Consider the following 143,168-nt stretch of genomic DNA (forward strand, 5'->3'; position numbering starts at 1 on the left):
TGGGGCTTGTTTTAGCATTTCTTCCTCCCTGATTGTCTTCCCATCCCTCATCCCTCTCCCCACTTCCTTCCAAGCTTTCTGGACTTATTTGTCATTTCCTTTCATTGTTTTTCTTTCCCAGAGCAGCAAATTTCCTCAGAGATTACATGGGCTTCTCTTTGGAAATCACATGTCTTTAGTCCTGCTGTGAAGCAAGAGGCAGCCCAGGACTCCAGGCTTTTCCTTGCTGGGAGTGACATTCTGCTCTGGTCAACTCAGACACCTCATGTGGAGGCTGACATGGCTTCGCATCTGCACCTGTGAGGACTTTCCAGGGTGTGAACTCTGTGCAGGCCAGAGGGTGCCGGTTACCTGGCAGTGCCAGAAAGGTCTCTACTCTTTCTCTTTCTATATAAAGTTACTTCTTTTCCAGACAGTGATAATTAGTTGAAGACTGGGTGAAGATTTTTGCCAATTCGGGGCAAAGCCATTGACTTCAATTCTATAGATTATCTATGTAGAATGCAATTTTGCTAGTACTTGAAAAAGCAGAACATACAAAAAAGACTAGATGTGTTCAATTTTTATTCTTTTTGAAACCACTTGTCTAACTATAGATGAAATATGTGCTTATGTGAAAAGGTCTAGAGATTTTAGAAGTGTATAATGACATTTCAAATCACCAAAAAATCCATCCACCTAGAATTACACCCACTGTTAGCATTTTAGTGTATTTCTTGTTAGGTTTTCCTAACTCCCTGACTAGGCAAAGAAGAAGGTCTAGTTGTCTCTGCTGTACTGTTGTATAAACTGGCACAGACTAGCCTAGGAACTGCTAGATTTCCAAAGAGCAGAGCTGTGAGCTTCTGCTAGAGCTTTCGTTCCAGTCTGACCTGGCTTGTATTCTTCTCCATCTGATGACAGTGATTGATGTCTGGGCAACAACTTCACTAAAGGAGACAGGTAAGACATGTCAGCTAGAAGCACAGTGGGAAAGGAGTAGTGAGAGAAGCAGGACTATTCATATTGCACAAAGGACTCTGTACAGCCTCCCACTCAGACAGTAGCTTTTTTCTTTGTCTAAATGAACTGTGTACACAACAGACCCAATTTATCATTTTAACTGTTGGCTGCTCAGTGTCTGCCTCTCTCAGGATCCTTGTAAAGTGAGGATTTGTCTATGTGTGAGCAACAGAAAGTGAAAGTGAAAGTCGCTGAGTCATATCTGATTCTTTGCGACCCCATGGAATAGTCCATGGAATTCTCCAGGCCAGAATACTGGAGTGGGTAGCCATTCCGTTTCCAGGGATCTTCCCTACCCAGGGATTGAACCCAAGTCTCCCACATTACAAGTAGATTCTCTACCACCTGAGTCACCAGAGAAGCCCAAGAATACTGGAGTGGGTAGCCTTTCCCTTCTCCAGGGGATCTTCCAAACCCAGGAATCAAACTGGGGTCTCCTGCATTGCAGGTGGAGGGAGAAGCCTTAATTGGGAAAAAAAAAATTACAGATAGGGAAAATGTACCCTACCCTACCCTCACCCCCTATTGGAAACTTCATGCCTCTCCTTCCCAACTTGAATGCCATCTTCAGTCCTCCCATGGACTGTGTTGTTTCTCTGGAGCCTAAATTCTAACCACAGATGGGAGCCATTAGCCACTCAAAACAATGTAACTGTGTGTCTACTTTCCTAAAAGAAGGGTTCTTGTTAAATCCAGCCAATAGAGAACGCAGGCGGCAACAGTCATTTTGAAAGAGGCACCAGTTTGCTGGCACTAAGCTCTGTGATGGTGCTATTGGTGGGGGTGGAGGTGATGATCCTAAGAAAATGATGACTTAAAGCTTACTGGGAGCAAGATCTGTGCTCAGCTTTTTTCATCTATCTCACTTAATCTTCTCAACCATCCTATAAGTACTATTAATACTTCTATCTACATCTCTACAGATGGATTGATTATTCCAGCATTCATGATCATATTTGAAGACACAGCTTATTAATGACATTTTCCTGCTTGTCACACACTGAACCTTACACTTCTCCAGCAGTCACCTTCTTGTTCATAGCCCCACAATGAACCTCGAAATCATTCCAGTAGCCATCTTCATGCTTATTACATTACATTGAACCTTCACCTTATCCTAGTTTTCATTGTCATGTTGGTTATTTCACACTGAATCTTAACCTTATTTCAGTAGGCATCAGCATGCTTTTTGTCTCACACTATGCAGAGTACATCATGAGAAACGCTGGACTGGAAGAAACACAGGTTGGAATCAAGATTGCCAGGAGAAATATCAATAACCTCAGATATGCAGATGACACCACCCTTATGGCAGAAAGTGAAGAGGAGCTAAAAAGCCTCTTGATGAAAGTGAAAGAGGAAAGTGAAAAAGTTGGCCTAAATCTCAACATTCAGAAAACGAAGATCATGGCATCCAGTTCCATCACTTCATGGGAAATAGATGGGGAAACAGTGGAAACAGTGTCAGACTTTATTTTTGGGGGCTCCAGAATCACTGCAGATGGTGACTGCAGCCATGAAATTAAAAGACTCTTACTCCTTGGAAGAAAAGTTATGACCAACCTAGATAGCATATTCAATAGCAGAGACATTACTTTGCCAACTAAGGTCTGTCTAGTCAAGGCTATGGTTTTTCCTGTGGTCATGTACGGATGTGAGAGTTGGACTGTGAAGAAGGCTGAGCGCCGAAGAAATGATGCTTTTGAACTGTGGTGTTGGAGAAGACTCTTGCGAGTCCCTTGGACTGCCAGGAGATCCAACCAGTCCAATCTGAAGGAGATCAACCCTGGGATTTCTTTGGAAGGAATGATGTTAACGCTGAAACTCCAGTACTTTGGCCACCTCATGCGAAGAGTTGACTCATTGGAAAAAACTCTGATGCTGGGAGGGATTGGGGGCAGGAGGAGAAGGGGACGACCGAGGATGAGATGGCTGGATGGCATCACTGACTCGATGGACGTGAGGCTGAGTGATCTCCAGGAGATGGTGATGGACAGGGAGGCCTGGCATGCTGTGATTCATGGGGTCGCAAAGAGTCGGACACGACTGAGAGACTGAACTGAACTGAACATTATCCTTACACAAGTGGTCAACATCATGTTTACTGTCTACATTGACCAGTGACTGTATTCCAGGAGCCATCACTCTTCTTGTTAGCTTGTTGTTTAGGACACTGAACTTACACATTTTACAGCTGGCATCATCATGCTGGTTGTCTTACACTGAAACTTGCCCTTACTGCAGTGGGACTCTAGTCTCATGCTGCAGTATACTCCTTTGAAGTTGCCACATTCATGCTGCAGACACAACACAAAGAGTTTAACTTCTTTAGTTCTTCTGCAGCTGGAATTGAAGGATAAGCTTGAAGTTGCATGAAGAAGGGTGGTGTAGTTTCTCTGTTTCATGCTTTTGAATTCTCTAGAAGCATCCATTCTGGGTCAGTTTACATAGGAGTCAGAGAAATGAATAATTGCCTTCTATCAGCATTCATCATCATCTTGTGGCCATATATATGCTAAAAGGTAAGCTTACTCCAGTGGTCATCTTCATGCTTCTTTTTTTTTTTTTAATTGAAGCATAGATAATTTACAATGCTATTTTCAAAGGGAGTATGAAGAAGCAAGAAGTTTAAGGGCTGTAAAGTGTGGTGTGAAGTACAGAATATTATCCATCCTGCACAGTCTTCTTGTAAGCAGCCCTTTTGCCCCTTTTCTGTCTCCCCTCAGAACTTGATTAGAAAAATGAGATCACTGGGTAAAATGTAACCTAACTCCTGACTTATGCTCTACTGAATGTACACAATGCCTTCCCTAACTTGGTGAGTCCCTTCCCGGATTATAAGGAGTAAAAATGAAGAATTAAATAGTTGAGGAATGACTGACTTTCTACCCCTAGTATCCCCCTTCGCAAATTTGCAGGCGGACCATGTGGGCAAGATAGCATTCAAAGGAAGAGCATGAATCAGCAGATCTGCACACAACAGAAAAATGACACAATCCAATCCCCCTACCCTAATGATTAACTGAGATTGTTTCCCCTTTATCCCTTTAAAAATTTTCATGTCCAAGCTGAATCTGAAGTTGATTTTGGAATATGAATCCACCCTCACTCTGGGTAGCTGGTTTCCTGATGAAAGCAACTTTTCCTTTCCAACCAACACTTGTCTCTCGAATATTGACTTTTTGAGCAGTGACCAGCCAAACCTGAGTTTGATAACATTCCCTTTAGTACTAAGCACTTGAAAGTGAAGGCCACACTGAAAGGTGAAGATAGCAGTAGGAGTATGCAAGAGAGAGAAGACCATGGACAGACTCATTATCATCATGTTGAAAGATAACTCTCAGTGCAGCAGTAAGTTGTTGCATACAATCCACACAGACTACTAACATTGTTTATTTGTAATAAACTTCTAGGGGAATTCTTCAGTGACTCAGGAGTTATATATCTTTTGAATGTAAAGTGGTTCTCTAATATATAAATCATGTTTCCAGGTACTCCTTGGAGATAAAATATTGTTTTTGTATCATGTTGGGGATTGTAATGGATTTCACTCACTCAGAGGAAGGATATGTAATATTTTAATACCTGTTAATCCTTAAAAAATGTGAACTTAGGTCATGCTAGACCTCTGAGAAGTCCTGTCTGACAATGCAACCTGGAAAAGGCTAGATATACTAACTTATACATCACTCCTCAATACCAGTAGTTAAAATTCCAGAATTAGGGGATTGAGTAAACTGATTATTAATCCTGAGGAAAGACTAGGAGATGAGTTTTCTTCTCATCTGTTCCATATCTGCTACAGAGGACTAGAAAAGGATGAAGAGAATCCGGATTCTCTAGGGTCTAAGGACACTTTGCAAATTTTATTAAATATGTGTCTTTAAAAAAACGTAAATGAACTTTAAAAGTAGAAATAAAGTGAACCTCATTTTCTAATCACAGTGCAGGAAAGCCAAAATTAAGAGGAAAATGGCAATGCTGTACAGTTCTTGGGTCATAAGAGAAATTATAATGAAAACTGTGATAATAACTTTGAAATCATCAATAATAACATGGTGATGGTTAATTTTATGTGCAATTTGGCTGAACTGAAGGATGCCCAGATTGCTGGTACAACATGATTCCTGGGCATGTCTGTGAGTATTTTCAGAAAAGATTTGCACTCATTCAGTGAACTGAGTAGAGTTCCACCTTCATTGATATGTGTAGGCATCATTCAATCTGTTGAGGGCCTGAACAGAACAAAAAGGCAGAGGAAGGGCGAATTCCCTCTTCAGCCGGAATGTCCATCTTTTCCTGCCCTTGAACATTGGAGCTCCTGCTTTTCTGGCTTTCAGACTCAGGGACCTATACCTGAAGCTCCCACTTTTCTGGCTTTCAGACTCAGGGACCTACACCTGCAGCTCCCCTTGCCTTGCCTCCCACCCCCCCATCTCCATTCTCAGGCTTTTGGCTTTGGACTGAGAGATAAACCATTGGCTCCCTTGGTTCTTACATCTTCATACCTGGACTGGATTACACCACCAGCTTTCCTTTTTCATCTGCTTGCAGACGGCAGATTACGGGACATAAGCTTTGTAACTATATGGGTGAATTTCTATAATAAACCTAATTATATATAAAAACATATATTACGTATATACAAATTTTATGTATACATTTCCATCTATCCATCTTCCCTATTTCTCTGGAGAATCCTGGCTAATACAAGCATTATATATAAAATGTATGGAATGTGACCAAAGCTATATTTAAAGGAAAATTCATAGCCTTAAAATGCTTTTATCATTAAACAACAAATACTTAGGATACAATATGCTGGATATTTATTGCAAGTGTACACTGTGCAGGGCCTGAACAAAATATATTTCATCTTCATAGTACTTAGGAGTTGGGTACTATGTCTTGCCCTTCATAATACTTAGGAGGCAGGTACTATATTTTGCCCTATTTGAAATGCTCAGAAATATAATTAGGCACATCCATACCATGTTCTAACTATGACATGTTTCTAAGAACTACTTCATGTAATACTTGATCCAATGCCACAAATATTTATTAGTGCTCATTATACACAGGATACTATGACAAAGAGATAAAGAATAGATGTTCTCTACCCTATAAAATCCAGTCATGTGTGTTTATGATGTAGATGATACAGCTCCTTTTATGACTGCAACTAACTCTACTAGCTAAAATTGATTGCATTACATGCTAAAACTGATACATAAACCCATGGTTGCAGAGAATAAAGATTCCAACTGAAGTCAGGGCAGGAGTCCATTGTGGTGCTTGTTGCCACTGCTCAGGGAAGCATCTCTAAGTTCAAACAATTAGTTAATGTGATCAAAGCAGGAAGAGCACATATGTTTTCACTTTATTAAAATATTGCATAGATACAGAGCAGTTGGGCTCATCCATTCTAAGGCACTGTCCTGGTTTGAATGCAATTCCACAAGAGAGAAAAGAGAAGCCATTACATTCAGTATTATTTACCTCTACATTCAGACTCCTCCCCTGTTCCATGTTTATTGCTACTGGGATCTCAATTTTATCCCCAAACTTATAGCAGCATCATACTAGGACCTGGATGACAAAAATGAAGGACACATCCTGGCTCTAGTACTTGTATGAATTGACACTTAACTACAAACTCTCTTGCACTGCTGGCCATTTGTTTCCCAACTCTTGTTTAACTAAAGATATTATAAACTCTTTATGAATTAATTTTTAATAGTTTCCATTAAGCCTAGAACAGGACTAGTTAGGCACATAGTACATATCCCCACAATGCTTGTATTAAATATCAGTTGCAAGAACTTTAATGGAATAGAAAAAAAATATACTTTCCCTAATTCTAGTTTAAGGAAAGGATGACTGGTATCCTCACAAAGGGAAATGTCCTATTGCTTGTATTTTTTAACAAGGAACAAGGCTGAATGAATATTTTCATGTATTAACAGCTTTAACTGACAAAGAGAGTTCTTCCTTTGCTATAGGAACTTGAGTCATAACCACTAGTATATGAGAACATTTATATAAGTAGCAATGTGTGTGTGAGATTATAAGCAAAATTCAAAGCGGTTACAAATCACTGAGCAACACATAAATATCTGAATTACTGATCCTCCTTAAATGATGTGTGTATGTTACATTAAAAAAATAAGTGTAAAGACTTTTTTCATAACACACTTGAAGCAACTGGAAATAGCTAGGCTTGGGAACAATCAGGCTATACAGATAGCTATAGAAATATGTGTTAAAGGCAGTGTGTTCCAAGAATATTTGCAGAATAAGAGCTCTGTGGGTTATTATTGGGTGTACATGAAAACGGGTTCTGGGGTCAAACAGGATTGCAAAACACTGAGCCAAAAGAGGTACTTTTTCCACCTTCATGAGAGGACCTCTCAGAATCCTCATAGGCTGATGTGCACTGTGAATCTACAAAGCAGAAACAGCAGGAAGGGATTCCCAAACTTATTTGCAAACTATCTTATAGAAATAGGTGTTCTATGACACACACTTAGGGAGACACTGAATTAAAGAATGGATAAAATTTTAAAGCACTGAGAGAGACACAGTTGAATAGCAAAGGAGAGTGAAAAGCAATGGATACTGGTTCCTCAGTCAGTGTAAATTAAATTAGAGTCTACTTGTATGACTTCAACTGGCAAATGGGTTCTTCCACAAAGAGTTGACTTATCCTGGGAACAAAATAAATCATCAAACCAATACTCAGCTCTGAGTAGCATCACCCCAGACTGCCAACTAAGCAGATTAGTCAACTTTGCAAAATTCAAAAGTAAAGATTAAAATTCTAATTTCTTCAAAGACAAAATTTTCAATGGAAAGAACCCAGTTTATAGCAGGCAAACGAAATCCTCTTCATCCATGTGTTCCTAACATATTTTTATTATTTCATAAAATACACTGTCTCCTTTGTTGCCACCTGGGACACATATAAAGTTTTAAACTAATATAATCACCTTTAATAATGACAGCAGAATAATTATGGTAATACTGTAATAGATATGCCAGACAAATATGATAATCCATTATGTTGACCCTACCCTGAAAAGGCTTGCCATTATTTTTATGCTGACATTTACGATATGGTTGACTTGGTTCACAAAAATTGTCAATGTAATAAAAAATGAGTTGCAGAGACAGAATAAATCAAATCTATGAAAATTGCAAGAGTAGGTAGATACTCTAGAATTCATATAACTTGGAAGATGGGTTTTTAAAGTAGAAAAAAAAAGCTTTTCTTTTCTTACAAGCTCAAACGAATTCTTCCAAGACAAACAGGCTGTTGCATGTTTAAGATTTTGTGTTGGGGTTAGTTATCAATCTCTGTAGGATTTGTTTCCTTTAATAATCCTTAAAGAAGTCCTCTAAAGTGAGTGACTTGGTGCATAATAAGGCCTGCTCTCTGTCTGAAGCTTTTAGAACAATGACTACACTTGTATGGCTTCTCCCCTGTATGAATTCTTAAATGAATAACAAGGCTTGGTCTCTGTCTAAAGCTTTTCCCACAGTAATTACATTTAAAAGGTCTCTCTTCAGTGTGTGTTCTCTGGTGCAAAGTAAGAGCTGTCAGCCTACTAAAACTCTTCCCACAATTATGACATCTATGAGGTTTCTCACCCGAATGAGTTTTCAGATGTCTTTTAAGACTTGATCCATGACAAAAGCTTTTCCCACACTCAAGACATTTATATGTTTCTTCTTCAGAATGGGTTCTCTGGTGCCCTATAAGGTGTGAGCGCCGAGTGAATCGCTTTTTACACACAGTGCATTCATAGGGTCTCTCCCCTGTGTGAAGTCGCTGGTGTCTGTAAAGGTCTGAACTACGGAGGAATCTCTTTCCACATTCAGGGCACTTATGAGGTTCCTCTCCTGAATGAATTCTCTGGTGCCCTGTAAGTTGTGACTTTCGAGCAAAACATTTCCCACACTGAGAACATCGGTGAGGTTTGTCACCCGGACTCTTCTTCTTATGGGGTCTCGGGTTGAGAGGTTCTTCCAAGTTGGAGCTCTCAGGTTTCTCTCCTGCTGAGGGGTTCTGATGCTCTACAAGTTTTGTTAAATCTCTCTGTAAATCCTCTGGAGGGGTTTCCCATTGATTTTCTAGCTGTACATAGTCTTTTTGCAAAATGGGGCCATGAAGAGCATTCCCCTCTAAAGTAACAATAAATGGATACATATTCTCCAGTTTTTTCTGTTTTTCTGAAGTATCTTCTTCATTTTCTATTCCAATCTCAAAACCTGAGAGAAGAAACAGAATACAGATCTCACCATGTCCCACATGGAAAAGAACATGAGGGAAAATGAAGAGTTTATATTAAACCATTCATAGAAATAAGAGATGTTCCTTAGTAGAATCCAAAACTCTTTACCCTGATCAAGGTTTATTTTTTTCTTTTCTTTCTTGTGTGGTATCAATGAACAATTACTTACCTAACTTGGAATCAAGTAATTGCTTAATTTCTTTGGAATCTTGCAGTTCCTTCACCCATGCCTCTTCTCTATGCTCCAATGGAAAGCTCACGTCAAGTTTTGGTATTGGGTATCCTTGCCAGAAGAAAGATGAAAAGCATAATAGTTTGAATCATCAAAGGTTTTTACAGAGTTTAGCCTGATATCTTGGACATGTGGCTGCTTAATATTCACTTCCTCCTCAATTACTATTACATCACCTGGAATCTCTTGCAAGTCTTTTTTTTTTTTTAAAGAGAAAAGCAAAAAATGAGAGAACCTTTTGCGTTCAACTTAAGGCACTCTTCCTCTAACCTATGGAAGGGAGTGAATCAATTCTGTGCTGAAATCAATACACTAAATTGCTACTTTATCTATTTTGATAATAGATTTATCTGGGTTAGAGCCAAGAAAGTGAAGTGAAAGTGTTAGTCACTCAGTTGTGTCTGACCTTTGTGACCCCATGGACTGTAACCCACCAGGCTCTTCTGTCCATGGAATCTTCCAGGCAAGAATACTGGAGTGGGTTGCCATTTCCTTCTCCAGGGGATCTTCTCGACCCAGGGATTGAACCCAGGTCTCCTGCACTGTGGACAGACTCTTTACCAACTGAGCCACCAGGGAAGACCCTAGGTTAGAACCAAAATATGAAATAAATCTCCATAAAGTTGGCATTGAAACTGAGAAATGCTGATATTGAGTACTACGTGAAGAGAGAGAGGTAAAGCCAGAAGTTATGCAACTGCTTATTGGAATAATTTCAATTGAGATTTCCAAATTATAATGGAAACTGACTGGGCTGACAACCAGAAAAGCAGTTTTTGTTTGCTTCAGCTGAAATCTGGAAGTGGACTGATTCTCCTGAAATTACCCCCAAGTAACCATTAAAGAGTGTTTCTCACTGTCAGGTTAAGGACAACCAAAGAAATTTCTCCATTCAGTGCCCGCCCCCACTGTGGCCTATTACCCTCTCCTTACTGAGAGTCTCTCTGGCTCACAGTCTCTCTCCACACCCCTTCCTCACCTTCTCTGCTCTGCCCAAGTTAACTGGTCCATCATCAAGTGTGGGTTGGAAGTAGCTCACTTGAGATAGAAACTCAGCATGATGTTTAAATATTAGCACCATTAAAATAACATTAGCAGGTTAATTTGATGAATTTTAACCATTATATCAAAACATAGGAAGTGGACTAAAATATCTTATTTTATATTTTCATGGAAAAAAAGATCTTTTAAGATTAAGAAACAAAAATGTGCTTCACATAAAATTCTGTTTAAATTCACTATATTGTTTTTGTTTGGGTTTCAAAGCTAAGAATAGGATGACAGGGCAATGAGACCAAGGTCAAATAAACTGGAGGTCACAGGTCAAAGGAAAGCTGTCATTATGTATTAAAAACGGAAGCAAACTGAAACTTGAAATAAGCAGAGAGAGTAGCAAAGGCCTATGTGTGAAATACTGATGTATAACCTCAATGCAGGAAGGGAGACAGACTTCAAGTATGATACCATGAGAAGCTCTGTAGATCTATTTCCCACTTTAACTGGTGACAATTATTAAAAATAATACAAGAAACATTTAAAGTCTAGAAAATTAAGAAACATCTATTTTTAATAGAAGGGGTAAAATGGAATAGAGTTACATACAAGAAATATTTCTACATCTCACTGACATTAAGTCAATATAAATCTGAAGCTGATTACAAGTCAAGATGTACATGTTAACTAGAGTAACCACTAAGGAAATAACTTTAAAAATTGTGAAAATTCATTACAGTCAGTAAAATGTTACATTTAAAATATTTACTTGGTGTCAAAGAAAGCAGTAGATGACAGATAGAGGGACAAAAAAGATATGAGACATATCCAAAAATGAAAACTCAAAATAGCAGATATAAACTCAACCAATCAAAGATAAGAATAAATGGTATGAATTAAACAACTCAGTCAAAAGGCAGAGATTGTCAGACTGGATTTTTTAAAATCCAACTATATGCTGTCCAAGGAAACACACTTTAGATTCAAAGATACAAACAGATTGAATGTAAAGGAACAGAAGAAGATATGTCATGCAAGCAGCAAGTAACCATAAGACAGCCAGAATGACTATATTAATATCAGACAAAATAGATAGTAGAACAAGAGAATCACTTCATAATGATAAAAGGATCAATCCACTAGGAAGATGCAACAATTATAATCATATGTGCACTTAAATAACACAGTGCAAAATATATGAAGAAAAAAATGTAAAAAGAAATAGACAATTGATAACAATAGTTGTGGACTTTAATACCTCTTTGCACTACTAGATAGAAAACTTAGGCAGAATAGCAACAATAGAAGACTTAAAAATACCATAGACCAACTAAACATCACAGACATTTACAGACAACACTCCACAGCGAGCAACAGCAGAATATACATGCTTCTTAGGTGCAGAGAAAATTCTACAGGACAGTTGAGATGCTACACCACAAAACAAATGTTCAAAAATGTTAAAGGATCACAATGACAAACTACATTCCCCCACTAAAATGACATTATAAATAAGTAACAGAAAAAAAATTGGGAACATCACAAATAAAAAGAAACTGAACAACACATTCCTAAGTAACCCATCAGTCAAAGAAGAAATCAAAAGGGAGATTAGAAATATTCTGAGGTAAATGAAAATGAAAACTTTGGGAGGTAAAACCAGTGCTTAGTTAGAGGGAAATTTATAGCTATGAATGCCTATATTAAAAAGGAAGAAAAATCTCAATAACCTAACTTTACACCTTACACCATACCCTGGATGCAGACAGGAAATGTGTGCTCAAACTTGAGCTTCTTCCTGAATGTTAACTTCCTGCAATTTTTAATTATATACCAACTCCACCCCTACCCACCTCCATTATCCTGCATAACACACAGATCCTTATGCCTCTGCTGCATTCAGTCTCCTCTTCCTGGACTCTCACAGTACTGCTTCTGACACTATCACCAGTTTGTATTTCCCAACCTATGCTCAAATCCCATGTCAGTGGAGGCCACTAACCATTCCCCTTGACCCGTCCCCCACCCTTCTGACCTGAGTTCCCATCGTCTAGTGACTGCAGCCATGAAATTAAAAGACACGTGCTCCTTGGAAGAAAAGCTATGACAAACCTAGACAGCATCTTAAAAAGCAGACATTACTTTGCCAACAAAGGCCCATATAGTCAGAGCTATGGTTTTTTCAGGAGTCATGTATGGATGTGAGAGTTGGACCATAAAGAAAGCTGAGCACTAAAGAGTTGATGATTTTGAACTCTGGTGTTGGAGAAGACTCTTGAGAGTCCCTTGGACTGCAAAGAGATCAAACCAGTCACTCCTAAAGGAAATCAATCCTGAATATTCACTGGAAGCACTGATGCTGAAGCTGAAGCTCCAATACTTTGGCCACCTGATGCGAAGAGCCGACTCATTAGAAAAATCCTGATGCTGGGAAAGATTGAAAGCAGGAGGAGAAGGGAACAACAGAGAATGAGATGGTTGGATGGCATCACTGAATCAATGGACGTGAGTTTGAGCAAGTTCTGAAAGATGGTGAAGGACAGGAAGCCTGGCACGCTGCAGTCCATGAGGTCGCAAAGAGTCAGACACGACTGAGCGACTGAACTGAACTGAAAATACAGAAGCAACCCAAGTACACATTTATGGAAAATGGATAAGCTAAATGTGACATATACATACAAGGGATTATTATTCAGCCTTTAAAGGGATGGAAATTCTGACATATGCTACAGCATGAATGAACCCTGAGGACATTGTGCTAAGTGAAATAAGCCAGTCATGAAAAGACAAACACTGCATTATTTTACATGAGGTACACAAAGTAGTCAAATTCATTAGAACAGAAAGTTGAATGGTGGTAACCAGGATCTGGTGATGGGGGGCAGAGTGTGGAATGTAGAAATAAGAAGCTGTGTAAATGGGTATAGAGTTTCAATTTTATAAGATGAAAACAGTTATGGAAATGGATGTTGGGAATGGCTTCACAAAATTACAAATGTATTTAATACCTCTGACCTGTACACATAAAAATGGTTGAGGTTGTAAATGTTTGGTTGTGGGTATTTTATCATGATTAAAAAAAAAATTGAAGAGAAAAATAGGCTTCCTGAGCAGGGTCATTAGCTTAAGGGATTTTCAGTCCCCCTCAATCTAAGGTGCTTTGTGACCAGCTATTCCCAGAAAGATATTTCCTCCTTCTACTCTTGATCAGAGTGGCCCATTTCCATCAGGCATTCCCCAACCCTAGAGAGCTCTTGAGCTCTCAAAACAGAAACCAAAGAAAGGAAAGCAAACCCTTGCCTTACCAGGGTCGAGAAAGGGCTGGCCTTCCCCAGCAGCACTGAAGCTCAGCTCCTGCGGCCCGGCTTGTGGGATCCACGCCTCTGCCACTGGGACTTCCGGGGCAGGTCCCATTACTTGGAGTGGGGGTGACTCCAGGTGGATGTTTGGTGGTATGTGTGCCATTCCCACTGGTGCCAGTTCTTCCAAGAGCATTTCCTGCCTATCCAGCTGGAGGAAATGCCAGAACCATCACTAAAAGTCCAGACCAACCCTGCTCAGTAGCTATATAATGCAAGCTACCCATGTCCTCTTAAATTTACCAGAGGCCATATGAAACAAAAAAGGAAATAAAATTAATTTAACAATATACAGTATTTAACCCAATATATCTAAAATATCATAATTTCAGAATGTAATTGATATAAACAATTGTTAGTGAGATATTTCACCTACTCTTGTTTCATATTAAGTTTTCAGAATGTGCTGTGTATGTTATACTTATAGCATATTTCAATTTGGAATAGCCACATTGCAAGTGCTGAAGAGCCACACTTGGCTATTGGCTGCTGTGCTGGGTGGTGCATGATTAGACCATACAAAGATAAAATCTTATATGGTAAGCTAAACCAGAAAGACAGAGAAAGGGAAACCACAAATTCATCCTATCCTAGGGGGCAGGGAACCTTGGATGACTCCTGCTCAGGCAGGCTAACTACAGAGCCCCATCGACACTCCCTGCTGGAGCTCCCCTAATGCCCACCCACAAGTACTTCCTGCCTTCTCCCAAAGATTCTGCCTCTGCTCAGCTATGGGTTTCAATCGATGGTTCTGAACAGAGACTAATGCCACCACTTCTATGGGGCATTTTGCCTAGGATGGTAGGTGGTGGCTATCAGAATATTCTAAACCAGAGATGGGAGTCTATATAATTCACAGGGAAGAACTGTTCCACTTCCCAAACCATTTAGGAATGTTCCCTCAAACACTCACATAGGTAAAAAGAACCTGTCAAGGATCTCACCCTGTTGGTTATATAAACACAAAATATTTTTGCATATTGTAGCATGACTTGGATTTTCTAGAAAAGCATTACTTTGGCAATCAGAGAAAGACTATACTACTTATTGTTCCAATTGACCAAGAGTTGTTTGTCATCTTGAGAAATCATATGACCAGCAGCAACACCACTCATAATGTTTGAGTGTACCATATCACTCAGAAGTTCTGGCTGTCACATTCCCAGTGTATCTATGCATAGATTCAAGCAAATGACAACTCCCTAAAGTTTTGGTGTAGTCAAGCCCAAATACATGCACAATGAAATGTGATTTCATAAGAAATCACAATCCTTTTCCTTTATATTCCTTCTAAACTCTACTCAACTCAGGGTTGGTAATATTTTCTTGTAAAGAGACAGAGAGTAAATATTTTAGGCTTTGTGGGTAGTACTGGAGTACTGGTTTGTTGTCTCTTCTTTTTTTAACCATCCTTCTAAAAGGTAATAACCATGACTATTTCGTGGGTTGTATAAAAATAGGCTTTGTGTAATATTTGGCCCACAGGGCACTTATTATGTTGATTTTTTCCCTAATTTTGTAATATGTAATTTATATTATTCATAAATTTCATTTTAGGATAGTAAAGGGGACATTATCAAATATTTGTTATAGAAGTGGAGTTGGGTTTAATAGTTGAGACTGTCTGGAACCTATGCTGATTCCAGTAGAAGGAAAAATTGGAAAGCTCCAGCAGGGAAATCCTGTGGTACCAGTCAGAAGGTCTGATCCAGTCCCAGCTGCCTTGCTACTTCTTTGGGTCTAATTACCAAGATCCCAACCTCTTTTCTCACCTGCTGCTCTGGTATCTCAAGTTCTCTCTGTAAGTCTTCTATCAGTGACACAACTCTTTCTCTGTTCTCTGGGCAATGTTCCCTCACCCAAGTCTCTATCTCTGTGGGGAGAATCGTTAGGAATTGCTCCAACACCAGCAGCTCCAAGATTTGCTCCTTAGAACGCATCTTTGGCTTCAGCCATTGACAGCAGAGCTCCCAGAGTTTGTTGAAAGCTTCATGAGGCCCAGCTGCTTCTTTGTACTGGAACTGCCGGAAGCGCTGGCGGAAGACCTCACAGTCAGTATCATACTCTTGAAACACCGAGCCCTGATTCAAGGAGGCCTGGATTGCACAACCCAGGGCCACAGCCATCGCCCTCTTCCAGCAATGTGCAATTTATATGGAACTTGAAGTGGCAGATTCAAATTTCTTTACTTCTGTTATCCTCCGGGGGGAGCCACCTATGTATACGCTGAGGTTGGGACAAAATGAGAAAAGAGAAACAGTAGTGGTTACCAGAGGGCAGATTTACCTCCCTTAACTTGCTTACTTTTCTCCAAAGCCCTAAGGAAGCAAATCAGTCTTGAGGGGTGGGGGAGATTGAGAATCTGATGAAAGCCATGAACTCTCTTCTAGAAAAATAAACACCACATGAAATTCTGCAGTTAATTTCAATAAGGCTACAAAATCTTCAAGACCATCTATGGATTCTCTAGAAATGTACTCTCCAATCTGGTATTCAATAGTCCCATGTGAGTTGGGGGGAGAGATAAATTAGGAGTTTGGGATTAACATATACACATTACTATATATAAAATAGGTAAACAACAAGGACTTACTGTATAGCACAGGGAATTATACTCAATATTTTGTAATATCCTATAACACAACAATGTAAATTAACCACACCTCAACAGAAAAAGTGGGCTTCCCTGATAGCTCAGTTGGTAAAGAATCCACCCACAATGCCAGAAACCCCGGTTCAATTCCTGTGTCGGGAAGATCCAATGGAGAAAGGATAGGCTACCCACTCCAGTATTCTTGGGCTTCCCTTGTGGCTCAGCTGGTAAAGAATCTGCCTACAATGTGAGAGATCTGAGTTCGATCCCTGGGTTGAGAAGATCCCCTGAAGAAGGGAAAGGTTACCCACTCCAGTATTCTTGCCTGGAGAATTCCATGGACTGTATAATCCACGGGGTTGCAAACAGTCGGACACAACTGAGTGACTTTCACACTTTCACTTTCAATAGAAAAAAGCAGGCCTACATGGATGTTTAAATTAATTAAACTAAAAATTCAACTTCTCATTCATACTTGAGCAACATTTCAAGTGCTCAAGTAACATCTCTGTGTGGTACATATATGCAATGGAATATTACTTAGCCATAAAAAGGATGAAATATTGCCATTTGCAGCAATATGTATGGATCTGCAGATTGTCATACTGAGTGAAGTAAGTCAGACACAGAAAGACAAATATCATATGATATCAAATGTGCGGAATCTTAAAAAATGATACAAATGACTTATCAACAAAACAAAAAGTTATAGATGTAGAAAATAAACTTATGGTTATGAGGGGGTAAGGAGGGGAGGGATAAATTGGAAGATTGGGATTGACATACACACTACTATGTACAGAACAGATAACTAATAAGTACCTACTGTATAGGGAACTCTACTCAATACCCTGTAATGGCCTAGTATAACTGATCCATTTTGCTGTACACCTGAAACTAACACAACACTGTAAATCAACTATACCCCAATACAAATTTTTTCAAAAAAGGAGAGACATCTCTGCAGAAAGTTCCATTGGACAGCTCTGCTCTAGGATTCCATGGACCTAAAGCAAAGAAACCCTTCCATTAAATGAACCCCTACAGATTTAGTCGCTTCTGAACCCACTTCCAACCTAATTCCCACTGTCTTGTGGTTTTGAATACAGCTAGGCCACAGAAGAAATGGCAAGCAATATTTACAATGGTGAAGAACCCTAAAAGTTCATCTACCTTTGAGGAGCCTTTAGTCATCTTCAACCATGGGGATCTTAGCTAGAATCATGCCTTGCAAAGACAGTAAACCATCAATCCCTTATTCCTCCCCGCTAGGGGTCACCTGTAGTTCAGCCAACATCACCATGACCCTCACCCTGAAACAGCATTCTAAGTGACTTTCTCATGAGAAAAATACATGGCAACAGGGCAGGCCAGCAGGAATCAGGTCTGCATTAATAACCAAGGACATTTCTCACGCCTTGTGCCAGGAACTGTTCTACACCTCCCACATATATTGGTTCATTTAGCCCTTACCCAACATCAGGAAGTGGGCTCTAGTACCGTGTCCTGAACACAGGTGAGAGACTGAGGTAAGGATGAGGAGGACTGAATAACTTGCTCCAAGTCACATGGTAAATGCCAGAGGGGAATGGCGAGGAGTTTGGAATCAACCTACTACTGCAATGCTAAAGTCTGCTGCTGCTGCTGCTGCTAAGTCGCTTCAGTTGTGTCTGACTCTGCGCAACTCCAGAGATGGCAGCCCACCAGGCTCCTCCGTCCCTGGGATTCTCCAGGCAAGAGTACTGGAGTGGGTTGCCATTGCCTTCTCCAAATACTAAAGTCTAAAAACATCCAAATGTTTTAAGTGCGATCTCTGAGGTCACAGAGGTCCTCACATCCATGTCTCCTCAGATGTCAACCCTAGTACCCACCCGGGCACTGTGGCTCTTCTCAGCCTGTATTTTCGGGGACTCCTCCTTCTTGGGAGTGGGACAAGGAAAAATTACTCATGATTCCAGCCAGTCATCCCAAATGAACACAGTCCCCATCTCACCTTTATCTTGATGGTAGTCTGGGTTTTGGCGTCAGACCCATCTAGTGATAACCTGCTAGCCACGTGATGCTGACACCCAGGGCTTCTGTCGTCAACATGAGATAATCACAGCATCTCTTTCCTAGAAGTTCCCTCGGCAGAGCCCACTGCAGGGAACAGCAGCATGCTTGGCACAGAGGAAGCACTCAGGAAAGGTCATTTCCTAGGAAGCTTCTATTTAACCTCCACCCTGCCAAGGCACCTAAATGTCTCTGGGGGGCATCCAGGGACATGCCTTGAACGTGCTCCAGCCTCGCAGCTGGGCAGCCCTCCCCCGACGGTCCCAAACCTTACACCACGTCGACCAGGGAACTGACCCTCCGGGTTTCCCCCGCGTCGGCCCCTCCGGAGAAAAACTTCACTCCATCCCTGGGCGGATGGCTCCTCCCCAAACCCTCCTGAGCGAACTCGGGCCCACAGGGCCCGTGGATGAATAAGGGTGTAAAGAGAGGGCACTCGGGAAAAGGATCGGGGGACAAGCCAAAAAGCGGGTTGAAAATCGGGTACCCGCGGTGCTGCGCGGCCCCAGCGTGCTCCCCGGGGAGGATGTTGCGCTCCCCGCCCGGGAGAAGCCCGGGAAGGCCCGGCGGGTCGCAGGGGACGGCGGCGGGGACCCGGGCCGGACATGGGCCCTCCGCCTGTCGCTCCTTCTCGCGCCCGCCGCCCGATCGGGACTGGAGGCGGCGGGTTAGCTCAGACCGAGAGAGATGGGAGCCCGGCTCCCCGCGCCCGCGCCCCAGGGACGGCCACGCCCTCTGGCCGCTCCGGGACTCACCGCCTCAGCGCCCGCGGCTCTCCCAGGCTCACCGGGTGCAGCTGCCCATGGCGCAGGCGCGCGGCCGCGCTGCGGACTACAACTCCCGGCAGGCTCCACAACACTCGCCCAGCGATTTCAGTCTCTAAGGATGCTGACGCGGGAGAGGCTGGGATTTTCCTTGGCCTCCTTCGGTCCTGAGGCCGCTTTGGAAGCGATCCCATTTCCGGTCTTAAACGCCCGGGGATTGGGTGGGGCATGCCGCTGTTCTAGATCCTAGCGATGGCTTCTTTCCCATCAGCCCTAGAGTAACTGGAGCGGCTGGGGACTTCCTGAAATCTGTTATTACTGGATCAATGCTTCTCAAACCTCTTTTTAGGAAGAATTTCTTGTGAGGACCTGTTAAAAATTCAGCTTTCTGGGCTCTCCCCCGACACCCGTACGCATTGGATCTCGCGTGAGCTGGAGGATTCGCATTTTAATAAGCTTTCCTGGGGATAATGACCCTGATCTTTCCCTTCCGTATCATAGTGCCCTTGAGCTATCTTTGTATTTTCCTCTTAAAGAACTAGGATTTGACGAAGCTCAGTTCAGTTCAGTCGCTCAGTCGTGTCCGACTCTTTGCGACCCCATGGATTGTAGCACGCCAGGCCTCCCTGTCCATCACCAACTGCCGGAGTTTACTCAAACTCATGTGCACTGAGTCGGTGATGCTATCCAACCATCTCATCCTCTGTCGTCCCCTTCTCCTCCCGCCTTCAATCTTTCCCAGCATCAGGGTCTTTTCAAATGAGTCAGTTCTTCGCATCAGGTGGCCAAAGTATTGGAGTTTCAGCTTCAGCATCAGTCTTTCCAATGAATATTCAGGACTGATACCCCTCTCTGATTTCGGCCGCCACTAGAGAGCTCTTGAATCTTTAGGTCGCCAACATGGCCCCGCCTCTTGTCTTCCAATTGGTCTTTCGCTGTTCCCGCCTCTGGAGTCAAATTTTCACTTCTGGGTGGTCAGCGGTGTTTTGGCCAGGCCCGAGGCAATGATGTCATCCGGAAGATGTACTCCTCACATTTGGCCCGAGCTAGTTTGTGTGTGTGTCCTCACATTTGACCTGGGCTGGGTGTGTGTGTGTGGGTGTGTGTGTGTGCCTGGGCTGGGTGTGTGTGTGTGTGTGTGTGCCTGGGCTGGGTGTGTGTGTGTGTGTGTGTGTGTGTGTCTCTTTGGACGCCAAACTTTGGTGTTGGTCCAAGACAGAGAGGAAAGAGCTGCCGGCAACTGTGCCTCCCAGAGGCGCTGGTGGAAGCTAGACAGGCAGGCACACCACCATCCCAAACCCACAGAGGCCAACGCACTTCAAACAGCTCTGTCTGAGCTGGAGTTGGGCTCATGGACTGGGACTTGGCACCAGGGACACGCTGACTCCTGCAGATTTTGTGTATTGTTGCATGGGGCACCAGGTGCCTTCACCAGCTGTTTTGGATGGTTTCCCAGCCAAGATGGTCTGCGTTTGACCCTGACTCTCAAGAGCAAAAAGTGGTCCTCATTGTGAAACCAGAGTAGTTTCTGTGGCTAGAGCCAAAGGAGGCCCAGCTCCAGGGCCTCTCATCTGCACTTCTGTGGATTCCGCTGCTGGTCCCCGGAATCACTTAGGCAGCTCCTTGAGCTTTGCCATGGATGTGTGCCTTTGGCTGGAGAAGCGCATGGAGCAAGTCCTGAAGCTGCTGTGATGGAACAGTTCCTGACCATCCTGTCCCAGGAGACCCACAGCAGGGTGCACATGCAGCTTCTGCACCATCTGATAGATAAACTTGCCAAGAAGCTGTGACTCTTTTAAAATGCATGCAGACAGAGCTTTCGAGAATGAGGGAAGAGGTGACTGAGAGATGTTTTATGTGCGCTTCGGTGGCCCCAACTGGGACATCACAATCTCTTACTTCCCCTCAGTAGTCTCCTGAGTAGAACGACATGGGCAAGTGACTTTGTAGTTTAGTCTGGAACTTTCATCCTCCAGATTCCACCCCCAACCCAAGCACACAGAGGAACAGTGTAGAGTGCCTGTCTTCACAGGGAGGCAGGTCACTGCTGCAAATAGTCAGTGTCATCTTGGATCAGAGGGTTTTGGATCCTGGCTCTGCCTGGTGGCAACGTGACTTGGGGCAAATCACTTTCCTCTTTGGGCCTCAATTCCCTTTTGGTAAAATGGCATCTGGGATTTTGAGGATTTAAGGGAGACCAGAGTGTACATTGGAGAAGGAAATGGCAACCAACTCCAGTGTTCTTGTCTGAAGAATCCCAGGGACGGGGGAGCCTGGTGGGCTGCCGTCTCTGGGGTCTCACAGAGTCGGACACGACTGAAGCGACTTGGCAGCAGCAGCATGTACATTTGGATCACATAGTCGATGCTTAAAACTGAGCAGGCCTGGTGCGATTTCTGCTTATGGCACACCCTGCTGCTCCTGAGGCTGACACGGGAGATCTTCTTGAGCTCAGGACTTCTGGGATCCAGGGCACTCTGTGATCATCCACAAGGGGACATCCCAGCAGCAGGGGACCACCAGGTGGCCTATAGAGGTCAAAATTGCCCTGCTGATCAGTACCACACTGCACCTGTGAGTAGCCACTGCCCTCCAGCCTGGGCAACATCACGAGACCTCGCCCTCCACCACCAAACAAACGAAGTTGTTAGGTGTTGTATTAAGGTCAGCAGTCAGGGCTGTGGAATGGCCTCACTGACAGGATGGAGCATGGCTACTAACAAGAGAGAGTTTCGGAAGTCAAGGTGGAGTGAGTGTGGAGTGAAAGACCTCAGAAATGGTGGTTTGGGGTCTTTCTGGAAGGGAGGAGCATGTCTTCGAGTCCCGCTTTTAAATTAAACTTTTCATTTTGATATTACTGTAGATTGACAGGCAGTTGAAAGAAATAGAGATGTCTCTTTCCCCTTTCCCTCATTTCCCTAGTGGTGTGAAGTGAAAATCGCTCAGTCATGTCCAACTCTTTGCAGCCTCGTGGACTGTAACCTGCCAGCCTCCACTGTCCATGGGATTCTCTAGGCAAGACTACTGGGGTGGGTAGCCATTTCCTCCTCCAGGGGATCTTCCCAACCCAGGGACTGAACCCAGGTCTCCTGCATTGTGGGCAGATTCTTTACCATCTGAGCCACCAGGGAAGCCCTGGTAGTAATAACTTGCAAAATTGCAGCACAAGGTACACCCAGAATATTGACATGAATACAGTCGGGATACAGAACAGTTAGTTCATCACTGTAAGGGCCCTCCTGCTTTTCTTTCATAGACTCACCCTCATCTTGTCCTTCCCATCCACCCCTCTCCTACCCACTCCCAAACCCCTCACCCCTGGCAACCACCAACCTGTTCTCCTTTTCTAGAAGTTTGTCATTTTAAGAATGTTTTATAAATTGAATCATAGTTTGTAACCTTTTGAGATGGCTTTTTCCCCATTCACCATGATTCTCCAGAGATTCATATAAATCCTTCTGTGTAACAATATCTGTTCCTTTTTATTGCTGAGTAGCATGCTATGGTATGTATGTATCACAGTTTGTTGAACCACTCACCCACTGAAGGACCTGGGGGTGATTTCCAGCTTTTGGCTATTACAAACAAGCTGGTATGTGTGTGTGTGCTAAGTCACTTCATTCGTGTCCAACTCTGTGACCCCATGAACTGTAGCCCACCAAGCTCCTATGTCCATGGGGATTCTCCAGGCAAGAATACTGGAGTGGGTTGCTATGCCCTTCTCCAGGGGATCTTCCCCACCCAGGGCTCAAACCCCCGTCTTTTATGTCTCCTGCATTGGCAGATGGGTTGTTTACCACTAGCATCACCTGGGAAGCCCCAAACAAGCTGGTATGAACATTTAATTGCTGAATTATTTTTATGGTTGTTGCTTTAAAATCACAGTCAGATAATTCTGACCCCTAATTCATTTTGGAGTTAGTGTTACTTGGTTGTCTTTTGTCATTCAAGTTGTGAATCTCCTGCTTCTCTGTATGAAGGGTGATTTTCCATTGTGTCCTGGACTTTTGGTGTCATGTTAGGAGACACTGGGTTCTCTGGAAGCTTGGTAGTGTAGCAGGTAGTCTCCCTGTTTGGGTTTGGAGAGCAGGCCCTGGCCTCCTACTCTGGGCTGTGGTTGTGTGGACAGCGAGATTTTCAGAGCCTTTGTGGGGCCTTTGTCTTGCTTGGTTTATTGCAGGCTACTGGGGCTTCCTTGAGTTCCTGGGGATGCTGCCTGGGGAAATGGAAGGAGTTTTCCCAGGCCAGGCCACCTTGGGATTCTAGGTGAGGGAAAGGATTCCCTCTGCTGCCTCCAGAGACAGGAATGCTTGCTATGTGGGGAGCTTCTGGAGGCAAGAGGCAGGGACCAGTGGGGCTGGGGAGTATTTCCTGGGCCTGGGCTCTTTGTGTCCTGCTTCCCTTTGCTGGTGTCTCCCAGCAGCAGAGTGTCTCTTGGGGGAGTGGGGAGGGCAGCTTCAGGCCCAGCAGAGAAGCAGTGTGCTTCCTTGGCAGTGAATGGCAGTGAATGTCTTTCCTAGGGGACAGGAGTCTTGGGTCCTTGAGTGACCTAGAACTACCCAACTATTCCCTTGATGTTTTTTTCAGATTAAAGCTGAAAGAAATCTGATATGAAGTGTGAGCTCACCATCTCCACTGTGTCTGAGAGCCCCTGCAAAGACTGTTAGAATGAATAGAATTTCCTCTACAGTGTAACCCAGGAAAATTATATCAACATAAAAACATATCAAACTAGAAGGACTGACAGGCATCTTTCATTTTAACCAGTGAAACAAGGGAGGATTTTGTTATTTTACTTTTTTTTTGCATTTTCCAAGATTATGGACAGGCATAAGCAGGTAGGTTATATGACTTTTTGGCAATGGCCAACTCCACCCTGGTGCAGCTCGTGTCAGCATCCACAGCCATTTGGACAAATCCAGATCATTTCTGTGCCTTCCCAGTTGCCTACCAAGTAAAAAACTCTTTATGTTTTTGGAAGCCAAGGTGGGTTTTAGGTATTTATCTGCCAGCCTTCTGATGATTGGTATGGGTGTGTTAGGACTGACTTTAGAGGTTCCTTTATCCATGACTGGTTGATTCCACAGACAGCTTTCAGAAGAGAGCACAGCTGAGAGGGCCTGAAAAAGATGGGAAACCCACTTAATCCAGTGGACCGAGGGACTTCTTGCCCCACACCCCTGCCACCTTCTTGCCACACACACTTGCTTTCAGCAAGTGGTCATAAGATATTGCTTTCGGGCATAGTATAATTTGAAATGTCAACCTTATCATTTCCTTCATTCTGTCATATACATGGGTCTGTGTTGAGAATCTCTGTTCTGTTCCACTGACATATTTTTGATTCTTGTTTTAGTCGCTAAATCTATAGTATAGATTTTCACATCTTGAAACAGCTCACAATCATGGCTGTTTCCACATCTTGTTTAGTTGCTCAGTTATGTCAACTCTTTGTGACCCCATGGACTGTAACCCACCAAGCTCCTCTGTCCATGGGATTCTCCAGGCAAGAATACTGGGGTGGGTTGCCATTTCCTCCTCCAGGGGATCTTTCTGACTCAGGGATCAAACACGCAAGAGGATTCTTTACCACTGAGCCACCTGCGAAGCTTTCACATAGATTCTCTTTTATTTGATTGAATAAACTGTTCATTTCATGGCAAAATCCTGTTGAGTTCATGACTGTGCTCGCACTGAATTCAAAGATGTATTTTGGGAAGAACTGATAGGATGGCAGTAATTAATTTTCCTGTCATGCAAGAAATGGTATTTTTAGTCTTAAAACAGAAAATAAAAAGCTTTAAGCACATTTCTCTCTAGTTTTAAAAATTATATTCATGTGTGTTTTGTAGTCAGTGTGAAATGGACACATCATTTCTACTATTTCATATTTTATTGTTAGACACATATCTTCTTTTATGTATTTAACTTATATCCAATAGTTTTTATAAAATATCTGGGTGAATAACTTGTTATTCCAAAGAGATAGCCATTTAAGACAAAGGCAATTTTTCCTTATGTAAATAAATTATAGTATATTAATAGTATGATATAAAATGCAGCTACTGAAAATGGTGAAGGGGTCCTCTATGTACTGACCTGGAAAGAATATCCAAGAAATGATAGTTGAAGAAAGAACTTGAAAAACAATATGTGTCTTAGTATCACATTTGTATTTCTTCAGAGTCATCTATATTGATAAAAGTAAATGCAAAGAATAAAATCTGAAATGTTTACAGCAAGCAAATGGCAGTTCTTCTGGGGTAGGAGTGTAAGATGGGGGAATACAGAGAAGGGGTAGAGAGATGGATTATTAGTTGATCTCTGTAGATATAATTCTTGTATTTTCTACAAGAATCTAAAAATGTGAGTCAATTCTATAAAACTATTTAAATTAAAAAAAGATTCCTGGAAGCATAAATTTGAGACACAGAGAGTGCAAATATCAAGGCAGGTTGACCCAAATTCAGCCTGTTTTCTCCAAGAAAAGAGCATTGGGGCTCAGAAGAAAGATATCAAAACCCCCAGACAAACAAACAGTGAACCAACCTGTAACTAGAGTTCAAGGCAAGGGCACAGACTTTGCCAGGGAAGACTCTCTACCAGTCTGTGGCTTTAAGAGGTTCTCATTCAGGAGAGAAAGAGAAGGTGATGATATGCATTCTCCAGTCTCAGGCTTCCATTTTATGAGGAATACATTCCTGATAAGAACAGCGGCAGCGGCAGCAGACCTCTGCTCAGGGTGTCTGTCTGCTAGGCACTTCTCCAAAGGGCTTAACATACTCTGGCTCATGTAATGTCATAATAGCTTTGGTGGGTCCATTGTCACGCCCACTTACCCAGAAGAGGGCACTGAGGTACAGGAAAATCATGTAATTGGCCCAAGGTCATACAGCTGGTATGTGGCAGAACCAGGAAGTGAACCCAGTTTGTTTGGCATAAGGGCCCCAGCCTTCTACCCCTTCAGTTTGCCTCCTCTTGATCCTTATGGAAGACGAGGAAACAATTCCCATCCCTCTATTTGTTCTGAACATTGAAAACAGTATCTTAGTGCCTTTACATGGTCCTACATGGTTGAGAGGAAACCCGGATGGCCAAGCCTTCCCTGCCACTCAAGGAAGGGGGCACATGGCCTGGGTCCCTCTTCCAGGCATCCATATCTCGGTTTCCTCAGTTGTCATGTGAGACTGAGCAGGGCAGCCAGTGTGGGGCCAAGTCACATTTCCTCATAATAGTCATTTTAGTTCCTTAAACAGTAGTACTGTAAAAAACACAAAGTCCAGTCTTCACTGTTAATAAAAACATCCTGTAGAAATCTATGTCCTACTTTGAGACAATATCCACATGGGTCACACACTTTTAACATTAACTATCTAGTTGTTCTATATCAGAGACTCACAAGGTAATACAGTGTGAGAAGTCTGACCACTCACAACTATATTTTCTACAACTTAACACCCCATTTATGTGAATTGGTGTTTAACAAAAAGCAATAATTTGAGACTCATTGCCAAGCCTGGCAATGAGATCAGGAAGTATAGAGAATCCTACCTTGAATTGAATTGCCTTGAAGCTTTCATTGGATGATTGGATCTTGAGACCATAATTGCTGACATTACCCAGCAGACCTGTTGAAATGCAATGAACATAGGATACTTTTTGTATTTCCTCCCATGGGAGAAGTTTTAACAGAGAGATTTTGCTCAAGTCAAGGAAGAGCCAGGACTTCCCTGGCCGTCCAGTGGTTAAGCATCTGCCTTTCAATGTAGGGGACAGGGATGTGATCCCTGGTCATGGAACTAAGATGCCACATACTGCAGGGTAACTAAACCCACATGCCACAACTACTGAGCAAACGTACTCTGGAACCCACAGGCCACAACTAAACAGAAGCCCACCCACCACAGCCTGTGCTATTTTTTCTATATAGGTGTAGAATCTCTTGGACTTCTCACAGGTCTTTGAAGACTCTTGAGAGTCCCTTGGACTACAAGGAGATCCAACCAGTCCATTCTAAAGGAGAGCAGTCCTGGGTGTTCTTTGGAAGGAATGATGCTAAAGCTGAAACGCCACTACTTTGGCCACCTCATGCGAAGAGTTGACTCATTGGAAAAGACTCTGATGCTTGGAGGGATTGGGGGCAGGAGGAGAAGGGGACGACAGAGGGTGAGATGGCTGGATGGCATCACGGACTCGATGGACGTGAGTTTGAATAGGCTCTGGGAGTTGGTGATGGACAGGGAGGCCTGGCGTGCTGCAGTCCGTGGGGTTGCAAAGAGTCAGACATGACTGAGCAACTGAACTGAACTGAATTGGCTTTTGTACCCTTACAATATAGGTTCTAAATTAACTTTAGGATCTGTTCATATGCACCAATTGGCAAAGCTTCATAGCCTTAATCAGCACCAGGCTTAGGAAACACAGTTATACCTGGGGGTCTTCACTAAATTTTAAAAAGGAACCTATTACTCTTAGTTTGGAGAGAGTTACCAAACACAAAAATAGAGGACAAAAACTATACCTCACTGTAACCATCAGAATTGTTGCCTTGCATAAATTCCTCCATAGCCCATTACCCTAAAATATGCTCTGATTTAATGAAAAATAAAGTCTTTGACACAATTTGCTCTATAAAATGGAAGACCTTGAACCTTCAATCCCACATAAAATAGTTAATACAGTCCAATACAAATTAAAACAGGATGTTATGGGTTGAATTTCTGCCCCCCTCCCACCAAAATATGTGGAAATGCTGACCCTTTGTATCTGTAATTTCCTGCCAGTTGTGCACAGTCATGTGCAAATTATAAGTTAAATGTACAAGGACATAAGTGTACCTTGCCCTGGGATCATCCTCACACAGTTATCAGAATGAGCCATTATGCTGACCCAGAGCTCCTAGAATGCCAGGGCCACCTGAGGAAAGGAATTTTATAGCTTTTGTGAAGCCTCCTAATGGTCTGCCCCCAAATCCAACTGAGTACGTTGACTAGGAACCGTGCCATGAAAGGGAAGACAGAAGCAAAAGTTTCAGAGACTGATTGGTACTAGGTGTGACCCAACAATGATGACTAGAATTAATCAGTTTGATCACATTAATTCCTTTTTAAGTAAAAGTCTAAATCCATATTTAACACAAAGGAAAATATTAATGTTCCTTTGGTAAGTATAATCGAGTCTAATATTTCTTAAAATATTAGTTATAACTTAAAATTTTAGAACAAGCTTATTTAGTATTGGAGAGATGTTGTTGCAAATGAAAGCACTAACCAAATCAGTACCATTCAGTCATTACAGGATATACCTTTTGGAGTTGCTTTCCAGGCATAGTAAATATTTCATATGATCAAGTAATTAATATGCAATTAGAAGTTTCTTACCTATTACCTTTTTCTTCTCTGCCTTCTTTACAATTGGTCTTATAGTGGATTTTACAAGGCCTGGAATATGGCCCACCCAGATCTACCTGATGTTTATCTACTTAAAAGCTGCATTTTTAAAAAGACCTTAATCATCAAAGTAATTCCTTCTTTGATTATGCAAACTATTTGTGTTCATGGATTGAAAGATTTATTGATAGAATGACAATACTACACAAAGCAATCTATAAACTCAATATGATCTCTATCAACATTTCAACAGCTCTTTTGGCAGAAACAGAAAAGCCAACCCTAAAATTCCTATGGAATTGCAAGACATGCCGATAATCAGAACAACATGGAAAAGGAGGAACAATATTGGAGGACCCCCACTTTCTGATTTTTTCAAAATTTGTCATAAAGCTATTGTAATCAAATCAGTATGGTACTGGCATAAAGACAGACATATAGACAAATGAAATAAAATTGAGAGTTCAGAAACAAGCCCATACATCTACTATCAAATGATTCTTGACAAGGGTGTCAGAATCATTCAATGAGGAAAAATAGGCTCTTCAAAAAATAGTGTTGGGATAATTGTATATCCGCATGAAAAAGTTTGAAGTTGGACCCCTACCTTACAATACAACCAAAAATTAACTCAAAATGGATCAAAGACCTAAATGTTAGAGCTAAAACATAAAAATTCTGAGGAAAACATAGGTCAAATCTTCATGACCTTGTGTTTGACAATGGTTTTTAGATATAGCACCAAAATCATAAGAAATTAAAGAAAAAAATAGGACTTCATGAAAGTAAAAACTTCTGTGCAAGAAAGTGATGCATTTCTCCAGAATAGGAGAAGATATTTGCAAATCACATATAGGGTAAGGTTCAAGCATCCAGAATATATAAATAACTATTATTTATTATATATAGAATATATAAAATAACTATTACTTATAATAATAGATAACAGAATATATAAATAATAAACAGAATATATAAATAACAAACTGCAAAAAAACCAACCCAATTAAAAATTGGCAAAGGGCTCAAACAGACATGTCTTCAAAGAATATATACATATGACCAACAAGCACATGAAAAGATGCTCAATTATTAGTCATTGGGGAAATCTAATCAAAACCACAATGATAGGTACAACCTCACATCCACTAGAATGACTATAATGAAAAGTAAATGGACATTAACAAGACTTGGTGAAGATGTGGAGAAATTGGAACCCTTGTACTTGGATGGTGAGAATGTAAAATGGTGCATATGCTGTGGAAAACCATTTGGAGTTTGCTCAGAAAGTTAAACATACAACTACCATGTGGCCAAGAAATTCTATTCTTAGGTATATACCTAAAAGAATTGCTTTTTTCAGTTATTTTGAGGAGCCTGCCAGCCTCCTCTGTCCATGGAATTCTCCAGGCAAAAATACTGGAGTGGGTAGCTATTCCTTTCTCAAGGGGATTTTCCTGACCCAGGGATCAAACCCAGGTCTCCTTCATTGCAAGCTGATTCTTTACCATCTGAGCCACTAGGGAATCCCTATTTTGAAAAGAGGCATCCAAATATGTGTACATGAATCTTCATATGGTACTATTCACAATAGCCAAAAGATCAAAATACCCCTAATGTCCTTCAGTGAAAGAATGGATACAAAATATGCCTATCTATTCAATGGAATCTAATCCAGCTATAAAAAGAAATGAAAACTGACACACGCTACAACACTGATGGACCTCAAAAAGTGTACCTCAAAAAATGCTACAGTTTAGTAGCACTTAGTTCATTCACTATGCTGTGCATCCATGACATCCATCAACTTTGAAAACACTCTCATCAACCCAAACTCCAGCCTCCTCAGCCTCTGGAAAATTTATCTGCTTTCTGTCTCTATGGGTTTACCTCCCCTGGGTATTTAAAGTAAGTGGAATCATATGTGACCTTTGGTGCCTGATTTATTTAGCATATTGTTTTTTGAAGTTCATTAACATTATACATCGGAGAAGGCAATGGCAACCCCACTCCAGTGTTCTTGCCTGGAGAACCCCACGGACGGAGGAGCCTGGTGGGCTGCTGTCTATGGGGTCGCACAGAGTCAGACATGACTGAAGCGACTTAGCAGCAGCAGCAGCAGCAGCATATTATACATGTGTCAATGTTTCATTCTTTTTTTGGCTAGATAATTACCCATTGAATGGATATGCTACATTTTGTTTAAGAAATCAATTCCAGAAGAATTATAGATCTAAATATATAAAGTAAAATAATACAACTTGTAAATGAAAACATGGGAAAATATCTTCATGACCTTGGGGCAGGTGACGATTTCTTCACCAAGATTCCAACAGCACTAATAATGAGGCCTCTTTGGCTCCTCAAACACTTTTCACTCTGGGGTGGGGTACCATGGTGAGGTCAGGGCAGGGGAGGGTGGTGGGAGGCTTGAGGAGAAGGGAAGGTGGGAATGGAATACTGTCCTTTGGGTCTCCCCAGATCAGTTTTAGGAAGAAAAAGATATGAAACTAAGGATTTGGAAATAGATTCTTTTACATATTTATTTTGGGCCACTAGGCGAACTCTTAGTTCCCTATTCAGGTATCGAATCCTCACCCCCTGCATTAGGAGTGCAGAGTCTTGACCACTGGACCACCAAGGAGGCCCCAGAAATAGATTCCTTTAAAACTATCTGTGCCCCAGTCTCCCTTGGGCAGTCTTTGGGTGCCCCCCAGGCATAAGTGAACCTTGGTTTGAAGCCTGTTGGACTAAAGGACTCATCAGAGGTACTCCTCAGACAGCATCTCCAAGAAGCCTCTCTGGGCCTCGAGCACCCAGGCTTCTGCTGACTGGCAGGGGCTAGGGAACTGCAGCACCCCAACTTCTGAAGTGTGTTCTCCTTTATCAGAGGATTTTGGACCTGCCTGTGCAAGGATATTGTTGCTGTTTAGTCACTGAGCTGTGTCCGAGTCTTTGCAACCCCATGGGTTGTATCCTACCAGGCTCCTTTGTCCATGGGATTTCCCAGGCAATAATACTGGAGTGGGTTGCCATGACCTCCTCCAGGGAATCTTCCTGACCCAGGGATTGAACCTGTCTCTTATGTCTCCTCCATTGGAAGGCAGATTCTTTACCACTGAGCCACCTGGGAAGCAACAACAAAACAGACCATCGCTAAAAACGAATTCCTAGTCCCTAGTCCCATGGGAGATAGCCAAGAGATCACCTTTTGAAAGTGATGACACTTCCTGAGATGCCACTGCCAGGGTGAAGTTACTGTGATGTGTGGAGAGAGGGACCTTAGTCTCAAGGCTTGGATCTTGGGAGACTCTATTGCAATCCCCCTTCTGCCTCAAAACCCTGGAAAGGAAACCATCTAAGCTTCAGTTGCCTATTCTGTAAATCCAGGAGAATGGTCTCCCTGGCTTTTCCAAGGGCCCTTCAGCCCTAATGCACTACAAGACTTGAGGAGTCAGGGACACAGCTTTAAGTAACTGCAGCAGTAATTGTGCCTAAAGGCTCAGGGGTCACAAAGACTTTCAATAATCCACAAAAGTTACCACCTAGCTTCTCAGAGAAATGCCCACATACTCAGAATTTTGAAAGTCCTTTGAACTCATCCATGGACCACAGATAAGGAAGCCTTGCTTCCCAGACTTGTCGAAGACCACTGAAGGGAAGATATATTGTTTTCATGCTGATCTATCCCACAGGGATGCCAGCTCCCAGAGGGGCCCTGGCCAGCACAATAGGCAGAAAGGCTTTGGCAAAGGAGGGGCGAGTCTTTGTACAAGGACCATTAGGAGCCTGGGCCTGGGTAGGCCTGTGTCCACTGAGCCTGAAGACCTGAGAATTTTCTCCCTTGTTGTGAATTTTCAGAAAGGTTTCACCCGTTGTGTCAGGATCTGTGGGGGTAAGGGCTGGACAAAGCAGAATATGAGCCACATAGACTGCCCCCTGCTGTTACATTTCTCTCAGCTCACATTCCTGCTTACCTGTTTTAAGAAGGGCCTTTTTTTAACTTTTGTTTTGGGGTACAGCCGATTAACAATGTTGTGATAGTTTCAGGTGCATAGCCCAGGGACTCAGCCATATGTATACACGTGTATCTATTCTCCCCCAAACTCCCCTGCCATCCAGGCTGCCACACAACATTGGGTAGAGTTCCCTGTGCCCTACAGTTGGTTATCCATTTTAAATACAGCAGTGCGTACATGTCCATCCAAACCTCCCTCCTGCTGCTAAGTCACTTCAGTCGTGTCTGACTCTTAGCGACCCCATGGACTGCAGCCTACCAGGCTCCTCCACGCATGGGATTTTCCAGGCAAGAGTACTGGAGTGGGGTGCCATTGCCTTCTCCCCAAAACTCCCTAACTATTCCTTAAAAGCAAACAATAGACAGAGTTAAGATGGCTATTTTTCAGTCTTGGCAAGGGATTAGATGTTTCCCTTTAGGTTTACTTTTTACACACACACACAAAATGCGCAGATAGTTTGTGCCTGTACCACCTCAACTTTATGTGAGAACCTGCACTGGCTCCAGCATGGGGAATGCCCAAAAAATATGGTGCTGACACTTCAGTGAATGGGGCATAAGGTTAAGAAGAAAACCCACAATAACACCCGTTAGGGAAGCTAAGGGCCTCCCCAAGGGAGGCCTGGGGATGGCAGATATATGGGTACTACCTCAAGAGAGAACACTCTCAGCCATGAGATCTGTCACCAAACTCAAGTTCCTCTGAGGTGTCTGCAGCCCAGGGGTTGGAGTCAGTTCTTTCCTGTCACCCCCGGTCACACATCAGAGCCTAAGGATGGATGAGGGAAACCTCTCTTGGCGTTTCCTGGCTCTTTCTCTCTGCTGTTGCTAAGTCGCTTCAGTCATGTCTGACTCTGTGCACCCCCTTAAACAGCAGCCCACCAGGCTCCCCCGTCCCTGGGATTCTCCAGGCAAGAACACTGGAGTGGGTTGCCATTTCCTTCTCCATCTTTCTACTTCACCTGAAATGCCAACCCTGGGGCAGAACTGCTTCCCAGAGCTGGCCTGGCCTCCTCCCTCCCTCCTTCCCCAGGTGGTCTGGAAGATCAAGAGGTGACAGGTGCTCACCACCACTCCTCCTCACGTGCTCATGACTGTTGATCCTCAGGAGGATGGCCCTTCCTCCCCTTCACTTTTTCCACAGCTGCATCCCTCGCCTGGCCCATGATGGTAGGGAGGAGGAGGTGGCACAGAGGGAGGGAAGAAGGCAAAGACAGTGACAGGAATGGACGGCTTTCACAGCCACTACGTCTGACCACCCAGCCTGGGACAGGCTTTTGTAGGGAATCCCCTCATTAGGAATAGCTTCCCTCCATCCCACCCCAACAGGGTCATCATGGTGACCAACAACCTAACATCTCATGCTTTTCAAAAACTACAGAGAAGAGGTAGCAAAGAGAGCTTTTGAATCTGACAAGAAGACCATAATTTCATTCTTCTCTTCCTGCCCATTCTCAGTCACTGTGCCTATTCCCCTGGGGACAGAGGGACAGTTGACACAATTCGTGGCGGCTGAAGCGGGCATGGCCATGGCCTAGGGAGCAAGGTAGTGATGGAGGAAGAGGCTGCTGGGATGGGAGAAGGGCTGGAAGGGACGCCCCACAGGCTCTTTGGTAGCAGCCATGTCAGTTTTCTGGGCAGAAGTTGAAGAGACATGTCTTGAATGAACTGGCCTACACATGAGGACAGGTCCTGGTACCTTGGTCACAGTGGGCAGTGGCACTCTGCTCCCTGAGCCCTTGACTCCCAACCTCAGGCATCACAGAGATTGGAAGGCAAAAGACCACTGCCTGCTGCTCTCCTGGCTCCATTCTCAGCCAATCTTTTCCCTGATATCTCTCACTTGCTCTGAGTTGGAGCACAGTGGTGGAAATAGAGGAGCCCACAGCCCTCACGCCCGGCTCTGGTCATCTTTCTTCTCTTCAGTGCCATCTCTGCCTGTGGGATCTTAAGTGGTCTCTCCATTTTGTCCCCTGAATGAATATCCAGCCTGCATCTCCAGTCCCCTGGATTTTGTATGTTGTCTCCGTTGTCCTGAGAAAAGCATTGGAGTTCTCACCTCTTTAGCCACATTCTGGGGAGATGGCTAGCGAGTATGAAGCAGAATGACATCTCTCCTTCATTCCATCCTGCCATTTCTTCCCTTAGTGCCCACTTCTGAGATGGTGAGGGCTGATATGAGTGGTCAAGATGCATGGGGAAAGGGGCCCTGCGAGGCCGTGGCAGAGGGTTGAAAGGGAAAAATAGGTACTAATGAGTCAGTCAGGAGACCCAACTTCTACATTCTGTTCCACTACAAGAATGTCCTTTCTTCCTGGAGAAGTGGAGTATCTGAACTTGGAACCAGGAATTCCCAATCCTCTTCCTGTTTCTATTTACATCTAAAAGGTCTTCCTGCCATTTATGCCTTAAAAAAAAAAAAAATCTCTGTAGCAGGTGAGAAGTTGCTGTACAACACAGAGCCCAGCCAGGTGCTGAAGCTACAAGTGTTCTGAGTGGGGACAGCAGCTTTGGGAAGATGGAGTGCCCTTTTGCCAACCTGTTCTCAGGAACTTTGGTGAATGGGCAATAACTACTGGCTCCATCTGCACAGTACTTCCTTCAATTTTTGAGTCCATCTCTTCTTTCTAAATGCTACACATAGACTCTCCTGGCTATTCAGTGGTTAGGACTCCATGCTTCCACTGCAGGGGGCACAGGTTTGATCCCTGGTCTGGGAACTAAAATCCCAATGTGAACAAACCAGTTTCTGTCTGACTTGGCTTTCAGTGAGCCATCACTTTTAAGTCATAGGCCTTACCCTGCTCTGACTGGACATCCCCTCCTAGCATCCAATGTTCACTGAGGCTACAAGACCATGAGGCCATAGAGCTCTCCTTACCATTCTGAATAATTCAGTTTGCAAAATCTCCAGATCTTCCTGCAAAGCATCCATACATATGAAGCAATGCCTCAAGCGCCATACAAGTTGGCCTCCTGTTAGGTCCTGGAGCAGGGTGGCATCAACTTCAAAGTTTTCTAGTCCATATAACGAAAGTTAAAAAAAAAAAAAAACAAAAAGGCCACTCACATGCCCTATCCCTTCTATGGAGATAGGTACTTGGAAGAGAGCCCAGGCTGCCTCCTTCATCATTTCAGTCTAAATACCTCAGTGCTGAAGGCTCAGCAGGAAGAAAGGTATCAAGTGTTTCCAAGGCCCCCAGGCCTTTGCTTAATGCTAGAATTAATTGACAGAAAACACTGCAGTAGTGGGTGCTCAGGGGAGAGGCAACTAGAATGGGGGTACTTCTCCCAGGGCAAACACTGAAACTTCTCTTCCTGTTTCAGGATACAGTTCCCTGAACCCTGGACTTAGGCTGTTCATGTAGATAGGATGACAGCCACAGATACTGCCTCAAACTTAGTAATTCATTCTGAGCTCCCTTCAGAGAAACTGTGTACTCTTATGATCCATCTCTACTGAGAAAGAATGGGAGTAGGATTCCTCACCATCATGTATTTACTGAGTACCTGATACCTGAAGAATTTAGATCATGGAGGATGGGGAGGCTGAGTAACCAGACAGATACAAACAGGTAACTTCAGATATACAAGAACAATTCCACTCTTTTATTTATAAAGAACTTGCCAGGTATTGGTAGTAGGCACTGAAGATACAAAGCTGCATAAAACAGAGAGTTTAGATTCCTTTTTGCAAAACATCCCATGTGCCCCTCCTAAAAACATTGTTACTGGCTACTTCAACATTATGCACTCTTTCATCACATCCAGGATCTATCTCTAAATGGTGACTTTCCTCAGACTGGAGACACTGGACATGATTCCCTTCTCTTGTGGAGTTTCTGGTGTCTAACAAGGCTTGAACGCCTGCTAAAATTTCTCTTGCATATGCTACAGGTATAAGGCTGCTCACCTGTGTGGGTTCTCTGGTGTTTAATAAGGTGGGAGTTCTGAATGAATCTTTTCCCACATTCATAACATTTAAAGGGCTTCTCTCCAGTGTGAATTCTTAGGTGTGTGTGTAGATTTGTGTTATGACTAAAGCTTTTTCCACACCATGAGCACCTATATGGTTTAATTCCTTGGTGTGCCATTAAGTGCTTACTAAGATCTGAACTCCATCTAAACTGCTTATCACATTGTTGACATTTATAGGGTTTCTCTTCAGTATGAACCCTCTGGTGCTTAATAAGGTCAGAGCTAACTCTGAAGCTTTTTCCACATTCCTGACATTTAAAAGGTTTCTCTCCCTCATAGCCTTTCCCATGAACTCCTACAGGTTTTGGAAGCTCTTGTTTACAAGTTTTAAGTTTCTTTCTTTTCCTCCCTGGAAAAGCGCGAACTCGTTTCCGTACCCTGCATGTACAACCGTAATTTTCATTGCCCATTGTTGTCTCAGCATCTTTCATTGTGGCCTTTCTTACTACTTCGCATCCTGATGGTTGTATCTCTAATGTAGGAAGAGATACAGGTGGGTCATTTCCAGTGTCATTTTTGAGCTTTAACCCTGTTGGAATAAACAGAAGAATCAGCCACCTGTTTCCCAGAACAAGAAAACTGCAGGCATGGAAAGAAAAATCAACGCTGACAGCTTTTTAAAAATACAGGAACAAGGGATTTTTGGTCCAATCTGGACAAAATGGCACAGACCCATTTCTCCCTGGTCTTCCTTTCTGGGCACAACAACAAATCCATTCAAGAATGCAAGATACAATGAACAGAGAATTCTAAAAAGTGGTAAGAGGAAGGCAAAATTGTTTGGGACTCCAGGACTATAAGAGTAACACAGTAGGTATCTTACATCCCCACATCCAAAAAATGTAGGCAACCCAGATCTAGTGTTTTCCAAATCTCAACTGAGCAACAGAAGGCTACCTGAATAGGCTTACTCCATCCGCAATCTGAAATGGGAAACCTTCTGACAACATCAGAACTCCAATCGGAGACATCAGATTTGTCATGCAGAACTAGCAAGATGGACCTCGCTAACCAGCCACTAGCAGCCTGCCCCAGGAAGCTTCTTCATTCCTATGGGTCAGAGATTCCCACCGAGAGACACTCTAGCCTAAGTAAAGATCTTCCTCATTCCTCACTCTTTGGCAGCATGAGCATGAGCACATGGGAATCCCAGCAGTACCACATAAATCAAGGAAACCAAAATAATACCATAAAGGCTCTGAAAATTATGTCACTAGACACATATCCCACAAAGTAGGAAAGAACTTACATGCTAAACTAAAACAGAGTGACTGCCCATTAAAATATTTAAATAGGACCCAGACTCTCCTAACATAATAGACAAAATGATCAGGATACAAAAAAATAAATCACACAGCACACCTAGAACCAAAAAAAAAAAAAAAAATCACAATTTGAGTGAAAAAGGCAATCTGACAAAAATGGAATCATATTGGTAATCAAAACCAGAAAGACAATAGAAAAAATTTAAATATATGGAAACAAATGGAAATATACTTCTAAATAATCCATGATTCAAAGAGAAAGTCTCAAGGGAAATTTAAAAATACATAATTAAATGAAAATGAAATTATAATATATCAAAATATGTGGAATGCAGCTATAGCAATGCTCAGAGGAAAATGTATAGCCCTAAAGGCATACAATAGAAAAGAGGAAAGCTCTCAAATAAATAATCTAAGTTTCTACCTCAAGAAACCAGAAAAATAGGAAAATAAAAGTTGAAGAAAGGAATAATAAAGATCATAGCAGAAATTAAACAAAAAACTTGCTCCTCAAAAAATTAATAAAATTGATAAACCTGTATTAACTTAGGCAAAAATGAAAGAAGACGCAAACCATCCATATTAGGAAGGAAATTGGGTCTATCACTACACATTCTGCAGCAATTAAAGAGGTAATAAGGGAATACTATAACCAACTTATGTTCACAAATTTTAAGTTAGGGGAAAATGGGTAAATTTCTCAAAATCTACAAGCTATCAGAATTCAACCAGTGTGAAATAGATAATCTGAACAGCACACTGAAAATTAAAAATTGAATTCATAATTAAAAAGCTGCCAAAACAGACATCTCCAGATTCATATAGTGCTACTGGAGGATTCTACAAAATATCTATACAATTAACACCACTTTTATATCATCTCTTCCAGAAAAGAAAAAATACTACCCAAACCATTTCATAAGGCCAGTAATTACCCTGATAACAAAATCACACAAAGACAGTACTAAAAAGGAAAACTACAAACATCTCCCATGAACTTCAACACAAAAATCCTCAACAAAATATTGGCAATCAGAATGTAACAATATGTAAGCATTATATACCATGATCAAGTAGGATTTCAATATTTGAAATCAATCAACATAACCCACCATATACCGACAAGCTTTGAAAGATCATAATCCCATCAACTGACACAGAAAAGTATTTGACAAACCCTACATCCATTAACGATTAAAAAAAAAAAAAAAAACTTCAAGAAGGACCTCCTTGGTGGACCAGTGGCTAAGACTCCACATTCCCAATACAAGGGGCCCAGGTTCAATTCCTGGTCAGGGAACTAGACACTGAAATGATGCAACTAAGAATTTGTATGCCAAAACTAAGAGTTCACACACTTCAACTAAAAAGATCCTGAGTGCTGCAACGAAGAGCCAGCAGAGCCAAAAATAAATAAATAAAACCCTAGGAAAGTTAGGAATTATATCAACTTGATAAAATATCAATAAAAACCCTGCACTGACATCACATGTAATAGTGAAAGACATAACGTTTCCATGATAAAATTGGGAAGAAGGCAAGGATGTTTGCTCTCACCATTCTTATTCAACATTGTACCAGAAGTTGGACCTATTGCAACAAGGTAAAAAATAAATAAAAAGGACTGTAGATCATGTGACTATGTATAAAAATCCCAGGAAAAACCTTCTTAGAACTAATAAGCAAGTTCAGTAGGGTCACAGGATAAAAGAATAAAACATAAAATTAGAGGCATACCTATATAAAAACAGTGAACATTTACAGCTGTGCCAATGAAAATTAAATGCTTCTGCATATATTTGGCAAACATGTAGAGGATATGCAGACTGAAAATTATAAAAAGTAGATGAACTACTATACTCCAACAAAAACGTAAATAAAATGAACTTTTTTCCTATCAAAAAGTTGGTGATGGGACTTCCCTGGTGGTCCAGTGGTTAAGAATCCACCTTCCAATGCAGGGGACTCAGGTTTGATCCCTGGTTGGAGAACTAAAATCCCACATGCCCCAGGGCATTGAAGCTGCTGCTGCTGCTGCTAAGTCGCTTCAGTCGTGTCCGACTCTGTGCGACCCCACAGATGGCAGCCTACCAGGCTCCCCCGTCCCTGGGATTCTCCAGGCAAGAACACTGGAGTGGGTTGCCTTTTCCTTCTCCAGTGCATGAAAGTGAAAAGTGAAAGTGAAGTCGCTCAGTCGTATCCGACTCTTAGCAACCCCATGGACTGCAGCCTACCAGGCTCCTCCGTCCATAGTATTTTCCAGGCAAGAGTACTGGAGTGGGGTGCCATTGCCTTCTCCAGGTAATGAAGCTAGCACGGTGTAACTAGAGAGAGCCCTCAAGCGGTAACTAGAGAAACCTGCACACCACAATAAAGACCCAGTGAAGCCAAAATAAATAAATAAATAAATAATTTTTAAATGATGAAAGAAATCAAAGAAAACTTGAACAAACATACTGTGTTCATTATTTGGAAAAATCAACACAATAAAGATATCATTCCTCCTCAAATTAACATATGGTTTAATGTAATTTCTAGCAAAATTCCAAAAAAGTTTCTTCTAGATAAGCTTATTCTAAAATTTACATGGAAAGGGACAGGCCCTAGCATAGCTTAAAATTTATCTTGACAAAAGAATAAAGTGGCAAGAGAGACTCTATCTGATTCAGGCTTTCTATATTGTACAGCTACAGTAATCAAGACAGTGCAATATTGGCAGAGGTATAGACACATAACTCGATGGAACAAAGCAGATACACAAGTATGCCCAACTGATTTTGACAAAAGTGCAAAAACAACTCAAGGGAGGAAGGGCAGCCTTTTCAATAAACAAAGCTGAAGCAACTGGACCTACATAGGCAAAAAAACAAATGAGCTTCAATCTAAACTTCGTATCTTATATAGAATTTACTCAATATGAATCACAGACTAAAATGCAAACTTAAAAAACTTTTAGGAAAAACACAGAAAATTTTAGGGATCTATGGCTAGCCCTGATAGCAAAAATACAATCAGTAAAAGGAAAAGTGAAAAATTGGGCATCAAAATAAAAAACTTACTCTGTGGAAACCCATGGGAAGAGGATAAAAAGAAAAATATACAGATTTGGGGAAACTACTTGCAAACCATATACCCAAGAAAGCACTACAATCTGTAAGAGAACTCTCAAAATTCAACAGTTAAAAAACAACCTAATGAAAACCATGGCAAAGGCCGTTTCACTGAAGATAATATAAAGATGGCAACTAAACACATGAAAAACTACAACATCATTAGCTATTAGCGAAATGCAAGTCCAAGCCACAATGAGATGACATTACATACTTAACAGAATGCCAAAAAAAATTTTTTAATGGTAATACTATTAAACAATGGCAAGAATGTGGAGAAACTGGATCACATCCATTGCTGGCTAGGAAGGTAAAATGATGCAGCCACTCTGAAAAACAGTTTAGCATTAAACATCTAATTACCACATGAAACAGCAATTTCATTCTTTCACTCTTTATCCCAGAGAAACGAAAACCTACCATCTCTACACAAAATTCTGTACAGGAATGTTCATGGCAGCTTTATTCGCAATAGCCCAAGACTGAAGACAGCAAAAATATCTTTCAATGGATGAATGGTTAAACAAATTGTGGTTTATCAATATTACGGAATGCTTCTCAGCAGTAAAAATGAATGAACTACTGATACACACAATAACTTAGATGAATTTCCAGGGAATTATTGTGAAGGAGACAAGTTAATCTCCCAAAGCTACGTATTTTATGACTCTAATCATATATTTTTGAAATGGCAAAATTTTTAAAAACTGTAAGCAGATCAGTGGTTGGCCTAGGTTGGTGACGAGGTAGGGTGTGGGAGGGAAGTGTGTGTTGTTATATTGATAAAAGGGCAACAGGAAGCATCCTTGTGGTAATGCATCTTGATTGGGGTGGTGAATATACAAACCTCCACATGTGATAAAACCTTACAGAACTAAATATATACACACCCACAAATGAATACAAGGAAAAATAGAAATATGAATAAGGTCAGTGGACTGTACCCATTTTATTATCCTGGTTGTGACATTATATACGTTTGCAAAAGTTATCATTGAGGGAAAACGGGTAAAGTGTATATGGGTTCTTTGTATTACATTTAAAATATGCATGTGAATCTACAAATAAGTCAATAAAGAGGTTAATTTTTTTTAATATGTAGGAACAAAATCTTAAAATTGTTAAGCCCTTATAAAGGCTCCTATTAAGGAATTTTCTCCTTTTCCTATATGTACATTTACCTCAAAGAGACTCTCCAAGAATGTCCTTGAACTCTTAGGGACGTTAGGTCTATGGTTCTTGCCCTTGTAGGGTGCAATGATAATGCTCTGAGAATAAAACTTGGAGGTCATGGACTGCCATCTAAATTCTAGACTATTTCAGAAAAAGTGAATAACTCTTTATACTTTTATTTACTCCAAACATTTAAATGGGCGGAATCTTAAACTCAATATCTTCTTTATATTCTACCATGGCTGTGAGTGGATGTGCAATGAGGAAGCTAGGAACTAACCCTAAGGACACATGGAAACGTCATGGGACTGGGAGTCCTGTGGTATTCCAGCAGACCTGGTTAGAGATGAGGTGGCAGAGACCAGGATGGTAAGAGCAGAAGAGGTTGAGACATGGTTGTATTCAGGACTTATTTTGAAGACAGAGTTAAGAGTACTTGCTCACTGATTGGCTGGGGGGTAGGGTATAACAAAAGGACTGGAAAAAAGGATAACTGAGAGGTTTGGGGCCTGAACAACTGGGTAAACTGTGCTTTCTACTGACATGGAAAAGATGTGGAAAGAGTGGGCTTGCAGGGTAGGGCAAGAGTATGATAAATCAAGCAGTCTACTTAGGAGAAAGATGTGTGTAAAAAGCTCTCCAGGTGATCTGGATCTGCCTTCCCTTTCCCTCACACCATCAAGCTGAAAACCAACCCACTGCTGGGACACTCTCACCGGTGTGTATTTTCCATGAACTGAGGATGTAACAGATTGCTCAATTGCTGTACAAAAGAAAGGAAGACTCTTTACCTAGAGAGGTGACATTCTCATAGAGTTCCTGCATTACATCAAGGTAGAGGGTCCTCTGATCAGGGTCCATTATTAGCCATTCTTCCTCGGAAAAATACAAGGCCACATCTTCAAATGTCAACGGCCTCTAAAGAAGAGAGTAAGTTGTAGTTCAGTACTCGCTACAACAGAAGCCATCCTATCACTCATCTCTGAATTACATGGGAGAGTTACCAAAAAAGTTAAGATTCAAGGGAAAAGAAGTGAGATGACAGAAAAGGTACCCAAGAGATCAGTACACAGCTTGGGAGGTGCCCAATCCCACAGCGTCAATCTTAGTTGCCTAGGGAACACCTGGGGCTAATGTGCCTCAGAGCATCTGCTGTGTAAGGTAGGATCATGGGCAGCAGAGAAAAGTGGACAAGGCCCCATTCAGGCTACCTGAAAAAGCTTGTAAAGTACAGCTCACCTGGGACTTAGGCAAGGTGAGCTCAGACGCCATCTTCCAGCTTAGGGTGCTTTTCTGCTCACAAAAGGTTAGATTCTCTTCATCAGGCACAGCTGTGGGGAAGAAGCCAGAAAAAAAAATATATTTTCTGTTTATGAACACCCCAAACCAATTTCTACAGTTTAGGACTCCTTCAATAAAGACAGCTCACCTTCACATGTGTGCGTGCGCGTGTGTGCGCATGCACGTGCTCACATATGTGCACCAGAAGTGGCCTTCTCCTTATAAATTAAAACCAAAAAGCCACCACTCCATAGAACTGGTTCCCAGGTTTCATTAAATAAAAGGAAATCCATTGTTTTTCCTCTCATTGAAGAAAATGTTCACTGAGCTGGGCAAGCATTAGAGGTGTTTGAAAATTAAAACCTTGGGTCCTCCAGTGTATGGTGGGAAACATGGGAGATTTCATTACTTTTTTCCTGGTGTACAATTCTCTTCCCATTCTGCCACTGACAGCCCATTTCTGATCCCAATTTCTCCTCTAACGGTGAGATGACCCCGCCTTGTCCCTGCTCTACCTTCTTCTCCCCTCTCAAATTTCTATAGAAAAAGGTCCACACTGTGAACACCAGGGTTCTGTGGTCTGGATGCTTCTGCACCCCAGAATGACCTTCACCGTCACCCACCACTGACCTACTGTACTCCCACTAGAAAGACATCCTAACTGAAAGCATGACTGGGCACCTGGAAAATTCCCATGACATGCTACCTGAACCAATTACTATCACAGCTCCCAGGAAAAGATAATTATGATAAAACTCCTCACCTCCTTCATACACAGGCTGGGTTTCTTTGTGAGTATTCCAGCCCGGCTCTTGCAGTACCTGGTATATATTCGAACATTCTTCCTGGAACACACCCATTGGTTGGGGCTCTGCTGGCTTCCACTTAAAGCCTGGGGCCACTGCTGTTCCTCCCAAGAGCACTGTGTCCTTTCCCAGTTCATGGGCTGTGACCTAGAAATAATGCCCATCCTCATTAGCAAAGAGCTTTTGGTTTTGGGGTGGTGACAGAAGAACAAACAAGAGTCGAGTCCACGTTTGGGGAGTGTGTAAGGAAGTAATTTTAAAAAATGAAGAGATATTGTGCCATGATTTTCTCACAAGAAACTGTACACATGATCTGGGGAAATCAGATTAAAATGAGAGAAGCTATGACTGTTGCTGGCCTCCACACCTCCTTGGACAGCCACGGCTCAGGCCAAGAGCAGGGTAGGGGCAGGCTGCCTATTCTCTCACTGCCTCCACTCTCTTGCTTTCTAGACTTGGATCCTTGATTTAGTGGACTTTTATTTTCTAGTTTTCTCTAAAGAATAAGAAAATGAATAAAAAAGGGTTTTCGGTCAGTTAGATTTTCCAATCCTCCCACGTCCAGGGAACAATTTCATGGAGAAAGGGGATGCAGCAGAGGAAAAAATGGGGGAAGAACTGGATTCAACTTTCCTCCATACACTTCAGGTGTATAAGACACTTGTGCTCCTCAAGGTGGGCTCTCAAGGAGAGGAAGTATGCTGCCATCTCCCCAAGGCAGACCTGGTTACCCACTCACCAGCAAGGCCAAGGGAAAGCATGAAGGAAGGCCACAGAGGCTCTTTTCTCCTGGCCCTGAGATGTGTGTTCCCATCCCAGAGAGCACCACCCCTCAGCATTCAGATTTTCTCCATTTTTCTGTTAGCTTTGTTCTCCTTTCTGATCCTTGCTTCCCTTTTCTCTTTCCATTTCTTCTCTTTCTTTGCAGTCTCCCCAGAAAGGTTTGACTTATACTTTGGCTGCTACCCTCTCCTGCCTTTGACCTTTAAAACCCTGCATTCAGAGGTTTTTTTCCTCCCTTTCTAGCATTTTCTTGCCTTTTATTTCTTGGCTGCTAAGTCCTGTCTCCTTGGCCATCTAGGCCAGGCCCACCACCTTCAATTCACCCTGGTCCTAAAGAGGGCAAAATGCATTTCTTTTTTCTAAGGCTAGGAAAAGACTCTCAGGAACTCCCAAACCTGGAAGCTATCACTGCTCAAGTCTGTGATTTCAGATCGCACTTAGTTATTCTAAAGGAACAACAGAAGAGTGACTTAATCCATCTCATTCTCCAATTATTGACCCCACTTTCACCCTCTTTCACAGTGTACATGTAAGGAATCTTTCTGCTCACCTCATTGCTTATTCCACCAGATTCTCTCTTAAAGCGGTCTACCAGGGCAACAGCCTCTTTGATGTTCTGTGGATGATACTTCTGCACCCAGTTCTGGATATGACTGGGCAGAACATCCAGGAACTGCTCCAGCACCAGCAATTCCAAGATTTGCTCTTTTGAGTGGATCTGTGGCCTCAGCCACTGATAGCATAATTCCTGCAGTTGGCTGATAACCTCATATGGTCCAGGTGCGTCATGATAACAGAAGCTCCGGAAGCGCTGGCGAGCACTCTCAGGACTAAGACTGCCCATCTGTGGGCTGGATTTCTTACTCTTATCGGAACTCTCTTTCACAGACCTCTTAGTACCCTGCAAAACCTCCACATGTGGGTACAAGCATGCATTCGCCTCCACATGGCTCATCATTATTTGCTCTGGGAACACTTTTTCTCCTACTTGTGACATCCTCCTGGGCCACCTGATAACTGAGGCCTTGTCAGGTTTGGTACAAAACCAGTGAGTGGATCTTCTCCCCAAGGGCACTGAGAGAGGGGAGGAAAAAAAAAAGTACACATCAAGAATAAAGCCACATGACGCACATTTACTATTTATAGTTATCAAAGAAGAAGGAACAGAAAGTTATCAGAAAAGCAGGAACAGAAAGTAACTGTTCTGCCTCCTCTTTAAAATTAACTGCCATTCCTGAAGGCTCAAGACTCAGGACATGTTCTCAACCTTTCTTCTGTTACCCAACTTTGAAACAAATATACAGCTCTGGAAAGACAAATGTTAGTTCATCACTTTTTCTTTAAGGTTGAGGGATGAAAAAACTTGCATGCATTTGCTAAAAGGAGCTTTGATGTTATCCAGTACTTAATCTGTGCACTTCCTGTCCCACCTTTATAAACGGGGGTATTTGACTTTCTCTACATTTTAATAGATCATTCCAGTTTCTTATCCTCAGTGAGATGAGGGATAACTGCTCTGTCCCTTCATCTTCTTCTGAAGACTGATTCCTTTGCTTCATGGAACATCTATATTCTCTTTTCCATCATATTAATACTGGAAAGGAAACTGAGACACCCAGATCAGGAAAGAATTAGAGGAAAAAGTAACCTTATTCCTTTCAGCAAGTTTCCCCCACTAAGCTATCAGATGGCATCAACACTGCTTCTTTCGTACCTCCTGGGAACACTTATAAAAGTCACTGCCCCTTTCTACCTATGTATGAAAATTTCTGCTCACTTTACTAGGAAAACTCACAGCTGGCTTTGTTTACAAGATATCCAAAGGGTCACACTGTAAAAAAAAAAAAAAAGGGAGAAACAGCGACGATTAAGGTGCTTCGGAAACAAGAAAGGTCCTAGATAAAGGTAACCCTTGTCTTGACTTTACATTTTCTCAGGGTCATAGACATTTTTAAGCAAGGCTGAGGATGGCCTTGAGAGTTTGATTTTCTCAGAGGTGACCCAAGAGAAACAACAACAAAGCTCTTTCAAGGAAGCCACAGGTATTCAAAGAAATGGTTGGTTCCTGCTGCCTATCTAGGCTCGAGAGGTACAGGGACACTTCCTGCATTTCTCTGTCAGCAGACACTAATGTCTTGGAGGCTGAAATGATCTCTTTCTCGGAGCTTCCCTGATAGCTCAGTTAGTAAAGAATCCACCTGCAATGCGGGAGACCCCAGTTCGATTCCTAGGCCGGGGAAGATCTGCTGGAAAAGGGATAGGCTACCCACTCCTATATTCTTGGACTTCCCTTGTGGCTCAGGTGGTAAAAAAAAATCCACCCACAATGTGGGAGACCTAGGTTCGACCCCTGGGTTGGGAAGACGCTACCCACTCCAGTACTCTGGCCTGGAGAATTCCACGGACTGTATTCATAAAAAGTTGGGACACAACTGAGCGACTTTCAAGTTCACCAGTAATATGCTCGTAAGCCAGCAGAAACGGGCAAGTTTCGCTGGGTGCACTGGTAGGCTTTACTGCCCTATGCCCCACCTACACCTTCTGCGTCGAAAGTACCAAAAGCTCTCAACACACCAGCAGCCTCCGAGTCTACTTCAGCAGCAACCCTGGGTGTTATTTCCACACAGTGCACAAAAGTTTGCTTCCGGAGGTTAGATGTGACTGTCTGAGTACCGGCCTCCTCGAGAACAGGTACCGCCGGTTCTCAGAGCCACCCGCCTCCCGGCAAAGACGCCACAGCGAAACGAAAAGGCTGCGCCCCGGCTAACTTCCGCCCTTCCCCCACCCCCGCTCACCGCAACGCAGCTGGCTCGTGAGGTATCTCTAAGGGTATCGGGGGTTATTTCTCGGGGGTCTCCTGACCAAACCCAGAACGAAAATCAGCTCCTCGATTACCTCCTCCCAGCTCTGGCTTCCGTGGACGCCACTTCCCTCTCTCTGGGCTCGGCTATGGAGTCACCACACCTCACGCCGTCGCGGGGAGGAAGGCAGGTCCGGGTTCCCGCGCCCCCGGGGGCTGTGCCGGGAAGGCGCGAGGCCCCGGGAGCGCACGGACCTTGAAGTTCAGTCCCCGGCGCGACCCCTCTAGCGCTTCGAGACCGTACCCCGCCACGCCATTTTGGGGTCTCGTGCTGCGGGCCGGGCGCCAACCGGAAGAGAGAGTGGCTTCCGGTGGCTGCGTGATAGCCACGCCCATAACCGCCCTCCCGCCACCTGCGGAGTCGCGCGCGCGCGAGTCCGGAAGTGTCCCGCACGTCTGGGGTCGCGCGCGCGCGAGTCCAGAAGTGTCCCGCACGTCCGCCCCATCCTGGGTTCAGCCCCGGATGCAGAAAAAAAAAAGGACAGTTCAGGTCACCGAGTCTCGGGCTCACGGGAGTCCTAGCGGCGCCGCGAAGGAGGCTGTCTCCTGCGACCGTCCGCGATCTCGGAATCCCCGACTTGCTGCGTGTCTTGCATCCAGATTACTACTGAATCGCATTCCAACAGCCGGTGGCCTTTTCTACCGGGAAGTTCGCCTGGTTAGGACCCCGATCTCCGAAAGTCATGACCAGGATTGTCGGGACTCGAGTTAAGAGGCTTTTGGTCCTCCTGGCCAGACCCCTCGCTGCATCAGAAGCAGCAGTCCCTGATATTTTTAAAATCCTTTTCTGGTTTGCAGGCACGTGCTCCCCAACTATTATTGTTTGTTCTTGTTAGGTAGGCTTTAACCTCATGGTGTCCCTTACATTTATATTTCTCTTTGACATATAAAGAAATTCAGATACAGGACGCGGCATCCACAGAGTCATGTGGATTACAGGTGGCAGATTTTAGACCAAGTTAGGTCTCCTGTTATACCCCATGCTTTTGCTACTATATTATGCTTCCCTGAAGGACAGGAATCTTGTTTGGTCTTACACGTCCTGTAGTGCTTAGCATAGTTCTTTGGAGAAGGCATCCTTCTAAGAACCCAGATATCTCAGGTTGTCAGTGTCTCCAAATTTTCATTTTTTACCTAGTATTGAGCCATTTGGACAAAAGTTATCTATAAGAATCAAAGAGGAGAAACTATGTGTAGCTCAGTTGTACAGTGGAGATGAAACTGACGTCAGTGTGAAAAATCAGTGTGAGAAACTACTCTGGCAAGGATACCAGAGATCTGCAAGCCAAGGAGGAAAATAAACAAGGAGCGCCTTTCCGCCTTTTAACATGCAAACTAAGATTACACTCAGAAGATAAGGTTAATCCTTATTTGCAGAGCAAAGCTGCCCAAAAGTGTGAGAGGACGCAGTGCATTATCTGTGATTGTAAAACTAGTAAAGATGTTTGCTTCACCAGGGAGTCGTTTTCAGGCATTCTCAACCGAATGTTTTATGACAATGGAAGAGAAGTCAGAGCCTTGTTGCTTCTGGATAATTCCCAGGCTTACCTTTCAGCTCAGTCACTAACCAGTGAGGATGGTCAGATAAAGGCATTTTCTTTTTCCTCTTTTTTAAATAGTGAGATTTTTAAACCATGTGAAATTTAATATTAATCTGCTAAAGGTTATTCCTTATAATTGTCTTCAAAAGAAATTAGATTATACAGTTAGCCATTTAAAATGAATATGGAAAGAAGTATGATGATCTCTCCAGTTTTCCTTATAACCTACTATGGCTTATATGCTTATATGCTTCAAAGAAAAGAAAAAAAAGTTAAATGACTATAGACTCCAGGAAGACAGGTTGTAATTCACTTAAATTTCCTTACATATTATTAATATGATTAGTGGTTTAAGCATTCATTGACCCATGTTTTCCATTATAAAACTATGCATAATTAAAGGTTTATAACTTACTTATAATTTAAATCCATAACACCCAGATCCCTTCCATAGTTATGTTTTGGCTAATATGTTTGAGACACTAAGTAAAAAGAAACTGTGTAAAATCTGTGTGAAAAGGATTTTCTTTCCTCTAAACACTTCAACTTTGAGTCACCCAAGGAATCAAGATGCGATACTGAGCAGCAAACAACTTTATAGGTGGAAGCAAGAATACTGGAGTGGGTTACCATGTCCTCTTCCAGGGAATCTTCTTGACCCAGGGATGGAACCCGTGTCTCTTACATCTTCTGCATTGGCAGATGGGTTCTTTACCACTGGTGAAAGCTTACCAGAAGGGGGGCTGATCTGGGGACTAGGTGAAGACCCCTGTTGGAATGCCGTTTTAGTGCCTAAGAGCAATTATACGGGCCTCCTCTTTGCTCAGGCTTCAAGGGAAACATTTCAAGTAGGAGCAACATCAGCTTGGTGACATCATAAGATCTGTGCACTTCCTGTCCCACCTTTATAAACGGGGGTATTTGACTTTCTCTACATTTTAATAGATCATTCCAGTTTCTTATCCTCAGTGAGATGAGGGATAACTGCTCTGTCCCTTCATCTTCTTATGAAGACTGATTCCTTTGCTTCATGGAACATCTATATTCTCTTTTCCATCATATTAATACTGGAAAGGAAACTGAGACACCCAGATCAGGAAAGAATTAGAGGAAAAAGTAACCTTATTCTTTTCAGCAAGTTTCCCCCACTAAGCTATCAGATGGCATCAACACTGCTTCTTTCCTTACCTCCTGGGAACACTTATAAAAGTCACTGCCCCTTTCTACCTATGTATGAAAATTTCTGCTCACTTTACTAGGAAAACTCACAGCTGGCTTTGTTTACAAGATATCCAAAGGGTCACACTGTAAAAAAAAAAAAAAAGGGAGAAACAGCGACGATTAAGGTGCTTCGGAAACAAGAAAGGTCCTAGATAAAGGTAACCCTTGTCTTGACTTTACATTTTCTCAGGGTCATAGACATTTTTAAGCAAGGCTGAGGATGGCCTTGAGAGTTTGATTTTCTCAGAGGTGACCCAAGAGAAACAACAACAAAGCTCTTTCAAGGAAGCCACAGGTATTCAAAGAAATGGTTGGTTCCTGCTGCCTATCTAGGCTCGAGAGGTACAGGGACACTTCCTGCATTTCTCTGTCAGCAGACACTAATGTCTTGGAGGCTGAAATGATCTCTTTCTCGGAGCTTCCCTGATAGCTCAGTTAGTAAAGAATCCACCTGCAATGCGGGAGACCCCAGTTCGATTCCTAGGCCGGGGAAGATCTGCTGGAAAAGGGATAGGCTACCCACTCCTATATTCTTGGACTTCCCTTGTGGCTCAGGTGGTAAAAAAAAATCCACCCACAATGTGGGAGACCTAGGTTCGACCCCTGGGTTGGGAAGACGCTACCCACTCCAGTACTCTGGCCTGGAGAATTCCACGGACTGTATTCATAAAAAGTTGGGACACAACTGAGCGACTTTCAAGTTCACCAGTAATATGCTCGTAAGCCAGCAGAAACGGGCAAGTTTCGCTGGGTGCACTGGTAGGCTTTACTGCCCTATGCCCCACCTACACCTTCTGCGTCGAAAGTACCAAAAGCTCTCAACACACCAGCAGCCTCCGAGTCTACTTCAGCAGCAACCCTGGGTGTTATTTCCACACAGTGCACAAAAGTTTGCTTCCGGAGGTTAGATGTGACTGTCTGAGTACCGGCCTCCTCGAGAACAGGTACCGCCGGTTCTCAGAGCCACCCGCCTCCCGGCAAAGACGCCACAGCGAAACGAAAAGGCTGCGCCCCGGCTAACTTCCGCCCTTCCCCCACCCCCGCTCACCGCAACGCAGCTGGCTCGTGAGGTATCTCTAAGGGTATCGGGGGTTATTTCTCGGGGGTCTCCTGACCAAACCCAGAACGAAAATCAGCTCCTCGATTACCTCCTCCCAGCTCTGGCTTCCGTGGACGCCACTTCCCTCTCTCTGGGCTCGGCTATGGAGTCACCACACCTCACGCCGTCGCGGGGAGGAAGGCAGGTCCGGGTTCCCGCGCCCCCGGGGGCTGTGCCGGGAAGGCGCGAGGCCCCGGGAGCGCACGGACCTTGAAGTTCAGTCCCCGGCGCGACCCCTCTAGCGCTTCGAGACCGTACCCCGCCACGCCATTTTGGGGTCTCGTGCTGCGGGCCGGGCGCCAACCGGAAGAGAGAGTGGCTTCCGGTGGCTGCGTGATAGCCACGCCCATAACCGCCCTCCCGCCACCTGCGGAGTCGCGCGCGCGCGAGTCCGGAAGTGTCCCGCACGTCTGGGGTCGCGCGCGCGCGAGTCCAGAAGTGTCCCGCACGTCCGCCCCATCCTGGGTTCAGCCCCGGATGCAGAAAAAAAAAAGGACAGTTCAGGTCACCGAGTCTCGGGCTCACGGGAGTCCTAGCGGCGCCGCGAAGGAGGCTGTCTCCTGCGACCGTCCGCGATCTCGGAATCCCCGACTTGCTGCGTGTCTTGCATCCAGATTACTACTGAATCGCATTCCAACAGCCGGTGGCCTTTTCTACCGGGAAGTTCGCCTGGTTAGGACCCCGATCTCCGAAAGTCATGACCAGGATTGTCGGGACTCGAGTTAAGAGGCTTTTGGTCCTCCTGGCCAGACCCCTCGCTGCATCAGAAGCAGCAGTCCCTGATATTTTTAAAATCCTTTTCTGGTTTGCAGGCACGTGCTCCCCAACTATTATTGTTTGTTCTTGTTAGGTAGGCTTTAACCTCATGGTGTCCCTTACATTTATATTTCTCTTTGACATATAAAGAAATTCAGATACAGGACGCGGCATCCACAGAGTCATGTGGATTACAGGTGGCAGATTTTAGACCAAGTTAGGTCTCCTGTTATACCCCATGCTTTTGCTACTATATTATGCTTCCCTGAAGGACAGGAATCTTGTTTGGTCTTACACGTCCTGTAGTGCTTAGCATAGTTCTTTGGAGAAGGCATCCTTCTAAGAACCCAGATATCTCAGGTTGTCAGTGTCTCCAAATTTTCATTTTTTACCTAGTATTGAGCCATTTGGACAAAAGTTATCTATAAGAATCAAAGAGGAGAAACTATGTGTAGCTCAGTTGTACAGTGGAGATGAAACTGACGTCAGTGTGAAAAATCAGTGTGAGAAACTACTCTGGCAAGGATACCAGAGATCTGCAAGCCAAGGAGGAAAATAAACAAGGAGCGCCTTTCCGCCTTTTAACATGCAAACTAAGATTACACTCAGAAGATAAGGTTAATCCTTATTTGCAGAGCAAAGCTGCCCAAAAGTGTGAGAGGACGCAGTGCATTATCTGTGATTGTAAAACTAGTAAAGATGTTTGCTTCACCAGGGAGTCGTTTTCAGGCATTCTCAACCGAATGTTTTATGACAATGGAAGAGAAGTCAGAGCCTTGTTGCTTCTGGATAATTCCCAGGCTTACCTTTCAGCTCAGTCACTAACCAGTGAGGATGGTCAGATAAAGGCATTTTCTTTTTCCTCTTTTTTAAATAGTGAGATTTTTAAACCATGTGAAATTTAATATTAATCTGCTAAAGGTTATTCCTTATAATTGTCTTCAAAAGAAATTAGATTATACAGTTAGCCATTTAAAATGAATATGGAAAGAAGTATGATGATCTCTCCAGTTTTCCTTATAACCTACTATGGCTTATATGCTTATATGCTTCAAAGAAAAGAAAAAAAAGTTAAATGACTATAGACTCCAGGAAGACAGGTTGTAATTCACTTAAATTTCCTTACATATTATTAATATGATTAGTGGTTTAAGCATTCATTGACCCATGTTTTCCATTATAAAACTATGCATAATTAAAGGTTTATAACTTACTTATAATTTAAATCCATAACACCCAGATCCCTTCCATAGTTATGTTTTGGCTAATATGTTTGAGACACTAAGTAAAAAGAAACTGTGTAAAATCTGTGTGAAAAGGATTTTCTTTCCTCTAAACACTTCAACTTTGAGTCACCCAAGGAATCAAGATGCGATACTGAGCAGCAAACAACTTTATAGGTGGAAGCAAGAATACTGGAGTGGGTTACCATGTCCTCTTCCAGGGAATCTTCTTGACCCAGGGATGGAACCCGTGTCTCTTACATCTTCTGCATTGGCAGATGGGTTCTTTACCACTGGTGAAAGCTTACCAGAAGGGGGGCTGATCTGGGGACTAGGTGAAGACCCCTGTTGGAATGCCGTTTTAGTGCCTAAGAGCAATTATACGGGCCTCCTCTTTGCTCAGGCTTCAAGGGAAACATTTCAAGTAGGAGCAACATCAGCTTGGTGACATCATAAGATCTGTGCACTTCCTGTCCCACCTTTATAAACGGGGGTATTTGACTTTCTCTACATTTTAATAGATCATTCCAGTTTCTTATCCTCAGTGAGATGAGGGATAACTGCTCTGTCCCTTCATCTTCTTATGAAGACTGATTCCTTTGCTTCATGGAACATCTATATTCTCTTTTCCATCATATTAATACTGGAAAGGAAACTGAGACACCCAGATCAGGAAAGAATTAGAGGAAAAAGTAACCTTATTCTTTTCAGCAAGTTTCCCCCACTAAGCTATCAGATGGCATCAACACTGCTTCTTTCCTTACCTCCTGGGAACACTTATAAAAGTCACTGCCCCTTTCTACCTATGTATGAAAATTTCTGCTCACTTTACTAGGAAAACTCACAGCTGGCTTTGTTTACAAGATATCCAAAGGGTCACACTGTAAAAAAAAAAAAAAAGGGAGAAACAGCGACGATTAAGGTGCTTCGGAAACAAGAAAGGTCCTAGATAAAGGTAACCCTTGTCTTGACTTTACATTTTCTCAGGGTCATAGACATTTTTAAGCAAGGCTGAGGATGGCCTTGAGAGTTTGATTTTCTCAGAGGTGACCCAAGAGAAACAACAACAAAGCTCTTTCAAGGAAGCCACAGGTATTCAAAGAAATGGCTGGTTCCTGCTGCCTATCTAGGCTCGAGAGGTACAGGGACACTTCCTGCATTTCTCTGTCAGCAGACACTAATGTCTTGGAGGCTGAAATGATCTCTTTCTCGGAGCTTCCCTGATAGCTCAGTTAGTAAAGAATCCACCTGCAATGCGGGAGACCCCAGTTCGATTCCTAGGCCGGGGAAGATCTGCTGGAAAAGGGATAGGCTACCCACTCCTATATTCTTGGACTTCCCTTGTGGCTCAGGTGGTAAAAAAAAATCCACCCACAATGTGGGAGACCTAGGTTCGACCCCTGGGTTGGGAAGACGCTACCCACTCCAGTACTCTGGCCTGGAGAATTCCACGGACTGTATTCATAAAAAGTTGGGACACAACTGAGCGACTTTCAAGTTCACCAGTAATATGCTCATAAGCCAGCAGAAACGGGCAAGTTTCGCTGGGTGCACTGGTAGGCTTTACTGCCCTATGCCCCACCTACACCTTCTGCGTCGAAAGTACCAAAAGCTCTCAACACACCAGCAGCCTCCGAGTCTACTTCAGCAGCAACCCTGGGTGTTATTTCCACACAGTGCACAAAAGTTTGCTTCCGGAGGTTAGATGTGACTGTCTGAGTACCGGCCTCCTCGAGAACAGGTACCGCCGGTTCTCAGAGCCACCCGCCTCCCGGCAAAGACGCCACAGCGAAACGAAAAGGCTGCGCCCCGGCTAACTTCCGCCCTTCCCCCACCCCCGCTCACCGCAACGCAGCTGGCTCGTGAGGTATCTCTAAGGGTATCGGGGGTTATTTCTCGGGGGTCTCCTGACCAAACCCAGAACGAAAATCAGCTCCTCGATTACCTCCACCCAGCTCTGGCTTCCGTGGACGCCACTTCCCTCTCTGGGCTCGGCTATGGAATCACCACACCTCACGCCGTCGCGGGGAGGAAGGCAGGTCCGGGTTCCCGCGCCCCCGGGGGCTGTGCCGGGAAGGCGCGAGGCCCCGGGAGCGCAGGGACCTTGAAGTTCAGTCCCGGGCGCGACCCCTCTAGCGCTTCGAGACCGTACCCCGCCACGCCATTTTGGGGTCTCGTGCTGCGGGCCGGGCGCCAACCGGAAGAGAGAGTGGCTTCCGGTGGCTGCGTGATAGCCACGCCCATAACCGCCCTCCCGCCACCTGCGGAGTCGCGCGCGCGCGAGTCCGGAAGTGTCCCGCACGTCTGGGGTCGCGCGCGCGCGAGTCCGGAAGTGTCCCGCACGCCCGCCCCATCCTGGGTTCAGCCCCGGATGCAGAAAAAAAAAAGGACAGTTCAGGTCACCGAGTCTCGGGCTCACGGGAGTCCTAGCGGCGCCGCGAAGGAGGCTGTCTCCTGCGACCGTCCGCGATCTCGGAACCCCCGACTTGCTGCGTGTCTTGCATCCAGATTACTACTGAATCGCATTCCAACAGCCGGTGGCCTTTTCTACCGGGAAGTTCGCCTGGTTAGGACCCCGATCTCCGAAAGTCATGACTAGGATTGTCCCGGGACTCGAGTTAAGAGGCTTTTGGTCCTCTTGGCCAGACCCCTCGCTGCATCAGAAGCAGCAGTCCCTGATATTTTTAAAATCCTTTTCTGGTTTGCAGGCACGTGCTTCCCAACTATTATTGTTTGTTCTTGTTAGGTAGGCTTTAACCTCATGGTGTCCCTTACATTTATATTTCTCTTTGACATATAAAGAAATTCAGATACAGGACGCGGCATCCACAGAGTCATGTGGATTACAGGTGGCAGATTTTAGACCAAGTTAGGTCTCCTGTTATACCCCATGCTTTTGCTACTATATTATGCTTCCCTGAAGGACAGGAATCTTGTTTGGTCTTACACGTCCTGTAGTGCTTAGCATAGTTCTTTGGAGAAGGCATCCTTCTAAGAACCCAGATATCTCAGGTTGTCAGTGTCTCCAAATTTTCATTTTTTACCTAGTATTGAGCCATTTGGACAAAAGTTATCTATAAGAATCAAAGAGGAGAAACTATGTGTAGCTCAGTTGTACAGTGGAGATGAAACTGACGTCAGTGTGAAAAATCAGTGTGAGAAACTACTCTGGCAAGGATACCAGAGATCTGCAAGCCAAGGAGGAAAATAAACAAGGAGCGCCTTTCCGCCTTTTAACATGCAAACTAAGATTACACTCAGAAGATAAGGTTAATCCTTATTTGCAGAGCAAAGCTGCCCAAAAGTGTGAGAGGATGCAGTGCATTATCTGTGATTGTAAAACTAGTAAAGATGTTTGCTTCACCAGGGAGTCGTTTTCAGGCATTCTCAACCGAATGTTTTATGACAATGGAAGAGAAGTCAGAGCCTTGTTGCTTCTGGATAATTCCCAGGCTTACCTTTCAGCTCAGTCACTAACCAGTGAGGATGGTCAGATAAAGGCATTTTCTTTTTCCTCTTTTTTAAATAGTGAGATTTTTAAACCATGTGAAATTTAATATTAATCTGCTGAAAGTTATTCCTTATGTCTTCAAAAGAAATTAGATTATACAGTTAGCCATTTAAAATGAATATGGAAAGAAGTATGATGATCTCTCCAGTTTTCCTTATAACCTACTATGGCTTATATGCTTATATGCTTCAAAGAAAAGAAAAAAAAGTTAAATGACTATAGACTCCAGGAAGACAGGTTGTAATTCACTTAAATTTCCTTACATATTATTAATATGATTAGTGGTTTAAGCATTCATTGACCCATGTTTTCCATTATAAAACTATGCATAATTAAAGGTTTATAACTTACTTATAATTTAAATCCATAACACCCAGATCCCTTCCATAGTTATGTTTTGGCTAATATGTTTGAGACACTAAGTAAAAAGAAACTGTGTAAAATCTGTGTGAAAAGGATTTTCTTTCCTCTAAACACTTCAACTTTGAGTCACCCAAGGAATCAAGATGCGATACTGAGCAGCAAACAACTTTATAGGTGGAAGCAAGAATACTGGAGTGGGTTACCATGTCCTCTTCCAGGGAATCTTCTTGACCCAGGGATGGAACCCGTGTCTCTTACATCTTCTGCATTGGCAGATGGGTTCTTTACCACTGGTGAAAGCTTACCAGAAGGGGGGCTGATCTGGGGACTAGGTGAAGACCCCTGTTGGAATGCCGTTTTAGTGCCTAAGAGCAGTTATACGGGCCTCCTCTTTGCTCAGGCTTCAAGGGAAACATTTCAAGTAGGAGCAACATCAGCTTGGTGACATCATAAGATCTGTGCACTTCCTGTCCCACCTTTATAAACGGGGGTATTTGACTTTCTCTACATTTTAATAGATCATTCCAGTTTCTTATCCTCAGTGAGATGAGGGATAACTGCTCTGTCCCTTCATCTTCTTATGAAGACTGATTCCTTTGCTTCATGGAACATCTATATTCTCTTTTCCATCATATTAATACTGGAAAGGAAACTGAGACACCCAGATCAGGAAAGAATTAGAGGAAAAAGTAACCTTATTCCTTTCAGCAAGTTTCCCCCACTAAGCTATCAGATGGCATCAACACTGCTTCTTTCGTACCTCCTGGGAACACTTATAAAAGTCACTGCCCCTTTCTACCTATGTATGAAAATTTCTGCTCACTTTACTAGGAAAACTCACAGCTGGCTTTGTTTACAAGATATCCAAAGGGTCACACTGTAAAAAAAAAAAGGGGAGAAACATCGACGATTAAGGTGCTTCGGAAACAAGAAAGGTCCTAGAAAAGGTAACCCTTGTCTTGACTTTACATTTTCTCAGGGTCATAGACATTTTTAAGCAAGGCTGAGGATGGCCTTGAGAGTTTGATTTTCTCAGAGGTGACCCAAGAGAAACAACAACAAAGCTCTTTCAAGGAAGCCACAGGTATTCAAAGAAATGGCTGGTTCCTGCTGCCTATCTAGGCTCGAGAGGTACAGGGACACTTCCTGCATTTCTCTGTCAGCAGACACTAATGTCTTGGAGGCTGAAATGATCTCTTTCTCGGAGCTTCCCTGATAGCTCAGTTAGTAAAGAATCCACCTGCAATGCGGGAGACCCCAGTTCGATTCCTAGGCCGGGGAAGATCTGCTGGAAAAGGGATAGGCTACCCACTCCTATATTCTTGGACTTCCCTTGTGGCTCAGGTGGTAAAAAAAAATCCACCCACAATGTGGGAGACCTAGGTTCGACCCCTGGGTTGGGAAGACGCTACCCACTCCAGTACTCTGGCCTGGAGAATTCCACGGACTGTATTCATAAAAAGTTGGGACACAACTGAGCGACTTTCAAGTTCACCAGTAATATGCTCGTAAGCCAGCAGAAACGGGCAAGTTTCGCTGGGTGCACTGGTAGGCTTTACTGCCCTATGCCCCACCTACACCTTCTGCGTCGAAAGTACCAAAAGCTCTCAACACACCAGCAGCCTCCGAGTCTACTTCAGCAGCAACCCTGGGTGTTATTTCCACACAGTGTACAAAAGTTTGCTTCCGGAGGTTAGATGTGACTGTCTGAGTACCGGCCTCCTCGAGAACAGGTACCGCCGGTTCTCAGAGCCACCCGCCTCCCGGCAAAGACGCCACAGCGAAACGAAAAGGCTGCGCCCCGGCTAACTTCCGCCCTTCCCCCACCCCCGCTCACCGCAACGCAGCTGGCTCGTGAGGTATCTCTAAGGGTATCGGGGGTTATTTCTCGGGGGTCTCCTGACCAAACCCAGAACGAAAATCAGCTTCTCGATTACCTCCTCCCAGCTCTGGCTTCCGTGGACGCCACTTCCCTCTCTCTGGGCTCGGCTATGGAGTCACCACACCTCACGCCGTCGCGGGGAGGAAGGCAGGTCCGGGTTCCCGCGCCCCCGGGGGCTGTGCCGGGAAGGCGTGAGGCCCCGGGAGCGCACGGACCTTGAAGTTCAGTCCCCGGCGCGACCCCTCTAGCGCTTCGAGACCGTACCCCGCCACGCCATTTTGGGGTCTCGTGCTGCGGGCCGGGCGCCAACCGGAAGAGAGAGTGGCTTCCGGTGGCTGCGTGATAGCCACGCCCATAACCGCCCTCCCGCCACCTGCGGAGTCGCGCGCGCGCGAGTCCGGAAGTGTCCCGCACGTCTGGGGTCGCGCGCGCGCGAGTCCGGAAGTGTCCCGCACGTCCGCCCCATCCTGGGTTCAGCCCCGGATGCAGAAAAAAAAAAGGACAGTTCAGGTCACCGAGTCTCGGGCTCACGGGAGTCCTAGCGGCGCCGCGAAGGAGGCTGTCTCCTGCGACCGTCCGCGATCTCGGAACCCCCGACTTGCTGCGTGTCTTGCATCCAGATTACTACTGAATCGCATTCCAACAGCCGGTGGCCTTTTCTACCGGGAAGTTCGCCTGGTTAGGACCCCGATCTCCGAAAGTCATGACCAGGATTGTCCCGGGACTCGAGTTAAGAGGCTTTTGGTCCTCCTGGCCAGACCCCTCGCTGCATCAGAAGCAGCAGTCCCTGATATTTTTAAAATCCTTTTCTGGTTTGTAGGCACGTGCTTCCCAACTATTATTGTTTGTTCTTGTTACGTAGGTTTTAACCTCATGGTGTCCCTTACATTTATATTTCTCTTTGACATATAAAGAAATTCAGATACAGGACGCGGCATCCACAGAGTCATGTGGATTACAGGTGGCAGATTTTAGACCAAGTTAGGTCTCCTGTTATACCCCATGCTTTTGCTACTGTATATGGGCCTCCTCTGCTCAGGCTTCAAGGGAAACATTCCAAGTAGGAGCAACATCAGCTTGGTGACATCATAAGATCTGTATGGGGGCTATTACAGTGGCAGCAGTGGGGAGAGGGTACATCCTTATGAGACTTACCATTCACATCAATTACCATCTTACTCTGCATGCTCACTAGTTCCAGTTTTGTTCCCTGTGACTTCTGCAATGATGTTCTGCAGAACCGTGCTGGTCACCCTAACTTTGCCTCACTCTACCAGGAACTGCCCAACACCCCCACAATATCTGAACATGTATTGTGGCCCTCATGTAGTAGGCAAAAGGATCACTTCCCATAGGAAGGTGTCAGATTACCTACCACCTTTCTTACCTTAACAAGGGGAGAACTTCAATTCCGGCCTGGAGACCCCTTCTTTTGCCACCCACGACCTCTCATCAATGCCCAGATTACTGAGCCCAGAGTCCCACTCGGTAACCTGGAGTGATGCACACAGAGCCATATCTTCATCAATCATGCTTGTAGTCATCACAAATAATAACATCTACAAGTGGGAGCTTTTTCAATATACATATCTTCCTGAAAAACATAAGTATTTTACAAATTCTTCTGCCAACTGGGTTTGTCTCCTCCAAAACACTTGGGAAAGGGCTCACATGTATCTTTTCAAGCTAGCATTTTTCTTTTTCTTTTTTGATATGTACCCAGGAGTGGAATTGCTGGATCATATGGTAGCTCTATTTGTTTGTTTGTTTCTGAGGAACATCCATATTGTTTTCCATAGTGGCTGCACCAATTACATTTCCACCAGTGGTGTAGGAAGATTCATATTTCTTCACATTTTTGTCAATACTTGTTATAGCTCATCTTTTTCATAATGGCCATTCTAACAAGTGTGACGTGATATCATATCATTTTGATTTGCATTTCCTTGATGGTTAACAGCATAGTGCACCTTTTTTTTCTATTTTTAATTAAAAGATAATTGCTTTACAGAATTTTGTTGTTTTCTGTCAAACCTCAAAATGAATCAGCCTTAGGTATATATATGTCCCCTACTTCTTGAACCTTCCTCCTATCTCCCTACCCATCCCATCCCTCTAGGTTGTGGGTCTCAAACAGAGGCCCTGTTTGATTTCCCTGAAACATACAGCAAATTCCCATTGCCTATCTATTTTACATATGGTAATTTAAGTTTCCATGTTACTCTCCATACATTTCACCCTCTCCTCCCCTCTCCCTGTGTCCATTAGTCTGTTCTCTATGTCTGTTTCTCCACTGCTGTCCTGCAAATAAATTCTTTGTTACCATCGTTCTAGATTTCATGTATATGCATTCAGTTCAATCGCTCAGTCGTATCCGACTGTTTGCGATCCCATGGACTGCAGCATGCCAGGCTTCCCTGTCCATCATCAACTCCCGGAGTTTACTCAAATTCATGTCCATTGAGTCGGTGATGCCATCCAACCATCTCATCCTTTGTCGTCCCCTTCTCCTCCCGCCTTCAATCTTTCCCAGCATCAGGGTGTTTTCCAATGAGTCAGTTCTTTGCATCGGGTGGCCAAAGTATTGGAGTTTCAGCATCAGCATCAGTCAATGAATATTCAAGACCGACTTCCTTTAGTATTGACTGGTTGGATCTCCTTCCAGTCCAAGAGACTCTCAAGGGTCTTCTCCAACACCACAGTTCAAAAGCATTAATTCTTCAGCACTCAACTTTCTTTATAGTCCAACTCTCACATCCATACATGACTACTGGAAAAACCATAGCTTTGACTAGATAGACCTTTGTTGGCAAAGTAATGTCTCTGCTTTTTAACATGCTGTTAAAAAGGTTGGTCATCGGAGAAGGCAATGGCACCCCACTCCAGTACTCTTGCCTGGAAAATCCCATGGATGAAGGAGTCTGGTAGGCTGCAGTCCATGGAGTCGCTAAGAGTTGGACACGACTGAGTGACTTCACTTTCACTTTTCACTTTCATGCATTGGAGAAGGAAATGGCAACCCACTCCAGTGTTCTTGCCTGGAGAATCCCAGGGACGGGGGAGCTTGGTGGGCTGCTGTCCATGGGGTCACACAGAGTTGGACACGACTAAAGCGACTTAGCAGCAGCAGCAGTAGGTTGGTCATAGCTTTTCTTCCAAGGAGCAAGCATCTTTTAATTTCATGGCTGCATCTGCAGTGATTTTGGAGCCCAAGAAAATAAAGTCTGTCAGTGTGTCCATTGTTTCCCCATCTATTTGCCATGAAGTGATGGGACCAGATGCCATGAGCTTAGTTTCCTGAATGTTGAGTTTTAAGCCAGCTTTTTTTCCTCCTCTTTCACTTTTACCAAGAGGCTCTTTAGTTCTTCCTCGCTCTCTGCCATAAAGGTGGTGTCATCTACATATCTGAGGTTATTGATATTTCTCCCGGCAATCTTGATTCCAGCTTGTGCTTCATCCAGCCTGGTATTTCTCATGATGTACTCTGCATATAAGTTAAATAAGCAGGGTGACAATATACAGCCTTGACATACTCCTTTCCTGATTTGGAACCAGTCTATTGTTCCATGTACCCTTCTAACTGTTGCTTCTTGACCTTGACCTTCTTGATATATGCATTAGTGTATGACATTTATCTTGCTCTTTCTACTTACTTCACTCTGATAGGCTCTAGTTTCATCCACCTCATTAGAACTGATTCAAATGCATTCCTTTTATGGCTGAGTAATAGTCCTTTGTGTATATGTACCACAACTTCTTTATCCATTCATCTGTTGATGGACATCTAGGTTGCTTACATGTTCTAGCTATTGTAAATAGTGCTGCAATGAACAGTGGAGTACATGTGTCTTTTTCAATTTTGGATTCCTCAGGGTATATGCCTGTGAGTGGGATTGCTTGGTCATATGGTGGTTTTATTCCTAGTTTCTTAAGTAATCTCCATACCATCTTCCATAGTGGCTGTATCAATTTACATTCCCACCAACAGCACAAGAGGGTTCCTTTTTTTCCACATTTATTGTTTGTAAACTTTTTGATGATGGCCATTCTGACTGGTGTGAGGTGATATCTCATTGTAGTTTTGACTTGCATTTCTCTAATAATAAGCGATGTTGAGCATCTTCTCATGTACTTGTTAGCCGTCTGTATGTCTTTGTAGAAATGTCTGTTTAGGTCTTTTCCCCACTTTTGGATTGGGTTGTTTCTTTTTCTGGTATTGAGTTGTATGAGCTGCTTATATATTTTGCAAATTAATCCTCTGTCAATTGTTTCATTTGCTATTATTTTCTCCCATTCTGAGGGTTGTCTTTTCACCTTGTTTATAGTTTCCTTTGCTGTGCAAAAGCTTTTAAGTTTAATTAGGTCCCACTTGTTTACTTTTGTTTTTATTTCTATTACTCTAGGAGGTGGATCATAAAGGATCTTGCTTTGATTTATGTCATCAAGTTTTCTGCCTATGTTTTCCTCTAAGAGTTTTATAGTTTCTGGTCTTACATGTAGGTCTTTAATCCTTTTTGAGTTTATCTTTGCGTATGGTGTTAGGAAGTGTTCTAATTTCATTCTGTTACATGTAGCTGTCCAGTTTTCCCAGCACCACTTATTGAAGAGGCTATCTTTGCCCCATTGTATATTTTTACCTGCTTTGTCAAAAATAAGGTATGGATAGATGCATGAGTTTATTTCTGGATATTTTTCCATTGGTCTATGTCTCTGTTTTTGTGCCAGTACCATGCTGTCTTGATGACTGTAGCTTTGTAGTAGTATCTGAAGTCAGGAAGGTTGATTCCTCCAGCTCCATTCTTCTTTCTCAGGACTGCTTTGGGTATTCAGGGTCTTTTGTATTTTCAGGTGAACTGTGAAATTTTTGTTCTAGTTCTGTGAAAAATGCCATTGGTAATTTGATAGGGATCACATTGAATCTGTATATTGCATCTGGTAGTATAGTCATTTTCACAATATTGAGTCTTCCTACCCAGGAACATGGAATATCTCTCTACCTGTTTTTTTTTAAATCTTTGATTTCTTTCATCAATGTCTTCTAATTTTCTGTATACAGTATACAATTCTTTTGTCTCCTTAGGTAGGTTTATTCCTATATATTTTATTCTTTTTGTTGCAATGGTGAATAGGATTGATTCCTTAATTTCTTTTCCTGATTTTCCACTGTTAGTGTATAGGGATGCAATTTATTTCTGTGTATTGATTTTGTATCCTGCAACATTGCTAAATTCACTGGTTAGCTCTAGTAATTTTCTGATAGTATCTTTAGGGGTTTTTTTTGTATGGTATCATGTCATCTGCAAACAGTGAGAGCTTTACTTCTTTTCCAGTCTGGATTCCTTTTGTTTCTTTTTCTTCTCTGATTGCTGTAGCTAGGACTTCCAAAACTATGTTGAATAATAGTGGTGAGAGCATCTTTTAATGTACCTGTTGGCCATCTGGGCTTCCCTGGTGGCTCAGAAGTAAAGAATCTGCCTGCAATGTGAGAGACCTGGGTTTGATCCTTAGGTTGGGAAGATCCGCTGGAGAAGGGAATGGCAACCCACTCCAGTATTCTTGCCTGGAGAAGTCCATGGACAGAGAAGCCTGGCCAGCTACAGTCCATGGAGTCTGCAAAGAGTTGGACACAACTGAGCGAGTAACACTGGTCATCTGTATGTCTTTGGGAAAATTTCTATTCAGATCCTCTGCCCAGTTTTAATGGCACTATTCGCTTTTCTGCTCTTGAGTTGTATGAGGTTTTTATATATTCTATTTCTTCCTTCAGGTGATCTTCCCTACCCAGGGGTCAAACCTGGGTCTCCTGAGTTGCAGGCAGATTCTTTACCATCTGAGCCACCAGGGAAGTTCCCATATTTTTTTTTGGATATTAGCCCCTTATCAGATATATGACATGCAAATATTTTCACCCATTTAGTAGTTGCCTTTTCATTTCATTGATGGTTTCCTTTGCTGGGCAGAGGCCTTTTAGTTTGATATAGCCCCACTTGCTTAGTTTTTGCTTTTGTTCCTTTGCTTTTTGTGTCAGAACCTCCTGACTTCTTCTGTGACCATGCCTAGGACCATACCAATCACTCTAATTCTGCCTTACCTTAGCAGGGTCAGGAGATTTCCTTAAACATTCTTATAGTCCTCAAATATGTATGTGTGGCCTTTGTGTTGTGGCCCAAAGGATAATTTCTCATAGGGATCTATTTATTTACCTACTCTCTTTCCTTAATGAATCGTTAAGCCTCAGAAATCACCAGTTATGCAGGGCAGCTTGAGAGACCTGGTATCTCACAGTGGGGCATTTAGTCATCTAGTATCAGGGAGGCAATGAAAAGATGAAGAGAGCATGCAGTTCCTCTAGTATATGCCAGGAAGACTCTCATCTATTGGCTTGACATAGACTTCTTACAGCCACCTGATATGCAATACAGCACCATCATGCACCACACCACACGGCCTAGTACACTCACTTGCGTCAGCTGGAGTCACCTGCAAAGGTTTCTCTTCCTATAAGGCTGTGTATTGTTCATGGACCTAGAAACTCAAAACATTATTCCTGCATGGGGGATGTCTGAATTATCTCACAAGCCAATAAAATGGATGAATACAACAGATCCAAAAATTGCTTATTTAGTGTTATTCATAAGGCTTTCCAGTTCACCTTTTGAAAGCAATTTCCTGTATGTACTCATATAGGATTGATTTTGAATTAATTCCATGGTGGTAGGAAAGAGAAGGGGGCAGAGATCCATTCTGATTGAGTATGGGTTGATACTTATTGCTCGTAGATAATGAGAACATGCAGTTTCTCTGTATTATTTTTCAACTTCCATGTGTTTTGATCATTGTCGTGAAGTTTGTGAAATGCAATCTGTTTGGCGAGAAGCTACAAGTTCAGGCCCTTCTGCACATGAAGTGCTCTTTTAAGCTCATTATTCTCTGGAGAGCAAGAAAATAAACCTCATAGTGCACAATGTGCATCAGCGAGAAGGGATCAGAGGTGCTCTGGAGATGCAGTTTAATCCTAAACTTTGAGATTTGTTGAAAGATATTGAGAGAAGAATGGAATGGCTATATTTATGATTTCCTTGAACCAAATTATCTAGGAGAAGGAGGGTGAACTTGGCATTGCTTGGGGTGGGGCTGAAAACCTGGGAATGGGTAAACAGTGACAGGAAACTTGTAGAGAGTCAACAGCAAAATAAGCTGTATCTAAACCAAAGCAAAGCTGATAGGGAGATGGATTCAAGAAACAACAGGAAGTGGAGTCTTACTAACTGGATGCATGAGGGAGAAGGACACAGCCAATTCAGAGACGACTCCTGATTTTGGAGTGGATGGTGGTGACACCACACAAAATAGGGAACCAAAAAAGAAGAGAAGGGTATTTTGGGTTTTTAGAAAAGACAAATTCAACTTGGAACAGTTTGACTATGAACACTAGACTGTGCCAAAAGCAGCTAGATCTCTGATGAGAATCTGCTTGGTTACCACTAAGGGTTGGTTCTTGATATTGCAGGGTAATGAACTCATTTTTGCAAGAGTCAAAAATTAAGATATACTCACCAGAGACTGATCTACAAGCTAGAATGCTAAGCAGCTTTCACGATGAGAACTACAGTGGGAACTATAATGGTCAGGGTAAAATACCAACACAAATTAGAAAGCAGAAGGTATTCTTGAAGGAAAGTGAAGCCAGAACAGATGTATTTTAACTGGGGACCTGAGAAGCCCCAGGTGAAAAATAATAGTCTACAGTTCCATAAATTTTCCAGAGGAAAACAATGTGGCTGACTTTGCAGGTTTAAGTCCTCTGTGGCATAAAAGGCTGAGCAAATCCGTATGCTCCATGGAGCACACAGGTGATGGAAAAGCATCGACAGGGATTGGTGGAAGCAGAGGGCAGAACCGAGTGAGGGCAGGAATCTAGCGGAGGTCTCAGCCTTCAGTTGTCCTCCCACCGGGCCACCTCCCCGCACCCGGGAGGAGAGGCAGTAGTACCAACTGGCTTGCTCCTGTGGCTGCGGGAGGCCAAAGGTTCAGGTACACCAAAGAGGCAGCAGGGGGAGACTATGAGGGGGTTTCAGCTGAAGTACGCCCTGAAAGTCACAGGGTGGCTTTGTCTTTCCCAAATCCAGGGAAGGTTGATGAATGAATCCCTTCCATTTCCTGTGTTCTTTTTTCTTCCTTTGGATCTCGCCTACCCACTCTGTGAAGCTGAGGGCAAGCAGATGAGAACCGGGTGAAGGAGCTACAGACGAGGCGGAAGGAGTGAGTTGTTTCCGGATGGTGCGCAGTGAAGGCGACCCCGCAGCCGGCTTCACACAGAAGCTGCCACCCACCGAACCGGTCCCAGGACGAGCCAGGCCCTTACCCATGCTCGCGGCCGCATCGGACCCACAATAGTCACCAGGTGGGTGCTACCCACGCCAATTTGACCAGTCATGAGGCTGCGGCTCAGAAAGGCCCAGTAGCCTGTCCCGGTTAAGTGGTAGAGCTGCTGTGTCTAGAGAGTTGATGCCCTTGACCCTGACGCGGTGCTGCGTTTTGACGTCCTAAGACTAAGCAGCTCTTCTGACCAGCTAAGAATCAAGCTGATCACTAACGAAGACGGGTCCTCATGGATAGACCGCTTCTGCGTGTCAGCCACTGTGCTCAGTGTCCACTGATTGATGTGATGTGGATTGCCAACACAACACCCCCAGGGTTTTCTGATGTAATTCAAAGAATCCACCAGTAGACGGCGCAGCTCCACTGGGTTTTCGAGTTATACGAGGCTCTGCACCCTCACGTTGACGTATATTCCTCCCACTCCCTTCGTGTGTCCCAAGGCCTCTCTTCTCTTTCTTATCTTGCCCTTATCAAAACTGGCTGTGCACGGATGACTGTCCCTGTCGCTGAAGGCCTTGGCAACACAACACCTTTAGGGCTTTCTGATGTAGTTCAAGGAATCAACCAGCAGGTGGCGCTGCTCCACTCAGAAATCGGGAGAATGTAGTCGGTTCCTAGGTTATTTATTTTGGCTGTGCTGGGTCTTCTTTTCTCTGGCTACAGCGAGCCAGGGCTACTCTTGGTTTCAGTACGTGGGCTTTTCATTGCCGTGGCTTCTCTTGTTTCGGAGCACAGGCTCTAGGGCCAGAAGGCTTCAATAGTTGTGGCTCCCTGGCTTCGTTGCTCTGTGGCAAGTGGGATCTTCCTGGACCAGAGACGGAAGCCTTGTGCAGTGAACTGGCAGGATGATTCTCAACCACTGAACCAACCATCAAGGGAGCACTGGAAGGTGAAATCTTAACTGCTGGATCACCAAGGAAGTCTCACAAGTCATGGATTTAGATGCAAGGACATATGACAGGGGCTTGGTTGCAGAAACAAGGCATGAACTTGTCCTCTGGGACCAGAGGGGAATCTGCCACAGGGTGCAACTGACCAGAATAGTGCAGAAAAGCCTGAGCTGAAAGTCAGGAAACCTGGATGCTAATCTTGGCTCTTCCACCCATTAGTTTTGTGGTTTTGGGTACATCACTGTAAGTCTTTTTTTAGTTCATTTAAAATACACTTTACTTATGTCAACCTCTTGACTCTCAAGATACCAGGGGGTAGTGCTTTTCAAACTCTAATGTGCACTGGAATCACCAGTTATTATGCAAGTGTAAGTCCTAATTCAATAGGTCTGTGGTGGAGGCCTCAGAGTGACAAGTTCCCAGGTGATACTGATGCTGCTGGTCCCTGGACCACACTGTGAGTAGCAGGCAAGCGTACACTACAGAAGTGGCTCAAGGGCTCTCACTGCTGGTGTGGATGGAAGGCCAGAGGCAGGACTCTAGTCACCAGCCCCTCCCCAGCTTCAGCAAGAGCAGCTTGTCTTTTGATATCCTGAGACTGAGTAGCTCTTCTGACCAGCTCTGAATCAAGCTGATCACTAACAAAGACAAGGTCTCATATACAGACCACTTCCACGAGTCAGTCACCGTGCTCAGTGTTCAGTGATTGATGTGTATTGGTTCACATGTTCCTCAGAGAACCACGGAATTACTCACCATCTCGCAGATGAAGTGAAAGACAGAGAATCTGAATGTGCTCAGTCACTCAGTCCTGTCTGATCCTTTATGACCCCCCATGGACCATAGCCCACCAGGCTCCTCTGTCCCTGAAATTCTCCAGGCAAGAATACTGGAGTGGGTAGCCATTCCCTTCTCCAGGGGATTTTCCAGACCCAGGGATCGAACCCGCCTCTCAAGCGGGTTTCAAGCAGATTCTTTACCACTCAGCCCACCAGGGAAGCCCAGAGAATCTGAAGGACCTGGCCAAAATGACTCCACTCAAGAGTCCGGGTTCGAACCCAGCTAGTCTCCCCTCCCAAGTCTGCTCTAAGCACCATGTGCCTGGTGTACAAAAGGTAATGACAATTTCAAGTACTGCTGGTGTTCTGAAAAGTCCCTGGTGACTTAAGGGGGTACCCTGCATCCCAGATATATTTGCAAATCTTGTGGTATGCATAGAAATCTGAAGCACATAGTCAGTTCATAGATTCTTATTTGCTCAAGATCTTGCACCTCCTATAACTCGAAAACCTGTATATCTCATCCTCATGGTGTGTTCATTACAGAAAGCAAATTCTGCCAAAACTTGGTGAAGGCTCCATGCTCCAGTCCAAGGCTGGCCAGTGCTGGTGGATTCCTTGAACTATATCAGAAAATCCCATAGGTATTGTGTGAACAGGAACTTCATTGACAGAAGCAGTCATCCATATACAGTCAGTTTTGTTTTTTAAATTAAAGTATAGCTGATATACAATATTGTGTTAGTTTTAAGAGCACAGTAAAGTGATTTGGTTTTATATATGTATATTCTTTTTAAAATTTTTCTGTTACTAGAAAATAGTGAATATCGTTCCCTATGCTTTACAGTAAATCCTTGTTTATTTTATATATAGTAGTGTGTATACTGGAGAAGGCGATGGCACCCCACTCCAGTACTCTTGCCTGGAAAATCCTGTGGATGGAGGAGCCTGGTAGGCTGCAGTCCATGGAGTCGCTAAGAGTCAGATATGACTGAGCGACTTCATTTTCACTTTTCACTTTCATACATTGGAGAAGGAAAGGGCAACCCACTCCAGTGTTCTTGCCTGGAGAATCCCAGGGACAGGGGAGCTTGGTGGGCTGCTGTCCATGGGGTCGCACAGAGTCGGACACGACTGAAGCGACTTAGCAGCAGCAGCAGTGTGTGTACGTTAATACCATACTCCTAATTTATCAAGGGTTTAATTTCCAAAATATACAAACAAATCAGGAAACTCAATATTTTAAAACATGAAAAAAAAATGGGCAGAAAAGCTAAACAGACATTTCTTAAAAAAAAAAAAAAAGACACATAGATGGCCAACAGGCACAAGCTAAAGGAATGAGAAGAGAGGTCTTGGGGCACAGAAAGGGAGTGGGAGGAATGAGTGTCAAAATGAGGTTGTAGAGCCTCTGCTTTAGCCATATGACTGGGATTCCCAGGGTGACAGAGACTGACTTTCTGTTAAACTTGACCTTGCGGAAAGGGCGCCCAGAAGGGCAAGGTCAAACTGCAGTATTTTGCAGGTGGCATGTACATGGAGAGTTGCCATCATCATGAAGTCATAGAAAATGAGAAAACAGAAACATAGAGAAAATAGTCTACTGGTCTCAAAACATCAAAAAGAATTGAGATGTTGCTTCCTTGGGGCCTGCACTACTGTGCCTGTAGGCCAGGAAACAGGTGCAGTGAGGCACAGTGCCATGCCCACATCCCCACAGCTGGTGATTTGTGGAGCTGGAACCCCACCGGGCCTTTGATTCCTGGGCTGGGGCTCTGCCCTCTGTACTCCTGGGTGCAAAACCCTGTTGTAGAGGGAGGTAGGAAAAGCAGGATGGAGAACACTCTAAAGGGTCTGGGTTAAGGATGTGCACAATATCTGAATAAAAAACGTTTTAAAAAGTGCTCAGATCTGCCGTGGTATTCACCTGGAAACAACTTTAGATAAGACTTTCCAGAAAAATTTCCTCGAGAACATCGATGGAATTACCTTCCAGTTGTGTCTGGTGCATTCATTGGAATTCCTGCCACATGTGTCCTGACATTTCTTTTTAATCTACACCATGTAAAAATGCAATCTTTGGCTGCCAGTCTCTGGGAACTGGGAAAGTCACCTATGGCTCTGCTGGTCTGGGTGGCCAGGCTGCTCTGAGTTAACCTTGTACCTGGAGCTGGCCATAGCAATGACACCCCAGATTACTTCCTGGGTACATGAGGGGTTGCATTCCTCCTGACTGAACCCTCCCATGAGCCCTGCACCTATTTTGCTCTCACATGGTCTGTGTGGGCTCCTCTGACTGGCCCATGGGTTCTGTGCTCAGGGCCTACTTTGGGGTCGGGCATGGAGAGGAGCCCAGGAAATATGTCTTGCCAAATGAGCGGCTGAGGGTCTCTGAAGAACTGCCTTCCCTGAGGCCCTCTGGGTGCCACTGTGACCCCATTATCAGGGTGAATGTTAATGAGCTACAGGGGATGTGTGGCATAAATTGGGATGTGGGAGGCAGGGGAAGGAGGGATTCCTGAGAAGGCTTTTGATTTCTGGCTAAGGGGTGTTGTGGGTAGATGAACAGTGGCGGTTGCTGCAGATGGATCCTGTGGTGGCCACAGAGAGGGAGGGCTGTCATGGCAGCCACTGAGGGAAGCCTCGAGAAAGGCTTGGTGACCAGGCAAGGGAGAAGCTGGCCTAAGGTAGCCTTGGGGACTGCTCTGCAGAGAGGCAGAGGCTCCCAGGTTCCGCCTGGTTCCCAGGGCTGAGGTGGAACACAGCCTCAAGATAATCAGGAGCTTCTGCCACTGTCAGCACGGCAGTGGGGAGTGAGATAGTCTCTGAGTGCACAGGATTGGGGGGGATACCCAGTGCCTTGGTGGGGAGCTGTGGCCCATGGAGGCCTGCTGTTTGTGGAGGTTGGGAAAGTCAGTTATAGGCCCCAGGAGGTGCTCTGGCCAGAGGGGAAGCCCCACCATGCTGGCTTTCATGGGTAGGCACTGTCTGTCTTCCTCCTGCCTGGTTGGGTGTGGGGGGAGGGCAGCAGAAGGGCTGGAACAGGCCTCCCTGAAGGGGCTGGGCAAGTGGGTGCAGGGAGCTGAGAGCTGGACGGGGTGCAGGGTGCAGGCTCAGAAGCAGCCTCAGCTCCAGGACAATCATGGGTGCCAAGAAGGAGACCCAGAGGCAGCGAGAACACTGGACCGAAAGTCACGGGCTGTGCCTGGGCCCAGATGCTGAGTGAGCCCTTAGCTCAGGGTGGTGGAAGTGAAGGAGCAGAGGAGGAGGCAGCAGGAAAGACACAGCAGGAGAGGTCTGGCTGAGACCAGAGGCTGAGGCTAAGGAGGGAGAGCAGATAGAATCATCTCTTGGGGGGCCGAGGGTGCCCAGATAAGGGCTGGGGGAGCTGTGTGCTCTTCCTCCCTGCCTGGGTAGGTGAGTGCAGGTGTGGAGGTGGGGTCTGAGCTGGATCCTGGTCTAAGGGTGGGCAGAGTCAGGAGACAGACAGGGAGGATGGAGAGCAGAGAATGAGTCCCTCCAGTGGGGTGACAGGACCCTCAGGGGATGCCAGGGCCGGGCCTTAAGATCTGCCAGTAGCTCAGAGCCTTGGTCCTGTCGTGGGACTCTGCTTAAGCACAGGTCTCAGCCACCCCATGACCTGACGTTTCTGTTTCTGTGAGCAGAAGAGGGCCCTACCTTCCTTCCTCTGAGGTGGGTGCTGTGCTTCTCTGCAGGCCTCCCTCCCCCAGCCTCTGACCACCACCCCCTCTCCCTCTACGGCAGTCTCAGAGTCCCCACTCCGGGCCCTGTGATGGGACAGCTTGCGTCTAAGGTGGAGGGAAGGGAAGCTGGTCTCTGGTCCCCAACGTTGATCTTCTCCAAAATTGGGCACCAACCTGGCTGCCAGGGAAGCGATGGGTCCCTGCCACCTGCTGCTGCAGAGGGGCCTCCAGGTGACACAAAATGATCTGCAGATGGTCCATTTCACCTCACCTACCCCAGCCCATCCTTGGGTTCAACTGAATTAAGTGCTTTCTAACACCAGGCTTTAAAATAAAGAAAACGCTTAGCTGTCTGGTTTTTCAAATAGTTTGTGAATGGGACAAACTGGGACAATTGCCACATCTTAGGCCAGGCCTATGCTGCTGAGTTCTCATCCTGGGAACAGTGCTCCAAGTCAAGTCCTGTCTCAGAGCAACTTCTGAACAGGCCACCATCCCTGCCATGACCCCACCCACTTACAGCCCTCAGGATGCTCCCCTCCCCCAGCTTCTGGCCACCAGAGTGGGGTGAGCTCACCACCAGCCCCTCTCCTCCAAGGGGGCACCACACCAGAAACAAGAGGCCTCCAGTTTGTATTTTATTCAATTCAAAGAATATTTTTTATTAACTTAGATAGACACAAGATTTGACAACACTGGAAACAAGAACATTTCTCTGACCAGATTGCGCTGACTGGTGCCGAGTTCATCACACACAGAAAAGGAAAAGTTGTCTTATTCAAGTCAGTGATTGTGTATATAAGCTCCACTGCCTGAAAAACAGACTGCAAACAAAGTGCATAGAGAGCAGCAGGGGCCCAGTCGGGAGATGAGGAAGTGGTGGGAGAGCAGAAGCAGCAAAGTACTCAAGATCAAAACAGTAAGAAAAGCAGTGGCAGGAGCACGTGCTGAGGACGTGTCCCCGCCCCTCCCACGGCCAATATCTTTGGGGGCGGACAGCCCCCAGCCAGAGCCCCACAAGGAGGGGGGATTCTCTGCAGGTGGCGAAGGGTCTCTGCTCGAGGCCCCTGAATCTCCAACATACTTTCTCCACTTTGGGAAGCGGCCTCCCAGGGCCCAGGCAGCTCCAACAGAGCCACAAGCCCGGGAAGGACAGGGAGCCCTTCCTGCACTGCACACCCGCTAAACAGCTCTGCACCCTCTGCAGCGCGTAGTCACTCGTGTGTGCACAAGTAATCACACACTTGTGCACAGACATACACCCATTCACAAATGCACACTGACACATGTGTATTCACACACACACACTCACATCCACACATTCACACACAAACATCTGTGCATTCATGCATCTGCACTCATACCCACACCCTCATCCACACACACCCCCACACACACACTCAAGCCCTCATGCATGTGCATACATACTCGCACATACATCCCCACACACATCCCACACTCACACATGCACTCAACATGTGCACTCGCACACACATTCACACACAGGCACGCACATATTAAGTAAAGACCCTCCCTAGTGCCCTCCCCAGGTCCTCTCAGGCTGGCCCAGGAAGAGGCTGCGGCTGGGGATCCAGTCACCCAGAGGGTGAGACATGAACTTGAAAAGTGCACACATTTGTGCATTAGCCCCAAGGAGGCCCCTGGTCCTCCGCTCCTCTCCACCCCTGCAGCCCCATGTCACAGTCTCTCAGAACTCCAGGGATGCACTCCAAAGGCTGGCAGTCTCCCGGAAATGGTCCTGGAGGAACACAGTTGGGGTGGAGGAGGGGCCACCAGGACCAGGGGTTTCCAGGCAACTTGGCACAAGGGAGGAAGCCATCAGCGCCCTTCCGTCTGTGGGAATCTGTGGGGGGCATGTGGTAGCCCAGGTGCAGCCTCAGGCCTCAGGGTGAGGCAGGCAGAGATCTTCAGCCGGGACCTGGGTGGCTGAGAAGGGCACATGGTGTGAGGCTCAGCCCCTCTGTCCCAGGGGAAACCAGGCTGCTGTGGCTCTTAGTCCCAGGAACTGAGGACCAGGACCGCGAGCAATCAGTGAGGGGGCAGATGTGGATCTGGGATGGGGGGTGAGGGCCAGGGCCTCTCCCGGCTCCCCTCAGTGCCGCTCCTGGTGCACCAATCAGCAGCACAGCCAGGGCCGCTGCAGGCCCCTCCAGAGCAGACGCTCCTGTGTGATCCTAGCAGGAGGGGCAGCCTGGAGACAGAGACATGGGGTCATGCGTGGGTCTCAGCTCCACCCCACCCACATGTATCCCTTCCCTCCTATTACACTTGGGCCCAGGAGCCAGCCAACACCCCCACCCAAACTGAGAGGCCTGTGCCACTCAACACCAAGGAACCCTTGGTTAAGCCTTGGGTGGGGCTTGGGTTGGGATGGGGAGGCCTGACTGTGTGTGAGGACCTTGCTCCCCAGGGGGGTCTGGGACTCATCTCTCCTGTGACCATTTCAGCTTAGACTGTCCCCTGGTTCTTCCCTGTGACTTGCCATACACCCCACCTTCCCTGCCATGGGCCTTTCTCTCTCTAGACCTCTTGGGAGCTTGTGCTCCCTTCCCCCATCCCACTGTGCCAGGTCTCCCAGAGACTGGGGGCAGGTGGGGAATGCAGGCCCAGAGGCAGGTTCAGCTCCCCCACTTGTGATCTATGTGACAAGGGCAAATGTCTCCCTTCCCAGAGCCCAGCAGGCGGGGAGAACAGAGATCCGCCAGAGTGTCTCTAGCTCTGTACTTCCTTCCCCATGCCAGAACCGGACCACTAGGTCACTCCACCCCTCGGGCTCTCTGCCTGGAAGGCCCTTCCTCTCCTCGGGGGGTGGGGGGGTCAGGCCCTTCTCTTGGCTGCTCTCCAGGCAACTCTAGGGTCAGGGGTGCCCCAGGCAGGGATTTGACTCTCTCAAGACCACAGAAGGGGCGGTTCACCTTCTATAACACCAGTTCCTGCAAGAAAAACATGGGGACTTGAGAGTTGCCTCCTCACCCAGAGACATCCTCGTCTCCCCAACTGTCACCTACCCTACAAGCCTCTTCTCCATCTGCTCTCCCATCCCAGCCTGACAGCTGCCCTCCACTCAATGAGACCCTCACTTTCCCAAATCCTGTGGGACACAGGGGCTGCTGGAGGCTGTCCAGGACTGGAGCAGCACATTCAGTGGCACCGGGAGGGTACTGGTAGGAGGTGGAGGGAGCGTGGCTGAGACGGGGCAGGGCTGGGAGGAACACGTCTTTCCCACTCTTCCCTGTCCCCTGATGCAAACCTTTGGAGGGTGGAGAGGAGCAACAGAGACAGCAGGAGCAGGCAGAGAGCAGTCCTAGAGACCCGCCAGGAGGAAGTCTTGTGAAGGGCTGAGAAAGAGACAGACCTGAGCTTGGGCCAAGAACACAACCATCCATCCAGGCTGTCTCTCGAGGGGTGGAGGACAAGGGGGCCAGCATCCGCTCTCTTCTAGGGCTTTCTCTGGGCCTCTCCAGGGCCATTTCCCTCCATTCCCCCCCGTGTTCAGGTGACACTACCGGGGCTGTGGGCCGAGGTGATGGGCTGACCCTCGGAGATGCCCAGGAAGCCGCCTCTCATCCCCAAGTTGGAAATATGACAAGGGAGTCCAGAGGGCCTGCGTGCACCCTGCCTTGCCTGCTCTCAGCTCGGCAGCTTTCCAGGCTGGCTTCCACGGGTCCCTTCCTCCCCCAAGCCGCCCAGGGGCTGGATATCTAGATGCCATGGCAACCGCCTCCCTCCAGCCCGCAAGTCCAACCTCTGGCCTCCTACCTTTTCGGTCAGGGTCAATCATTCATGTTCCTATTGAAGAATTTCTTCCTTCTGCTCCCCCCTTCGGCCAAAGTGAGGCAACAGGTCGGCTGCATTCAGATAATTTTCTTGAGTTCGACGGAAAGGGCCCTTTTCGCTAGCTTTCTGTGCAGTTCGTCACCAGCCGCGACGTGGCTGGCTGGAGCCGGGTCTCGGTGGCTTCGTCCTCCGCTGTGGTCTAGGGCTTAGAGGCCTGGGCCGCCCCTTCCCCGGCACGTCCTGGAGGCCCCCGGCCCCGTAATCCTTCAAGCCGATGCGGCCATCGCGGCCGGGCGGAGGTGGTAGCGGGCGTTCACTCGATCCTCACCTGCAGGCGCACGTTGAGCATCACCGAGGCCACGATGTAGAAATAGGGGAAGTTCATGCGCAGACGCCAGGCCAGGTCGAAGAAGGTGATCAACGTGCGCGTGAGCCCCTTGCAGAAGGCGCCGTACGAGCCGCGGATCGCGGCTGAGCGCGCTAGCCGCACTGCCACGCCCGACAGGGCCGCTGCTGCCGCCGCCGCAGACAGAGCCCCCGACGCCGCCATGGGCCCGGGCCGGCGCGGGACCCGCGGACCGACCGCAGCACGAGCTGGCGGGCAAGTGGACTCGATGCCTGGAGCTCCTGGCAGACAGCAGTCACATCCCACCTCGCCCCTCCCCGCCGCGCCCCGCCTTCAGTCTCCCCTCGCGGGGTGGTCTCCCACTGCCTCCTCTGCCACATCCAAGGCCAGGCCTGAGCTGTCCAGGGACAGCTCCGCCCCCTGCCTGCACGCACATTGGCGACAGCCAGCACAGTTCCACCCCTAACGTGGCCCCGCCCCTTGCCGGGTACCACAGAGCTGCTGCCAGCGACTCTGCCCCACCCCCGGGATCCGCCCCACCCCCGGGATCCGCCCCTCCGACAAGCCCCGCCCCCTCCTGGACTCCCAAAAAGAGAGCCGGAGGGCCTGAATGGTTTGGAAGGCGCTGCCCTCCAGGGATCCTTTTGCAGAATGCGTTATTCTGCAAGGAAAGCCCGCCCGGAGCGCTCTGCCCTGCGGGGGACGACCCGTGAAGGGTTAAGTCTTGGGAGCTCCCTGGCAGGTATGCCGGGCCCTAGGACATGTGCCTAAGCTCCCTGTCCCGCCACCCTCAAGAATTTTTGTAACCCTTAAGGCTCCAAGATGTTTGGTTTCGGCAACATTTCATAGAAGATAGATTATCTTATTGTGTATACTTCATAGAAGATAGATATTCTGATTGTGTTCTATATACAATGGTAAGGGTCTGGTGATTGTATCCTGAGATTAAAAAACAACCTTGTGAGTGCCTTAAGTCACGTACTTTACCCTATATATACCGCAGCACAATAAAGCAAGGTATCAGCCATTTTGGTCTGATCCTCTCAACCCCATCTTTTGTCTCTCTCTTATTTTCTTAGCGGGGACTCTCCGTTCTCTCCCTGTGCAGGTGCGACTCTTGTTTGTGCTGGCCGCGGCACTGCCCCTTTACACCATCCCCTCCCTGACTCCGCAGAAAACCAGGGCAGTCAACCCACTGTGTGTTTGTGTGTATGTGTGTGTTGGTCGCTCATTGGTGCCCGACTCTTTGTGACCCCATGGAGTATATAGCCCACCAGGGTCCTCTGTCCAAGGAATTCTCCAGGCAAGAATACTGGAGTGGGTAACCATTTCCTTCTCCAGGGTATCTTCCCGACCCTGGGATGGAACCCAGGTCTCCTGCTTTGCAGGTGGACTCTTTACATTCTGAGCTACCAGGGAAGTCCCAACTTTTCTTTAATTCATAATTTTTCCCCCTGGTAACTCTGCACTATAGAGTTTCACCAAATCCACACGCACATTTTTTCCCTTTCTGGTATATTCGCTTGATGCTGTGTATTTCTCTATTCTTGAATTGCCCCATTGTCCTTACATTTTACCTGCTTGGGAGCAGATTTTCCCTCTACTCTCTTAGCTATATACACTTCATAGGTCAATTAAAAAAAACTGACAACATGCAGATTAACAGAAAATGTATATATACTTCTTAATTTTTAATATTATTTCAGCATGGGCATCATAAGAAAAAAAATACCCAGAAAGACAGTGAGATTTGAGATCTTATAATGCCACTTTTCCAATGAGTCAACTCTTCACATGAGGTGGCCAAAGTACTGGAGTTTCAGCTTTAGCATCATTCCTTCCAAAGAAATCCCAGGGCTGATCTCCTTCAGAATGCACTGGTTGGATCTCCTTGCAGTCCAAGGGACTCTCAAGAGTCTTCTCCAACACCACAGTTCAAACACATCAATTCTTCGGTGCTCAGCCTTCTTCACAGTCAAACTCTCACATCCATACATGACCACTGGAAAAACCATAGCCTGGAGGGATTGGGGGCAGGAGGAGAAGGGGACGACAGAGGATGAGATGACTGGGTGGCATCACTGACTCAATGGACGTGAGTCTGAGTGAACTGCGGGAGTTGGTGATGGACAGGGAGGCCTGGCGTGCTGTGATTCATGGGGTTGCAAAGAGTCGGACACAACTGAGCGACTGAACTGAACTGAACTGAACTGAATGCCACTTTGCCAGGGGTAGGGGAGGGAGGATATGGGCAGTCTGCTGCTGCGTTGCTTCAGTTGTGTCCGACTCTGTGCGACCTCCATAGACGGCAGCCCACCAGGCTCCCCCGTCCCTGGGATTCTCCAGGCAAGAACACTGGAGTGGGTTGCCATTTCCTTCTCCAATGAGTGAAAGTGAAAAGTGAAAGTGAAGTCACTCAGTCGTGTCCAACTCTTAGCGACCCCATGGACTGCAGCCCACCAGGCTCCTCCATCCATGGGATTTTCCAGGCAAGAGTACTGGAGTGGGGTACTGGAGTGGGCCATTGCCTTCTCCTTTTTCAAATGACGTCAGATAAAAATAATCAGTATAACTGAAACGGCATATTTTGAGTTGGCACGTACTAAACTTCTTCATACCTCATAGTGATTTCTAAACACTTGTCTTAATCCTTTGTTTGCCCTGGACCCTGCACAGAAATCACTCAGGTTTTCATTTGCCTTGCCCTCATACATGGCATTTCTTACTGGTGTGTTCAAAAGCCCATTTCATCTTTATTTTAAACCAAGTCCAACCCAAACTTGACCATGTTTTCAAGACTATTTAAGGAAGTGGAAAAATCCTCATATCTCCTTTTAGTCATAACTTTTTGAAACCTGTCTGCAAGAGGTAGAGTCACCATGACTCCATCCCAGTTTCACAAGAAGGGCTGATCTGAGTATTAACGCTTTCTCAAAATGCCTGTTCGGCACACTTGAACATCTCTATGGCATCCATGTGACTTCTTAAGAAACCCAACAGATTTATATACACTGATTAGACAATTGTCCTACCTACATGGTCAAGGGAAAAAAGGCAAACTTGAAGCATCGACACTGAAAGAAGTGGTACGGACCAGGATTAATCTGTGGTTCAGTTTACCACCCATAAACGTATACCCAAATTCTATATTTGTGAATACATCCTTCAGAAGTGAAGGAGAGAGACTTCCCTGGCGGTTCAGTGGTTAAGAATCTGCTTTTAAATGCAGGGAACGTAGGTTCGATCCTTGGTCAGGGAACTAAGACCCCACATGCCTTAGAATGATGAGCCCATGTGCCATAACTAGAGAGACTGTGTCCTGCAAAATATCCCACATGATGCAATAAAGATCCTATGTGCTGCAACTAAGACCCAACACAGCCAAATAAATAATTAAATAAAGTTAAAAGCAATGCTACTGTAAGTTTAGAGAGTTGTTTCTGTAAACATTAGTAAAATATTTATTGGCAAAAGACCCTTTGTAGCTTTAAAACATCATTTTACTACAGACTGCACTTCACTTACACTGAGGAGTTAATGTCACCAATATCACAGAAACTCCATGTTATCGGGTGATTTTACTTGCAAGTTATTGCCATAGCCTGAGCCCTAAGGGCAGGTCACAAAATCAGGATGAGGAAGGGTTAAGGACTGAACCACGTTAACTTCTGAGAAACGCCCCTCTGCTTACAGCCAGCTGTATAACATTAACACTATCTGGAGTAGGGATGAAGTCTGTTGAGTAAGTAAGTGGGAAAGTAAAATATTCTGATTTGGTCTGACTCATCTTGGTTATGAAATGTATCCTCCCTATAGGTCATCTGGAATTGCCCAGAACATTACCTTTCTTTCATTCAATTATTCTTTAATGCCAGGAATTGTTCTAGGTGCTAGAAACATAGCAGAGAAAAATGCCAACGGAATCCCTGCCCTCAAGAAACTGAAATTCTTTTTTATGCTGGCAAGTGTAGTCATGGAGATGTTGATTTTTCTGTAGCAGTTTCTCAGTGACCAATCAATAGCTTCCTGGGAGCTGAGAGGCAGGTACGGTGGTGGCAAGCGACAGCTTCCAGATCCTGAGATGAAAGTTCCAATGAATAAATCCAGCAAATTCCCCTCCCCACCTTCCTGACTGGCAGAGCAAGCAGCTTCCAAGATGGGCAGGTTTGGAGATGTGCCTCTGAGAGTTGCTCCTGAAGGACCAGTCAAGATTCACATCTCCCGGCCTCCTAGCAATTTTCCCTGGAAGCCTATGCAATCACAACAGAATACGATGTAAATATGCAGTGCACAACCCAAGGAGCTTCACGTGACAGCCCTGAGACTAACCCTATTTTCTGGAAACTCAGCATTTTATGGAATCCTGAACATTAAAAAGTGTAAGAATGAAATTTAAAAAGAAGTCAATATTTGAGTTGAGGGAGACTGGCAGTACATTTGTAAATAAATCAGTAAATAAGATTTTGAAGCTAGTGACCAGGGACATAAAGAGAATAGAGCAGTATTTGAATATGTGATAAGATGTTTCATGGTAGAAGGAGGAGAGAACACTTTTATAGAATCCTGTACGGAAAAGAACTCTAAGATTACATTTGAGCTGAAATCCAAGGGATTGTGGGAAAGAAATAGCCATGAAAAAGCTAGAGGAAGAGCATTCCAGGCTGAGGAAACAGCGATTGCAAAGGCATTGAGGTTGATTCTCCCTAGGGACTGTTGATGAGGTCTTTGCTTAAGATCTTTTTGGTGGTAACATATTTTTCTGCAAAGAATGATGCAAGTCAGTAAGACAGGGGGATACATATGATGAAATAGTATGCTGTAGTTGAAAGTATGGCACCCCACTCCAGTACTCTTGCCTGGAAAATCCCATGGACAGAGGAGCCTGGTGGGCTGCAGTCCATGGGGTCGCTAAGAGTTGGACACGACTGAGCGACTTCTCTTTCACTTTTCACTTTCATGCATTGGAGAAGGAAATGGCAACCCACTCCAGTGTTCTTGCCTGGAGAATCCCAGGGACAGGGGAGCCTGGTGGGCTGCCATCTATGGGGTCGCACAGAGTCGGACACGACTGAAGCGATTTAGAAGCAGCAGCAGCAGTTGGAAGTAAGAGACTAGATGTACACACAGCAACATAGGAAGATCTTGACCAGTGCAAATGAAAAAATGTAAGAAACAGGATGAGACCTATAATAAAGCACCATTCTGGTAAAAATAAAAATACCTACATGGGACATTGAAAGTCAGGTTCTTCACTGTCGGAAAAAGAAGTTGCAAGTCAGCAAGAAGGAAGGCAAGAATAAACCCTGAGGTCCTGGACCACACTTTGAGTAGAAGGCTAAGTAACATGCCATTTTATGAATCGTTCATAGTTTATGTATCTATGCAGCTCCTCTCCCTAGAGTTAATGGATGCTGCTATGTGCCAGGCACTGTTTTAGGGGCTTATTGATGGACATACGGGTTATTTCTAGTGTTTGCTAGTACAAACGGTACTGATATGAACATGCTTCTACTTGTCTGCTCATGCATATATGAGTTTCTCTATGGTACACACTGAGGAGTGATATCCAGAGTCAAAATGTATGTGCATCTCAACACTTAACAGCTAATTCCAATTTGTTTTCCAAAGTGTCTAAGTTGTACCACCACATTCTTTCCAGTTCTTGATATAACCAAATTAAAATCTGTGCCAATCTGAGACATGTGAATTGGCTTGTCATTGTCTATTTAATCTACATTTCTCCAGTTACTGATGAAGCTGAGTGTGTTGTCAACGTCTGTTGGCAATTTGGTTTCCTCCTTTAACAACTGTTTCTTTCATATGTTCTATCCAGTTTTCTATTGGATTGTTTGGTAGAAATAAAATTGATTTTTATATTAACTTTACATCTAGCACCCTTTCTAAATTTTCCTATTAATTCCAGAAATTAATATCTGGTTCTTTGTGTTTCTAAGTAGAAAATGCTATCATCTGTAAAGTATATTAAAAAAAAAAGAATGATTGTTTTGTATCTTCCTTTCCAACCCTAAAACTGATTTTTGTTGCATTATAAACCTTGTTAAAACCTTCAGTCTCAGGAGTTTCCTTTGTCTTTATCTTGATCTTAAAGATTATGCTTTTAAAGTTTTACCCTGGATAGTTCTTACTCCAAATATCTACCTCCCTAACTCCCTAACTTCCTTCAAGCCCTTGCTTAATTATTTCCTAATGAAGCTTACCCTGACTACCCTATTCTAAAATACGACTCACCAATCCTCCCCAGCACTCTAGAACTTCGTTGTCTTGATATTTTTTTTTCCCATGGCACTTGTTACTTTCCAACATACCACATGTTTTGCTTTTTTTTTTTTTTGCTTTTATCATCTACCCTTCTCCCGCCACGAGAAGGTTAGTTCTAAGGACCAAGGTTTATGTCTCTTTGTTCACTGATTTATTCTAAGTGCTCAGAAGAGTTGTCTGGCTCATAGAATTCAACAAATATTAATTAAATGACTATATAAATGGAAAGTATTTGGCAGAGCGATTGGATGGCATAGTGATGTAAGCACTTAATAAATAGTAGTTGTGATTAAGAAATAAGTCCATGATAAATTACTATTGGGATCCATAAAGGGAGTCAGAATATAAAAGGCAGGTATCAGCCAAATGTTGCATGCTCATAGGACCACACACAGTTTACTCAAGCAAGTCATTACTGCTGGGTTTTGTTTGCATTTGGACCCATTCTCATGCCCATAACCACTTGCAGGCAAGGTTCTAATCACAGTCTCTCTGAGAGACATTGCTGCAAGATGTGGAGGCCAGAAGGAATACATTCTTTCTCTAATATTGGTGGTGGCAGGCTTAAGGGGTGGAGGTTCCTGCAGCTTTCCTGAATAGCACCCTTACCTGTCAGTCTCCAGCACTGGGGTATCAGGAAAGCTCTATGGGTTCGGCACATACTAATTTCGGCACTGTGCTAATTTCTTTGTGGTATCCATAGTCCTTGACCTTTGCTCCTCCAGACCTTAAACAGATTAGTCAACATCTAATTCCAGCATTAGGTTTTTTTCCTTCTTGAAATGCCTGTAATGTTTTCTTTTAAACTGACTGGTCTCAACTGATTCAGGGAGCAAGGCAGACAAGGTCCTGCCTTCATTGAACTTCTTTTTTTTTAATAAATTTATTTATTTTAATTGGAGGTTAATTACTTTACAATATTGTATTGGTTTTCCCATACATCACCATGTATACACGTGTTCCCCATCCTGAACCCCCCTCCCTCCTCCCTCCCTGTGCCATCCCTCTGGGTCGTCCCAGTGCACCAGCCCCAAGCATCCAGTATCATGCATTGAACCTGAACTTCTAATAAGAGGGATATGGCCAAGGGAATAGACAGTTACCGCATAGCATGATAGGTCCACTGGTCAGTTTATCAGTCAGTCTGTAAAAATTGATGAGGGCTTACGCCAGAGCCAAGCAGTATGCTAAGAAAAATAGAGAAATGAGACTCAGTGTCTGGAGGAAAGGGAGACAGCAAGGCAGTGTATGTTCACAGGAGGTTTTTCAGAATGCTGGTGTCTCTGAGCACCTGTGGTATGTCTGGGCACCTTGACAGCTGACCCAGTGTAAGGGATCCAAGATGAAGTTGCCAAGCCAAGGGCCCACTGGGGTGTTGGGCCTTATTGTGAGAGCAACTGAAGAGTATTAGTGAGAATCAATTTAGAAATTGCAGAGTAAGGACAAAGATATCATATCAATAATCTAACCTTCTACCATAAGACACTAGAAAAAGAAGAGTGATCTAAACCCAAAGCAAGCAGAAGGAAAGAAATCAAAGATCAGAAGAAAGATCAAAGAGCAGAAATAAATGAAGTTGACAATAGAGAAGAAAGGGAGAATATAAATGAAATCAAAAGTTTGTTCTTTGAAATGATCAGGAAATCAATATACCTTTAGTTAGACCCACCAAAGAAAGAGACTCAAATTGCTAAAATCAGGAAAGAGAGGACATCCCTATATACAAAAAGGACTATAAGACAATGATATGAACAACTGTATGCTAAAAAATTAGATGACCTAGAAAGACAAAAATGATCAAAACTAACCAAAGAAGAAATAGACATTTAATTGTATAAATAGGTCAGTACTATAGTATATGAGGGCTTCCCTTTGCTCAGCTGGTAAAGAATCTGCCCACAATGCAAGAGACCTGGGTTCACTCCCTGGATTGGAAAGATCCCCTGGAGAAGGGAAAGGCTACCCACTCCAGTACTCTAGGCTGGAGAATTCCATGGACTATATAGTCCATGGGGTTGCAAAGAGTTGCACACAACTGAGCAATTTTCAATAGTATGTGAATCATATCTCAATAAGGGGCTTCCCCAGTGGCTCAGACAATAAAGAATCTGCCTGCTGTGCAGAAGACCCGGGTTCAATCCCTGGGTGGGGAAGATCCCGTGGAGAAGGGAATGGCAACCCATTCCAGTATTCGTGCCTGGGAAATCCCATAGACAAAGAGCCTGGCAGGCTATGGGCCATGGGGTCACAAAGAGTCAGACACAACTGAGTTACTAACAGTAACAATATATCTCAATAATGCTGTTATAAAAATTAAGCATAATCCCAAAAACCCTTATAAGAAAGAAACAGAAAATCTGAATAAATCTATAGCAAGTAAAGAGATTGAATTAGTAAGTAAAGCACTTCACAAACACACACACATCCAGGTCTAGATTGATTCACTGTTGAAGTCTACCAATCATTTACAAAGAATGAATAGCAATCCTTCCCAAACTCTTCCAAAAAAAACAGAATAGGAGAGAATACTTCCAAACTCATTCTAACTGATACAAAAACTAGATGGAAACAACACAAGAAAAAATAAATAACTAAAGACCAATGTCCTTTATGAATTCAAAGGCAAAAATCCTCAAATCAATCCAGTAACATATAAAAGAACTGTCTGCAATGACTGTAGGTTTTCTAGGACTGCCATAACAAAGTATCACAGACTGGGTGGCTTAAACAAAAGAAATTCATTTTCTCACAATTTTAGAGGCTGAGAAGTCCAAGAACAAGATGTCAACAAGGTTGATTTTTTCCTAAGGCCTCTTTCCTTGGCTTATAGATGGTTATTTTATTTCTTTGCCTTCCCTCTATCTGAATCTGTGTCAAATTTTCCTCTTACAAGGGTTGATAAATGGAATTTGATATTGAACTGATATTGAATCAGTGTCATCCTAATGACCTCCTTTTAACCAATTACACCTTTACAAACCCTATCTCCAAATTCAGTCACATTCTGAGGTCTGAGGACTTTAGCATATATATTTTAGGGGACAGAATTCAGTCCATAGCAATGACCAAGTGGGATTTATCCCAGGAACACAAGGTTGGTCAAACTTGAAAATCAATGTTGTACACCATGTTAATAGGAAAGGCCAAAATCACATGATCATCTCAATTAAAAAAAACATTTGACATAATGCCACAACCTTTCATGATAAAGTCACTCCAAAAACTGAGAATAGAGTGGAAATACTCAACTTGATAAATGGGAAGGGAAAGGCTGGACAACCACTAGATGCTATGGATATTAAGCTGCCCACTGTCCAGGGAAGGTTGCACATGGAGATAGTGTGCACTGTTCCAGACTCCAGAGTCTGGGGCTATTTCTGAGGCTTGTCAGGTGCAGCCTGTAAGAGTTTTAAAGATTTTGAGAAAAGTAACAGATTTTACAGGTTCTTGGTCTTCCCAAATCAATAGAAACTAACTAGAGGCCAGACAAGAAATTTAGGCAAGACTTTACTGGTGCCCCCTGCTGCAGTAGCAGGGAGCAAGAACAAACAACTTCACTTGCTTGCTCACTCCTCGACGTGGGGCAAGCTTGTTCCTTATATAGGGTGAGGGTAGAGGTGTGTCCAGGAGTCTGGCTGGAGGGATGCCTTAGTTTTGCCCTCTCCTTGATGTTGTTGTGCGCAGGGAGCATGCTCGGTAAGTACCCTGCTTTTGCTCACGGCTCTTCAAAAGTGGCAGTTGCGTTTAGGTTTTTTTTTTTTTTTTTTGGTTTCTTTGTATCTTCTGTTCAGAATTTGCCTTAACTGCTGCTGCTGCTAAGTCGCTTCAGTCGTGTCCGTCTGTGCGACCCCATAGACGGCAGCCCACCAGGCTCCCCGTCCCTGGGATTCTCCAGGCAAGAACACTGCAGTGGGTTGCCATTTCCTTCTGCAGTGCATGAAAGTGAAAAGTGAGAGTGAAGTCGCTCAGTCGTGTCCGACTCTTTGCCACCCCATGGACTGCAGCCTACCAGGCTCCTCCGTCCATGGGATTTTCCAGGCAAGAGTACTGGAGTGGGATGCCATTGCCTTCTCCGGTGGTTTACTGAAGACAACCCAAATCCTCATTTAATATTCTTAATGTGACCATGTCTGCATGGTCCTTTCCCCCTCACCCCCACCCATGCTCAGCCAAATACTAGTCGGGATGCAATCCAAACTCCCTGCATGGTGCTACATCATTTGATCCTCCTCACTTAGCCACCCAGCTCACACTTTAAAATTGTCTCTCAGGACCATGAGTGCTTCGCTATAAAGCAGCAGTTGGCTCCAGTTTCCAAGCAGCTTTGTAGCTTTGCTCAGTCGTGTCCGACTCTTTGAGACTCTATCAACTGTAGCCCGCCAGGCTCCTCTGTCCATGGGATTTCCCAGGCAAAGAACAGTGGAGTGGGTTGCCATGCCCTCCTCTGTGTTTTGAGCCCCAAGCTGATGCAAAAGTTTGACTTTTCCACAATATCGACGGTATTGGTTTAACGTTGAACAGAAAACTGCTTAGAGCGGATCACGGAACCCTCTGTGGAGCGTGTGTAGGGGTGAGGAGGTGGTGCTGTTGGGGTGTGGGTGGGTGTAGGAGTTCTAGAGGCAAAGGAGGCTTCTACACCTGGAAGCGCGCCTCCATCCTCAGGGCAAGTTGTGGTGCCATCTTCCAAAACAGGCACCAGGCTCTCCCTGCCCAATGGGCGAATTCGTCTACCCTAACAGATGCAAAAAAGGATTAGACTGGAAGCGACTTCCGGCATGGGCTCCAGGTTTCCACCTTCATCTGTGATGGGAGGAGCCACGAAGTCCCGCCCACCAGCTCGCTACATCTCAGGACCCTCCTCCCAGGAGTCTACGCCCGGATTGGCTGGAGAGTGGGAACCGTAAAGTTCTTCGTAGAGCAGCCTCAGCCAAGTCCTGTGTGAGGGCCTTACTAGAAGTTGGGCGGTGCAGAGAGGCAGGCACTGCCTCTAGGCAGCTGCTGTGATCAGAGTGCGGCTTGGAGGCAGAGGATTAGACAGAAGCAAGCCTCGTGCCCAGTGTCACGCGGAGCCCAGGTCGCCCTGACTACAGGACTATGCTCCGGTTTATTTCCAGGGCTCTTGCCTTTTGGAGGAAGGTGGACTCGTCGGAAGCAGAGAGGGAGCAGCATCAGAGGCTCCTGGAAGGTACTCACCTCATCCCTTCCTTCCCCTTGAGTACTTAACGGTGCGTCCCACTCCTAGTTCTAGGCCGCATGAGCCCAGAGGGGCGCTGTGTGCCCCAGGCAGCGCCTCCATGTAGGGAGGGGCGTCCGAGTCCCTGAACACAACCCGGAGTCCCGAGTCTATAGTTAATATGTTGATTGAGAAGCTCCCTGGGGAGCTGTGCCCCACCCTTGCATTTCCCCAAATGCCTTTGGAATTTGTGCCTGTGTTATGCGACTGCCTTTCCATACTGGGCATCACCCTGAATTGAGGGTAAATCTGCTATGGTTTCACAAAAGCGCGTGTTTGGGGGCAAATGGACGAATCATACATCTGTCCCCTGTCGGAGGGCAGGGGCCGCGTTTAACTTGCTCACCTTTGTGCCCTAAAAACTTGCCCCAGATTCTGCCACTGAGGGGTGACTCGGGGAGCATTGAGAAGGCGTCATTCTGTTGCTGGGAATCCGTTAAAATGAAAACGTTTGCTGAGAGAGTGGAGTCCCTGCTCTGGTTGCTTTAATTCTCTTGTGTACTGAGTGCTTGTCTGTGGCCAACCACTGGGCTCAGGGGCTGAGGGGCATCCACGTGCTTTAATCTTCAAAAATCTCCCCGAGAGAAGTCGCAGGGTTGTCGATCCGTTGGACGGCGGGGTCAGAGAGACACAGGCAGGGAGGACCGGACACCAGCTGGTGTCACCCAGACTCCAGGCCCTGCAAACGCTTCCCGACCTCTGCGCTCCCGCCGCAGGCGCTTCATGCCATGGGAGTAAATCCACTGTGCGCTCGCGTAGGGTGGCAATTTGCCAGAGACGGCTCTTGAGCAGCATTATTGCTTCAGCAGGGCCCCGGCTTCCAGGTGCCCGAATCTCCCTGCAGCTTCTGCAGGAGTTTGAGCCCCAGAGAGGTGGCTGAGTCTTAGCGAAGTTTGCGATGGGAGGCTGCTGCTTAGCTTTTAGCTGACACTGCATCATCCATTAATTTCCCTCCCAAGGAACAACACAGGAATCTTTGACCAGTTATCATGTGCCTGAGTGGAAGCTGTCTCTCTTGTATTTCTCTTTTTTCAGTGCTATGATTTAAAATAATAAATGTGACTCCTCCCCTTTCTTTTTTCTTTTCTTTTTTTTTTCAAATTTTCAGGATTTTCTTGGGTTGTGATTCTATAATCTGTTATAATCAAGTTATTCCCTAGCCTTCCCCAGTCAGTTCACCCAAGTCTTTGGTCAAGCACCTAAGGCATTGTGGTTCATAGCATGGGTTCTGCAGGCTGACCTCTAGGTTCAGACCCCAAATTATGGCTTACTAGCTGTGATGGTTCACAAAAATAAAATAAAATAAAATAAACCCAAGTGATTCAGATGCACATTTGGGCTAGATTTAAATCCCTAGATCTCTTTATGTGCTTTGTCTGGTGAGTTGCTCAAGAATTTCCAGATCTGCTGTTCATGCTGTTGTTTATTACAGTAAAATTACATACCATAATTGATACATTAGACTGTCTAGATGTAGATACCACGATAGCAATTAACATATAAGCTCTAACTGGTGGGAGGCACTCACAGTTCTAAGCAGTTGATATGTATATGTCAGTTAATATTTATAACAACCTTTTCCCACCAGCTTTATTGAGACATAATTGACATATAAAATTGTAGTTTAAGGTGTAAAATGTGATGATTTGATATATGTATACATTGTGAAATGTTTACACAATAAGGCTAGTTAATGCCTCTATCGCCTGATAAAATTATCTTATTTTTTGTGGTGATGAGATAGACTGGAACCTGGGACCCAAGTTGCTGCAGTGTTTGCACCTGTATACACCTCTCCTTGAGCAACAAAATGCAAAGAAACTGGGACCAAAAATAACAGCATGCGGGTGCAGTTGGGGCAAATTCCAGACCCAAAAGATACAAAGAGACCAAAAGCACCCAACTGCCATTTTTGAAGAGCCTGGAGCACAAGCAGGGGGTTGGGAGCAAAAGCAGGGTACTGTGCTTGCCCCCTGCATGCATCACCAGAAGGGTGTGCAAACTCCCTAAGCCACCTTTTAGGCCTGACCCCTGGACACACAGTCCCATAAGGAGCCTGCTTGCCACCAGGCTCTGGGAGAAGTAAAGACGCCTGTTTGTTTCCTTAGCTACCCTCCCCCCATCCCCACCCCCAAGGGCCCCAGTAAAGCCTTGCCTGAATTTCTTGTCTGGCGTCTAGTCAATTTCAATTGATTAGGGAGGCCAAGATCCCTGGCCAGTAAGGTGAGACCATTTAAGATTCACCTTTGTGAATTCACATTGTCATTGCCCTGGTTTTACAGATGAAAACAAATTCAGAGAGGGTAAGAAATGAACCCCAGATTACACAGATTTAGGTAAGCGGGAAGAGCTGTGTGATTCGAAATCAGGTCAGGCTCCAGACTCAGCTTTCTTCACCTCAGAGCCCCACTGCCTTGGGCATGGAGCCAGTGTGCCAAACAGAAATAAATGGTGGAACCAGCATTTCAGTTTAAGTAATCTGCCTCCCAAATCCTGCACACTTTACCAGTATGTTCTACTCTCATTGTCATCTGTATCTTAAATCTAACCCAATTTATTTTTAGATTTAATTCATTTTCTGCTATATCTTCTTTTGGTATCACCTACGCATGCATGCTCAGCCGTGTCTGACTTTTTGCGACCCCATGAACTGTAGCCTGCCAGGCTCCTCTGTCCATGGGATTTTTCAACCTACTGGAGTAGGTTGCGTTTTCCTTCTCCAGATAATCTCGACCCAGGGATTGAACAGGCACCTCCTGAGTCTCTTGCATTGGCAGGCGGTTTCTTTACTACTGTGCCACCTGGGAAGCCCATCTTCCTCTGGTAGGGCTTCTTTATAATGTGTGTTTCCTTTGGAGAATAATGAAACCTTTACTCATTTCTTAGGTCACACCGAGTCAAAAACTGTGCAAGGAGTCGTGACAAAGTTCTGTAGTAACTATGGCTTGATCGATGAGTTGATCTACTTCAGCAGTGATGTTGTGACTGGCAATGTGCTTCTGAAAGTTGGGCAAAAGGTTACTGCAGTTGTGGAGGAAAATAAAACATCTCATGGATTGAAAGCAATCAAAGTAAGATAAGTTTGGGAACTGTCTTTTTTCCAACCTTGTTTCTATTTATTCAGCCTGTCTGAGCAGTGGTTAGGACTTGGTGCTTCCACAGCAAGGGGCCCAGTTTCAATCCCTGGTTGGGGAACTAAGATCCCAAAAGCCACTCAGAGTGGACAAATAAATAAACTCTAAAAAATAAGCTTTTTGCTTTTAGGATAATTTAAACCATTGTCAACGTATTTATATATTTATATATATTATGTGTTCCAACCAATTTTGTCTCCTACTGTAACTGAGTCCAAGCTCGTTCTACTCATCCCATGACAGGCCAGTAAGTCTAGAAAAAAGGTGTTGGGGCAAGGAAAATCGACTTTATTTGGAAGGCAAGCAAACCAAGAAGGTGGCAGACTAATGCCCTAAGGAACGATCGTAATTCAGAGTAGATTTCAAGTTTCTTTCATGCTAGGGAAGAGGGGGAGCAGTGTGCCTAATCCGCTCGTGGACATCCTTCTGATTGGTTGGTGATGAGGAACTGGGTGGTATTTCAGAAGTCGACATTGTTAACCTTATGGTTCCAACTGGTCTGAGGTCTATGTGCTGGTGGTCAGCATGCAATTAACTTCTGCCGGCTGGTGGGGGTTTCAGTATCTGCTGAAAAGCTTAAAGGATATGGCTCAATATTATCTATAGTCCTTGTGGAGGAACTGAAGGGCCCTGATTTATGGCTAAACAATTATTTCGTCTTACTTGACTGTTTTCCTTTCTGTGTTTTCTTACTTCTCTGATAAATTTGCTCTTTGGAAGTTGGAGAAGGCTTAGGAAGCTAAAGCTTTTCTACAAACAAGAGGCAGGGTGCAGGGAGTGGGGGACAGAGGGTCTGTTCCCAGGAAAGGCCCACAGGGTCCCACTTGGTTTCGCTATAAAGTATGGATTTTTGTTATATAACTTGGTTGATGGAAAACATTGAAATTTCCTTTGTGCCTTTCTTTCTTAAATGGTTAAGATATATGTTGTTATTATTAGTAGTAGTATCTCTATTATTTAGATAGCAGCTCTCAACTGAATGCTTAATATAAACTTTCTCTAAATTTGGAAAGTTTTATATACACAAAATAATACAGAAATAATTCTAATTCTAGGATGAAAAAGCAAAAATCCAAAAAAAGAAAAAAGAGAAAAAGCAAAAATCCCCTTTCATGCCCTCCTGGGCAACTTTTATTCCTTAGTCATGGTGCTTTTATGAATTGTTGACATACTTGTGATCATTTGAGGGTACATTAGTAATATATATATTATTAAATTTTCCTTCAAATAGTGCATAGATATTTATGCATAGTAAAAACATCTAGAGCAGGGTAAGTACCAGAATATAATATGGTCAGTGCTTATCTTTAGAAAGGTATTTATTGGGTTTACAGATTATGTGTAATTGGTTTTTGCTTTTTTCTTTTCTCTGCCTTGTATTTTTTGTACAATGAACGTGTATTATTAGTGTAATTAGCAAAGAAAAATATAAAGACCTTTTCATTTTCAATAATAAAACTTTTGAATGCCTCTCTGTTATAGATAAATTAAGTCCTAATTTGACTTGTCTTTTAGAGCTATGCCCCGCCCCCGCCTTTATTTTCCCAACTTTTTGTCATGTTTTATAGCACTCTCCCACCAAGTGCCATGATCTGAAATCTTATGATTTTCCTCCTTGTTCACTACTTTTCCATGTGTTTTCTCTCCTCCTTTGCTATCTCCCTTGTCCTCAGCCCTATTCTCATTTGCTAGTAAAATCTTTCTCTTCTTTCACAGCCTAGATCAAATCCCATTTTCTCCAAGAAATTGTCCTGTATTCTCTGAATCATAAATTCTTTCCTTACTGGGAATTCCCAAAAGCCAGTTTTTGCACATATTTTTACTATTTGTCATACTTGCTTTGAATTCATTATTTTTGCATTTTACTCTCCTTTGGTTACGAATTCATACAGGCAGGAATAGTATCTTTTATTTTTGCATCTAATATGGTCAGTGCATTTAGTTTGTTGGTGCACAAATAATGTTTTCAGACACATTTTTAGAAATATACGGCGGTATAATACAAAGTGTGAGCCCTCATTTAAACTATGGACTTTAATTAAATATAATTAATATTGATTCATCAATAGAACAAATGTACTAATTGAACAAATGCAAGATACTAGTAACAGGGGAAACTGCGAGTGCAGAAAAGGATATATGGGAAGCTCACAACTGAGTAACTGAACTGATGCTTAATTTTCCTAAACTGCTCTAAAACATTAAAATTAAAGATATATGAAGCTCAGGCATTATTTTGTCATCTCATGTCTATGATATGTTTGCTATGTAAAATATATTCAACACTGTTTGTTATAGCTATTTAAACTATTTCTTAAACAACAATGATTTAAGCATATGTTTCTGATTTTTAAATTTTTGTTATGTGTGAAGTAAATGTTTCTTCTTCTCGTAGGTGGATGCTTTCTGTGATAATAGCCATGGCGATGAACTGCCAGATTCCTGTACTAGAATCTCACTTGGCTATATGAACTCTCTGATAGAAGGTGTTGAGTTCATTCATCACACAGCTTACTTCTCTCTAGATGTTGTTTGTAAAGGTACAGTTTATATATATATACTTTTTTTATTAGATTGCTGAAATGTTCTTTTAATAAGCAGTGCAAAAGAGATTTTTGGAAATGCCAGATATATACACAAGATACTTTTCACAAAGACATTTCAAACATTGTAAATCATCTCTTCTTAAATGCTCCAACTTTGTCTTTTTTATTAATTAAACTTTTAATTTTATATTGGGGTATAGCTGATTAGCAATGTTGTGATAGTTTCAAGTGGACAGCAAAGGGACTCAGCCAGAAAAGTAAAAAATTTAAAATTAGGTTTTACCTATTTTTTAATTTTATAGATTGCATTTGAAGATGGTTATAGGCATCATTTCCAGGGTCAAATTTGTGACATGCTTAACACTAATTGGTAAGAGGATTTAATTACTTCTCCATTGTCCTCCACTCCAAGTGGAAGCTCTTTAATACTTGAGGTGTACTTTTGGAGTTGAAAATTATGTACAGCAAGGGACAGATGCGTTATATTTTTAAAAGTTCATCCTGTCATTTGTTGCATTCTCATTTATTAGATGGATTCACTAGTATTTGTGTAATTTTTCCATTCCTATAGGCATTGAATTTCTAATCTAACTGAAAAATATTATTCATACAAGTATACAGGGATAATGTGTTTTTTATTCTTCAAAAGCTTTAAAATAAGGTTTGGAAGTAGCCTTGTACCTTTCTGTTGGTTCACAAACTGGCCCTGTATGTGGAAAACAAGCAGAGACCTAGAAAGAGGCAGGCCACTCTAGATGGGTAGGGAGCAAGTTTAATAAGCAAGGGAGTTTAATGTATGAACCTCATTTTGAGTGCACAAGTAGGTCTATACCCTCCCCTGCCAGAATTTCAACACTTTATACAGAGTCCTTGACAGAGTTCAGTCACAAATACCACCCAAATGGTCTCAGTGATACCTTACTCTGTCAAGGCTGTGTCCTTGAAACGTGGGAACAGTAGGTGGAAAATGCATTCCAAGGACCATGGAAGAGAGGAGGAGCCTCCAAGTGCCCAGGTCCAGTTTGTGGGTCAACCATGGTTACGTCTTCTCAGTAACCTCCTCCAACACATTCCAAGAGTGTGTGTATGTGTGTGTCCATTAATTATCAGGTATAACATTTTGTTATTTTATGCCTAAAGCAATGATTTGCTGGTTTGTTGATGCTTTCTCAATTTATTAATTCAGCTCAAGATAGAGTGCTAGATATTGGCAAGACCAAGATAACTAAGACTTTACTAAACCCTGCCTGCAAAGAGCTGATAGTTCAATTGGGAGAGACTGACATTAAAAGAATGTTTTTTTTTTTACAAAAAAAAAAAAGAAAAAACACATTATTGAGTAGAGGAGACAGAATGATTGACTGCTATGGAGAGAACTGGGAAAGGCTGCCTGGGTGAGGTGCTTTCCCAGCTGGTCTCTGTACCCCTGCAACCCCCTGCCAGGCTGGATTTTGAAAGATGAATATAAGTAAAAATATTGCACCTAATTCCAAAGAGAAGTCCCCAAAAATGATTGTCTAGTGGCAACTAGGATCTTAAGACCCATTTAGTCAGAAATACTAATGCTAAGAGAAGAAGCCCCTTGGATTGCTAAGCTCCAAAGGCAATCTCTTGGTCCCTATATACCATGTCAATAGGAAGTCACCACCAATGGTAGCCCTTGCTAGGAGAATTCTTCTCAAGATGGGAAACACTTGAACATGTTGGTAATGCCAAAGGAATTAATTGAAAGTGAAGAAGAGAGCAGGAAGGACTGATAAAACACAGTCCCTGGTTGTAAAGAGAGGATGGGACTCAAAGCACAGCTGGAGGGATTTACTGTTGCAAAATAAATCGAGCGAATTGAAATAATAGACTGACTGGGGTGAACGAGCGGAGAAGGTGATGGCACCCCACTCCAGTACCCTTGCCTGGGAAATCCCATGGACGGAGGAGCCTGGTAGGCTACAGTCCATGGGGTCACTAAGAGTCGGACACGACTGAGCGATTTCACTTTCACTTTTCACTTTCATGCATTGGAGAAGGAAATGGCAACCCACTCCAGTGTTCTTGCTTGGAGAATCCCAGGGATGGGGGAGCCTGGTGGGCTGCCATCTATGGGGTCACACAGAGTTGGACACGACTGAAGCGACTTAACAGCAGCAGCAGCAGCGGGGGGAAAGAGAAAGTAGATGAAAAAAAGACTTGAGCACCTAACCAGTCATATTTAGAAATGTCAGAATAGCTGTTTTTAATCTGATTATAAAACCCAATGAAAATGATAAAAACTTGTTACAATTTAAAGCATAATAGGAATCTGCTGCTAAGTCGCTTCAGTCGTGTCCGACTCTGTGTGACCCCATAGACGGCAGCCCAACAGGCTTCCCCGTCCCTGGGATTCTCCAGGCAAGAATACTGGAATGGGCTGCCATTTCCTTCTCCAGTGCATGAAAGTGAAACGTGAAAGTGAAGTTGCTCAGTCGTGTCTGACTCCTAGTGACCCCATGGGCTGCAGCCCACCAAGCTCCTCCATCCATGGGATTTTCCAGGCAAGAGTACTGGAGTGGGGTGCCATTGCCTTCTCCAATAGGAATCTAAAAGAAGGAAAAATTGTGTTGATTTTTTTTGTTTTGTTCCACATCATGCTGAGTCCGTGTATGTTCTTTCCTGTTTCTGTTCATTCAACAGATACTTGAGTACCTCACTCTGTTCCAGGTACAGTTTTCAAAATACTTATATTCTAATGAGGTAGAAAGAGGTAGAACTCAGACAATATGCAAGTAAACCTCCCCCAGCCCCACTCCCAAAAGAGATACAGATTGTTTTCTGCTCTCCAGGACTTGAGGAAGGCATTGTGATAGTAAAACTGGGAGTAGAGTGAGGTGAGCTTTACTATCGACAGCAGGTTCCCGAAGGCCTCTCTGAGGAGGTGATACATGAGCTGAGACCTGAGGGAGACGAAGGAACCACCTGGGAAAAATATTTCACAGGGAAGAAATGTGAGAAAAGTCCTGATGTGGAAAAATGCTGGCATTGCCTCGGCAAAGAAGGAGGGGCAGGATGGCTGGAGCATCGTGAGTAGGCATCATATCTGTGTCAGCAGCTCAAGTTCGTTTGTTTTAGTTTTTTTTCAGAGTGTCTTCAGGTTTTTACAAATCCAAGTGCCTAAACAGTACCCTAATGCCTCTCCCCAGTCAACCCCCCGCCCCCATCTCCAAGGCAAAATACAGTTTTAAGTTTTTTTCCCCACCATATATTTAATTTGCTGGTCTAGAATTTTACAGATCTAATGAAATCAGGCATATATACTTCTTTGTTGAATACTTTTTTACTCAGAAGGGTATTTTTAGATTCGTCTATGTTGTTGCATGTGTCTGTAGCTCATTCTGTATATCACAGTTTCTCCATTTTCCTATTGAAGGTCATGTTGGCTTCTGTCAGCTTTTGGCTATTACAAATAAAGCTGCTAAAAAACATTCTTATACAAGTCTTTTTTGTGAACATATGGTTTTCTTTGTCTGGGCTAGATTCTTAGGACTAAGCTTGAAACTGCTGAATCATAGTTTCAGGATAATGATAAATCTAGGGAGCTATGGGTTGAAAAATTAGGCATGGTTTTACTGAAAAAAGTAGTTTCAATAAAGACCTTAAAGAGAAGCATAAAGAGGTGAGCTACACAGGGATTTATAGATCATATTAAGGATTTGGCCTTTTTGGGAGGGATGAACTTTGAACAATGATGTGATATGAAGTGAGTTATGTTTTAAGGTGTTCGCTTTGGCTGTCCTGCTGAGAATACGTTACATGGGACAGGGATGGATTTGGGAACACAAGTTAGGAATCTATTGCAATAGTCCTGGTGAGAGATGATGGAAACTTGGCTAAGATTGGTAGAAAGGAAGGCTGTAAGGATTGCTTTGATTTTAGAAATACTTTGAAGTTAGAAATCAAAGTATTGGCTGATGGACTGGACATTTGGTGTGAAGGAAAGTGGAGTCAGGAGTTACTCCTAAGTGTTTTGCTGAAACAATGGTAAGGGTAGAGTTTCCATTTTTGAGATACGGAAAGACCAAGGAGCAAAACTGGGTGCATGAGAAGACTAGGAAGAGCTCAGCTTTAGACATAATAATTTGAGTAAACTTTTGGATATATGAATCTGAAATTGGTTAGAGCTCCAGTTACTGGAATTATCAGCCTATGGATATTATAGAAAGCCACACAAAGGAAATGTGGAGAGAAAGAAGACAAGAGGTCCCTCGTGTGGTCTTTGGTCCTTCTAAAATTTGGTTGTGATGGAATCAAGGAGAACAAAGAAAGGGCTATGATGGAACTAAAAAATGCTGGATCATAGGGTACAGAAATGTTTAATTTTAATAGATATTGCCAGCTTTCTGGCAGAGAAGGCAATGGCACCCCACTCCAGTGCTCTTGCCTGGAAAATCCTATGGGCGGAGGAGCCTGGTAGGCTGCAGTCCATGGGGTCGCTAAGAGTCAGACACCACTGAGCGACTTCACTTTCACTTTTCACTTTCATGCATTGGAGAAGGAAATGGCAACCCACTCCAGTGTTCTTGCCTGGAGAATCCCAGGGACAGGGGAGCCTGGTGGGCTGCCGTCTATGGGGTCGCACAGAGTCGGACACGACTGAAGCGACACAGCAGCAGCAGCAGCAGCAGCAGCAGCCAGCTTTCTGAAGTGATTGTATCAAGTTTCACTTTCAGTAGCAGCATTTGATAATTCTATTGGCTTTAAATGCTCCATGGTACATTTGGGCACTGTGACTCGCTTTTAACTTTTGTAAAATCTGTAAAGATTTGTTGACAGTTGAAAAATGTAAATTATATAGAGCTCATCGTTGGTCCAAAATACTTGAGAAAATTGTTTCTTCCTGTAGCAATATGTTCTTCTCCTATCAGTTCAGTTCAGTCACTCAGTTGTGTCTGACTGTGACCCCATGGGCTGCAGGCTTCCCTGTCCATCACCAACTCACAGCTTGAAGTCAGGAGAGAGAATCAATGCCTAAAAGATTATAAACTTCCTTTCTGACGGGAAGACAGGTTACCTGTTTTTAAATGTTTAAATGTTTTTAAATGTTTAAAATGGAACTTCAATATCATAGAATCTACTTTAGGGTATTCCAGCATCAGAGTAACTTGTGAAATTTCACATGAAAACATTGTGAGATAATTCCAACTTGATTTCTCTCCCTGGTGGGTTTTAGATTTTGAGCCTTATCAGGGTGACCGAGTAGAAGTTGTATTTTCCATCCAGCCAGACACACAAAGCAGAAAGGCCCTCTCAGTGAAGCCTCTGAGACACAAGCACGTGCACAAGGTAATTCATCTGATGTTGCCCTTGTTTGTTTTGACTTAGCCTGTTCGTGGTGATAATTTGCTGCTTTGGATTCTATTGGTTGGCTTGGAAAACCTAAAAGAAAATACATTCTTTGCCAAAGAGTTTATTTTTTATTGAAAAGGTGGTGCTTCTGAAAGGAAATAAAAAATAATATAGAAGACATATATAATTAAGATCTAAATTATACAGTTTATATGAGAGGTATTAAAATGTTGAGAGCAACAGAACAGGAAACAAATCATGTTCAGGGAATTGCTGGGGAAGAATGAATGGCATGGGTGAAAGGACTAGATCTTACAGTAAACGCTTGGTGCGGTTCGGGTCCTGGAGACTAATAGAAATTCAGTTTGCAGGCTTTCCCTGGTGGCTCAGCTGGTAAAGAATCCACCTGCAATGCGGGAGACCTGGGTTTGATCCCTGAGTTGGGACGATCCCCTGGAGGAGGGAAAGGCTACCCACTCCAGTACTCTGGCCTGGAGAATTCCATGGACTGTATAGTCCACGGGGTCGCAAAGAGTCGGATATGACTAAGCGGCATTCACTTTCACTTTTCACAGATGAAGCTTGAAATGCGACAGAGGAAGTGGGGGAAATGATGTTCTGTTTACCACCACATTCCTTTCTTACTCAATCCTTTTCACTCTCACTGCTGTAACTGTGGAGGTTAATGGACAGAGTATGTTATATTTAGAGCAGGATTTCTAATACTAGACTTGAATCCACAGAGATTCTGACTGAATTGATGTGAGATGGGGTCTTGGCATGAGTAGTTTTACAAAGCGCTCCACTCTGGTGTCTCAAATGTGCCAGCCATGTTGGGAATCACTGATTTGGAGTGACCTACAGATTAAATCCAGGCTTCCCAGGTGACTCAGTGGTAAAGAATCCGCCTGCCAATGTAGGAGACACTGGTTCGATCCCTGGGTCAGGAAGATTCCCCTGGAGAAGGAAATGGCAACCCACTCCAGTATTCTTGCCTGGAGAATCCTATGGACAGAGGAGCCTGGAGCACTGCAGTCCATGGAGTTGCAAAGAGTCAGATAGGACTTAGCGACTAAACAACAGATTAAATCCTGAGTGAGGAGATGCAGACCTTGTGAAAGTACAGGAGTCTTTTACATAAACATTTGCATTATTTGTAATTACAGGTCTGCATTACTAGCCTGCAGGGAAGAAATGGGGTGCTAGATGATACTATCTTTTTCACCTTGGAATCTCTGAAACTTCCTGATGGCTACATACCTCGAGTATCTGACATGGTCGATGCAGTCGTGGTGGAGAGTGTTCAGTCCTGCTATGTTTGGAGAGCAATTTCTATGACTCTAGTGAAAAGGGGGTAATAAGAAAGCAACGTTTTTATTCCCTGTGCATCTTTTCTTCTCTTGGCAATAAACGGCTTGGTTTAAATGTGTTCTGGAAAAAAAAATAGCTTAGTAAACCTCAACAGTTAATTCAAAGACAACCTTTAAAATCCTCTGTGGTCTAGCTAAATGGAATGCATCTTCTGAAGGGTGTTTAGCATTTTAAATTATGGATTAAAGGCATTTTCATCTTCATCCCTTGTAATAATTTATGTTCATGATATTCTGTTTTTAGTGGATGTGTTTATTTTTAAAAATTAATCTACATTCTGTGATTTTTTTCACCTTTCAGTGTTTCTAATCCAAGAAATGTTTCTTTAGAACTCATGTGCTTGTGGTCCAGCGGGACTACCATCTAGTGGTTAGTTCCCCACTTTATGTGGGTAGTTGGAGTCAATATTTTCTAGATTTTAGATAGTCACCCATTGGTCCACTTCAGAAAGAGTGATTGACTTCTAGGTGCTAGGGTTATAACCTTGAACACAATGGCCAAAATTCTGTGCCCTGATGGAACTTGTGTTCTGTGAATGTCCACCTGGCTTCCTGACCTATGGACTCTGCAGATAGAAAGGGGCCAGTGGGTGCTGCTGTGGCTCCAGATCCCTAGGAAAGTGGTTATTCCAAAGCAGCACCACACATTGTGGGAATTCCAGAAAAGTCCACCACTGGACTTGAAAGATGCATGGGCCTTGGCTTCTGCCAGCTCCCTACTGAATTCTCCTGTTTGGTTGACATAGAAGACTGTTCTTGGAGAGTGACAGCACACAGCTCATCTGAATCCAGCCTGCAGCTGGAGCCAAACTCAGACAACTCATACCTGCAACATGGCTCCCTAGACAAGAACTGACAAACCCTAGCTCATGAGCAATGTGCAGAATTGTAAATGTACAAATAAATGCTTGTTATCATAGACCACTGAGTTTGGGACATTATTGTTGCTATAGCTAATACAGACTTTTAACAAATAAATGACCCTCACTAATATACCCAGACACATGCACACACTATCTGCTCTGCACTGGTTCATCATCAGGCTTGACTAAAACAAGAACAGGAAAATTATGACTAGGAGTCTATGCAGGGTGTAAAGCATGATTATTAACTATAACACTAGATGATGGGCAGTTGGATAGTAATTTTGTCTTTGAATTTAAACCAGGCTGCTACTATTGGCTGCACTGCTCCAGGCTTTTTAATAAAGCCATTATACAACATATTTCAGTTTTCCTGCAAAATTATTTTACTTTTTTAAAAAGGTAGGATAATAGCACAATACAATAGCAAATAGAACTGCTACCACCTTCATGATCTCAATTTCTGGCTTAGAGAAACCTCAGGTCTTATCTAGAATATGTTTTTTCTTCACAGTCAATAAGATAATGGCACTTAAACATATTATAGTTCCCTCTCCTATTTAGCCAGGGGATTTTTATTGCTGTAATGCGTCCCACTTCTTAAGAGCTTTTGGGAAACAAAACTTTTAAAGGTGAGATTTTACCATACAGACTTTTGGGTGACATTGATAAGCATCTACAAAAGAGAAAATTACATTGATATACTGCCATTTGTTAGTGATTGAACTGGTCTAGTATCTGTGATTTCATTAAAATATATCTGATGGCACTTAAGCATTATTGTAAGATAAGAACATAAATGCATTCTAAATGAGTTGTTCATGAAATCTAGAGTCCTCTCCACTGTGCAGGGAGTCTTTCTTATAGGAAAATTACATTTCTTGTTCTTATATGGGTTGGTAGAGGAAAAAAACTTTCCTCTACTCTCTTATGTTCTGTAACTGGGACGTAGAAATTAGACTGATAAAAGCAAGATTAACAGGAGAAAATGCATGCAAACTTATTTTAATTATATGTGCACAAAGGTTTGACAGAAAGGAAGTGAAAAATCCAGGAAGCTGTTAGACTTGACAGCTTATATACCGTGGAAACAAAAGGAGATAAATTATGAAGAAGTGACTGGACAAAGGAAAGTTGGGGAGGGGTGTTGGGCTTCTAGGGGCAGTATATTGGAGGAAGGTAAATATATGGGAAATTATAAAGCTATTTAAATTATAAAGGGTATTTCAGTAAGGAGTTCTTTTCTGTGTGTGCAGTAAATTGGAGGAAGGTAAATATATGGGAAATTATAAAGATATTTAATTATAAAGGGTATTTCAGTAAGGAGTGCTTTTCTGTGTGTGCAGTAAATTGGAGGAAGGTAAATATATGGGAAATTATAAAGATATTTAATTATAAAGGGTATTTCAGTAAGGAGTTCTTTTCTGTGTGTGCAGACTCATCTCAATGCCATGTTTCATGTCCAGTGATAAGGGTTGTTTTCCTCCTCCTAGTACTAGAGGAGAAGGGATACCTTCGAGAGGAAAAATTATGTCCTACTTTAGGCACATAGGCGAAAGGCAAAGAGCTCTTCCTGTATTTGCTTTTTCTCAATTGCCTGAAACTCAAAATAATTCTTGGGATTCCCAAGTGGCTCAGTGGTAAAGAATCCACCTGCCAATGCAGGAGATGCAGGTTTTGGGAAGATCCCCTGGAGGAGGAAATGGCAACCCACTTCAGTATTCTTGCCTGGGAAATCCCATGGACAGAGTAGCCTGAAGGGCTACAGTTCATGGAGTTGCAAAGAATCGGTCACACTTGAGCACACACACACACACAAAATAATTCTTATGCCAAAGTGGCATATTGGAGTGGCATGTTCTCATCCCCTTCAGGTTTGTAGAATTTTAAACCTGGAAAAGGCTTTGTAAACTCTCTAATGTAGTATATCTTAAACTTTTGTGAATCATTAATGACTTTGAGAATGCAGTGAAACCTATAAACCACCTCCCTAGAAACAATTTCAAATAAAATTTAGTGTATAATTACATAGAGTTCAGACTCTCCTGAAACATGTCTATGGACACCTTATGAGTCTCAAAATGATTCTCAGAAAATGAGAATCAGTTTTCCCTCTCCTTGTCTAGTTAATGCTCCAGTGTCCTATGGGCTTAGTGGCAGCCAAAAAGAAAATGAGAGCCTGGGTGATTGCATGATTACTGTTTAATTCATTAACTTGCTTTCAATTAATTTTTAATTTTTTACTATAAAAATTCAAACATTCATAATTTTTAAAAGTTAAGTTTAACGAGCTTCCTGGATCTGTTCCCCAGATTCAATAATTGTCAACATTTGACCACCTTGTTTCATTTATCCCTCCCTTGATTTTTTTTCTTTCTTTTTTGAAAATCAATTAAAAATTTTTAATTGAATAAATTTGACATGTATCATCATTCAAGTTTAAGATTCTATACATTTAGAACTTTTAATGTATGTGACTATATTTTATCACATTATACAACTATAGTACAATATTGTTTGTATTCATTATACTGTGCATTAAATCTATATGGCTTATTTACTACCTGTTATAAGTTTGTACCCTTAAACACCATCACTCTTAACCCCCTTCCATTCCGTCATATCCACAGTTTTACTGTTTTCCACAAGTTTCACTCTTCTAGATTCTAGATTCTATATATAAGTGATACCATACCATAGCTGTCTTTCTCTCTCTGGCTTAATCTCACTTAGCATAATGTGCTCAAAGCCATCCATGCTGTCACAAATGGAAAGATAACTTCCTCTACCATGGTTGAATAATATTCCATTGTATATACATACCACATATTTTTTATCCATTCATCTGCTGATGAACATTTGGCTTCTTTTGACAAAGTATTTCACAACAAATCCAGGACATTATGTTATTTTACTCATGAACACTGCATTATGCATCACTTAGTCATAAGCATATGCCATATCCCAATTAATAGTGATTCCCTGGCCAATTAATAGAAATCACCTAATATCATTTAAGTCCCAAGTTTATATTCAAATTTCTCTTGTTTTGTTCAAATGAAGATCCAAGTAACACCCACATAGTTACTTTGCTTTTTGCCTCTCTTTCATTCATTCAGTCATTTGCTCCTGACACCCCTTTTTATTGATTTGGTTTTAGAATGAGTTTTTTTTCCTTCCAATTAAAAATGAATAAAAATTTTAAAAAAGGAATGAGATTTTTATTCTTAAAGAATCTCCCACATTCTGAGTTTGACCAGTTATTTCTTTATGCCATCATGTTATTTTTCCTCTATTCCATGTTATCATAAAAGCTGGGAATTAGAGATAATATATATGTAAAATAGTGCAAAACATAAAAGAGGAGCAAGAGTCTGAGAATTAATTCTGTCACCTCATTGAGAGTGAGAAACATATTTTCTTATCCAAAAAAAAAAAAGCTATGACCAACCTAGACAGCATATTAAAAGCAGAGACATTACTTTGCTGACAAAGGTCCATCTAGTCAAAGCTGTGGTTTTTCCAGTAGTCATATATGAATGTGACAGTTGGACCATAAAGAAAACTGAGCGCCAAAGAATTGATGCTCAAGTATTCTTGCCTGGAGAAATGCCATGGACAGAGGATCCTGGTGGGTTACAGTCTGTAGGGTCGCAAAAGAGTTGGGATGTGATTGAAGGGACTGAGCACAGCACAGCACATTCTTTATTTGGGACGGAATAAGAATATCCCTTCCTATTCATTGGCACAAACAATTTCAACTTCTAGAGAATTTTGTGATTGTCTGGTACCCCAATATTGATCATAAAAAAAACCAACTAACAAACAACAAAGCTACTCAAAAGGCTGAAGGCCCAGCACGCAATTTAGGAGGGTGAAGTCAATTCTTAGTTCACATATAATGCTTGTAGGAAAAATGAATAGTCTGTGTAATTATCGTTAAGTTTGTAACCTTATCAAAACCTTAGTAACTATACAGTCAACCCTCTATCTGAGGAAGATAGAGTCCAGGAGCCCTGTGGAGACCAAAATCCACCTTTATATAAAATAGTCTGTAATTGTGAATGCAGAACCTACAGATACGGAGGGATACAGAGGGGCTGTTTTGCTTATTGTCCCTCTTCTTGAGTGTTACCTATTCATGTGCCCAACTTTTAGCCTCTTCTCTTCCTATTGCTCACACGCATTGATTCAGTCCACTGTTTTAATTTCCACTCTAGGGTCATACTGATGGTATTCATGTGCTTACAACTCAGAGCACTGTGCTTGAACCTTGGCAAGAGTTCAATACAGGCTTGTGGAATAAACTTTCAAATCTACTTTGTTAGCCCTGATTCTCTCCCAAGCTCCAAATCTACATTTTAGGGAGCTGATACAGGGCAGTGGCCAATGCGGTGAGCTATAAAATAAGACTGTGCTGTGTGTGCTAAGTTGCTTCAGTTGTGTCCAACTCTTTGCAACCCTATAGACAGTAGCCCACCAGGCTCCTTTGTCCATGGGATTGTCCCAGCAAGAATACTGGAGTGGGTTGCCATGCCTTCTTCCAGGAGATCTTCCCAACCCAGTGATCCAACCCGCATCTCTTATGTCTCCTGCATTCGCAGCCAGGTTCTTAAGATTGCTTAGGTATATATAAACTGACTCAGTACTAGCAAGTTGTGTGGCTCAGAGGAGGTTACTTAACTTTTCTAAGGCTCTTAAAAAAAAATCCATAACAGAGCACTGTGCTTAGTCGCTCAGTTGTGTCCGACTCCTTGTGACCCCATGGACCGTAGCCCACCAGGCTCCTCTGTTCGTGGAGATTCTCTAGGCAAGAATACTGGAATAGGTTGCCATGCCCTCCTCCAGGGGATCTTCCCAACCCAGGGATCAAACCCTGGTCTCCCACATTGCAGGCAGATTCTTTACCATCTGAGCCACCAGGGAAGCCAAAGAATACTGGAGTGGGTAGCCTATCCCTTCTCTGAGAGATCTTCCCGACCTCGGAATCGAACCGGGGTTTCCTGAATTGTAGGTGGTTTCTTGACCCGCTGAAGTACCAGGGAAGATGGTGACAAAAGAAGCCTTGTAAAGCTATTTTAAGTTTTAAGCAATATAATGTATGTCAAGGGCTTAGCAAAGTGCCCAACACACAGTAAACCCTCTATGAATAATACCTTTGTTTAACTGCTTGGTAGGTATTGCCTCACTGATGTCTCCCAAACACCTTAAATCTGTCCAAAGCTTACTCTGTTACTTTAAACTCAAAAACTGTTTCTCCTTCTCTGTGCCCTGCTGCTGCTGCTGCTGCTGCTGCTAAATCGCTTCAGTCGTGTCTGACTCTGTGCGACCCCATAGACGGCAGCCCACCAGGCTCCCCGTCCCTGGGATTCTCCAGGCAAGAACACTGCAGTGGGTTGCTATTTCCTTCTCCAATGCATGAAAGTGAAAAGTCAAAGTGAAGTCGCTCAGTCGTGTCTGACTCTTAGCGACCCCGTGGACTGCAGCCCACCAGGCTCCTCTGTCCATGGGGTTTTCCAGGCAAGAGTACTGGAGTGGGGTGCTATTGCCTTCTCCATCTCTCTGTGCCCTACTTCAGCTAAATAAATACCCACCATGTCAGCCACTGAGGCTCATAATTGATTTCTGAGTCATTTTCCATTTCTAAATCCTCGAATCTAATGAATTGCTAACCTTTGTCCAAAAAATTGTTTTCATTAAATCTTAAAACTGAACTGTGTCCTGCTTCTTTTCACATCAGCCTAGTTGGGGTTCTCATCATCCTTCACCTGGACCACATTGATAGGCCTCTAACTGGGATATTGTATTTGGATTGCCTTGTAGCTTGCTAGCCCGTAATAGTTTCCCTTTACCTCTAATACATTCATCAAATTGTTGCCAATAATGTTCCTACTTAATATGAACAGTTTTAAATGACTCAGAAACTTTCAGTGGTTCCTTCCTGCCTAAAGAATCAAGTGCAGGTTTCTAAACACTCAGATTTTGACTCAACCCACAACTGATTCCCTGTACCTGGCACATTTTCTCACAGTTCCAGTGGTCTAGTCATCATATTCTTTAGTTCATATTCTTCTGTTTCGATTTCTGAATTTTGTACCAATTCTTCAACCTTCTTCACTTTCCTGATTTTCTTAATAAACTTCTTTTGAATTAAGAGCTCCCTCTCCAGTGCTGTGTGTTTGTTAACATGATTTACAACCCACTTGTTTTGATCTAAGGGAGAAGCTGTTTACATTAAGGAAGTGTGTCATCACTGATATCTGTGGTTGACTATAAGCACTGAGTAGTTCAGCTTTAGCATTGCTGGGAGTTTATCAATAAAAACACATGGAGGAGGGACTATGGCTGGGGACATTTAAGCTTTAAATACCAAAGCCTTCCTTGATAGCTCAGTTGGTAAAGAATCTGCTTGCAATGCAGGAGACCCCTGTTCGATTCCTGGGTAGGGAAGCTCCCCTGGTGAAGGGATAGGCCACCCACTTGAGTATTCTTGGGCTGCCCTTGTGGCTCAACTGGTAAAGAATCCGCCTGCAATGTGGGAGACCTGGGTTCAATCCCTGGGTTGGGAAAATCCCCTGGAGAAGGGAAAAACTACCCACTCCAGTATTCTGGCCTGGAGAATTCCATGGACTCTGTAGTCCATGGGGCCGCAAAAGTCATTTCACTTTCACCAAGAGGTGTGAACAGTTAACTTGAGGGTGTTCAGTCTGGGCAGGGTGACTCTTTGCTGATCTAAATAGTTCTCTGGAAACCTTGAGGAGATGGGGGAAGGGAAGGACTCTGCTTGGAATGGTGAAAACCTTGCAGCGACCCCCTAGAAAGAGATCATCTTGCCAGCTACCATGGCAACTTCCCTCCCAGCTGCAGGAGGCAGGGGCAGCTGAATTTCAGTCCTTGGTTGCCTTAGCCTACTTGTAGAAAATCCAACTTGTAGAAAAAGGGTGCAACTCAACTAAATTTGGACTTTATTCCTTTCATCTCCCTGTTGCCTGGAACCATAGTGTGATTAATCTAATATTAGTTTGGAGTATATAATCTCTTCACTGGCTTATTAAAAGACTTTTTTTGGTCTATATTCTATTGGCTTGTGAAATTATTATAATCCCCACAGTGAACCTGTGTTAAATAAATTATTGGCAAAGATAATTCAGTCCCTGAGAATAATTTACACTCAAATATGCAGGTTTCTGTGATATCCTTTAAAACTAGCTTAAAACACCTATTTGTCTATGTTTAATAATTATTTGTGTATATGTCTCTTCTAATAGATTAAGTTAATTGAAGACTTTACTTATCTTTATCAATCATAGGGCTTAACACAGGCTGATGGGTCAAAAGATGAATAAATAAATGTATGAATGTATTGTAGTGTATAAATTAAATTATGAATAATGGGAGTTTGAAATGCACTGTAAAATATGTGACAGAAAATACATTTTTCAAAATCATGCAAAATGAAACCCAAAAGTAGTTAGTTAGTTAGCATTGACCCATTTATAATCTAAGTAAATTTATTGGGTCAAAAAAATAGAGACCAGAGTTCAAATGAGCTTGAATTAAGTGTGTGGGATAAAAGTGCACTCATTTTGTGTGGGATAATTCACATATTCCTATTACAGTGGTAAGAATCATGTAAAATGTCCTACTGCCTACAAGAGAATTATTTCAAGTTCTGTTATCTCTTGACTTTGAGCATTCGCTGTCTTCTGACCCCTCCTATTTCAGTCCTGTTCCATTTCTGGCAGTTTCTTCCTCTCTGTATAAGCCCCAAAATCCACAGCTCAAGTGATGGCCCACTTGACACTTTGACTTGTTTTTTTCCTTTAGATATATCCCCTTGCCTCCACACAGTGCAGCCATAATGACAACCAAATTGTGTCCAACCCAAATTTCCAGAGACCAAACTCTCCATGAACTTGGTACCGTGTCTTCCTAAGACTGATAGATTAGAAAAAGAACTGGAGTGCTACAAATCATAATATTTCAATCACCTTTTTAAAAATTGTGGTAAAAAACTCATAAATTTTGTCCTCTTAACCATTTTTAAATGTACAATTCACCAGTGTTAAGTAGATTCACACTGCTGTGCAATATCTCCAGAATTTTTACCTTGCAAAATTGAAACTCTATATTCATTGAACAATGCTGCATTTGTTCCTTCCCCCAGCCCACGGTAACCACCATTCTACTTTCTGTTCCTATGAATATGGCTACTTTAAATACTCCATATAAGTGGAATCATCATATAGTATTTTCTTTTTTTCAACTGGTTTATTCATTTAGCATATTGTCCTCACGTTTTATCCATGTTGCAGCATGCGACTGGATTTCCTTCCTTTTTAAAGGCTGAGTAATATTCCACTATGTGATATATGACATTTTGTTTTATCCATTCATCCACTGATGGACATTTGGGTGGCTTCCTCTCCTTGGCTATTGTGAATAATGCTGCTGTGAACATGGGTGTGCAAATATCTTGTTGAGACCCTGTTTTCAGTTGTTTGGATTATACCCAGAAGTGGGATTGCTGAATCATTTGGTAGCTCTGATTTTCATTTTTTGAAGATTCAATCATGTTTTTAGAAAGAAAGATGATGCTTTTCAATAACTTATAAACCATTTAGTTTTGCTTTTGACTCCATTGTTACAAGAGAAAAATCAATTCAGTTCAATTGCTCAGTCATGTCCAGCTCCTTGCGACCCCATGGACTACAGCATCCCAGGCTTCCCTGTCCATCACCAACTCCTGGAGCCTACTCAAACTCATGTCCATTGCATATAGCCTCAATTTAAAGGGAAGAGTGTACTTAAAAATGACTAGTATTTAAAAAAAATACTTTTTCCCATCTCATCTGCAGACATTCTTCTGTGCAGACTAAACAATCTTAAGAGAACAAAGGAATAAAACTGTGTTTCTTGTCCCATAAATCAGCAATAGATCAGGATGAGTATGCTGATCTATTAAAAAACCAGTTTATCTCTATAAAAAAACAGTTTATCTCTTAACAATAACAATATACACACCGTGTACCCTCTACTTGCAGAAATTGATATATTTGTGAGTGTTTTCAGTTTTACTCTGGGAAGTGAGAGAGTGGATCTTGCAATGTGCTGGAACTAGTAGACACTAGTTTTTGAGAGTATATCACTTCACAATGGCCAGGAACTGATTGTATATTTAGTGACATGATGTTGGTGGGTTGAAATTGACCAAAGTGAAAGTATTTATACGATGAAAATTGGCAAACATTACAAATCAGGGCCTTCATGTATATATATATTGAGAGCCAGTTGGCAACTATTTACCAGCATACCAATGAGTAAGTACTAAGGAACTTTCAGTTCACTGTCTCAGAGATTAGTAAAAAGATTTTTTAAAGATTTTTATGCAAAAAAAGAGATTTTATGCAAAATAGATGTGAATAAAAAAAGAACCTTGATTAAAATTGCATTAAATGAAACAAATGACCTGAAAGAGAGTAAAGCTAGTTTCCTTATTATAAATAGAAGTTTCCATTTGGTTGCTTTTTTGAAACAAATAAAATAGAAAATATTTAATTTATAGTACTTAAGAAATATATGACAAAACTTTAAAAGGCCATTTTTTCCATAAAACTGGATTGAATATTTGATCTGATAGTATAAACCTATACATGTAAAAATTGACTTAGATATCCAAAAATCAACTACTGCAACAAAAGTAAGTTTATAGATACATTTTTAGGCTGCTTACTCTTGTTAAAGTTCCCTTTGGAGCATACAGTCAGTCTTCTGGTATGACTGGATTATATTCTGAAATAATTATAACTTTATGGTTCTGTCACTAATGAGGGGCCTGTTGGGGCTGGTATCTTGGAATTTTTTAAGCTGGAATGCCGCATTTATAAAGATTACAGTTCCAGCATTTTATTGACAAATGGAATTTGATTTTATAGAAGCCTTCCTTTTTTTTTAGGGTGGGATCAATTAGGTGAGTCTTATCAGTCCTTCAGACAATAGGCAAGTATGAATCCAGAAGATACTGCAGACAAGATTTTGTGTTGTTTAGTAATATAAATTGGTGTATTTAAAAATAGATTATACCTCGGCAGAGTCACACATAGACAAAATTCGTCCTATGCCTGAGATCATTGTTGAGTTTGAAAGATGTCCATAAATATTCTGAACAGTTTTCAGCAAATTGGGGAGCATAAGAGGTCTGATCTTACCTTGACTTGTCACTAAAGGAAAACCTGTGGCTAGAAATTAGACTGCATTGATCCCAGGTAACCTGGGCTGAACAAGACCATCACAATAGACAGCACTGGACTATAGAATTGGACTATAGGAGCCCTTTGTGGTGTAATTTAAATTGAGAATAGGCCAAACATTGGCCAAATGCTGTGTATTGTGAATGGTCTTTTTTAGGCCATAGCATCCAGAGTCCATTCCGTGGAGATGGGCATGGGGTTCCCTCTACGGAAAATGAATGTATTAGCTCCATCATCCAGAGGCAGAAAAGGAGTTGTTTTCAGGGGGGAAAAATTCCTTCTTTTTCTGTGGCGAAATGTTCTGGGTTCTGGGGTGTGGTGATGTGGCATGCCAGTGCTCCCCACCTCAAGGCTGAACTGGGCTGCTTGAACCGGGCTGGTGGTCAGTGAGCAGCCATGTCTGGGAGTGAATATAAGCCGTTTTCTTCATGGGGGTCTTCCCTAAGCCACTATCAAGGTCTTGCTCCCTGAAATGTGTGCTGTGAGAAACTCAACAGAGCAGCGACTTGTCCCACAACTTGGAATTAGAGGATGAGTGACCATCCACAGTGGAGGAATGACAGCTGTTCGCAGGAGATCAGGCACCTCTCTGCCTTATCAACAGCACCAGAGGCCTGGGGACAATAGAAGTCCAGGCAAGCCACGAAGCAGCATGTTCCAGAGCACAGGTGAGCAGGTCCCACTCTCAATGCTCAGAAATACTTAATGGAAACACTCTTAAAAAATATACTTCTGTATTTATTTTGTATTTTGGCTGTGCTGGGTCTTCCTTGCCATGCTTTGGCTTCCCTAGCTGCCTGCAAACAGGCTTCTCTTGTTGAGGCCCACAGGTTCTACAGTGTGGGCTCAGTAGTTAGGATCTGTAGCATGTGGGATGTTCCCAGACCAGGGATTGAACCCATGCCCCTGAATTGGCAGGCAGATTCTTAACCACTACACCACTTTGGAAATTCCAGTGATAACTCTTTGAGTGGGCTGAACTCCAGCAAATAAGGGTGAGTAAGTAATTATGCCTTGGTGATATGGGTGTGCAAAGAAGAGTAATTTTATTAATATTTTGTAGGCATTGGCTATTGAGGAACATGACACAGTTACATTATTGAGTATATAACTTTGTCTTAAGGTCCTCAATTTTACCCTATGACTTATGGGACTTAGATTTACCAAAGTAATATATAAAATACTATTTTCTATAGAGAGTTATTGTCAGGGACTAATTTAGCTACCAAAAAAAAAGTCTGGCTTTCTGCTGTGACCAACAGTTAGATATTTGCTTGTAAAAGTTTCCCTTTTTATGGACAAAAGCAAGAATCTACTTTGATGTGTTAAAAGTTCTCTTTGTCACACCTGTATTTGACTACAAGTCATGCTGCTGTGGGACCTGACTTACTTTCATTGATGTTGAAGGTCTGCTAAGCAAAACAACTGCATGCTGTTAGGGGAAGCACACTGAATGAAACCACCCACCCTGGCCAGGTACCACAGTCACCATTTGCACGAGTTGTTTTATGACAGGAGGTCCTGGTAAGGAACACAGAACTAATAAGCCCCCACCAACAGGGAGCGTTCAGGAAAGGTCAAAAGTGACACCATGTGTCCAACTACCTCCCAGAATCCTTCTCACTGGCATCCATCTTGGCTGAACTAGGCGTGCACCACCAGGAAGGACTCTGAGTCAGAATGATTGGCTAAAGACAACCCAAAAACTAATCCAATCATCATAAAACCTGAGACTGAAAGTCATGTGGCAGAGCAGCTCTGGGTTCCCTTACCCTAGTGCTCTCTGCCTGGGTGCCCCTTCCCAATAAAATCTCTTGCTTTGTCAGCACATGTATCTCCTCTGACAATTCATTTCTGAGTGTTAGACAAGAGCCCACTTTCAGGCCCTGGAAGGGGTTCCCCTTCCTGCAACAATACCATATTCTTGATATTGAAACAACAGATGTAGATACAGACAGGAAAGATGCTTTTTCTGCTTCTGATATAGTAATGCAGAAGAGAAAATTGGTTTTCTTTAATGTAGCCCCAAATGCTGTATAACAAAGCAATATCAAATTAAATACTGACACTAGTTGGATGACTTCTTGCTGAGTTATAAATTGCTATTTAACCATGGATAATCATAACTTTCATAAAATCTAAAGTATTTATTTATTACTTGTCAATTTTTATTAAAAACATTTATTAAATATTTACAATGTTTCTTTGATAAAACTGGCTCATGGGAAATGGCACATCCTTAAAACTGCTTTTTGTTTAATTTGGTTATTTGGCTTTTAGTTTATCAATAGATAGAGTCACTGACTACGATGAACTGACAGCTATGGGGCCAGAAATAAATTATTACTGTTTTCTACACATAACCCTCAGCTTGAATTATTAAAGCTAAAATCATCATAATAACAACATTAAAAAACAATGTAACTTTCACTTTTATTTTTACCCTTGGTGTATTGTCTGGAAAGAAATGGTCTTTAAACACTTGAAAACTATAGTCTAGGCAAACAAAGATGAAAGGTCACTTTCCTGTCCCCCAGGCAAAAGTGCAAGCAGTTTCAGGCATCCTACTTGTCTTATGCTTCTTCTTCCCAACACCATGGCTAAAATGAACTATAGATGAGCTTTAACAAATCATAAATGTAGTGGAAGAACAGCTGCCAAAGGCAGGACACTGTATTAGCATATTTTAATGTCTGCTTTCATTCACAAACAGTTTAAGAGAAAGCGAAGCAAGATGCATCAGAGATCCCACAAGCTAAGTGATTGCCATCTCAGTAAAGAAAATAATAGATGTCCGTTCAGTTCAGTCACTCAGTCCTGTCTGACTCTTTGCAACCCCATGAACTGCAGCACACCAGGCCTCCCTGACCATCACCAACTCCTGGAGTTCATCCAAACTCATGTCCCTCGAGTCGGTGATGCCATCCAACCATCTCATCCTCTGTCATCCCCCTCTCCTCCTGCCCACAATCCCTCCCAGCACCAGAGTCTTTTCCAATGAGTCAACTCTTCGCATGAGGTGGCCAAAGTACTGGAGTTTCAGCTTCAACACCAGTCCTTCCAAAGAACACCCAGGACTGATCTCCTTTAGAATGGACTGGTTGGATCTCCTTGCAGTCCAAGGGACTCTCAAGAGTCTTCTCCAACTCCACAGTTCAAAAGCATCAATTCTTTGGTGCTCAGCTTTCTTCACAGTCCAACTCTCACATCCATACATGACCACTGGAAAAACCATAGCCTTGACTAGACGGACCTTTGTCAGCAAAGTAATGTCTCTGCTTTTGAATATGCTATCTTGGTTGGTCATAACTTTCCTTCCAAGGAGTAAGCGTCTTTTAATTTCATGGCTGCAATCACCATCTGCAGTGATTTTGGAGCCCCCAAAATAAAGTCTGACACTGTTTCCCCTGTTTCCCCATCTATCTGCCATGAAGTGATGGGATCAGATGCCATGATCTTCGTTTTCTGAATGTTGAGCTTTAAGCCAACTTTTTCACTCTCCTCTTTCACTTTCATCAAGAGGCTTTTTAGTTCCTCTTCACTTTCTGCCATAAGGGTGGTGTCATCTGCATATCTGAGGTTATTGATATTTCTCCCAGCAATCTTGATTCCAGCTTGTGCTTCTTCCAGCCCAGCATTTCTCATGATGTACTCTGCATAGAAGTTAAGTAAGCAGGGTGACAATACAGCCTTGACGTACTCCTTTTCCTATTTGGGACCAGTCTGTTGTTCCATGTCCAGTTCTAACTGTTGCTTCCTGACCTGCATATAGGTTTCTCAAGAGGCAGGTCAAGTGGTCTGGTATTCCCATCTCTTTCAGAATTTTCCACAGTTTATTGTGATCCACACAGTCAAAGGCTTTGGCATAGTCAATAAAGCAGAAATAGATGTCAGCTAGGTGCAAAGGTCTCCATGACAACAGTGAATTTAGGTCCCCACCAACACCATTTGTACAGCACAAAAGATCCATCCCACTAGCCTGTCTAGCAAATCCCACCTTTCTAATCTTCATTTCTTTGCCCTGAATTTGTATCTTAATCCTCAGTTACCTGTATCTTACTATTTAAACATCCTGGAAAATGGCAAAATAATTTAAAAACTGAATTTAAGGCACTGTTTCCTTGTTATTCACAAGGGAGAGATAGATTCAGGATTGTGTATAGTTCATATTTAAAGACAATTTAGTTTTATTTCAAAGATGGACAGTTCTTTAACAAACATGAGTTTATTCAAATTGTTCCATTTTTTGAAATGAGGTTACAGTTCAACAGAAGTAAAAAACGTGGTAAAACCAAACCAAGAAAAGACTCACAGAAGAGAGAATGTTTGGATGTTGATTTAAAGTTAACTTTTATATACTGATGTCTACCCACACCCACATCTAGCATCTGGAGATACTCTTCTGGGTATTCTTTTTAGCCAAAACTTTCTTTTTATCCAAGACTTTCACAGTCATACATTCAGCAAAATATTTTAAACATATTTTAATGAATTATGTACCAAGTGGATTCTGGGTTCATGTCTTATAGCCAGATGATCTGAGGTAAGATATATAAGGCCAGCTTCTTCTTTTTTTCCTAACACTATTATTTTTTAAAATAATTTGATTTATTTATTTTTGGCTGTGCTGGGTCTTTGCTGCTAAACAGTTGCCATGCATGGGCCTCTTGTTGTGGTGACTTCTCTCATTGGGGAGCACAGGCTCTAGGGTGTGCAGGCTTCAGTAGCTGTGGCACACGGGCTTAGCCGTCCCATGGCATGTGGGGGTCTCCCTAGACCAGAGATTGAACCTGTGTCCCCTGCATTGGCAGGCAGATTCTTTGCCACTGAGCCACCAGGGAAGCCTGAGGCAAGATATTTTAAACAGAGATAACATACATGCTCCAATGAAATTAGGTTGCTGTGAGAATTAATAAATGATGCTATAAAATTATTTTTTAATTCTATAGCAGTATACAAATATAAATTGTTAGGGTGATATTTGATGTTGTTCAAAGGAAACAATGGAGAAGGAAATGGCAACCCACTCCAGTATTCTTGCCTGGAGAATCCCATGGACAGAGGAGCCTGCCAGGCTATAGTCCATGGGGTCACAAAGAGTTGGACACAACTGAGTGACTGACAACAACAGAAGGAAACAGTAATAGTGTTGAATTGTAGAGACTTGAATTTACTATCATTAGCTCAAATAAGAACTGAACGAAGTGACTTAAAAATTGGGTTTTTAGTATCAAATAAAACAAAATGACTTTTTAAAATTGGAACGCATGTAAGAATTAAAGATTTTAAAATTAAAATAAATAAATAAATAAAATAAAATAAAATTGGATTTTGACTATAAAATGAGCTTAATCTAAAAATATTTGAACAGTATATACTTTTATAAAGTAAAGGGTAGTTTTTGTTTGTTTGTTTGGTTGGTTGGTTGTTGTTTTTTCGGATTCCCCTGGTCCGAACTAGTTCTAAGCTGCTAGGCAGTGGACGAGGCGAGGCGCCATGCGGTACTGCAGCCCCGGGAGCGAAACCGGCTGGGGAGCACCGGCGCACTCGCCGCCGCGGGCCGCAAGGGGCTAAAGGGTAGTTTTTCTTCCACAAAATTCCAACCACTGTAGCACTGTCCTTTTAATATGGTTGTTCATCCTGAATCATTTTCCTTTAGGTCGTGGTTGATTTTGTTTTGCAGGCTGGGTTCGCGGGTGCCTGTCTGTGTCAGTGCATGTGTGAGATTTCCTGTGCCTGCAAAACAGAAGAATGCCCATTGTATGTAACTCCATTCTTTGTCACCTAGGATGAGGTGTGCATGGTGCCTCCAGAAACACAACTCACCTTGCAGTCTCTGAGATTGTGTCCTCTGGAGTTGTACAACTCAAGACCCTGCTTAGAAAGCTTTACAATTTCTGTGTCACGTATTTCCTTTCTCCTAATTTTGAGAAAAGTCACTGATATGCCTTCTGTGATGGGTTTAATTTTGCCCCCCTCCATTCATGTGTTGAAATTCAAACCCCCAGTACCTTAGACTGTGACCTTATTTGGAAATAAGGTTGTTTCAGGTGTAATGAATTAAAATGAGGTCATTCTAGACTAAGGTGGCTCTAATCTGATATGACTTGGTGTCCTTATAAAAGGGGTGATTTTGGATACATATATGTACAAATGGAGAGTACCATGTGGAGATCAGAGTGATGTAGCAGAAGCTAAGTGCAATGGTTAATTTTATGTATCAAATTTTTCTGAGCTACGGGGTGCCCAGCTATTTGGTCAAACGTTATTCTGGGTGTGTCTGTGAAGGTGTTTTTTGGATGAGATTAACATTTAAATTTGGTAGATTTAGTAATGCAGGTTGCTGTTCATAATCCAAGTGGCCATAATCTAATCAGTGGTTGGCTTGAATAGAACAAAACCATTGACCCTCCTATGAGTAAGAGGGAATTACTCATAAAAGAAAAAAAGAGAGACAGAGAACCCCTTCTGTCCTGATTGCGCTGAGACATTGATCTTTTCTGACCTTCAGATTTGGACTGAATCATCAGCTGTTCTTGACTCTCCAGCCTGAGCCTACTGACTTTCAGACTGTAAAATTAGACCATCAGCTCTCCTACTTTCTCAGGCCTTTGGACTCAAAGTCTACAGCTTGCTGACTGCAGGTCTTGGGACTGCTCAGCCTCCATAATCACATGAACTAATTCTTTATAATAAATCTGTTTGTCTATCTGTTATTATCCATCCACCCATCGTATTGGTTCCATTTCTCTGGAGAATCCTATAACACTAAGGAATACCAAAGATTGACAAACGATTAGAAGCTAGAAGAAAGGCCTGGAATACATTCTACCTCACAGCCCTCAAAAGGAACCAAAATTGCCAACCCCTTTATCTCCAAATTATAGTCTCCAGACTATGTGACAATATATTTCTGTTTAATCTACTGAGTTTGTGGTAAATTAGTATGCCTTTTGACACTAAAAATTACAGAAAAGAATTTTAAAACCAGCCTGATATTTTCCCCTTGTAAAAATGACATTTTCAGTTGAGAATTGTGGTAGAAGTTACAACAACCCATAGGTTAGTGCTTTGTTCTCTTCTTTTCTTATCTGTTGCCTTCTTCTAGTTTTTATTTCTTTGTGGGTTTTTTTTTCTCTGTTCTATTCTATACCCTGATATCAGACCTTTTTTCTTCTGCACCATCCACTCTGATTCCTGATGTTTCTAATAATGTTTCACTTCAGCAATGGCTTTATTTTTCCTATTTTCACAAGAATTTTGTCTGCTCATTGTTGTCAATTTCTCCCTTTTAATTTCATTTTTTCCATGAGTTGAAATTTCTTACTAGTATTAAAGATTATGACTAACTTCTTCTTGTACTATTTGGGAATAACTCTTTTTTCTAGGATTATACTTTCTCTGCTTTTTGAATACATTACTCATTTACATCTGTTTCTTTTTTTTTTCAATAGTGTCAACCTATCGTTTCATATTTAAACTTTTCTGCTCACTCATTGTTTAATCACTAAGTCATGTCTGGGAGTTCCCAAGCAAGAATATTGGAGTGGGTTGCCATTTCTTTTTTCAGGGTTTCGTATTAAAAAGCAGAGACATTACTTTGCTAACAAAGTTCCATAGAGTCAAAGTCAAAATATATATATATATTTTTTTTCCAGTAGTCATGTATGGATATGACAGTTGAACCATAAAGAAGGCTGAGCACCAAACAACTGATGCCTTCAAAATGTGGTGTTGGAGAAGACTCTTGAGAGTACCTTGGATTGCAAGGAAATCAGTCAATCCTAAAGGAAATCAACCCTGAATATTCATTGGAAGAACTGATGCTGAAGCTGAAGCTCCAATATTCTGGCCACCTGATGCAAAGGGCCAAATCATTGGAAAAGACCCTGATGCTGGAAAGATTGAAGGCAGAAGAGAAGGGGAGGACAGAGGACAAGATGGTTGAGTGGCATCACCGACTCAATGGACATGAGTTTGAGCAAACTCTGGGAGATGGTGAAGGACAGGGAAGCCTGGTGTGCTGCAGTCCATGGGGTTGCAGAGTCAGACGTGACCGAGCGACTGAACAACAATGAACCAGGAAGAAGACCGTCACCTGACCATGCTGGCATCATGATCTTGGATGTCCAACCTCTAAAAGTGTTAAAAATAAATTCAGTTGTTTATAAGCTTTCCAATGTGTGATATTTTATCATAGCAGCCTGAATGGAGTAAGACAGTCACCAAGCAGACAAAGGAACTCTATCATTGGCCTCCTGCTCATGAACCATCACACTTACCATTTTAAGCCATTCCCAGTTCCCCAGACACCTTATGGTCTCTTTTCTGTCTTGACCTTAATCACTTTGCATGAGCTGTTCTTGTCAGTACTAATCATTACCTACACTCTACGGTAATGATTAATTTAAACATGTGTACTCGAGCAGCAGTAAATACCAAGATTCAAAAACAACTACTACTAACAAGCTGTACTGCGGGGGGCGCTCCGCAGAAAGAGAGAGGCAGTGGAACTTCCCTCAGCAAAGCCAAGGGGTCCTGAGGAGAGGTGAGCCTGCTGTCCGCCAACCCAGCCCCTCGGTGAGCCAGAGACAATCAGACACAACTGGGGTTCCATCTAAGCAGTTCCGCTTTATTGCCACAAACTCTTGGTTTATATAGGCAAGCAAGGGGGTTCCTCGAGGGACCTCCCATAGTTGCACCAATCACGTTAAAGGTCAAATTATAATATGCCATAGTTACACCAAGTCAAGTCATCATGCGCTTCATTGTAACAGGAGTCATGGTGATCACGCGCTGTCCACGTGCACGGAAATCAAGAGCGCCAATCAAAAGTTTTAACAAACAACTTAGGCCACGCCCTCATCTCTTCCGCCAGGCGCCATCTCAGCTCTAAACCACAAAGCTAGCCCTTCTTTTTTCAAGGTTTCCCATTTAGGGCCCCACACTGTACCTTAGGGCAAGATACTATACCTATTTAAACACTTTTTCCTGCTGTAATACAGAGTAGGTAACAGGACTGAACTCATAGCTTAGCTATAAGAATCTAATGAGGTAATTCATGTAAAGACTTTAAAGAGCTTGGAAATGAAATTAATTTCTTCCAATTTAATACAAGGATCCTGATCCTATCTCTGTTTTCAGTAGTGTATAACCTAATGCAGTGGGAGCTGTTTTGTCACAGCAGTGGATTCTTTAGAACAACAAATAAACACATAATTGAATTGCCATTCTTCTTTCTTCCTGCACAACATTGTGAAGAATATTTAGCATTAGTCAAATAACAAGAGAAATCTATTTTGTTCTTTTAAAATAATAGACTAGATATAAATTGTAAAACATCATTATTCTAAATTTGGCTATTTCAGAGGAGCCTGGTGGGCTACAGTCCATGGGGTTGTGAAGAGTTGGACACAAGTGAGCCACTAACACTAAGCTAAATATGGTAGAGACAAAGATAAAAGTGACAGAGACAAAGAGAGACTAAGATGCACTTTGTTGGGAAGATAAAATCAGTGTCAGAAATAGGCTGGAAGAGAATGAAGTCCATTATATCAACCCATTATCACACTAATAAAAATCATGAAGCTGTTAATAGTAAGCAACAGCACAGCAACCTAAATGCCTAACTAAAAAGAAAAGCCAGAATATCTGGATAGTAGATTTAAACTATATTTGTCAAACAATGTTACAAACAAATAAGAAAGCATGTTTATTGAAAATGACATGACTCTCTGATGCCACTTCATTTCTATGGTAACAGCAGAGGAGAAACATAGTAAAACAACAACAACAAAACATATGTGACTCCACAGCCTCTTGTGCTCATCGGAGCAAACATAGAAAAGAAAAAAAAAAAAAACTTTTCTAGCCAAAAAGCTTGATCATTAAAAATTATGATATAAAGTATTATCATATACACGATGGGTTTAATATGAAATAAGTAATTCCATTCAGAAGAATTGTATCATCCTGACATGAAAACATATTGAAAGAAAAAAATTAAAAGTTTTATTAACAAAATGTAATGATTTAGACCACTACACTGGCTGCATTATTTTTGTGTTTCTAGCCACCAGGCAGTGAATCTCCACTAGACAAAAGCAGAAGAAAGTGAATAAAGGAAATATCTTGACAGAAATTGTGTGTGGCTACTTTATCAGAGGGGCTTCCCTGGGGACTCAGATGGTAAAGAATCAGCCTGCAGTGCAGGAGACTGGGTTCCATCGCTGGATCATGAAGATCTAAATAGAATGGCAATCCACTCCAACATTCTTGCCCGGAGAATTCTATGGAGCTTGGCAGGCCACAGTCCGTGGGGGCTCAAAGAGTCAGACATGACTGAGTGACTAACACTTTCACTTCATCATAAGATGTGGTATTTTTTGTGAGTTTTGAGAATTACTGTTGTATATTCGTTAGATATGATTTCAAACCCACTTGTTTTGATCTAAGAATGAAGCTGTTTTGCTCTGAGTGAAGTTGTTCATATTGAGGAAGCTGTGTCAGGATGTTAGCATTGGTATCTGTGGCTGTCATAGAAGTAGTGTTAGTCACTCAGTCATGTCCCACTCTTTGCGACCAGGCTCTTCAGTCCATGAAATTCTCAAGCATACATTAATTCCGCTATTGACTTGCACTGCTGGGTGCTTATCCATAAGAACACAAGGAGGAGCGACTATGACTGGAGAACATTTAAGCTTTAAATACCAAGAGACGTGAACAGTATCTCCAGAGCATTCGGTCTGGGCAAGGCAGCTCTTGGCAGATCTAAGAGCTTTGCGGATCTGAAGACTTTGTGTTGAGGGGTGGGTAAGAGTGGGGTAGGGGTGAGGATGAGCTCCCACCTGGATGAAATGATTCTTTGCCTGCCTGCAGCATCCTAAGGAGATCGCTTGGCTGCCAATATAGGTGTCTTCCTTTCCTAGCAACGTGCCCTGTCCTCCAGCATAGCTTCTACCTTCCTTAGCAACGTGGTCTAGCAACATTTTGCCCTGGCAGATGGGCATCTGCTTGTGGTCGACTAAGCCCACTCTGGAAGGCCTGCTGTAGAAAGGTGCAGCTCAACTAAATTTGGACTTTATTCATCTCCCTCTTGTCCGGAACCATAGTGTCATTACTCCAGTATTGATTTGAACTCTTTCTTTATTGGCTTTTTAAGAGACATTATCCTGTATGCTATCGGATTGTGAAATTACTCATCTCCCGCAGTGAACCTGTGTTACATAAATTGTCAAAGACAATCTCAGTCTCTGAGCATAATTTGCTACCTAGAAACAAAACAAAACAATTACGTTTTCCCCAAGCATACATGTTCTCAACAAAAATGACAATGTTTTTCAAAGATGACTTTCATTTCAAAGGTACATATTTCAGAGACTAGTTTTACTGTTTTAATGAAAAATTAAATCTGTAGCAAAAATAAATATTTTGGTTCTTAATTATATAACCATGTTTTAAAAAATGTATTCAATGGTTTTTCCATACTCTATCTTAACATTTTCATTTGATTAGTTCTATAAACTCTAAGGGTCTCCCTGTGGCTCAGTGGTAAAGAATCTGTCTGCATGCAGGAGCCACAGGAGACACAGATTCCATCCCTGGGTGGGCAAGATCCCCTGGAGGAAAAAGTGGCAACCCGCTCCAGTATTCTTGCCTGGAGAATTCAATGGACAGAGGAGCCTGGAGGAAGGGCTACAGTCCATAGGATTGCAAAGAGTCAGACACGACTGAAGTGACTTAGCAGCAGGCGCAGCGGCAGCATAAAATCTAAAGCTAATGTATTAAATCACAATGATCAATATAAAGGTATACAGCTGAAATTTTGTTAAAAAATTATTATTTACTCTATATAATTTGTCAAAACACCATACACATGTTAAGAGCACATAAGTAGAGGTCTAAAAATATATTTTAATGAATCAATGAATATATGTTGACTCAGTAAAAGATTGTGTGATCTGGAAAGTATTTAATCATATGGAAACATGGTCACAATATATTTCTGAATTTTAATTCTGGTTAATTCTTGAGCATGGATGCAATTATAGAACATTCGTTTTTTTTTACATTTTTCACTGTTTAAAATTTCCATTGAAATAAAATGATTTTAAAATATGAGATATAATTGTCAAGCTATTAAAAACTACAAAATATAAAATTCAAACTGTAAAAATATTTGTAAAATGTAATGTGTCAAGATGAAACTAGCCAGAGATACAAAGAGAGTGGCTGCCAAGCATATCTGCTTTGCTGAAATCTCATTGCTTGAATGAGTCCTATTATTAATAGGTAGACTGGCAAACCAAATTTTGGCGAGAGGCTATAAAGGACTAGGGAAATTCTGAGGATGTAGAGTGGCCTGGGAGAGGGTTGGGGGAACCTGTGAGAGAGAGGACGCTGATACTGAGGTAATAAATCTAACAGTAATTAGGTGAAATTTGGGAAACTAGAGGTTTATTTTTAGCAAGTTTAACTGTGTGATATGTGATATAATCTCTTATCTTCACAAAACTTTAGTAAATATCTCTGTGTCTCTTCCAAGTTTAATTGAAAAATTACCCATGTTGTCATACATTGTCATACATGGCCACATGTAAATTTACAAAGTACAGAAAGAATCTATCAAAGGCAATACAAAATGAGTTCTATAATTTAATATTCATGTGAATGATTGACTCTGAGGAATGACAATTTATTAAATAAATGATTTCATTAAACACTTTTATTCATTTATTAAATAAAACTTAAATACTCAGTAGTCATGTGGATATTCTATGACCATATATTCAGCTATAGTTTTAGCTAATTTGAATATAAATAGTAACATAGTATTTAAGAGTACTGATTTTAGGTGAAGCTCTGCTTGGGTTTGAAATCCGTTTTTGCAAAATATGGGCTTCTCTCATGGCTCAGTTGGTAAAGAATCTGCCTGCAATGCAGGAGACCCTGGTTCAATTCCTGAGTCAGGAAGATCCCCTGGAGAAGGGATAGGCTACCCACTGCAGTAGTGTGTTTTATCTTAGGCAAATTGTTGAAGTTATTTGAATTATAGCTTCTTTAGCTGAAAGACTAGCTAAGAGTACCTACTCCACAGCATTATTGAAAGGAATATACAGTACCCATGAAGTGTTTGGCACAGTTCAGTTCAGTTCAGTCGCTCAGTCGTGTCCGACTCTTTACGACCCCATGAATCGCAGCACGCCAGGCCTCCCTGTTCATCACCATCTCCCGGAGTTCACTCATGCCATCCAGCCATCTCATCCTCGGTCGTTCCCTTCTCCTCCTGCCGCCCCCTTCTCCTCCTGCCGCCAATCCCTCCCAGCATCAGAGTCACAGGACCTGAGAAATCAATAAATCTTAATTATAATGTAAGCTCCCAACCCAGGAGTTGAACCGGGTCTCCTGCATTGCAGGCGGATTCTTTATCAACTGAGGTATCAGGGAAGTTCTTTCAATGAGGGCAGGAATATTATATCTTTTGATCATTGTTGTGTGGCTGGCACACAGAATTGTCAAGAACTATTTGTTGAATGAATTGATGAGTATTGTTATTATCAGTAATTATTTCAATAATTACTGATATATTTAAGTAATTATTTCAACTTAAATATATCTGGAAACAGTATTGTTATTATCAGTAGTTATTTTAATAATTAAGGTACCAACTTAAATATAATATATCTGGAAATATATGTATACAGGGAATATATGATATTGAAGGACCTTTTGTCCCCGCTGTGCTCTCTTTCCCCAGTTCCTGCCCCTCTCCATCTGGGCTGAGAGCCTCTCCTTCTCATTTAAGTTCTCCATGGGGGAGTCAGGGTAGCAGGGTGAACCAGCCCTAAGTACTCCCTGGTCGGCGGATCGTTAACCATCCATTTTTGGGTCTTTGGGTTACAAAACTGACAGCTGGCCACTAAGGTTATAATTTAGCTTCCAGGCAGGACTATGGCCAAATTTATCTCACCTTTCAGTGATAAGGTGGCTATGTTGGGCAAAGTGTTCCTCCATCTGAACAAACCAACAGTAGATGCTGCCTGTGGAAAAAGTGGAGGATTGTTTATTCTGTTTGTCCACACAGATAAATCCTATTCCCTTCTCTCCACTGCTCTGTGCCCCAGAAGGCTGACATCCATAGACTGCTGTTACCATGGTTTTCTCTCTCTCTGGCTAGCAGATACGTTGGCCAAGGAGAGGCAGCATGCAGAAATTAAGGAGACAGTATGTCTCTCTGTGGCACTGTATGAAGCACTCTCCAATTAGCCTAGTCCCTGAGCCTCACCTGCATCCTGATCCTCTGTTAAAGCTGCATATAGCCTCTGCAAACATCTCATGGTAGAAACTCCTTTAGGAGGATCCCAGCCATATCTGTGTGTGTGTGTGTATCTCTGTCTCTCTCTCTGACTCTCTCTCTTTCTGCCAACCTTTTTGAATTTCATATTTTCCTACCCTTTTCTTTTTTTGAACTTCGTATTTGTGATTCTGACTTCTGGAGAAACAAATCAAGCCCTCCAAGTGGACATCTTGAGAGCTCATGCTCCTAGTACATAAGGGATATTTGCCTCTTTTAAACTCAGCACATCTCTGAACCTCTGTGAGGAGGGCCTCTCTGGGCTTGAAGTCCCCTAGACTCTTATGTGAGTCCATATCCTGCCCCTCCGTGGGTGAGAAGTCGGAGGTCACATGAGTACATGTGGTGCCCTTGTCAGCCGTCAGTCCTCCATGGATGGTCAGACCACCCTTGGGAGATGTGCAGTATGGATACCAATCGTTCTGGGGAGTCTGTCAAGTCCAACAAGGGCAAGAGTCCAGCCGAACATCTCACTGGTCAGCAGGCTTTCCCACACCCCAACAGCTCCTGCCTCTCAGCTCCCACTTAGCTTAGCTCCCACTCTAAATGTCCAATTTCCCAATCTCCCATTTCCAATGTACCCCAGTGGGCATCATGATTTTCCCAGCACATCTCTTGAGGAGCTATCTTCGCTGGCATCACTTCAGTCCAATGGATTCTGTTCACCCAGCTGTGGCCTGAACAGGTGTACTTCACATGGTGCAGATAAGGGATCAGAGGATTCCACTTCTTTGAGGACAATGACAAGTAGTACCATTGGAAAGCTCTGAATATGTGTTCCCATTTTTAAATGCCTTGTGTTGTAATTTTTTTTATAGTAAATAGAGCCAACAAAGACGATTTGATGCTGCAGAATATTTAAATGATATTCTCATGAACATCAACATTTTAAAAAGACTGTCTTAAATGCCACCCCCCCCCCCCCGACCTTATGGCCTGTTCTTAAACAGTGTCTTCTCACCAGGATAAGCAAACAGGTTTTAGAATGCAACACAGTGAGTGTCTTTCCAAAAGGCCTAGGGGACAGGAGTCTTGGGTCCTTGAGTGACTTAGAACTATATAATGTCTCTTGATTTTTTTTTTGAATTAAAGGTGAAAGAAATCGGACATGCAGTGTGATCTCACCATCTCTGCTATGTCTGAGAGCCTCTGCATAGACTGTTAGGATGAACAGAATCCCCCCTCCAGTGTAACCCAGGAAAACTATATCAGCATTAACACATATTGAGTCAAAAGGGGTGAAAATTCAGCTTTTATTTTAACAGCTGAAACAAAGGAGTGTGTTATTCCACATTTTTTTTTGCCTTTTTTCCCCTAAAATTATGGGCATGCATAAGCAAGTAGATATTATGACTTTTGGGCAATAGCCAACTCTACCCTGGGTGTGGCTTATGTCAGCATCCACACCCACCTGGACAAATCCACGTCACTTCTGTTCCTCCCCAGTTGCCTATCAAGTAAAAAGATCAGCACATTTTGGGAGACCCTGCGGGATTTTGGGTGTTTTTCTTCCTTCTTGTTAGTTAATGTAGGTGTGTTAGGATTGACTTCAGAGCTTCCTTTATCCATGAATGGTTGATGCCACAGAGAGTCTTCAGCAAGAGAGCACAACCGAGAAGGCCTGAAAAAGATGATGAAATACACTGAATCCAGTGGACCCAGGGGCTTCTTCCCTTCACAATCTCACACACACACACACACACACACACACACACACACACGTTACCGGCAGTGCTCATAAGAGATTGCTTTGTGGTCTCGTCTAACTTGTCCAAAGTTACACAGAGCTGGGATTGGAACTAATCAAGCCTGTTTCTAGAACGTGTGCTCCACATCACTTCTCTATAAAGCAAATGACAGTCTCATACCATCCCCAACTTGTAGGGATGGAGTTTATCAGGTGGACTAGTATGGTGATGGTAAAAAAACAATGTTACTTTGCTTTGGTATGTCTGGATAGCTTATCACCCAGACCACTCAGGTTTCTCTGGAAGGAGAGTCCTGAAGAGACTGCAAGAAGTTAGCAGGAGTATTCTCTCTCTCTCCCTGTCTTATCCCTTGTTGTGAGAGCCTGGTTGGTCAGACCCAGGAGTCATGATGACTCACAATGCCCCAAAGAACTTTCTGACTTTGGTGCCATGGATACCACCAGCTAGGTTATCTCTGGTGTGAGGCTGAGCACTGCGTGACTGAGAGGTGCTAGAGAAAGGGGAAAATACTACCCATATTTGGGTACCATCTTCATATCTGTTCCCTGGAAGGATACTCAGTTCTCTTGGCCTCAGAGATCTTCCCTGGCTCATTCAAAATCTCTCCCATGAAATGTTTCCTGTGTTAGGAGTTAAAATATCCATTGCATATCCATAGGTCTTCTGGGCAGTATTCAGCAGTTTTGGCCTCAAGTGCCAAACAGGAACTTGGCCTCAGGTAGAATTTTCTGCTTCTTTCTCAATCTCTAGATACAGCCTTGGCCACAACTCTGGAATGCACAATTCACGTCATAAGTGGGGTGTCTAATTGTAGAAAATTTGACTATGAGTAGCCATACTTCTCATGCCATATGACCTTGCAAGTCTTTGATACAGAACAACCATATTGCTGACATTGGTGAGTGATCTGAAGTAAAGTAACATTGTTTTTTACCATCACCATACTAGTCCACCTGATAAACTCCAACCCTACAAGTTGGGGATGGTATGAGACTGTCATTTGCTTTATAGAGAAGTGATGTGGAGCACCGGTTCTAGAAACAGGCTTAGTTAGTTCCAGTCCCAGCTTTAGTGTCATGACGTGGGTTCTCACAGGCTGCAAGAGGGGTAATTGTGAGGACAGGACTCTGGTGGTGGTGGTGGTGTTTTTTGTTTTTGTGTTTTCCTAAGAGTCTAGCATGAGTATTATGAAGAAATTTGATACATTCCTACACTGGTGACCCTACTGTGGTCAATTTCATGTGACAACTGAAGAAACTGAGGCAAGGAGGTCTTTGAGATGGACCCAGGTCACACACACCCTTCTTTGAGAGGCTCTGTCTTCCAGATTTCCTCCCATCTCATATAGAGTCATGGAAAGAGACTAAAATAGTGTGTTCAGTGTCTAAAAGAAACTGAAGAGGGATGAGAGCTATTATTAGTGTTATAGTATTTTATTAACAGAAAGGTAGCAAACTGTCTTTTTCTTCAGGTATTGCCTTCTTGGAATATTCAAGGCAAGTAGATCAGGAGAGACTGTCGATATAAGTTAAACACATAAAAACAGATTCTGCATATGCTTCTAATAATTAGGAAATATAATGGAAATAAAATATTCTATTCAAATGGTATCAAGCAGTGTAAAACATCTACAAATATAATTAACTTTTTAGAAAACAGGAAAAACATACATGGAAATTTTTATGAACTTCCTATGTGGACACTTTATAATATTTTTAAGTAACTTTCTTTTGGAAAGGAAGACTAATTTTTGGAATGATATAAATTCTTCCCTAAATTAATCTATGAATTCAGTGCAATCTCAGTCATAAATCACAAGATTTTGATTGTGTGTGTGGAACTGGAGGTCTAGATTATAAAAATACCTTGAAGAGAAAATGTGAGGGATTAGTCCGGGGGGTGGGGGTGGGGGCATGTGTCATACAGTATATTAAAATTTAGTCTATAGAATTAACAGTTGAAACAGGAATTAATAAATATGTTAATGGAACAAAATAGAGATTCTAAAAATGTTTTCATATATATGTGGGAATTAAATGATAAAGCAATCAGATGTTGCCTCAAGGCAGTATTTTATGACCGTGTGTGTGTGTATGTGTGTGTGTGCGCGCATGTGCATGGGCACATGTGTCTGTTAGGGAAGATGGAAATGCAGAGGGGCTTCTGGAACCACTTGGTATTTTTCCTACTGGTGATTCTGGATTCCATCATCTTTCACAGGTTTTCTCAGTTGTGTTCTCTTGCTGAAGCCCGTCTCTGGCATTAACCAGTCATGGATAAAGGAGCCTCTGAAGTCAGTCCTAGAAGGCCCACACCCATCATCAGAAGGATAGCAGATGAATACCGAAAACCCACCGTGGCCTCCAGAAACATGTTGATGTTTTTACTTGGTAGGCAACTAGGGAGGCACAGAAATGATGAGGCGCTGACAAAGTGGCTGTGGGGGCTGACACAAAAAACACCAGGATGGAGTTGGCCTTTACCTAAACGTCATGTGACTTACCCACATATGGCCCCTGAGAATTATGAAAAACACTCAACAATGGTGTGGGTCAACAAATCTTTCCCCCGAAGGGACTATTAAAATTGAAGCTGTGTTTTCACCTCTTCTGGTTTGATGTGTTTTTTGTTCATGGGCTGCCTATACCTCTGACCCTTCTTCCTGCTACCCAAAGGCCACAAACATGTGAAGTCTGGTTACTCACCTTTGGAGAATGTTGACTCACTTAGAGTCTGAGGGATTTCAGTTTAGAGGGGCCCTCTTGAGAGAAGTTGGAAAATCTTGCATTTACATGTGAAAAATGCCCTAATTTACTAGAGGGGATTAGGCCTTCAAGAAGACCACTTGATTTGTCTCCCCTGAGGTTCGAGGGAGACGGTGGGAAGAAGTCAGAACCACAAATAAATTTAAAATGGGAGAGACTGGGAGGATATGGGGAGCTCTCCTCTGTGTGGAAGCTGTATGTCAGGGAGCTACATATGTACATTATCATACATATGGAACTACATACATCAAAGCCCAGAGATGTGGTCTTTAAAGTAGCTATGAAAGACCCCACCAAGGGAAAAAATTTAAACAATCAGATTTGAACAGCTGCTAAACTTCACCCCATGGACAGAGGAGCCTAACAGGGTTGCAACATGGGGGTTGCAACATGGTGTTGCAAAGAGTAGGATACAATTTAGTGACTAAACACCACACCACCACAAACTTGATCCAGATAGGGGGACTGGTTGTGACCTAGACCTCTTGTTCTTTTGTGCAACAGACCCTGGGGGACAAGTAGGTGAAAAGGGGTAGGGAAGCGGATGCTGGCTGAGCCCCAGTGGAAGCATCATGCTACACCCTGCTTCCCTTTCCTACTGCAGGCTGAAGCCCAGGCCAGGCCTGAGCAAGGAGAGGCTTTGACACTGAAAGATGAGAGTTGTGATTATTTCCTTGAGCAGGACATATAAACTACTGAACACTGATTGTGTGGAATACTAAGGTTACCAAAGACATTCTATTGTCTGAGAGTGCTCCAAAAAATCATGAGGCTGACCCTGGGACTGATGATGGGGAGCAGAGAAAGAAGAACCCAAGGGCACTGGGAGCGGTTAGAGAACAAAATTATTGTGTTTTTTTAAATGGAAAAATGATTGTTTTCTCTTTATCACAGGGACTAAAGAAAACACATTTTTACATAAGGAGCAACATGAATTTATTGTTTTCACCAACTGAATACTATAGTAAAGATGGGTTTCGGCTAATTAGGCTGATACAGAATTAACACAGCCAAGTTAACGTGAAGCATGGCATGAATCAATGCTTATGGCAGTGGTAACTTTGAACCGTGTCATTAAATAAAAGAAGAGCAGGATGAAATCCTATCTAAGCCCATTTAACTTAAACAATGATTCTGGAAGTTTAGAATTAAAGATCATGAGTAATTAAAAAGGCTTCACTTAAATCACTTAGATTTAAAATTAAGAAAATTTATCATTTAGTTGCATTCATGTATATCAGCATTCTTAGAAATAGAACACAGTTTAATTTCTCTGCTTTGTAAAACTAAAATATGTCTCAATCACTCAGTAGTTAGAAAATAAAAGACTCCATTGGGCTTTGGTTTCAGATATATTTATTTTGTGTTGACAGCAGTGACTTTTTACCATTTCCTTTCCAGTAATTCCATGATTCTGAAAATGATTTCATTCATTCATAGCAAAAAGTTCAGCAAACCTTTTAGTACTGTTAACATTTTCACATTTGTTTGGGGATATGTGCTCAGTCGCTCAGTCATGTCCAACTCTTTGTGACTACATGGACTATAGCCAACCAGGCTCCTCTGTCCATGGGGATTCTCCAGGCAAGAATATTGGAGTGGGTTGCCACACCCTCCTTCAGGGGATCTTCCCAACCCAGGGATCAAATCCAGGTCTCCCGCACTGCAGGCAGAGTCTTTACTGTCTGAACCACCAGGGAAGCCAAAGAATACTTGAATGGGTAGCCTACCCTTCTCCAGGGGAAATTTCTAACCCAGGAATTGAACTGGGGTCTCCTGCATTGCAGACAGCTTCTTTATCAGCTGAGCTACCCAGGAAGCCTATAATAAGGTTTAAGAGGTGAATAATCAAATCTCCAATACTGTACATTTTATCACTGCTGTTAAAATACCATTGTTTGATTGGTAAATTATAAGTAATTTCTCCCCAGTGTCTCTCTGCTTCATAACCACCAGACATAGGAGGTTTTTAGTGCTAGATGAACAGTTTATTTTAAAAGAACATAATGCAGGAACAGCCAGATGGAAGATGCATAGGCCCAGGTATGAGGAAAGGGCACAGAGCTTCTGTACCCTTGCCAGGCAGGCCACTCTCCCTGCATCTCCGTGGGCTCACCAATCTGGAAGCTCCAAAATTATTGGATTTTGATCCCTACTTGCTCTACATAATCATTCCACAGACATGAGAATGGCAAAGCCCAAATCCAGGATAGTGTTTACATGAGGGACAAATGGAGCCACTGTGTTTGAAGTTTTATTTCCTTAGCTGGAAGATGAGTATACAGACATTTCTTATACTGTTTCCCATACATTCCATACATTTCTATATTCCTGATGTACTTCATCAATAGAGAAGGACATGACCCAAGGCCAGTTGGAAGTGCTATTTATATTCACAGGTTTTTCTCAGGGTCTACTTTCCAGAAATGTATACACAGAGACCTTATATATCAAAAATACAAGCAGTCACACCCAAGAGAAAAATAATGGTATAGGCTCTATCTTTCAAATATTGGTGGGAAATAATTTGAAACCTAGAATTCTACTTCCAGCCAAACATTTGAGTATGAGAGTAAGTTAAATGCATTTTTCATGTATATGGTGTCTATATGTGCATTTCCAGTAAGTAGACCCTGAGACAAACCTGTGAATATAAATAGTTTACTTGAGAGGGAACCTTAGAGAGCAGTGTGTGGGGAAGTGAAACTTAGAAGGAAGGCAGCCAGTTAAGAGGGATGATCTAGCAGGTGGGCACTAGGGGCAACTGGAGCTTATTCATGGAGGGAGTATGATGGGAGACTATGTAGAATGCACCTCAAATCCATCTCAAGTATGGGACAAGGAAGCTGGAGTATGCGGCCACCAAACCCCCAACCATTATTTAATAAAGATGCTTCCAAGGATAATAAATCTCTCACAGTTCCAACTGGCTTTGGGTCACATCCAGCATGTGCCAAGGGCAAGGAGAAAAACCCTGAAGTAGTGAGTCCTGGGTGATTGTAGAAAGCAGCCTAGTGGGTGTTGGGGTGAGACCTGGCTTTGAAGAACCAGAATCAAAATACATAAGTCAAGGTCAGAATCTTTTTGACATTGTTTGCAATACTCTACCCACTGTTTGTGTAAAATTTTCAATAAACTGGAATTACACTTCCTTTCTCGAGCTGAGCATGTATTCAAGTTTCAGGAACCCCACTCCCAGAGAATTGTCAGATGAGTTTTCAGCTGCCTATGGGCTTTCCAGGTAGCTCCATGGTAAAGAATCCTCCTGCCATTGCAGGAGACGCTGGAGACGTGTGTTCGATCCCTGGGTTGGGAAGATCCCCTGGAGAAGGAAATGGCAACCCGCTCCAGTATTCCTGCCTGGAGAATCCCATGGACAGAGGAGACTGGTGGGCTACACAGTCCGTGGTGTTGCAAAAGAGTTGGAAACCACTTAAAGACTAAATGACAACAACAAAGGAATGTTTATAGACCTTAAAATCTTCTTCCAAGGAAAAATAGAGCAAGACCTCTGTGGTCTGTCCTGATTGAAAATGTCCTGGGTGAGTAGGCACGGGTCTCTCCCTGGGATTTTATGAAGATCTTAGGCTGAGGTATCCACAACTCAGTTCTTGTTATCCAGTCTAGAGGGCCCCAAGGTAGGTATAACATGTCATGTCCTGCCCGAGTGGTTCCTCAGCATGCAGAGGTCAGAGAAGCTCCCCCGGTCTCCCATAGCACTTGGAACTTTATTTACAGCCCTATTATTAAACTCTGTGTTAAAGAGTGAATGTGTGAGATACTCCCACTCGGTTATGGTCACTGCACCCCCAACCCGTATACTATCTCCATGGTATGGTTATCAAAAGTGGGGTCCGACTGCTCACTGCTCTGAAGGCAATAAAGAGGCAAGGTTGATGGAAAGGAGTTTGTTTTATGTCAGAGGCTGGCAACAGAGAGGGGTGGGGCACTCCTGTCCGAAGGCTGACTCCCCACCACTGATAATCAGTGGGCAAGAGTTTCAGGGATGCATAGGCAGACAGATGGGGCTACATGCAGAAACAGCACAATCAGCTCTAACAGTAATTTTGAAATTTGTCACGTGGTGGTCTGATTAGCTTCAACTTTATTGTCAGTTCCAGGGTTAGTTTATTCCCATATCTTTGAGACCAGTTCTCAGAATTGTGGCAGCTTATGTCATATCAGCAGTTTTGTCATTGTGTACTTAACTTCTTCCACCTGGTTGGGGTTTCAGCATATCTACAAGACAGCTCAAAGGAGCTGTCAAATGTCTCAAATGGCTCAGAATATTTTCTATAATCCTTGAGGAGGAAATAAAAGTCCTTGACTTTTGACTAAATTAATATTATTTTGTCTTTTTAGACTGTTTTCCTTTGCTTTTACATTTTCTCACTTCTCTGATTAAATTTATTCTTTGACTAAAGTTTTTCTAAAGACAAAAGGTAGGTGGAAGACATGGATTTGGGGGAAAGGACTATAGGGTCCTGCTCCATTTCAGTGTGTATACCTTTCTCTAGAGATTCTCAGAAATGCTGTTTTGGGTGGTGAGCAGCTTTTAGGAAATGAGTTCGATGAGCAGATAGTCAGTGACATTTGGGGTATTGTCACCAACTAGACTCCATTTCAGCGTAGGACAGCCACAGGTGGCAACAGATGGCCTTCCCAAGCATGTGATGAAAATCTAGGAATGAATCTTTGTTTATGAGTGTGCATTGGCTTGTTTGATTACTCTTGCTGATCCCAAGGTTAAGATCATTCAGATGTGGCTTGGATGAATGGATCCACTCCTGTTCAGCCAAGTGTGTGTTGTCTCCCCTCAGCTATTGGAGGTTCTCTGAGCTGTCACCGTCCACAGACCAGGGAGAGCTTCGGGCTGGTTCACCCTCCCACTCTAATTCCCCCAGGGGAACTCGTGGCAAAAAGAAGTGTCCACTCTGGATGGAGAGAGCCCAGGTTTGGGGAAAGAGACATAACGGGAAGGGAATGTTAAACATCCTCAATAGAAAGTTAAGATCTACAGGACAAAAATCAGGAGAAAACTTTGGGAGTCTTGGAGGACTTTTCACATCTGCTTTCCATTTGGGATTAACAAGAGTAAACAAACAAGCCAAAGCACACTCATAAACAAACAGGCAAGTTGGATGTTTGCTCCTGACTGTAAACTGAGGCAATACTAGGGTTCACTTTAAGTATTTTTTCACACTTAGGAATACTACTGTGGCTGCCTGATGTCCAATGTCACAAAACTAGTGTTTCATATAATTTGAATTTGTTTTACTTGTGGATAATTCTGGAATAGCCTGGTCCACAGGAGATTTTACACTTGAAGATCATGAGATCACCAAGCACTGTTGCAACTCACGCAAGTGGAGACAAATTTGCTGTCACCTTGTTGGTATGAGGCAGCACACAAGTCCACACCTCCTCTATCTCCTCACACAGGGAAAATTAGCATTTTTAGTGGTGCCAAATAGGATGTTGTGCCATCCTATTTGAGACCCGAGTTTGCATTTGTGTTTGCTTGAGTATTCTTTTATATCCCCCCTTTCACATTTCAAAATGTTCTTTAAGTGGCTTTTAGGATATTTCAAGTATATTCCTAGGCACTATTTCTTTTGAATTGCTTTTCTGAATTGAGTCATTAACAGTATTATCTATTTTAATTGATTATTTACTGAATTATATGAAAGTGTGTATGGAATATATATTAATTTTGTACTCAGCCATACAAATGAATTCAGATATAACCTGTAATGGTTAGTTTTTCCTCTTTCAATTGGTTAATGTCTTGGCTACTTTTTCCCCTTATTCTCATGTATGGAAATGTATACCATCATATTTGGAACGCATCCAACACCTCTTTTGTCTTTTGGTTTATATACTGATAAACTTGGTCTTTTAATATACCAGATTAAGAAATTTTGTATCATTTGACCCTCTTCACATTGACTGGTCATGGTACATTACTCCTTGAATATGTTACTCTGAACTATGTTGACTAATATTTGGTGTGGTGAAAAGCAACCATACCTACAACCAGCAGTGTGATACTTCTCCAGCTGAGAGATGCCTGGATAAGTAAGAAAATGTGTTCAAAGAACTGCACCCAAGTGGTGTCCCGGTCCGAAAGTGGGCAAAGGATACTCTAGGGCAGAGGGGCTTGCAGCTAGCTAAGTTGCTTCAGTTGTGTCCGACTCTTTGCAACCCTATGGACTGTAGCATGCCAGGCTCCTCAGTCCATAGGATTCTCCAGGCAGGAATATTGGAGTGAGTGGACAAGTTGGGTTGAAAAGGAAACACTGTTCAACTCCAAGAAGAGGAACTGTGTTCATCTCCAAGTGCTGTGGGCCCTACAGCACAAAGTCTAGGTTGCTGTTGTTGTTCAGTCACCCAGTCATGTCCAACTCTTTGTGACCCCATGGACTGTAGCCTGCCATGCTCTTTTGTCCATGGAATTCTCCAGGCAAGAATACTGGAGTGGGTTGCCATTTCCTTCTCCAGGGGATCTTCCCAACCCAGGGATCGAATCTGTGTCTCCCGCATTGCAGGCAGATTTTTTACCACCTGAGCCACCAAACGTGGTCCACTGTATGAGGGAATGACAAACCACCCCAGTATACTTAGCAAGAGAACCCCATGAACTTTACAAAAAACAAAGTCTAGGGTTCCTCCCCTGATTCCCGTTTCTAGCCAGGTGCCCACCTTGGAAACCTCGGCCCTGCCCCTTCGATTATGGCCCCGCCTCTTCAACAGTGCATTCAGCTCAGTTCAGTTGCTCAGTCGTGTCTGACTCTTTGGGACCCCATGAACCGCAGCATGCCAGGCCTCCCTGTCCATCACCAACTCCTGGAGTCCACCCAAACCCATGTCCATTGAGTCAGTGATGCCATCCAGCCATCTCATCCTCTGTCGTCCCCTTCTCCTCCTGACCTCAATCTTTCCCAGCATCAGGGTCTTTTCAAATGAGTCAGGTGGCCAAAGTATTGGAGTTTCAGCTTCAACATCAGTCCTTCCAATGAAAACCCAGGACTGATCTCCTTTAGGATGGACTGCTTGGATCTCCTTGCAGTCCAAGGGACTCTCAAGAGTCTTCTCCAACACCACAGTTCAATTCTTCGGCGCTCAGCTTTCTTTATAGTCCAACTCTCACATTCATATATAACTACTGGAAAAACCATAGCCTTGACTAGATGGACCTTTGTTGACAAAGTAATGTCTCTGCTTTTTAATGTGCTGTCTAGGTTGGTCATAACTTTCCTTCCAAGGAGTAAGCATCTTTTAATTTCATGGCTGCAGTCACCATCTGCAGTGATTTTGGAGCCCCCCAAAATAAAGTCTGACACTGTTTCCACTGTCTTCCCATCACTTGCCATGAAGTGATGGGACCAGATGCCATGATGTTAGCTATCTGAATGTTGAGCTTTAAGCCAACTTTTATCACTCTCCTCTTTCACTTTCATCAAGAGACTGTTTAGATCTTCTTCACTTTCTGCCATAAGGGTGGTGACATCTGCCTGTCTGAGGTTATTGATATTTCTCCTGGCAATCTTGATTCTAGCTTGCTTCCTCCAGCTTAGCATTTCTCTTGATATACTCTGCATATAAGTTAAATAAGCAGGGTGACACTATACAGCCTTGACGTACTCCTTTTCCTATTTGGAACCAGTCTGTTGTTCCATGTCCAGTTCTAACTGTTGCTTCCTGACCTGTGTAGGGTTTCTCAAAAGGCAGGATCTCTTACAGAATTTTCCACAGTTTATTCCACAGACAATCACGATGGTGTGATCACTCACACTCACCTAGAACCAGACATCCTGGAATGTGAAGTCAAGTGGGCCTTAGGAAGCATCTCTACAAACAAAGCTAGTGGAGGTGATGGAATTTCAGTTGAGCTATTTCAAATCCTGAAAAATGATGCTGCGATAGTGCTGCACTCAGTATGTCAGCAAATTTGGAAAACCCAGCAGTGGCCACAGGACTGAAAAAGGTCAGTTTTCATTCCAATCTCAAAGAAAGGCAATGCCAAAGAATGCTCAAACTAATGCACAATTGCACTCATCTCACACGCTTGTAAAGTGATGCTCAAAATTCTCCAAGCCAGGCTTCAGCAATACGTGAACCGTGAACTCCCTGATGTTCAAGCTGGTTCAAGAAAAGGCAGAGGAAGCAGAGATCAAATTGCCAACATCCACTGGATCATCGAAAAAGCAAGAGAGTTCCAGAAAAACATCTATTTCTGCTTTATTGACTATGCCAAGGCCTTTGACTGTGTGGATCCCAATGAACTGTGGAAAAGTCACGTTAGCCACGCCCATTTTCCCTTCGCGGGGCGGAGCCCTGATCATCTCCAAACCTAGGGCGGCTGCCCCTCACCACAACTGTTGCACTTGCGCACTTCAGATCACCTGTCTCGTGGGCGGAGCCCAAACCACTTAAGACTCCTGCATGCTTCTTCAGGAAACCTCGGCCCCGCCCCTCAGATTCGGACCCCGCCTCCCCCGGTGGGTATTAGCCCAGACTCCTTCCCCTATTCCCGCCCCACCCAACTCAGCCGGAGCATCACTCCTGCACACTAGCAACCACCAGGTCGTGTGGGCGGAGCCCAGCCCCGCCAGTTACCGCCCATGGACCCACCCACCTGGGACCGGGCCCACCTCCGCATACACGCACTTCCCGCCACGCCTCTTCGCCGCCCATTGCCTAGTCCAGTGGAGCTCGGAGAAGCAAGCAAGACGCGATGGACGGCCGAGTGCAGCTGATCAAGGCCCTCCTGGCCCTGCCCATTAGGCCCCAGACACGTCGGTGGAGGAACCCGATCCCCTTCCCCGAGACGTTTGACGGCGACACCGACCGGCTCCCAGAGTTTATCGTGCAGACGGGCGCCTACATGCTAGTGGATGAGAACCTGTTCACCAACGATGCCCTGAAGGTGACGTTCCTCATCACCCGCATGACCGGGCCAGCCCTGCAGTGGGTGATCCCCTACATTAGGAAGCAGAGCCCCCTCCTCAACGATTACCGGGGCTTCCTGGCCGAGATGAAGCGGGTGTTTGGATGGGTGGAAGACGAGGACTTCTAGGCCGGGAGCGCCTCTGGTCTGGGGGCGGGTGCTCGGGGGAGGGCCCGCCGCGCCAATCGCCGCCTCCCAGATCGCCACAGGCGTCCTCCCGCCGTGTCCTCCCTCACCTTCGGGTGGCCGCGATCTCCCCCGTGCTCGTGTCCCCTCCCGCGTAGTGCTTGCCTTTGTTCCAGGAATAGCGCTCCAGGTTCCCGCTGCTGCCGCCGCCCTCGGGCCACTCAGGCCTCTCCCCTGCACACTTGGACTCGGTCCGGCTCTCCAACTGCAAGCCGGACTCCTGTTACCCACTGGGCAGACCACCCACACCGGGCCGCTGCCAACCGCCTGCCCCCTGCCAGACTCCCAGGCCCGCCTCGGGGTGGCCAGAGACCTGCGCTGCGGCGGCCATCACCGTGCACCGCATTCCACCCACACCCTGCAGCCTTCAGCGATCTGGACTCACCGGGGAGGTGTCTGAGAGGGCCACAGCCTCTGGACAAACAAGGATTCCAACAGCTCACCGCCTTCCTGGAGGGGCCGGCCAGCCTTTCACCTGTGATGGGACCCAGGCCTTCCCTACCCAAGAGACATCTTCTGTTCCTGCTGGGTGTGACCACTAGGTCCCAGGGCTGCCTGGCAGCCAAATCGAGTCACTCATTGTCTCCTGCGGACCTGTTGGTTTCACCCAGAATCCAGTTCTCTTCTGAATGTGCAGCTGTGTCTCTGATGTGTGCCTTTTGTTCAGCACAGTAACCCCTGCACTCTGCCCAGCTCTTCTACACTACCTGGACAAACGTTTTTTCCTTATTTTCAATAAATGTCAGATGCTGTTCAAAAATAAATCGAGTCTCAATGAATATGGCACTGCAACCTCCCCAGTCCAGTAAGTGGGGTCCATGTTTGCTCAGAAGGTATGTCCTCTGCCATTCTGTGGCTGATGTGGTATCTTGTATTATCCAGTGAAAAAGATAGCCCTGTGGTGGTCCTGGTGATGGAGACCCCATTCAGTCCCGGATGCTGACTCTTCCAAACCCATCAGTTCCATGCCCCTTCCTTGGGAAATGGATCTGGATTCGATTTTGGCCAAGGAGATGTCAGGAAGAAATCAGCTAGGAGACTTTGGGGAAAGAGTTTCTCTTTTCCAAAAAGCTGCTTTTGAAAGCATAATAGCTAATTTTTACACATCATGAATCCCACACAATTGTTGGTGAACATCCGTCAAAGTTTTATTTAATCCGTTACTGAGGAAGCTAGCAGAATGAGAGCTGGTTCAGAAAAAGCATTTACATTCATGGAGCTTTGATTGTTAAGTGGAGAAGGGAGTGCAGAACTGCTCTTGTTAAATCTGGGTGGAAACCTGGTTGAGATAATGCAGGAAAATAAAATTATATCTTTCTCCAATGGAAAGAAAAGCAAAAAACGTTACTCTTTACTGTTTCTCTTTATGCTAACCTATTAAATCATGAGTGCTGAAAAAAAGCCTCTGCTACTTCATCTATGGCTGGGCAACTTAAATTTCCTAATAGTCAGTGATTGCAGATGGGCTTATAGGGCAACACTCGTGTGATGTTAAAGGCAATAGAATCATCTCTCCCTCATTTTTATTTTGAGTTATTTTTCCAGAATACATGGAAGAGGTAAGGAAAAGACTGAGCTTATTTCATGCATGGGTTGGCTTAATATGTGGTAGAAAGCAAAAATGGGCCATGATTTCAGGACAAAAAAGACTAAAGAGCACAGGCCAATCCTTTGACTTCTCTTCCTTCTGCGTCTAAGTCATCTGACTTTCGACTTTGTCTTAAATTGTTGTTTAATCACCCTTCACCTTTTGTTGTCTTTCTGCAGTTCATCAATAGCCTTGTGTAACAATCATCTATTTTCACAGTCTTTATATTAATAATTGTGACTTATTCTGGACCACTCAAATTCCGGAGATACTGCACCTCCCAGGAAATCTATTTCCATTAGTGTCCAATATCAGTTTACCACTAGCGAAATTTTTGACCATTGCACCATGACCACATCACAAGGGTGATCAGCACATCACTTACCACCAGTGATATAGTCCCCATTTCTAGCCAGCTCGCAGGTACTTGTGCTCCAAAATCCTATTTCATAATCTGCTTCTTAAGACTGCTTCTAGAACCAAATATTGGATAGGCCAAAAAGTTTGAGTTTCCCTAAGATGTTACAGAAAAACCCAAATGAACCTTTTGGCCAACTAAATATTATACTTGTAAGTTCCCCCAGAAACATCTCAAAAGCACTTGTAAGGGAATGAAGGTTTGCCTAAAGGGAGAATTTGAAGAGCTATACAGTGCTAAGGGCTTCCCCAGTGACACAGTGGTAAAGAGTCGCCAGCAATACAAGATAAACAAATTTGATCCCTGGGTCAGGAAGATCCCCTGGAGGAGGGTGTGGCAATCCACTCTAGTATTCTTGCCTGGAAAATCTCATGCACAGAGGAGCCTGGCAGGCTACAGTCCATGGGGTCGCAAAGAGTGGGACACAACTGAGCGTGCACAGTTGCAATAGAGGCCTCAGCTTATCCTACAGAGATATCTAAAGCTAGGATGGCCATTCAGAACATTTATGAATGGAGAAGATGGGGCCAGGTCTTTGTGCCTCCACACTGACCAGTCATTGGATGTGGTCTTACCAGGAGGAAGTAGCATACCCCTGGGCAAGGCAGCTCCCTTCAACCCATAGCAATTCCTAGAGGGTGATTCAGCTATGACTCTCAGCAGCCTATATTCCTAGCATCTGGGGGCATGAGTGCCTCAATCATAAAAGTGGGATCTGGGCAGTGCATTACATCATCCACTTCACTCATCAAGAAAGGAAT

General features: G+C 43.4%; 5 protein-coding genes across 36 annotated transcripts; 1 reads left to right on the forward strand and 4 right to left on the reverse strand.

Moving 5' to 3' along the window:
* Positions 1 to 6,363: 6,363 nt before the first annotated feature.
* ZNF449 (zinc finger protein 449) lies at positions 6,364 to 20,197 on the reverse strand. 3 transcript variants are annotated; one of them, XM_070291973.1, is made up of 6 exons: positions 19,281 to 19,412; positions 18,467 to 18,612; positions 15,653 to 16,106; positions 13,827 to 14,031; positions 9,466 to 9,579; positions 6,364 to 9,273 (listed from the first exon to the last, which is right to left on the reverse strand). In XM_070291973.1, the coding sequence occupies exons 3-6, from the start codon at positions 16,004 to 16,006 to the stop codon at positions 8,387 to 8,389; spliced, it is 1,560 nt and encodes a 519-aa protein (XP_070148074.1). In that variant the 5' UTR covers positions 16,007 to 16,106; positions 18,467 to 18,612; positions 19,281 to 19,412; the 3' UTR covers positions 6,364 to 8,386. The 3 variants fall into 3 exon arrangements, with proteins under 3 accessions (XP_070148074.1, XP_070148075.1, XP_070148076.1); XM_070291974.1 differs by lacking the exon at positions 18,467 to 18,612 and having other exon boundaries at positions 19,281 to 20,197; XM_070291975.1 differs by lacking the exon at positions 18,467 to 18,612 and having other exon boundaries at positions 19,313 to 19,897.
* Positions 20,198 to 24,066: 3,869 nt separating this feature from the next.
* ZNF75D (zinc finger protein 75D) lies at positions 24,067 to 60,023 on the reverse strand. Of its 24 annotated transcripts, none has more exons than XR_011446417.1 (9): positions 55,738 to 55,980; positions 45,643 to 46,166; positions 44,267 to 44,456; positions 43,462 to 43,553; positions 43,014 to 43,140; positions 37,052 to 37,203; positions 26,841 to 26,917; positions 25,389 to 25,479; positions 24,067 to 24,409 (listed from the first exon to the last, which is right to left on the reverse strand). XR_011446417.1 is itself a non-coding variant. In XM_070291988.1 (8 exons), the coding sequence occupies exons 2-8, from the start codon at positions 46,087 to 46,089 to the stop codon at positions 24,283 to 24,285; spliced, it is 1,212 nt and encodes a 403-aa protein (XP_070148089.1). In that variant the 5' UTR covers positions 46,090 to 46,166; positions 59,604 to 60,023; the 3' UTR covers positions 24,067 to 24,282. The 24 variants fall into 24 exon arrangements, 22 of the variants coding, with proteins under 22 accessions (XP_070148089.1, XP_070148094.1, XP_070148088.1 ...); XR_011446418.1 differs by lacking the exons at positions 24,067 to 24,409; positions 55,738 to 55,980 and adding exons at positions 24,767 to 25,038; positions 47,988 to 48,253; XM_070291988.1 differs by lacking the exons at positions 25,389 to 25,479; positions 55,738 to 55,980 and adding an exon at positions 59,604 to 60,023.
* A 13,905-nt stretch (positions 60,024 to 73,928) lies between these two features.
* On the reverse strand, positions 73,929 to 77,873 carry LOC138931146 (small integral membrane protein 10-like protein 2A). 3 transcript variants are annotated; one of them, XM_070292000.1, is made up of 3 exons: positions 77,084 to 77,873; positions 76,575 to 76,662; positions 73,934 to 75,515 (listed from the first exon to the last, which is right to left on the reverse strand). In XM_070292000.1, the coding sequence occupies exon 1, from the start codon at positions 77,649 to 77,651 to the stop codon at positions 77,415 to 77,417; it is 237 nt and encodes a 78-aa protein (XP_070148101.1). In that variant the 5' UTR covers positions 77,652 to 77,873; the 3' UTR covers positions 73,934 to 75,515; positions 76,575 to 76,662; positions 77,084 to 77,414. The 3 variants fall into 3 exon arrangements, with proteins under 3 accessions (XP_070148099.1, XP_070148101.1, XP_070148100.1); XM_070291998.1 differs by lacking the exon at positions 76,575 to 76,662 and having other exon boundaries at positions 73,929 to 75,515; XM_070291999.1 differs by having other exon boundaries at positions 73,940 to 76,662; positions 77,084 to 77,856.
* Positions 77,874 to 88,593: 10,720 nt separating this feature from the next.
* Positions 88,594 to 131,103, forward strand: CT55 (cancer/testis antigen 55). 5 transcript variants are annotated; one of them, XR_011446420.1, is made up of 5 exons: positions 88,594 to 88,911; positions 91,846 to 92,030; positions 94,489 to 94,633; positions 99,840 to 99,952; positions 120,097 to 120,613. XR_011446420.1 is itself a non-coding variant. In XM_070292002.1 (5 exons), exons 1-5 carry the CDS (start codon positions 88,821 to 88,823, stop codon positions 130,745 to 130,747), a joined length of 561 nt encoding a protein of 186 aa, XP_070148103.1. In that variant the 5' UTR covers positions 88,594 to 88,820; the 3' UTR covers positions 130,748 to 131,103. The 5 variants fall into 5 exon arrangements, 2 of the variants coding, with proteins under 2 accessions (XP_070148103.1, XP_070148102.1); XM_070292002.1 differs by lacking the exon at positions 120,097 to 120,613 and adding an exon at positions 130,721 to 131,103; XM_070292001.1 differs by lacking the exon at positions 120,097 to 120,613 and adding an exon at positions 101,122 to 102,246.
* On the reverse strand, positions 128,111 to 128,458 carry LOC138931148 (embryonic testis differentiation protein homolog B-like). The gene has a single exon (XM_070292003.1). The coding sequence runs from the start codon at positions 128,358 to 128,360 to the stop codon at positions 128,181 to 128,183; it is 180 nt and encodes a 59-aa protein (XP_070148104.1). The 5' UTR covers positions 128,361 to 128,458; the 3' UTR covers positions 128,111 to 128,180.
* Positions 131,104 to 143,168: the final 12,065 nt, after the last annotated feature.

Source organism: Ovis canadensis, chromosome X (genome assembly GCF_042477335.2).
Source record: "Ovis canadensis isolate MfBH-ARS-UI-01 breed Bighorn chromosome X, ARS-UI_OviCan_v2, whole genome shotgun sequence".
Lineage (NCBI taxonomy): Eukaryota > Metazoa > Chordata > Mammalia > Artiodactyla > Bovidae > Ovis > Ovis canadensis.

What these genes read in the sequence shown, in the direction of transcription:
- ZNF449 (XM_070291974.1), bottom strand. Translation starts at nt 16,006, where the DNA reads ATGGCTGTGGCCCTGGGTTGTGCAATCCAGGCCTCCTTGAATCAGGGC. An exon ending in CCAGCCCTTTCTCGACCCTG is followed by an intron (nt 9,580 to 13,826) that starts GTAAGGCAAGGG and finishes TCTTCTGGCAAG; the next exon opens with GATACCCAATACCAAAACTT. An exon ending in ATTACTTGATTCCAAGTTAG is followed by an intron (nt 9,274 to 9,465) that starts GTAAGTAATTGT and finishes TTCTTCTCTCAG; the next exon opens with GTTTTGAGATTGGAATAGAA.
- LOC138931146 (XM_070291998.1), bottom strand. Translation starts at nt 77,651, where the DNA reads ATGGCGGCGTCGGGGGCTCTGTCTGCGGCGGCGGCAGCAGCGGCCCTG.
- CT55 (XM_070292001.1), top strand. Translation starts at nt 88,821, where the DNA reads ATGCTCCGGTTTATTTCCAGGGCTCTTGCCTTTTGGAGGAAGGTGGAC. An exon ending in GCATCAGAGGCTCCTGGAAG is followed by an intron (nt 88,912 to 91,845) that starts GTACTCACCTCA and finishes CTCATTTCTTAG; the next exon opens with GTCACACCGAGTCAAAAACT. An exon ending in GACACAAGCACGTGCACAAG is followed by an intron (nt 99,953 to 101,121) that starts GTAATTCATCTG and finishes TTGTAATTACAG; the next exon opens with GTCTGCATTACTAGCCTGCA.
- ZNF75D (XM_070291978.1), bottom strand. Translation starts at nt 46,089, where the DNA reads ATGTCACAAGTAGGAGAAAAAGTGTTCCCAGAGCAAATAATGATGAGC. An exon ending in CTGGTGGAATAAGCAATGAG is followed by an intron (nt 44,457 to 45,642) that starts GTGAGCAGAAAG and finishes CATTATTTCTAG; the next exon opens with GTCACAGCCCATGAACTGGG. An exon ending in CCAGCCTGTGTATGAAGGAG is followed by an intron (nt 43,554 to 44,266) that starts GTGAGGAGTTTT and finishes TCTTCCCCACAG; the next exon opens with CTGTGCCTGATGAAGAGAAT.
- LOC138931148 (XM_070292003.1), bottom strand. Translation starts at nt 128,360, where the DNA reads ATGGATAAAGGAAGCTCTGAAGTCAATCCTAACACACCTACATTAACT.